General features: G+C 41.0%; 2 protein-coding genes across 12 annotated transcripts; one reads left to right on the top strand and one right to left on the bottom strand.

Annotated features, from left to right (window-relative positions):
* The first annotated feature begins 12252 nt into the window (after window positions 1-12252).
* MAST1 (microtubule associated serine/threonine kinase 1) lies at window positions 12253-96224 on the top strand. 5 transcript variants are annotated; one of them, XM_060683445.2, is made up of 27 exons: window positions 12253-12399; window positions 31734-31765; window positions 57157-57245; window positions 58347-58422; window positions 60789-60867; window positions 62136-62296; window positions 64433-64508; window positions 65078-65287; window positions 65576-65677; window positions 70684-70816; window positions 72783-72850; window positions 75851-75936; window positions 76980-77188; window positions 82033-82171; window positions 82308-82440; window positions 83964-84129; window positions 84569-84670; window positions 84954-85076; window positions 86249-86358; window positions 87955-88118; window positions 88876-89141; window positions 91346-91552; window positions 93228-93457; window positions 93624-93746; window positions 93847-93983; window positions 94125-94315; window positions 94985-96224. In XM_060683445.2, exons 1-27 carry the CDS (start codon window positions 12361-12363, stop codon window positions 96085-96087), a joined length of 4554 nt encoding a protein of 1517 aa, XP_060539428.1. In that variant the 5' UTR covers window positions 12253-12360; the 3' UTR covers window positions 96088-96224. The 5 variants fall into 5 exon arrangements, with proteins under 5 accessions (XP_060539428.1, XP_060539424.1, XP_060539425.1 ...); XM_060683441.2 differs by lacking the exons at window positions 12253-12399; window positions 31734-31765 and adding an exon at window positions 41370-41586; XM_060683442.2 differs by lacking the exons at window positions 12253-12399; window positions 31734-31765 and adding an exon at window positions 41419-41586 and having other exon boundaries at window positions 94128-94315.
* Window positions 96225-104940: 8716 nt separating this feature from the next.
* Window positions 104941-119458, bottom strand: LOC117675581 (nuclear factor interleukin-3-regulated protein-like). 7 transcript variants are annotated; one of them, XM_034434357.3, is made up of 4 exons: window positions 118393-118590; window positions 117820-117941; window positions 115004-115179; window positions 104941-107294 (listed from the first exon to the last, which is right to left on the bottom strand). In XM_034434357.3, the coding sequence occupies exon 4, from the start codon at window positions 106828-106830 to the stop codon at window positions 105496-105498; it is 1335 nt and encodes a 444-aa protein (XP_034290248.2). In that variant the 5' UTR covers window positions 106831-107294; window positions 115004-115179; window positions 117820-117941; window positions 118393-118590; the 3' UTR covers window positions 104941-105495. The 7 variants fall into 7 exon arrangements, with proteins under 7 accessions (XP_034290248.2, XP_034290253.2, XP_087742666.1 ...); XM_034434362.3 differs by lacking the exon at window positions 117820-117941 and having other exon boundaries at window positions 118393-119011; XM_087886540.1 differs by lacking the exon at window positions 117820-117941 and having other exon boundaries at window positions 114780-115179; window positions 118393-118993.
* Window positions 119459-123565: the final 4107 nt, after the last annotated feature.

Genomic DNA, 123565 nt, shown 5'->3' with positions numbered 1-123565 from the left:
CATAGGATGATTTTCTGATGGATTCTGATGGATTTGATGGATCAGCCTGGTGTCCGCAACGCAGAGGGGTGTTATTCTTTGAGCAACTGACCTAGCCACATTAAATACATATGTGTGTCACAAGAATTAAACGACATTCCATAATGAATGCTGGGACACAGCATTATAACATAAAAAGAATGCCTTGGAGTATGTGACAAGTTTATTTCATTTCGCCTAATCTTTCCCCTTGACAGACACATTTTAGATTAAGAATGTCTGAACCTTAACCACTGAAGTGGACCAAATATAATGGTGTGTTGTGTCAACTTTGCTAAAGAAGGTTGGGGTGAGGAAGTCAACAAACACTGTGAGAATGGACTTGGTATAGAAAATGAACAAGTGGTTTGTTTCGGAATTGCTTATCTGACTCCATAGCTTTGGAAATAGGGAGAAAACAGTGTTGGCTATATGCATTTGTTCCAATCAATTCTATATTCCTTTTCAGAATCAAATTTGTCAGTCGTCCATCAGCCTTATTCAAAACAAACAAGTGTAAAAACATAGCTTAAAGTAATGCACATTGCCTCCAAGGAGGTATGCTGTACTTCAGTGGCCGCCAAACTTTTGGGCACCAGGGACTGGTTCTGTGGAGAAAGAAATCAGGGGACGTGGTTTCGCACGCTGTCTGCATCCCACAGATGGGGCTTCGCTTGTTTTCATGGCTCGGTTTCTGGCATGCCGCGACCCAGTGCTGGGCCACAGACCGGGGATTGGGGACCCCTGCTGTACTTAATATCCTCTGAAACCTGGAAATCTTTGCTGTATAGGGTACATGAGTCCTAGGTTCTTCTTATCTACCCAGTCCAGCATGAAAACACAAACAGGTTATAAACATTTTATCCTTTCTTCTGAAAAATATCCTGTCTAGCCTTACAGAATTTACAGAGTGAGCTTGGAAGGTAAACAGCATCTGCAATTATTTTTGGGTTTCCAGCATTAGAGAACAAGCTGTAGCCGCCAGCAGGCTGGCCTAGCTACCTCTTTGTCTGATTTCTTTCTCGTTTCCTCTAATGGTGGGTCAGAGGCCAAATTCCCTCTCTTTCATTATGGAGCCTGCCTTGCCTGCACTTCTAACTTTAATAATAAATCACCTGCATGAATATTTTATCAAAGCTAATTTTTGAGGGTGGGCGGGAACCCAGGCCATCTCCATTTGCTTTCAGGCTTAATTTTTCTGGGCATAGAAAAATCATTGGGCACAGAAGAAACATTTCTGCCGCACCACTGCTCTACTCTCACTATAAGAAAATGGCATTATTTTGTCTGTTCATCTAATATACTGGGTTGGAGCAGTATAGTAGGCAAGAAATGTTACAGATTCAAATCTCTCCCCTAACTCACTTCTCAGACATAGAGAGTCAATTATGTTGTAGTTCTCCATTTCTCTGCAACATTGGATGTGTGTTGAGGTAATATTGATTGGCCTTGCAGAATTTTCTCTGAGAGGTAGCTTGAAGTGTTCTGATTATTTAAGATCTTTTGGATCTTAAATGTATAGCCTATGCAAAGGCCATTGTGGTTTTGTTTGTATGTAGGTTGTGCTTTTTGAACAGTATAGGATAAAACCATATTGCATTCTGTGGCAACCTGACAAGATGAGGGGAGAATTCCACCACTATCAATACCACTCTGATCTTACCAGGCTTTTTTAAAAAATCTAAGCAAACGGAAGAATGTGACAAAATAACTCTGTTTATAAATAGTCCTCACTTACCAGCCACAGTAGGGAACAGCAACTCCATTGCTAGGGGGAGCAGTTGTTAAGAATGATGTCACATAACCACACTGACTTGCAACATCAGTTTCAACTGCAGTTGTTAAGCGAATTACCACAGGTGGAGTAACATCATGTGACTGTGACTTGCAACTTCCTGCCAGCTTTCTCACTGACTTTGCTTGTCAGAAGCTGGCTGTGACTGTTTGTCTGTGGAGATTCTCAGTCATCCAGGTCATAGTTGTCTCAAAAGTGCTTTTTCTCTGGACTGTTTTTTTTCTTTGAGGAAGAAGAAAACATTTCACTTCTTATCAAAGAAATTTGATCAAGTGTGATGGTGGGCGATGGAAGGATAGGTACTGACAGTTGAGACTAGATGGTGGGGGTGGGGATGGAAGGATAGGTTCAGACAGGATGACAGGGGTGGATGGAAAGACTGCAAAGAAATACAATCCATGTCCTAGTTCCAGGATGGCGAACCTATGGCACATGTGCCCAAAGTGGCACGCGGAGCCATGTCACTTGGCATGTGCGGTGTCGCCCATTCCTCTTCCAGGTTTCTGGCGCGCATGTGCACGCGACAACCAGCTGGCCTTTGTGCATGCGGCAATGCTGGAAACCGGAAGAGCTGGTCTTCCGCTTTCCGGTGTGAGCATGCATGCCAGCCAGCTGATTGGTGTGTGTGCATGCGTGGCAGTAACCAGAAGACTTGCTGGAAACCGAAAGTACCTTATCCGGCACGCACATGCCCCCTGGGCATCTCCTCTTCCTGGTCGCAGCCCTGACGAGTGCATGAAGTACTCCTTTTTTGGCATTTTGGTGCCATCCACATTTAATTTAATTTATGCATGCACGCTCCCTTTTTGGCACTGAAAAGATTCGCCATCACTTTCCTAGTTTCACATGCCTACAGCTGTCATACCGGGGGGATCACTAGTTGGAAGCAAATAGTCCATGTTTTCTTTATCTTTGCTGCTACCTAGTAGTTGCTGGGATTTTTTTTACCTCAGGTATGGTATACATGGCCAATACTACTGCTCATTTTTGTTCTCTGTAAACGAACCCTGAAAAAGGACAACTGATCTGTCACAAAGCAGAAGATGATGTCCTATGCCCAAGCATACTTCACTGGTCTTTTCTCCCATTCATATTTTTATGATTTTAGGAAATCTTTTAATAATGCAAAGAAGGCTGAAACTTGGTATAAACAAATAAGGAGCATATGGAACCAGACTGCATTAACCTCCTCTCTGCAATGTGTAAACGTAGTTGAAAATCTCACCAAGTTCTGCTCAGGTTTTTTATTGATGCCCTTTAGATCAGGGGTTTCCAACCGTGGCAACTTTAAGACTTGTGGACTTTAACTCCCAGAATTCCTCAGCCAGCTGGCTGAGGAATTCTGCGAGTTGAAGTCCACAAGTCTTAAAGTTGCCATGGTTGGAGACCCCTGCTTTAGATGGTGGCCAACATCAGCAGCACAGCCATGCCTTTCTCCTCTTGGTTTCTCATCTGTAGCTTCTTCACCAATATTTTTTATCTTAATCTTTTGTAATTCTACCCTTTGCCAAATCAGGATGTACCTGGATTCATCTTGTACACACAAGGAACCCTGAGAGAATTTGGTAATGGGGAACGATGAAATAACCATCAGACTAATCCCAGGGTTCCCTAACATGGATAAGGAAGGCCAGCTTGCCATTCTGGAAGACTTTGTTCTCCTTCTCCATTTCCTATGGGGCAAGGGGTCAAAAAATGCTCAATAATGCAAGACAGCTCTGAACCTATATCAGGGTACTGTGGCAGGACTTCTGTCACTTCTTTAAGGACTTCTTTAAAATTTAACATTTTTATTACAGTTGCCTTGCTCTCTGAATTTTCATTAGCTACTTTTATTCCTCTTCCCTCTCTGACTTGTAACTGTGAGGATAACAGGTAGTGGGTGATCCAGAATGAGAAAAGCCAGAGAAACAGAATATCAATGGGAGACCTAACCAATGGTAAAAAGGCTAATGATTAATCCTAAACTGAGGCAATTACTGGCTTGATAGAAACTGTGCTTCATAAAGGCTTATTCTTGAGGGGTGGTAATTGGAGCTATCCCTCATCTGATTGCAGGGGGACCCTGCATAATTAATGGTTGCATGAATCCCCTCCAAAGAGAAAAGCAGAGGCTGCATTAGAACCCATTTTCTTGCTAGGCTACTTTTCTATATGAAGGGTTTCAAAATATTATATTCACAGGTAGTCCTCAATTTACAAACACAATTAGGACCACAATTTTCATTGCCAAGAAGTCAGTTGTTAAGTGAGTCATGCCCAATTTTATGACCTTTTTGGCCGCGGTTGTTAAGCAAACCACTTCAGTTAAGTGAATCATGCAGTCATTAAATGAATCCATTTTTCCCTATTGACTTTGTTTGCTTGTTTGTTGGAAGCTGGCTGGGAAGGTCTCAAATGGCAATCACATGACCCCATATCACTGCAATCATCATGAATACATGCTGGTTGCAAAGGACCCAAATTGAATGCTGCAACAGTTTGTAAGTGTGAGGTGTTGCACATTAGTTTTGTCCCATGTTCTTTGTCCCCCTTGTTCTCTCTTTTGGAGGATTTCATCAATTTCATTGTAGAATCATAAAATCATAGGACTGGAAGGCACCTTTTCTAGTCCAACCCTCTGCCCAAGGCAGGAGTCCTTATTCCATCCCAGACAAATGGCTGTCCAAACTTTTCTTGGAAGCCACCAACAATGGAGCACCCACAGCTCCAGAAGGATAGCTATTCCATTGGTTAATTGTTCTCACTTTCAGGAAATTTCTCCTTAGTTCAAGGTTGGCTCTCTCTTTGATGAGCTTTCACCCATTGCTTCTCCTCCTGCCCTCATGTGTTTTGGAGAATATGTTAACCTCCTCTGCTCTTTGACAGCCCCTTAAGTACTAGAAGACAGCTATCAAGTCACCCCTAATCTTTCTCTTTGTTAGGTTAAACACTCCTAATTCCCTTATCCCTTCATCATACAATTTACCTCCAGACCCTTTATCATCTTTGTTGCTCTACACCAGTGGTTCTCAACCTGTGGGTCGCGATCCCTTTGGAGGTCGAACGACCCCTTCACAGGGGTCGCCTAAGACCATCGGAAAACACATATTTTCGATGGTTTTAGGAATAATTTTATGGTTGGGGGTCACCACAACATGAGGAACTGTATTAAAGGGTCGTGGCATTAGGAAGGTTGAGAACCACTGCTCTACACTCTTTCTAGGGTCTCAGCATCTTTTTAGTATCATGGCAACCAGAACTGGGCACAGTATTTCAAGTGCAGCCTCACTAGTGCAGTATAGAGTAATACTATCACTTCTCATGATTTTGATGCCCTGTGTTGATACAGCCTAGGACTGTGTTGACTTTTTTGGCAGCTGTAGCATACTACTGGCTCATACTTAAGCGGTAGTCCACTAGGACACCTAGATCTGTCTCACAGTGTTGGCCAGTACCATCTGTTTTGTACCTGTGCATTTAGTTTTTTGTATCTAAGTGCAGGATCTTACTTTTTTCACCACTGAACTGCATTGCTGGATCAGGCCCAATGCTCAAATGTGTCAAGATTCTTCTGAACTTTGACTCTATTTTCCAATGTGTTGGCAATTCCTCCCTTCCTGTCATCTACTAATTTGATGAGTTCTCCTTTTATTCCCCTCATTAGAATCTAGATCTAGATCCTTTATGAAGATGTTGCAGAGTACTGGGCCTAAGACAAAACCTTGAGGTACCTCATTGCATGCTTGCCTCCACATAGATTGAGAACTACACGCTAGGTGTGGTTGGTTAGCTAACTGTGAATCCATCTGGTGATAGTACTGTCTATCCCACATTGCTGTATCAAAAGGTAGGCTGTGGTCTACTTTGTCAAATACCATACTAAAGTCTAAGTAAACTATATCCACAACATTTCCCTGATTCAATTATTTAGTCATTTTATCCAAGAAGGCAATAACGTTTGTCTGGCATAATCTGTTTTTATCAAACCCATGCTGGCTTTTTGTGATTGCCTTGTTCATTTCTAGGTGCTTGCAAATCAAATCCATCCATTCTTCCTCCTCACTTTGACCCATTATTTCCTCCTTCATATACTTGTTTTGTAGTTCTATCATCATTCATTCTCTCTATACGATCAAACCACCTCAATACATTTCTTTCATAGTTGTCACTCACTTTTATAGTCAATCCACTTATATTCAGTACCCATTCATTCTTGACCAGATTTTTCACAGTTCTTAAGTACTTCACTGAGGTACTTCAACTTGAACAAAGCATTCAGCTTTTAAATTTCCTCTGACAGACCCATATGCTATTAAGGTAGAATATTCTATTTGCATAGAAAGAAGAAATATCATATTCATCCATTTTTACTTTGTTCAATAAAAAAGCATTCCTTGCAACACATCCACAACTATCTGCTAGCTTTCTAACAGCATATGGACATCTAATTTCTCCACCCATTCTTCCAGGTTTAGTGAACATTCAACCAAAATTTTAAAAATCATCTACTTATTCTATTGTTTTTTTCCCATTTATGCATATCTTGCAACTGCTCGCTTTGTTTTTCCTGTCAAACACAACTACTTTGGTCTTAATATTTAGGTCCATAATTCTTACAGCAGCAGATAAACTATTTAAAGTTCACTGCAAATAATTCACATTTTCTGTCAACAACCTAACAATATGCGCATACATTTCCCCAATTTACCCGCCTCAAAAGTCCCTTATGCCTGTCTTCAGAAATACATTAAACAACCAAAGAGACACTGCCTAGCCATGTTTGATTCCTTGCTCAATATTGACTTTCCATTTATTCTTACACATGCTTCACTTCTATCATGCGCTACTCTTATTTTCTCTAAAACAATTAATATATAACAATCTTTCTTTCCCACATTAGTATCTTTCTCAATGATCTGCTGAAGAGCAAGAATGTGGTCTGCATGGCCCTGCTCAACTTATAGCTCATTGTATTGTTGTCCCTTTCAGTCAGGATTTTGCCAAACACCTTCCAAGTCATAGTTTTCAAACTAATCTCCCTATAGTTTTACACTATATACAGGGGGGAAATAATGGGATCTTCCAGACGTCAGGCACAGTTGTAGTCTTCACACACACACACACACACACACACACACACACACACACCCTGACCAGTGCACATCATTCCAATAATGCTACCTACACCTTCCCCTTTTTATCATTTTCATAGCATTTATTCCTTCTTTTTCATTCATTCCTTTGACATTAGCAGTTACAGTATTTGTTTCAATTCCATTCTTCAATATACCTCTAAAATTTCAATTCCAATCCCTAAAATATTCCTTCAGTTTCGCCCTAAGCAAATTCACTGGTTTTTTACTTTACCTGGATTCACTCTGCTGGCATTCCTTGTTTAGCCTTTTTCATCCACTTCAGAAACAATCCTGTATTTCCATCAAAATCATTCTACACTTTCTCTCCTAGCAATTCAGTGTAGATATTAAATACCATATCAGGGAGACAACTGGATTCCCCAGCACCTCCCAAGAGGATATCCATCTGTCCTTTCCCACTGCTGAATGGAACTCCCACATCCTGTACGTTTCCATCAACTCCATTTTATTTAGAACTATTGCAATTTTCCTGCTCTCTTAGTTGCACACACAAGAACTACATTTATTTTTCTTTCTTTGGTTTCATTTAATCGGTCATGTTCTTTAATTTACTTTCCTTATATTGCAAGTCATAATCCTCCATGTTCATCATCAGATAGTAATATAGATGTTGCCTTCTACAATCCATCTTGGCTTTGGTTAATCAAGGCCTTCACATCACTTTTTCAGCAAGTAAGAGAAAGTGTAGGATGGGTTATTAGCCTGAGTTATACCCATCCTGCATTAAGTAATAATTAATCATTTCAGACATATTTTGACTAATCTGCCATAACCACAACCAAAGCCCAACCACACCCGCACTATCCTGTGAAGAGACTAGAAATTCTTACGTAAAAGCCAATATGCTGTTGCCCATTTTCCAGCTGCTAGCAGATATATGTAATGTACTGACACATTCAGGATGTGTAAAACAAAATGAATAATTAAAACAGTAGGGGGTAGGGGAAAAACCCAAAACTATATAAACATTACTTACTCTTACAACCTGCTAGGAAAAAAACACAAATAAAATGTTTAAAATGCTTCTTTTTCTAATTCAGATTAAGGGTGAAAAGGAATACTTAACTTCTTGAAGACCTCCCAGTGTCATTACTACCTTGCACACCCACAAAGTGAGCCAAAATTAGCTATATGCCTTTTGATAATGTCACAAATTTACCTGAAGGCCTTTTGCACTTTTCCACATAAACAAAAACTGTGTTGCCAATCCTATCTCTCAAAGATTGCCCAATCCTTTTGTCAGGCCCAAACTCAAAGATTACACAGCAAAGTCCAAACGAGTCCTATTCTTTACTCACTTTCACCTAATGGACAGAATCTTGCCAAACTTAAGCTATAATCTTCTAACCTACTAGAAATTGTAGAGTATACTCTAGCTACCCTGAATGCTCAGGACCATTCAGTCTATTAATCCGGGACTCTCTCTGATGAGATTTACTGCCTCCTCCCTGGGAAAGCTGTGTGTTGCCACAACTTTGATCCACTGATCAAAGTGCACATTCCATCCCACTTATTTTATCTGAATGCTCTTTTTAAAAAACAAAACAAAATAATCTATTGTATTCATGGAGTTTAAGGAGGTAAATATATTTATTTAATTTATATGACAGCCCATCTCAAATCTATGACTTTGGGTAATTAACAATTTAAAACCCCATAAACAACACATAACAATAGAAATAATGCTTATATAATTGGTAGCCAATGTAACAACCAAAACCGACCAGGAACAGATCAACACAACCATTTCACAGGCTCTGGCACACATCCAGATCCCCAAGCTCAGTGACACAACTATGTTTTGAAGGCCTTATGGAAAGCCAGCTGAGTTGAGGCCAATGTAATCAGAGGGAACAATGATTTTGCAAATGTGGGTGTCAGAGCATCAAAGGCTCTTTTCCTGGGTCCCTCCCTGGACAGGACCCCCCAGGGCATGCCTTTCCTGGCAGACATGACGGAATGAGAAGGCCTAATTGGGGAGAGGAGGTCCCATAAATAAATCCCACATTTCCTTCAAGAGCTCAAAATAGAAGCCTACTATAAGAAAAATAACAGATAAACTGATAAATGGTTCATGGGAAGATCTTGTGCAGCTTTAAACTATTTAAAATCAAGGATAGTGTCAGGTTTCATAGCAAAGGACACTTGACTGGTATTGAAAAATGAAATCCAAGATCGAAAAGGAAGGTATTTTTAGTACCGGAAATATGAAAGTCATTAATTCAGAATTCAAAGTACAGTAATGGAATTTCTTACAACCAACTTTGAAAGAAATGAATTTTTAAAAAAGAGATATGGTTTTCCAGAGAAGTTTTTGATTTAATAGCAGACAGTAACATCAATTAAAAAATACAATACTCCTTTAAAAATATATTGGCAAGTCATGAATTCATTGATGTTTGGATCTTTTGTAGAGAGTCAATAGATACACAAATTGATTACACTTCTATTTTAACACAATGGCTATTTGCAACTCACCTGAGACTCTATGAAGGCACATACTAGTGAAATAAAATATAAACAATGAATAGAGCATTAAGATACAAACAACAGAACAAGAAATAATGGCACTAAAAGAGAGATACAAATGAACAGAAGCAAAGGAAATATGGGTAGAATTAAGGGGGGGAGATAAACAAAAATTGTTAAAAGGGGAAACAGATTCAAGTGAACACAGTATAATTTATTAGATGTATGTGTTACTTTAATTTGTTTAGATGTCAGAAAATTACTGATGCATCAAAATTTGTTAAAATATAGAGGTTGGGGACATTTAATAGCCATTCATACAATCATAACTGCCGGTATGCAAATAAAAATTAATGGTTGGAGTTTCAAATTTAAAATATGCAGAGGGATACTAACCATTAATACGCCCATCATTTTTGTTATTCCTCTGCCAGTCAAACCTCTATCAAATGCAATTAGGAAAAAAAAGATTAATTAAAAGCATAACAATAATATTCACTATAATAAAGATACATTCATATTATAAAACACCTTTTCAGTATATAACTGTTAAAAGTGTAGATACAACCGAAAATTACATTGTAGGCCCCCTCTATTCCCAATGGAAAACAATAACACCTACCTTAATATTCAGTGACCCAGATAAAAATTTCCTTATAAGAGAGGCAGGCAAATAATAATAATCTGAATGCCAATTGACTGAGAAGAATCATTTGAGGGCCATTTAACCAATTTTAAGGACTTGACATTCTTTTCTAAAGCACAAAGTGAATATGAATAAATACATGTAAATGATTAACCAGATACCTGGGGAGAAACTAGATGACCTTAGAAAAACTTGTATAAAAGAAGTAGCAGAAAATATAAATAATTATTAAACACAAAGAAAATATCTATTATCTATGTACTGATTGGGATACGTGTAAGAGAAAATTCCCTGAAAATTATTGAAGAATGGTTTCTTCAGTACTAATAAGCTGACATGGCATCAGCATACCAGTCCTCCGATTCCTGTCAAGGAAACTGATGGAATATAAAGTGCCAGCCCGAGCTTGTGTCACTTCTTCATGAGGACTTGTTGCATTCTTCTTCCTCCCAAAGCCCAGCTCAATATTCTTGATAGCAGTGGGGAGATCAGAGATATTGAGCAACAGCCCTGGGAGACGGCAGACTAGGCTGTCTTCCTGCTCCTTTCAACTGTCCTGCTCTGGGACATTGGAAGAACAGGTATGCCTGTGGAACAGACATATAGAGAGAAAGTGATGTGTGTGGGAGAAGCATTCACAAAAGAAAAGAATATTTTCATGTAATTGTGTGCTTTGTCCATCAAGGGTTGGGTATTAGGCAGGAACCACTCAGCTATTTGGGGTAGTTTTGTGGACAGGCTGTCCTTGGGAGAAATGGCCTAGCAATAAGAAAGTAACCTCACGATGAGTGCTTAGAGCAAGTCCACACATTCCTTAGTATTTCTTACTTTTTGACTCAAGTTTGACATTGCAACCTTACATATGAAATGCACTGTTTTTCCACGTTAGATGATTTTCTAAGCCATTTGCTTGACACCAGGATGTCTGCAGGCTGTAGTCAAAAAAGTCAAAATATCAGTCATTATGGTGCAATCTAAGAAGAGACCCTTTTCTGCTGTTTTGCCCACCCTCTGGAATATCATCCTCCTCCTGAGATTACACTTGCTCCAAATCTGCTAGCCTTTCGCAAAGCATTAAAAACCTGGCTTTGCCATTTTGCCTGGGGCTCTAGTAGCATGGTGAACCTGTTTCATGGCTGATCTTAATGTGAGTCGTTTTGAATGTTCTTGGCAACTATTTTATGTTATTGATTTTTTTATGGCTTCCTGTGGAGCGACCAAAGGGGTCTGAGATTCAATCCAAGGAAGCAGTTTTCCTGGCACATCGGCTGTTATAGCTGCTATTTTGTGGCAGAGATTTGCAGAATAACAAAACCAATCAGACCACTTCATTTCACCAGGAAAAAGGGTCTGCCCTTTGCCACATGAATACAACAGGGAGCCACAACTGAGGTTCTTCCCCCTGAATCAATGTCCCAAAAACATAACAGAATCCCACCGTTCCCAGAAATAGGGTCTGATTCAATTGGGTCTTGTGGATGTGATGGAGGCAGACTGCTGCTTACAAGCCTTTCTGCAGTAATCAGATTGTATCCAATTATTTCTATGGAAATAAAGTCCACACTGAATCAATGCCCTGTAACGTTAAGTACAGGCAAGGGTCGGTTCTAAGGTCTTCCCTCCTGTCCCAAAGGAAAGAAAGTTTCTGGTTCTCATCGAGGATCTTCATTTCAAATAATTGGGAAGTGGGTTCGCGCCGGATTCCATTCCAGAGCTGCCCTCCACGAAGACACAGTATATTGCGTCGAAAGGGCACCCGGAGCGGACCTTGAGCGGGGTAGGGGGCGCCGCATCTTTCGTCGCTTGCTTGGCCACCAAGGTCGGGTTGGCGGTAGCCGGCAAGTGCGCCAACCCCGCCCGCGGCGCAAAGAGCTGGGAGCCGAGGAGGGGCAAGGGCCGCCCTCTCCTCCCTTTCTCCACCTCCTCGTGGGCCGCTTTGCAGCTCCTGCAGCCTCCACGCCGCGCTCGTTGGCGGAGAGCCAGAGGGGCGCAGTGTGGCCCCAATTCGGGCCCCGGATCCGTTCGCAAAATCCGAGGAAGGCGAGCGTGCCTAAGACGAAACAGGCGACGTGTCCCGGAGGGCGGCCGGCGGCCGGTCGTTCCCGCGACCGCAGTTGGGAGGCAAGGCGACCGATCCGCGCAGCCCACCTGGGCAGCCCCGCCCTGCGCTCCAGCCTCTGCGGCCGGCCCACTCCTGCCGGGGCCTTGCAGAGTGCGGGCGGCGCGGGAGCTACACTTGGTCGCCGGAGGCGCGGCGAATCGATGGGGCGAACCCTTCGCGCCGCCGGGAAACGATGGACGATTCCGGGATCATTCGCCGGCGGAGGCTCCAGGTAAAGAGCGTTCGGCGGATCTGTCCCCCCCCACCCCCACCCCACGCTAGCCTGCCAGCTTTCCCGCTATCAGAGCCCCCACCCCAAGACATCATCGCCCCACTGGCCGAGATCGAATTAATGCTGGCGCTGCCAATGAGACTTGGCCAGAGAGGATTAGAGAGGGCAGAGCGGCGGCGACATCTCTCCTTCGCCTCAGCCTTCCTCCGCCATCCCTGAGGGAACCTCCGGGCAGGGAGGCGATCATGACTTCATCTTTCTGCAGGGCACAGGTGTGTGCGGGGCCAACCGGTCGGCAATCGGCTTTCCTGCCGGGACGGGAAGGCTGGAGCCGAGGGGGTCGCCTGCTGCGCGCCAGACCCAAACAAACGAAATCTTGTGCTGATGCAGCGAGGGAGAGAAAATCGGGGGTAGAAGGCGGGGGGCTACCTGCAGCAGTGGCGGTATGAAAGCCAAGTAAGAACAGCCAAATTGGGGTGTGGGGGAGAGAGAGAATCAGGTCAGCTTCTGCCAGTCTTAAGTGCCGCCAAATAAATCAAGCTGTGACGCCCTAGGCTAGGGCTACCGTTCCGAGGATGATGGGAATTGTGGTTCGGGTCTTCCGAAGAGCCCAAGTTCTCCTGGGGATTTGAGATGGTGGCTCCCCATTTTGCAAAAGGTTGCTGAGATGGTTGCCTGGAAAGAGGTTAATTCTGCCTTTCTTCTCCATCCCATCTGCTGGGGCAGAAGTGAAAGGTTGAACCCCGAATCTTCCACCTGGCTTCCTGCAAGGGTTCAGGCAAGCAGGAGAATAAGAGACCCTCCCGATTAGGATGCCAGACAAATGAGGGACAGTCGTTCCCTAAGTACAGAGAATGTTTTATAGCATTAAAATGGCAGGTCCCTGCCCCAAGGAACTTAATGTTCTAAGTACAGTGTGGTCGGAATGGTTGTGGGAAAGGAAGAATGGGAGAAGTTGTGTAATGAAGGATTATTTAATTATATGTAATTTATATTTTATTTGGATGCACTGTCCTTGCAATGCATTTAAATGTAAGATACAATAAAATATTTAAAGCATTAGAAAATAATATTTCCAATTAACTTTTTTAAAAAGCAATTTGATAAAAGCAGATTAACACACACAAAAAAAATCAAATGACCCCAAGAAACTAAAGGGATTGGTGGCTGATGCCAAAGGATGCCTTTGGTGTAGATGGTTTCAAAGCCAAGATGTCACCACCAAAAAGGCCTTCTCTCAAGTAGCCACCATTACACTATGGATGGGAAGGGTCTTTGATGAGGATCTCATACCATGGGCAGCCAATATGGTGATGGATGAGATAGATTTGGCTAAGAGAGAGTAACTCTGAGCCAAAGACACCAAGTCAACCAAAAACATCCATGGCTGAGGAGGGAGTTTGGTCTTCCCATTTCTTGTCCAATACCTTAACCCACTATTTCTGCCCCTCTGAGATTTCCCATACTGAGATTCACATCATCATCACATCATCATCGTATTTTAGGCTTCTTGTTGGACACTTCCCAGTGTTTGGTAGCGTGTTCTTGTTTCTCTCTCTTAATTTTAAAATACTTTCCCTGCTTTTTCCTTCTCCTGCTATTTCTGTCCTATTGCTTTTCTGAGCTGCAAAATGTGTCTTTCTTCTCAGTGTCCACTGGTGAGATATAATATTATTGAATCGGGAGCTTTTTAGAAAAGGATTATGAGATCTTTCTCCCCTACACATCCTTCTGGTTTCTTGCCTTGCTTCGGAAAGCAGCCTTTCCTAAATAGGTACTTTCCAGATGTGGGGGAATTAAATTGGTAGATCAATACAGATGGGTTGCCGTATCAGGGAAGGCTGATTCCTAATGTTGCATGATACCCCCCTCCCTGCTTCATTGTTAGGAAATGTAGAGCAGCAAAAAGCTGCAATGGAAACCTCCTGTGCCAAAGCTCTTAGAAGAAGCCCTTGGAGGCCAATCTGACAACATTGTAAACATGTTTTCTTTCTTTCTTCCTCTCTTTCTTTCCTTGCTTCCTTAGGTTGGTTTAGATATTAGCTTGAAAAATTCATAATACAACTAAAATGTACTTGCCTGTAGATTCTTGCTGTTTAGATTTTGCAAAACCAGAAATATAAATTCTTTCACTTGGATTCAGGATTTCTCTTACTGCTTGTCCTATACTCATTATGCAATACTTACATCTCTCAAGTGAAAAATATAGATATTTACCATTTATGTATTTCTTGCTTTTCTTCCAATGCTTATTTCAGAGGTTGGCTTTTTTTTGGTGGGGAGTTGCTTTTTTTTTTTTTAACCCCTTTTTTTTATTAATTTCACAGAATTGTTGAGAGAAGGAGGGCTGCCTCAAATGTATTTAATGCTGGTGATTTGAACCCTCCCTCCCCGCCTGCCATCTCATTAGCTGCCTCCTTTCATTCAGTGCTTTGAAAAGAGCTATTTTTGAAGGGAAAACAAAAAATGATTTCACTCATTATTATATGATATTCAATTATGCAAATAGCAGTATGTTGAAATTTAAGGGCAGCAATGAAATCATGGGCAGTTTGACCATTATGTGCCACAGTGAAGTAGAATTGCTCCAGGAAGAAGAACTACAAAAAGTATTAGAAGACCAATTAATTTCCCATCCAAAAGAATGGGAAATAGCCCTTAAAGAAAATTTAAAAATCACTTCCAATATTTTATTGGGATGTAACCCTGGAATTTTTCTTTCAGTGTACAGGTACACTGAACCAACCAACCAACTTACAACCATTTGTTTAATGACTGTTAGAAGTTACAACAGCACTAAAAAAAATGATTGATGACCATTTTCACACCTACAACCATTGCAGCATCCCATAATCACAGGATCAAAATTCAGATGCTTGGCAAGTGGCTCATATTTATGATGGTTGCAGTGCCCTGAGGTCATGTGATCACGTTTTGCAATCTTCTGACAAACAACTTAATAATTGTGGCAAGAAAGATCATAAAATGGGACAAAACTCACTTAACAACTGTCTCGCTTGTTGGGCTCAATTGTGGTTGTAAGTCAAAAACTACCTGTCGTCCAGTAAAATGCAAGACAAGTGTCCCATCCTTTCCTGGAAGGCTGGATTAGGTAGAAAAAATACGCGTGTACATTTTATCCTCGCAGGAGCCTCGCATGCTGCTCATACTGTCTAGATGAGGTTTGTTTGGGGAGAAGGCTACCTGAAGCCTTGAACTAGGGCTGCCAAGGAATCAATCTGGAGCTCCCTTATGGAACTGCAATCTCCACTTCTATTGTTTATGGCAGGCTAGACTGAGCAGTAGTTTAGTGTCTGCTCCAAAATGTCACAGTAAACTTTCAAAACGGCTTGGAAATTTGAACCCAGGACTTTCACTTAAAGCCCACGTTCTTATTCACTAGAGGAAGTCCTTGTTTAGCAACTGCCATTGGGAAGGGTATCTTTGGTTAAGAGGAGCAGTCGCTAAGTACAAATCACATGGCCGTGGCTGTGTTTACAATTTTGCTTCATGCTTTCCTTCAGTGTTATTTCTCTTTCTCTTTGAGGACATCTTGGGATGCTATAAATCAGTGAGTGAAAATAAAAGTAAAGAGGTGTTGCGAAGGTTGTAAATGTGAGGACTGTTTGCTAAGTTGTTTTAGCACTATTGAACAGTTACTAAATGAGGCAGTTGCTAAGCGAGGACTACCTGCATAGCACATTGTTCTTTCCAGTCTTTCTAACTATCAAACTGCAGACCCCTTGGTTGCAATAAGGACCAGCTGACCACTGAGATGGATCTCTCTCAGTTCAGTGTGTTGAGCTGCTGAATCTGCATACTGAGATGCTCCACGGATTTCTTAAAAAGCACTTTATGATGTCAACTGATACCCAGAATATTGCAGCTAAAATGAGTTTTGAGAAGGCAGGCAGCCTTTATAATGGGTTTCTTCTTCCATTGTTCACCCCTGAGCTTTTCGTATGTCCTGTACTGTAACATTTTAAATTAATGAGTTGGAAGAGGCAGGGTGGGAGCAGTGCTTATCTAATCTGCAGAAAGCACAAAGGTGAGTGGAATACTTAGTACCTTAAACTATGGCAGAAAAATTCTGAATGATCTTGATAGGTTAGAAAAATAGAGGAGAAAACAACTGCATTAATAGAAGCATTGCAGTTTTTCCCCATAGGAAAAAGAAATCATTAAGAAATATATTTTCAAGTTGGCCTCAATACATATATGATGATTATGTGAGCATGTCCATGCAGCTTTGATGTTCATGCAGCTAATGGCTACAATATGGAAGTGGTTTGCCATTGCCCTTTCCAGAATGTTTTTTCAACTTTCAAGTTGAGCCTATAGTCCAGTAGTGGGTTCCACTTACCTTCGCTACCAGTTCGGAACTGTGAGTGTGCGCAGAACCTTCTGCACATGTGCAGAGCGTCCGTGATGACGTCCAGGCAGGTGGGCGGAGCCTCCCGTTGCCATCACTACCATTTCGCCCAAACCGGGGCAAACCAGTAGAAACCCACCACTGCTATAATCCTTGAATTCCTACGGTTTGGGGTGTGGGTCTTCTATCCAAACACCTGTTTAGTATCCAAACTCAGCTAAGATCAGCTAGGTGTAATCACTTACTAAAAGCAGGCATAGCTTCTAAATCTGTTATTCGACTTATTATAATCTCCTAGTCTTCCGTACTATTCTTTGCATTAAGATTTGCTATAGGAGAAAGACCGTAATGGCAAGCAAGTGTATTAGAATGATATCCTATCATGTAGCTTTCTTGCCCTATCAGGGTCTAAAGGTTTATTTCTTTTTGTGAATACCTAAATTGCTTCTGTAAAGCAGGGTTATCACTGCATCCAATACTGAAAATTTCAGCTCCTTGCAGGATATATGAGTTGACAACCTGCTGGGAATTCTGGTACTTTTACTCCCAATCCACCTGGAAGGCACCAAGTTCAGAATGTGCCAAGGAGCAAATCATTGAGCGTCAATGATGCTTTTCATGCTTGCTCTAATTTTTTTTTTCATTTCTATGCAGTTTCAGTCTGAAAAATATATGTGGGGGACTGCAGAGTAGATAGTCCTTGACTTATGACCACAAATGAGCCCAAAATTTCTATTGCTAAGTGAGACAGTTAAGTGAGTTTTGCCCTATTCTATCACCTTTCTTGCCACAGTTGTTAAGTGAATCACTGCAGTTGTTGAATTAGTAACTATAGTTGTTAAGTAAATCTGGCTTCCCCATTGACTTTGTGAGAAAGTCACAAAAAGGGATCACATGATCCCAGGACACTGCAACCGCCTTAAATATGAGCTAGTTGCCAAGCATCTGAGTTTTGATCATGTGACCATGGGGATCCTGCAATGTTCGTAAGTGTGAAAAATGGTCATAAGTCACTTTCTTCAATGCTGTTATAACTTTGAATGGTCACTGAATGAATGTTTAATTGAGGCCTGCCTTTACAGGCCCAAGCTTATTTCAATACTAGGGTTCATTGTGATTTCTCAATGTTGCCTTCATCTAGCTCAGAGATTGTCATGTAGAAAGTCCATAGCAATTATGAAAAGTATTTACGAATATTATGAATAAATAAGCACACCAACCTTAAGTCTCAAGATGGCGTTGGCTCCAGCCAACTGTTGGGACAACTTGAGGTGTCTTTTTGGTAGTAAAAAGTACCCTAGAAATTTTGTTGCCACCAGATACTGTGTATTTTATATGTGTATATGTGTATCTAGGGCAAACTTTGGTGTCATCCCTAGGCTAAATCCATTTTTCTTCCCTATTTCTTGAATATGTTTTAACACCAAATGAGCGGTGTCAATATATGCAAGAATGAACTTTCTCTATAGTCATCCTCCTCTGCCTCCTGACAAAAATAAACACATTTCCAGTAGATAGAAGGTTCATTTACAATGCACAGATAGCAAGTTTCAAGGTTTTCTTTCCCATATTCAGCACAAGTCATATCACTGCATATTTTTGAATTAAAAAAAAGGGGGGGGGAGAATAGAATTATTCATGGATATGAAAAGGTAAAGAAAGAAAATGATTTTGCCAGTTCAGCAAAATGTTTAGAAAAGGCATTTTAAGTGGATCTAAAAACATTATTGAATGTTGATAACCAAGCACTCCTTTTAATCAAACCATACATTAAAAGCCAGATTTACTATTTCTAGCTTTCAGGGAATCTTTGGGAGATGTTGAAATGCTTTGAATGTCGGATGAGGGAAACCAAGATCAAAGTGTTTGCTTAATGGGTGACTGCAGTAAATCCTGTTGCTGCTTAATCTAATTTTCAGGATAGCTTTGAGGATAAAATGGCAGAAACTTGTATACCTCCTGAGTTCCTGAAAGAAATGCTGAGGTAAAGTTCTGCTATAAAGTCTAAGCCAAGGAAAGCATCCGTTTAATAAAATCCATACCTATCACAAATTCATTAGAAATAATAATTTTAGTTAGTTTCTTCCCAGTTCTAATATTATACCAAACTAGAGTTGGCAAAGGAACTATTGTTTAAAGGTTGCAATCAACTTGTTTGATTCTTGTTTTTGACCAACTATAAACCATATTTTGGCCCCTTAGTTTAGCTAGATGGCTGAGCTGAGACTTTGTTTGATGACAAAAATAATAGTCTGGGCTGGGCTGGTTACATTTTATTAAAAAATAGTTTAGGGTTTTTCTTTTCTTGAAAAGCAAGACGAATTATTCACATGATACTGATATGTAATGCATTCATGTCTTAAAAGGTGCAGGTATGCAGTGCTGATATTGACACCAAATTAATATGCAGGAAAGGAAACTCCTGGATGCAAGCAGCTTCCCAATTGCCTATTTAGATACTATGTTCAATGCTCACAATTGGGGATCGGTCTGCATCGGGCATGGGAGTGGGGGCACTGTAGTGCATATTTGTGTTTCTTACATTAAGCTGTTCAGGACAGAACGCATCATTTCAAGAAGTCTTTTTCCAACTTAAGGAAGAGTCTTGCTTGCTGTCTGTTTGATAATTTGCTTTGATTTCAACAAAATTATTATTATCCTTTATTATTATTGTTGTCTTTTTACTCACCGACTCTGTCTGGTTCCAACAGCCAAGAAAGACATGTTGTGATTCTTCTAAGCAGATTTTCTTTTATTGTTCCTCACTTACAGACAGAATCTTGCCAAACTAAAGCAGGCTACTAGCCTCTTAAAATCTATAGCCTGGGAACTATTAAGGAGGAGCAATCTTCACCTTTTTTTTTCATACAAACTATCTAAACTGCAGGAGCCTTGGTGGTGCAGCAGACTAAACTGCTGTTATAGTAGCACTTAGTTGCCGGCTGCCTGCAATTACTGGGAGTTCAATTCTCACCAGGCTCAAGATTGACTCAGCCTTCCATCCTTCCGAGGTAGGTAAAATGAGGACCTGGTTTGTGAGGGCAATAAGCTGACTTTGTATAAAATAGAACACCGCTTAGGGGCCCCCCAAAAAACCCTACTAAGCAGGTATATACAAAAGTATGAAGGCTATTGCTTAATGCATTGTAAGCCGCCCTGAGTCTCCGGAGAAGGGCGGCATATAAATCGAACAAATAAACAAACAAACAAACAAACAAACAAACAAACAAATAAATAAATGTCTCTTGTTCCTCTGGAATGCACCCCCTCCCTCCTGAGAATTCAGACTACATTCTGTCACACCTTCTTTCTCCTGGAAGCAGCATCTGTAGTGGGGATGTCAAAATTAGCAAAATGGCAGGTGGAGTACCTTGATGCAAGTCTCTTGATTTATGTGTGACTCTCACAGAAAAGCACCCTTGTTTCCATTGTGACATTCTGCACACTGTCCTGCCAATTATAATCCCCCCTGTTGTGAAGAACCACAGAGCTGACCTTGGAGAAGGAATGCAAAGGCTGTTAGCAAAACATGGGTTAAACTGTGAAAAGAAGAAAAAGGCATTTAAAGCTGCCCCTTAAAGTTGGGAAAATGCTGTCAGGCTTTCTGTTACTAGCGCCTTATACCAAGAAAATAAAGTCCAGTATTTCTTATGGAGTCCTGGCCTGTTTCAAAGGGCTGATATCAGTCTTGAAATTTTGTATGCATATACTTTCCCAATTCTGGAAGAGGAACTGATTCAGCAATTTACTTTTCAGAATGTTACTGTCAAGCTTCGATGCTTCGACAGTTACTTATTGTGCTCAAATATTGGTTCTGTTCCATTTTATTTATTAAGTAATGAATGTACTTGAAACTAAGAAGCAGGGGAAATGAGGCTGAATATGTAGGAGTAGGTCCTTAAATAAACACTGGTAGAATTGTGTGTTAACTTGTTGAAAAGCTCCTTATGCTGGTTTTTCCCCCTCTGTTCTTGTGATTTCATGTCTTTATGGTAGTGTATTGTGATCATTTTAAAAATGTTTAAATTGGCCAAGGAAAGGTCTAATCTCTCATTAGAATTTCTATTTATGATCATTAAAAAGGGCCATCGTTCCCAAGATAAAACACGTTTAATGGTACATGGGCATATTTTTAATCTGGATCTTCAAATTGCAACTGAGGAAGTTCTGATAATCAATGACTGATTTGAATGTGTTTGAAGACTGAAGGAAATTGGCACACAATATGGCTGCATTGTTACATTATCTATCTGTTGATACTGGAGTTTTCAGTATATCAGAAGATCAATCATCTTCTGATATACTGAAAACTCCAGTAGATCGTTATATAATGATAGACAAAATGAAAAGCCTCTGCAAATCTAATTCAGACATCCTACCAGTTTAACAGATACCTATCACATATTAAACACTGGAGTAGCTATCCAGCAAATTGTGTTTGTACATAGTAGATATCTGTCTGTCTGTCTGTCTGTCTGTCTGTCTGTCTGTCTGTCTATCTATCTATCTCCATCCGTCCGCCCATCCATCCATCCATCCATCTATATATCTATCCATCCTTGCCTGTCTGTCTGTCTATCTATCTATCTATCTATCTATCTATCTATCTATCTATCAAATTCTGGCTTAGTAAAACACTTCAGGTATATTCCTTTATAAACCTCTTGCTGTAAGACTTCTACTAAGACATCTATTCTTGAAATCTGCTTGCTAGATCATTTTACAATATTTCTCTAAGGAAAACATTTATTTGGCTTGACTCACACTACAGAAAGCCTAACGTGTCAATGAATGAGAAATAACATGTGACCCAATACATTAATGGCCTCATAACACAGTCTGATTTGTGAATATCAACTAATAATGAACAATGACTTTAAAAAACTTCCCTCTCCTTTTCCATTTGTCTTGGAATTTCCCAGCTTCATTGTATAGAATTCAGCTTTGCCTGTTTTGCCGATAATGTATTTTTTCCAATCTATATTCTGTTAGATTGATCATAATATGAGTTAGCAATGTTTAATGACAAACATAGTCATGATAGTCAAGTTGTATTATTATTCATAATATTATGTCCACTTATCAAGTCCTTCCCAAGGACATGGGATAGGCAAATATGGAAGTGTGATGATGTTACATGTATCATCGCAGGATGTAAGCTGTTCCAAGTAAAGCTGCCTTTTGCAATTGACTGATGGTGATTTTATCAATGCCAGTGATATTCAAGCAGTGCTCCAATTGTTTTGGAGTTGCACACAAGGTGTCTATTACTATTGGTACTACCTTTGCTGTTTTTTGCCATAGTCGTTCTATTTCTATTTGCAGGTCTTTGTATTTTGTTATCTTCTTCAATTCTTTCTCTTTTATTCTGCTGTCTCCAGGTACTGCCACATCCATTATACAGACTTTTTAAAATCTTTCTTACCAACAATTATTAAGTTTGGGGTTTTATGGGGCAGGTATCTGTCTGTTTGAATTCTAAAGTCCCAGACAGTGGTGAAATCCTCTGCAGATTGCCACCAGTTTGCTGCCTGCGCGTGCACGGTGTGTGGCAAATGCACGCTGCGTGGCAAATGTGTGCTGTGCATGCACAGTACATGCTAAAAGCACACTGCACACACATGCACAGTGTGCGCCAAAAGCACACACATGCGCAGTCTGTGCCAAACGTGTGCTGCATGCGAATAAAGGAGGCTTGGGAACAGGTAAGTAGAACAGCAGGGGGGGGGAACAGCTGTGCTGCGCAATTCAGCTTCTCTAGAAAGCAGGATTTCATGCTTTCTAGCAAATATAAACTGCGCAGCACAGCTGATCCTCGGAAATACCAGTTCGCCCAAACTGGTAGTTTTTATCACTTCACCCAAACTGGTGCAAATCGGTAGCATTTCACCCCTGGTCCCAGAGTACTTTAGCTTCTTCATTTTCTGTTATTTTCATCACAACCACCACCTTCTGAGGTAGGTTGGGCTGAGAGAAAGTAACTGGCCCAAAGCCCCCCAGCTGATTTTCATGTCTTAGGCAGCACTAAGACTCACAGTCTCCTAGTGTCTAGATCAGTGTCTTAACTATCACACCAAACTGATCTATACTGTAATGAACCCATTCTGACTGAATGAGGAAGCCAGCCTTGACCACATGCCTGCATGGTGCTACAGTCTTATAGTCTCCTGGGTATAAATCATGTTAAGCTTAGTGAGATATGTTTTCAAATAGATAGTCATACAATGGACAGATGTAATGCATTGAGATCTTCACCGTTACAAGGATTTTTAAAAAACATATCCTCATTAAATAGATTTAAACTTTACTTCTAAATATTTAAAGCTCTGTAAAGGAGAAAAAATAATTTCCAGTCTGATACCACTGTGAATGTGTTCTGCAAAAACCTTTAATGACTAATTGTAAATCTACTTCCTTTATTTTTTTTCTACCTGTATCAGGATCTATTTGCCACAACTGACCAGTATAACATTAGCCTATTTAAAGCATCACACTTACTTATTATCTAGCCTCAGAATGGTGTTTTAGAAAGAGGCTTTGGGTGTGATTTATCTTTCCATTTCTTAATGTAGCTTTCTGCATGTACATGTTCTACATATGTACTCTAGTTGACTGTTTAGGAAACATAGAAGGATTAGGAAAGGAAAGTTACTTGAGAAATGCAAAATTAGCTGGTTCTACCATTTTCAAAAGGACAGCTGCTGTGAAAATATAATGTGGGTTGCTTATTTTGGCTTAGAGGGATTAGTGAAGAAAACATGGTTTGTTTAAAATAGTATATCACCATTTCAAAGCTTGACTTATTGTTAACCTACTGGTTGATCGTTTATTTATTTTTATCTCACCTTTATTACTTCATAGGTAACTCTAGGCAGTGAGTGCTTAATACTGTTTCCTCGTAAATTTTCCCCATAACAATAACCCTATGAGGTGGATTGAGAAAGAGTGACTGATCTGAGTGTCAACCAGCTGGTATTCATGCCTAAAGTGGGACCTTCTGGCTTCTAGACTGGTGCCTTAATCACTAGACCTAAATATTTAAGCATTCTGTGATAATGGACAAGTGGTTATATGTGCTGTATACACTATATCCTATATTTTACTGTTCTGAAAATAATCCCAAAACTGGATTGCAACTGCAGTCTAGCATGATGTCTAGATAGTAATTGTTTGTGGCTTAGTCCTGATTTGCTATTGTGCCATGCCCAAGTAACAGTAAAATAAGTCACCACAAACAGATCTCTGTGTGCCACTGGTCGACATCTGTGCATGGTCCAGATAATTAAAATTTGGCAAGCACAGAGGCCACTGCTCAGAAGACTGCTGTGAGAACTGAACTACATTTGTCTGAGATTATGTGTTGATAGTCTGGCTCTTCAATGTGACATGGTGGTCAATATCATCCTGAGGATAGTGGCAGATCTCTGCATTGCCGTAATTTTGGGACATGGAAAGAGCCTCAAATTGATGGTTTTGAATTATCTACTTTGAAACTTCTTTTTGTGTTGATAAATATATTATAATTATCTTGAATTATAAGGCAAGAGAATCACATTGGGACATGCAGAAGATCGGGTTGTTACCCAATACGATGATGGAAATTAATAATCCTGATGAAACCCACAATTATTATTATATGGAATACAATTATAATGTCACTCGGGTGGTTGTTTTTACTTTTATATATATAAGAAGATGTTTACTACTGATGGGGGCAGATATGATTGGAGATCTTGAATAAACTGTTGCATCCGCAAGCTATGTCACCCTATTATGGATGTTGGTTTTAACAATCCAGTGGAAAGACTTCAAGAAGATATTATATGGACTATAAATTTAAAGTTATTGTCTTTTCTTTTTTTATTTAGATATAATGGAATATATATATATATATATTTTTAAGTAGTGTGGGCAGTGAATTAAAGATATCAAGAATTGTTGTGTATGGTAAATTTGTAAGACAGTGGGTGAATAAGCTAGCTACAGACTGATTAGTTTAAGAAAAGGGATTTTTAAGTGATACATTTAGGGGAGTGGAGGAAATGGATAGAGTGGAATAAATGTTAAATTAGATTTTATGGGGAGCCCGCTTTGAAATGTTATTAAAGTAGGACTTATTGTATAGTTTTAAAGTGGAAGGTGGTTTTGAATTGTTGCAATAATGCACAGATATAAAACACTATTATGCTAAATTAGAGTTATTTTATAATAGTTATAGTATAATGTGTTTGTTTTTTTTTGTTTTTTTTTTTCTCTTCTTCTTTTCTGAAATGTATGGATAAAGGGGGATTTATAATACTTTTAGTAAGTAAAGGTCAGTATTTTGAGGAGGGAGTAAGTAATCTGTTATGAATTAGGGTTTTTTTTTGTTACGAAGAAGTCACAGGGGGGGAAGGGTGGGGAGGGGGGGTTAGGGAGAGGGGGGAGGGGGGGAAAAAGGGGGAAAAATTTGTATTTGAAAACCTTTTCAATAAAAAAAAAAAATGTGACATGGATATGAGTCTCTTTAATGTAATTGGAAGGAAACACTATCAATGCAGGATTATGAGAAACTTCGGTTTTTCTGCGCAAGAGTAATGCAGAAAAACCCAGCAGAGTCCATTTAATTCACAGATGATGTTCTACCAGTTTTGCATAGATCTTTGACAATTTCAAATCAAAGAAAGGCTTTAAAAACTTGCTGAAAAATCAGTTTTACAAAGAGAGATGCTTTCTTACATGAGGTGTCAAAAAGTGCTGTGATAATCCTCCCCCTCATAGCAAGTTGTCAGTGTTGATCATCTTGCCATACAGTTTCTAGTTCCAACTCTGCTGGATTTACAAGAAGTAATGATATTTATCCTATGAAATGAGTAGTCATCAAGCTATTTCTCTAGAGAGACTGTGGCATATATTAAGTAGAATTGGATGCTGGAACAGGGAGACAAATTCAGGTCACCAACTCAATTAACAGTCATAGTGGTTAGATTCACACGTTCATTACTTCATAATATGATTTGTTTTTGCTGTATCACACTTACAAACACATTTGTATAGCTTAGAATTATGTGCAATCCAGATCATTATAACTTGTTCAATAGATCATGGTTTTAAAATCTTGTCTTAGCGTTATGTGCTTATCTCTTAACTAATTCATTGTTCCCTTACTTTACATAAGATAATTTTCAAACAAAAAGCTGTCAAAATCCAAGTGCAAGGATTATAAGAAAGATGCAAGGAAAGTCTTTGGCATTGCATACTAACAAAGAACAATTGGGCAATAAGCTAACAAAGATAAAAATTGTCAACATTTGGCATGGTAAGATTCATTGTAATTGTATGTGACCTATATCATAATTGCAATTTTATTTAATTGCATTTCTTCCTTCCATGCCCTTATTTCCAAGTGTAGTTACTTCAATATTTTTCAGATATTCTGTAAATATTTTTAAATAGAAATAAACATCTATAGGCAGACCAGCTAAATAATTAATCTTGTTATTTGGATAATTATTTATCTTTCATTGACATTTGTATGAAACCTACTCAAGGAACTCTAGGCATTGGTATTTTTGGGGTGCCTGTGAAATATCCAGTGCAAAAAGCATCTCCTGTAAATGCCACTACAGGACATGTTGGGACGTGATGGTCAAATAACCTTTGTGTATCTCAACATCATCTACATTACCAATCCTTGAGAGTTGGACCTTGCAACTCACTGGGTTTTTTTCCCTCAGTTTACTGTATGTAATAATGGTAAGAAGACTGAACTAAGGCTTTGTCACTGAAATAAAGCAGAATTGGCAGGCTTTCATCAAAAGGAGCAGCCTTTGCTGCGTATTTATCTCATGTTTCTAATCCATGAAAATGAGATAAACAGGAAAAAAGGAGGACCATCATATCGGGGCTGCAAAGTTCCCAATGTCCATTAGGTGGCAATATATACCACCCATAAATACAGTAGAAGGAGTCTACTCCTTAATACAGTAGAAGGAGTCTGGGGAAGTCTTAGCTTGCTTGACAAAAATAGATGCCTAAAATAAGTTTTATGATTTTTGTACTCTCTGAATGCTTGGGATTACAACTCCCATCTCTCCAAGCAACAGAGGGCATTATTAGAGTTGTAGTCCAATAGATCTGGAGGACAATAGGTTGGGGAAGAAATAAAAAGTTCCTACTCTCATTTGAAAATGAAATGATAACTGTGTGATGTGTCTGCATTCAAGAAGGTGGAGCCGGAGGCTTCTACATGCAGCTAAATACTGAATGTGGGCTGGAAAGAAGAACCCAGAAATTCATATCACTTTGTTTCCTAAAGAGTCCTAAAGATACCTGAGCAAGATAGTCCATTAGCCACTCCTTTAAACTTCAAAACACCCTGGCAGAATGACGACATGATAATTTGCAGAGAACAGAGAGGCATTTTTTTCTAAATGACCTTTTTACTGAGGATTTTAATTACAATAATAAAAGCAAATACAAACTAAACTCAGAGAGAGAAGGAGAAATAGAAAATATAAAATGCAAAGGAAAAAGGAAAAAAAAGAAGTAAATTTTTAAAGAGAAATAAATAAGTGACCTACAATCTTCCATCTCAGAAAGTATAAACAAACATAATTCTTCCTCCTCTATAATGTTACCAATATTTGTTCTTCCCACAACACATTCCTTATCTATATGCAAATTCATAAATCATCAGCCCTAACCCTTTTCAGTCCTAGTGTCAGCAAAAAAACTGTAAAGCATTAACAGAGTTTTATAGAAACGTCTTACTTTATCTTTGGTCAATTATATATTTTTTCCTTTTATTTCTGACAATCTTAATGTTTAATTTAGTCAGATATTGTTGTAGGATTTTATCTTGGTTCAGTTTTTCTTTTTCCCATTGCAAAGGTTTCTTCAATGCTTTAGCAAACCTCTTTTGTAAAGGCAGTCAAAAGTCATTGTCTAGGCCATTGTCTAGATTTGTCATTTGTCTTTTCCACTTTGATTTTCAAAGCTTTTGAAGAAGAACCAACTTTTTTGTATATCCAGTGGAAAGTCTTTACCCAGGTCATGCTTTTCATTTCTCATTTGTGTTTCAACTTCAGATGCCTTCTCTGTCATATAATTCACACTTTTGTTATTACCCAGTATTTCTGGTTCTAATACGTTTGCTTCAGGAAAAATTGTTTCATATCTGTCATTCCTTCATTAGCGTCCTTTGGAAATAATCTCTCCATAGAAATAGACATCATCATTGATATTGTAGCTACTGGTATTTCAAATATTATTGTTTATTATTTATCGCTTTTAAAATAGTAACTGTAACAGTATAGGAATTAAAGATTAACATTCTCAAGAAAAGAAACCCACACAAAAAGTGCTTTTGAAAAAAGTTTTTAAAAATACAACAGAAAAATGAAAAATGAATACTTGTATATTGTTATAACTATAGCTATTGTTAGTAGTTACAATTCTGTATATACAGTACTTACCTAATATAAATATTATTGAACTGCATATATATATATATATATATATATATATATATATATATATGACACTTATATAACTATAATTTTTAATTTACTGTATTTTTTATGAGTTCCATATTTCATTATGCTTGTCCATATAAAGTCTACATCTGGAGGCAAAGTCTACATCTGTAATAGGTGGCAAGTGTAACCAAGTCTCCAGGCCATTGAGTGAATAGATTAGGCCATTAATTTACTTTTTAGTATCTGCATATCAAGTGGTTTTGACAACAAATATCTACAAAAACTCATACTATAGTAGTTTTTTTTAAAAAAAATTAAAGGATTTAACAAGTTGTTTTAGTATCTCAGATGTCTCAGAAGCTGAAAATCCTGCTGGTCCAAAGAAACTTGCTAATAAATATTATCATTGGGTTACATCTAGAAAATGAAATTTATCTCTTCATATATGTTAAAAATCACCTCTATTGTTTCTCATTTGCTCTAAAGTTTGATGTAGTGGTTAAGGTACCAAGCTAGAAATCAGGAAATTCTGAATGTTAGTTCTGCCTTAGGCATGAAAGCCATCTGAGTGATTTTGGGTCACTCAGGCCAACCCACTTCACAGGGTTATTATTGTACAGAAAATAGGAGGAGGAAGATATGTTGGATATGTTCACTGCTTGAGTTATTTATAAAAGTAATAAAGGCAGGATTTAAACAATCCAAATAAGTAAGTAGAATAAAATAATTTTCTGACATTGTTTCCAGAGGTACTAGAGTTCTAGTGCATTTTGATTCTAATACTGTCCATATAACCAAAGGTACTATATATTCCAAAGTTTCCCAAATCAGAAAATTAACACTAATTGTTGGCTCCCAATATTTAATATTTGATGACAGGTAAGCATGGCATATTCGGTAGTTTCTGATTCGGAAAATAGATTTCTCCGTCATTAACTGTAGTTGCATTTTCAATAAAGTATTGTCAGAATCAAAGAACCCCATAGTAAATTTCTAAACAAAGAATGTATTTTTTGAAAATATTTTCCATATACATGAACTAAGATTCCTGTCAGTATACTGTACATATAAATCTGAGAATAATATTCATTTTGAGAATTTTCCCTTTTTCCCAAAGGATGAGATTTAATGACTCTCATTATCAATATCTAAACCAATATCTTTCTATATTTTATTTATGTTACATGTTTATTTATTTATTTATTAAATTTCTATACTGCCCTTCTCATCTAAGTGTCTCTGGGGAGTTTACAGTAACATAATAAAATAATAAACACTTAACTAAAAGCACAGTGAAAGAGACATATTACTAAATATTACTAACCGTTACTAACTATTGTAAGAGCTGTGCTGGCGCAGTGGTTAGAATGCAGCATTGCAGGCTAATTTAACAGCTCACTCACTAGAGTGATTCTGAGCAGCTCACTCAGCCTTCCATCCTTCAATGGTTGGTAAAATGAGAACCCAGATTGTTGGGGGCAATATACTAACTCTGTAAACCACTTAGAGAGGGCTGTAAAGCACTGTGAAGCAGTATATAAGTTTATGGCTAACCAAAGTATATCTTTTGGAATGCACATAGAAATTTAATTAATCATATTTCTATGCCGCCCAACTCCCAAGGTTCAATGCATATCAATGCAGCATTGATATTCTTTAAATGAAATTTCACTTATTGGCATCGATTTTAATTTGGACCAGTTAATATAGCATCCTGCTATTTTACTAAAAAACAGTGTTATATTAACACTGGAATAATAGTATTAGGATTACAAATAAACAAAATAACATCATCCACAAATAAAACCAATTTGTATTCAACTGAGTGCACAGACTCTGCCTCAGACCTGTCTTGGCTGTAATAAATTCTGATTCCTGAAAATTGCTTATATAGGGCAGAGCTACACAATATTTTCTGGGATGGAAATCTTTAGAAAGTTGAGGTGGGGGGATCGGATCCAGACAAACATTAACTTTGATTTCATTTCATTTGGAGTTCAGCTGAATTAAAATGATAGTTAATAGGATTGCATTCACACCATGTATTTATGGTTTTTCTTTGCAATCTTATGAAAAATAAAATCACATTATAATGCTTTTGACAGTTTTCATCTGGGGCCGTATGAAACTTAGAGACATTGGATAACATGCAGAAGCCATTCTCTCTCTCCCCCACTCCCCTCTCCTTCCTGTGCTTACAAATTTGTGTTTACAAAAATCTACTTTTGAATCCTGCTGTCCTTGTAATCCTTGATATCACATTTTTTTCATCCTGTTAGAAAAGAGGGAGATTTCAGTCCAAAATGAGTGACTGCCATTGGAATCCAAGCTTTTAAACAGTAAAATTAAATAAGGTTTTGGCAATTGCATTGCATTTTATAAGTATATGTTCTGGCATGTGATCAATATGGAAAATCCAATATCTCTGTCAAAATAAATTTGTGTATGTGTCCCAATCTCTCCCCCCCTCCCTCTCACACACACACCTAGTCTATGGAAACCTGCAGACTGTTCCTTTTTCATTTTTATTTATGACACTGCCTCAGAAGCATTTTCTCTACTGTCCATCATCCTATAAACAGAATTTTTTTATTCTATAATATTTTAATTCAAATCCTGCCCACCCCCCATGAAACACCCAAGGAAAAAAGGTTTTCAATGTGTTGACACAGCATAAAGTCAATTAATTTGCTTAATTTCTATTGTTTGTGTAATTTACTCTGCCTTTTTATTTGTATTATATTACATCATTTATTCAAGGCAAGGAGGTAAATGTATGGAGGATTTGAATGCCTCACCCTTGGAGCGCAGGAACTGTATTTAGTCACTGCATGTCTGCTGAAATCTCAGAAGCTAAAGTAATTGCTAATAATCACTTCAGTTTCTGAGATTTCAGCAGACTTGCTGTGACTAAATACTTACGACTTCCCAACCATGAGAGGTAGAATTGTGTCTACTCCATAAGGGTCATAATTGAGGAAGCTGAATTATGTGCAAATCATCATCATTGTCTTTTCCTTTTGTTTTCCTCTGCTCTCCTGCAATCATAACAAATATGTATCCTTGTCTCAACCTCCTGAAAACCGTTCTTGCATCATCACAGATTCAGTTGCTCTGTGTTAGCTGCTGCTCTAACTCCAGTGGATTTCCTCATCCTCCTTTTGTCTAGTGGAATGTAGTCTGTCTCAGTATTTCTGACTGGGTTTTATTGGCATAACTTTCTCAATTGAAGCTGTTGAAGAAAATAATTGTTGACTAGCTGTGGTGACCTTCTGCCTGTAGAACAGCTGGTTTCCATATCTTTATCTTACCTTGGTATGAATCAGAATACTCTCTTGATGACAAGGCTATTCAAGAAATGGGAAAGATAGTCAAGACTGAGGTTGTTTACTGTTTATTTCCCACAAAGAATAGGATGTGAAAATGAGCAGTCAGTTTTCCTTTCTCCTGGCTCTCAGTTTGGAGCTGTAACTAATGGGAAGTGTTTTTTTTTTCCTTTCCAGAAGGACCTCCCTTTGCCCAGAAAAAGCAGCAGGTAAGTAAAATATTTTTCACTGATAAGAACATTCAGAGGGGGAATGATTGTAGCCTTGTTGTTTCTCCTATCCTGGTAGTGATCCATGCTGTCTCCCTAGCTGAAGAATTTATATAAATGAATGAAACCTGTGGTGACCAAACCTTCCCATAATAATGTTTTATGTGCACACAGTGTTTAAATTGCCTTGCTGTGTGCAGGATCACATCCTCTTTTCAGGCTTCACATCCTCAACAGAAACTGTACCTCAGCTTTTCCTAATCTGATATCCTCTTGCCTGAGGATTGTGAGAGTGGCAGTCCCAATATATCTGGAAAGCATAAGTTGAGCACAATTGTCTACGGTTGGCTTGATAAAGAATACAATGTGGAACTTTTAAGCACTGAGAATAACTAAAGGAGGAGAATTTTAACAGATGCAACAGAGGAGCCATTCTAATGTTATCCTTAAATGCCCCTACAACCAACATTCAGTATTTTTGCTGTTATTATTGGTTATTCTTTTAATTTTCCTTCCAGCCTGCCTCTGTCCTACTTTTATTAAACTTAGGTTGAATAGTTACTCCACATTGGGGACAAGGGGTCTTATCTCTTTACTGAATTATTCATCTACTTTTGAAGGTACAGAGCAGTACATTGAAATGCTACCCTGCCTCTTTGGTACCTCTTGTGAGTCATTGCTGAATGATGCTATTCCATGGATGTATGTGCAGCATATGATAGCCAAAGACATTGGTTGAGTCTTCTGGCTTTGCTGCTCATTCTTTTCAAGCTATTACTTGCTGGCAGGAACAGCACCCACCAGTAAGGACACTATGGCAGGAAGGGGTAAGTCTGAAAGCAGAATTCTGTCTGCCATTGCTCTTAAGGTTGATTGGCACAGCCAGGTATGGCCACTAATTGCTTCTTGGGAGCAGGAAGGCATGATGTTGCCCTCTGTGTGTCCTTAAGCTAATGGGAGGACCACCTCCATCTGTCTTTTCCTTCTGTGCAATAAAAATAATGTTTTACGATTTGTGCCAGTATAAGTAGTGCTGAGCGGTTTTCCTCCTGTGCTTTAAGAAAATCTCGTGTGTGAGATGGGGAGCTGTACACATCCAATAAATAAATAAATAGGCTGAGTGCATTGTGGCAGGAATGCTTCTGCCTCTCTGGTTACCCGTCACAGTAATTTTGTCCTAGGTTGCTGGGCTGCCTGCCCACTTCTGAAGGGATCGCGACTGATGAATCTCTGGTTTGGCTTTGTTTTATTGATATCACCTGTGGATTAGTGAAACACTTACAAGTTTATTGGAAGGCTCGTACAAAAAGTCTGGAAAAGAATAATGTTTAGATTAGATTAGATTAACAGAGTTGGAAGGAACCTTATAGGTCCTCTAATCCAACTCCCCGCCCAAGCAGGAGACCCTACACCACTTCCAACAAATGGCAGTCCAATCTCCTCCTGAAAGCCTCCAGTGATGAAGCTCCCACAACTTCTGAAGGCAACTTCTGTTCCATTGGTTGATTGCTCTCACTGTCAGAAAATTTATCCTTATTTCTAGGTTGAATTTCTCCTTAGTCAGTTTCCATCCATTATTCCTTGTCTGGCCTTCAGGTGCCTTGGAAAATAACTTGACCCCTTACTCTCTGTGGCAGCCCCTGGTCCTTCTCTTCATTAGACTAGCCATGCTCAGTTCCTGTAATCGTTCTTCATATGTTTTAGTCTCCAGTCCCCTAATCATCCTGGTTGCTCTTTTCTGAACTTTTTCTAGAGTCTCAACATCTTTTTTATAGTGTGGTGACCAAAACTGGATGCAGTACTCTAGGTGTGGTCTTACTAAGGCTTTATAGAGTGGTATTAGTACCTCACTTGATCTTGATTGTATCCTTCTGTTAATGCAGTTTAGGATTGCACTGACTTTTTTGGCTGCCGCTGCACACTGCTGGCTCATATTTAGCTGGTTGTCCACTAAGACTCCAATAACCTTCTCAGTCTAACAGTGGAGACCACGTATCCATAAAGACCCACTCACAGAAAGGAAAGCAGCACCCGTGGGAGGATAAAGAATTCTCCAACCAGAGGCCATGGTGAGCACATCTGCTGTGGCCAAAGTTGAGAAAGTCTGGAAAGAAATGTTTTAAGCCAGCTTTCTTTCCATCCACCTGTGCATGGAAGTCAAGCAACTTAAGGCTGCAGTGCAGAAGAGCCTAAGACTAGCTAGCACTGACTATGTTATCTAGTTGAGTAGTGAAACATCTGCAAAACCCCTCACAAAGCTCAGAGAGCACCAAGGACCCCACAGTTCAACCCTAATTTACACATATTCTGTTCTATTGGAGCCTTAGACTCCATGCTGGCACACACAAGCATCATGAACATAATAATGGGAAGACAGTACTTTTATTTATGAGCTGCAGTGGCGCAGTGGTTAGAGTGCAGTACTAATAGACTAATTCTGCTGACTGTTGGCTGACTGCAATTTGGCCGTTCAAATCTCACCAGGCTCAAGGTTGACTCAGCCTTCCATCCTTCCGAGGTCAGTAAAATGAGGACCCAGATTGTTGGGGGCAATATACTGACTCTGTAAACTGCTTAGAGAGGGCTGTAAAGCACTGTGAAGCGGTATATAAGTGCTATTGCTATTTAGGATTCCTCCCTTTTTTTTTGTAGTCACCAATTGTTGACATGCAGACTTCTAAATGTTCTATTGTAGAGACAAAAAGGAGTGTGTATTGGTCCTGACATTTCACTATTACACTTTTTCACACTGTTACACTATTTTCCTATTAGGCTAGTTCAGGCTCTACAACTTTACAGACCAACTAACATTACTAAAGGTTCGCATTATAGACCAAATAACGTTCTTAAAATTTTACATCTTGCTAAATCCAGCTCTTTAGGAAGCAAATAGCAAAACAGCAGCAGAAGCGTCTAGCACTGGTAGGAAACACACACGTCCAAAAGAAAGGCTATTTTAACCCCAGTTGAGTTAAATCTGCGTCACTCATGGACTGGAATGAGGCAACATAGTGGAAACATTTGTAATTGTCGAGAAATGATAGTACCTTGGTTAATTGCAACTTAGGACATATCCAGAATCTATTTAGTATATTTTTTCCTGCATAGCAGTTAAGTTTCTTGGAAATCCACCCATGGAATAATATTGTGTCTAAGGCTAAGACATTTGTCTTCACTCTTCAAAGTAGCCTGTGTAGGCAATAATAAAAAATAATAATAAAAATACAGGTATTTTTTTACCATTTTATCAGCAACTGTGTTTGTATTCGTTAAGAACAAAGTTTTCTCAGCAGTTGCTAAATCTGTGCTTAAATGGTAAGCAGTATGCAGCAATTTCTGAAGGAATAATCTAATGGCTGATGATTATACCACTGTTAAAAAATTCTGTCTGTTTCACTTCTTTACTGAATATTGTAGTTTGGGAATTGTGGAATATATATCCTTTTTACTTCTGTGGTCAAATATTCTGAAGTACACTTATCTTCCTGAATAAACTGTTTCAATTAAAACTAATATGTTGTATCTAATGTTGGAATTAATGTGTAATAAACTTTCAAAAGAATTTGTATGATCCCTTAATATTGTTTACACTTTCGTTTTTAGATTATTACTGTTGCATTTCCTCCATGTGTGGAGAAATAAATAGAGATGCATATATAAAATGAAGCTACTCTGAAATTCCTGGTCCATATCGATTATTTAGCAAAGATTCATCAGAACCTGGAAGCTCACAGGTGTGTTTGAACTGTAGCTTTCAAAACTGAAGAAAGCCATGCTAGCTGGGAATTCTGGAGGTAATAATTATATATATGTGTGTGTGTGTGTGTGTGTGTGTGTGTGTGTGTGTGTGTGTATGTGTATTATGCAAGTCTTGGCGTATTCGGGTCTTTTCCTGTGTAAGATTGAGAGTATCTTGGCGATGTTTCGAGGAGGTCCCACTCGTCAACTTCAGGCTGGTACTTTCAGCTTCGTGCCTGTGCAAGCAAAGCGTGATCGGAGCTGCCGTCTCTCTATAAATACTGGTGGGGAGGTGTGGGGTGCTGGCTTTGTTGCTGTGAGTGGGTTGGTTGTCTGTGTTCTTACATCTTGATTAGTTGATGGAATTGATGTTTGCAGATTAGTCGGCTGTTCCGTAACATCCTGTGTGGGTGAGGTCCTTGATGTGTGCCCATTAGTCTTTTGTGTTTTAACGACCTGGGTAATGGGCTGGGTAGTTGATGTAATGTCCCGAGCAGATGGCTGTGATGCCACATCCCGGGCTTTGGTTTGGCTCCGCATTTGAGGTCTTGCCATGTGTTCATGGCGTGTGTCAGTTTGCTTTGTGTGGGGATCCGGGGGGGGGGTGGTGCAGCAGCTGGTGATGCCGCCATGGTTTGGCTTCTGGATGGTGGTTGTATTTCGTCTATGGGATGGGTTTGGGTTTGAATCTGGTGAGGATGATTGGTGGTGGTGTCATGTATTATCTTGGGTCCGGTGTTAATCTTCATGGCTGAGACTCGTCTGTTGACTAGGGCTAGTTTCCAGATGTCCGATCCAGAGGTATCGTTGCATTTATTCATGTTGTGGGGGTGTTTCTCTATTTCGATGGCTTCCATGATTATTCTCTTGTTGAAGTGTTCAGTTTTGGAGATTAATTTGGTTCCTTCAATTTCATGTCCTGTTGTTTTAAGGTGCTGGAAAAGGGAGGAAGTTTTTTCTTCTTTTCTGATTGCGTTCTTGTGTTCTGCAATGCGTGCATTTATTCTCCTATTAGTTTGTCCAATGTATGTGGCTGGGCAGATTTTGCATGGTATTTCATAGACTCCTTGGTTTTCTAGCTGGATCTTGTCTTTGGGGTTTCTTAAGATGTTGGCTATTTTTTGGTCAGTGCAGAAGGCTATCTTGATATTGTGTTTGCGGAGAATTTTGCTGATTTTATCTGTGGTGGCTTTGATGTAAGGGAGGAGGGCAATGCCGTTGTCCTGTTCTGTGTCTTGGTTCTTGGGGGATGTCTCCCTTTGGATTAAGTTGGTAATTGTGTTTCTTTGGAATCCGTTAGAGATTAATACGTTTGTGAGAGTGTGTAATTCAGTTTTCAGGTGGTCTTTGTCAGCTAGGCATTTGGTTCTGGAGATGAGAGTCTTGGCTACGGAGTTGATCTGTGCAGGGTGGTGATATGATTGTGCGTTTAAGTAGCGATTGGTGTGTGTTTTCTTCCGGTAGATGGTGTGTCCTAGGGAGCCGTTGGGGTTTTTGTAGATTAGGACGTCCAGAAAGGGGAGTTGGTTATTAGCTTCTATTTCTATAGTAAATTGTATTTTGAGGTGTAGGCTGTTGAGATGTGTGAGGAAGTTGTCCAGTTTTTCCTTTCCATGTGGCCAAATTATGAAAGTGTCATCTACATATCTAAGCCAGAGTTTGGGTTTGTATTCAGATTTTTCTAAAGCATTGGTTTCAAAGTGTTCCATGTATAGGTTTGCAATGACGGGTGAGAGGGGTGATCCCATAGGTGCTCCTTCTATCTGTTTATACCTTTGTCCATTGTGGATGAAGTATGCGTTGGTTAGGCAGTGGTTGGTCAGATCTAGGATGTGCTTAGTGGGGTTGTATTTGTTTTGGATATCAAAAAACTCAGGATATCACAATACTAGAACTCAGGATGTTAACACACAGCCCATTACCCAGGTCGTTAAAACACAAAAGGCTAATGGACACACATCAAGGACCTCACCCACACAGGATGTTACAAAACAGCTGACTAATCTGCAAACATCAACTCATCAAGATGTAACAACACAGGCAACCAACCCGCTCACAGCAACAAAGCCAGCACCCCACACCTCCCCACAAGTATTTATAGAGAGACGGCAGCTCCGATCACGCTTTCCTCACACAAGCACGAAGCCGAAGACACCAGCCTGAAGATGACGAGTGGAATCTCGTCGAAACGTCGCCAAGATACTCTCAATCTTACACGGGAAAAGACCCGAATACACCAAAACTTGTGCACACACAATACACACACACACACACACACACGTATGTGTATGTACATATATATTTGTGTGTGTATATATATACACACACACACACATATATATATACACATATGTTTGTGTGTGTGTATGTATATATATATATATATATATATATATATACACACACACACACACACACATATACACACACACACATATATATGTACACACACAGACATGTATATGATATTAAATGAGAAAAGTCTTCACAAGAGGGAAACTTAATTATGTGAAATTAGAAGTTATTTGTTAGTTTTTTCATGTTTCTAGACAGATGTGTTTGAAATACACTCCCTCAAAGTGTACTTACTAATAATCAACTTATAAAATGGAGAAAACAAGAAATGTGTATTTAAGATTCTTGCTTATTTTTGCATGCTCTCATCTATTCTTTACCTGATGCTTCCATATCTGTTAAGGACGGATTTTTTTGCATTGTATAAGTTGCTATGTATCCAAGTAAATCTGAAATGATTTATACTGATTATACATTGATTGTACAATTGATAGGAATTGGCTATTGATATCACAAGGACATTTATGGTTTCCCCAAAAGGTGAGGGACTATACTTCTTAATTCATTTCTGGAGGATTTTGAGTAGCTGCCTCATAAAATGAAAGCCTAGCTTCATATTGATCTATCACCATTTTCTCTGCTCCAGCTTTTTGTAGCATCGTTTTTTACACAGAATGGTAAAACAGTTCAAGAGAAAGTGGGCAGACCAACTGATTTTATATATAGGGGATTATTGTATAGAATTCCAAAGTATAGCTTTTCACTTTCAATCATACACATATATGGAAACACCAACTTGTCAGTAGAGACAAAACATTCAGATGGAGCCACATCTTTTAACAATATATTCTAGTATTGTCCTTGGACTTATTCAGGTAAAGACACCATGCATCACGCTAAAGCTACTCATCGTGGCTGATTATTATTAGCCAGTACTTTTATTGTGCTGAGCAATTTGCTCTTATTAGACACAAAACTGTTCTCCAACTTTTGATTGCAATCCTTTGCAGATCCAGAACTGAGCTAACAAAAGTTAGAAATGAGTTACCTCCCCTTCCAACTCCCAAACACTGTTTGCATTTCACTTGCATTATAATGTCAACATGCCGTTTGCACAAAATGAATACCATTGCTGTGTTTAATGCAAGTTTTTGCTGCATTTCCCAGCACTGTTCTGGTTTAAAATGAAGTGAAGTCAAAGACGTTGAATAGAGTAGAGAGGAAGAACAGAAATATTAGGGACAAATGACCAATGATAGGCAGGAGAAGTCAAGAGCAAGGTTTTAATGTTTCTGAGATTTTGATTCAAGCTTTCAACTTCTTTACAAGTACTTCTAACTTTTAGGGCAAGACAGCACCTTTTCAAAAATGGAAAAATTTCTCCAACAAGCTTAGGATGCAATGGCATTAGGCAGTCCATATATTTGAAAAGGCAAAATAGACTAAGCCAACCTTAAAAGTCATCATACCTTTAAGAAAGCCTTTTTCATTCATGCAGAAATAATGTGTTAAAGTAGAATGTTTAGCTGGACACGTATACTTAATAGCGGACACCTGTTTTTTAATAATGTAGTACATCAGTGGTGGGTTTCTCCCGGTTCCGTCTGGTTCGGCCGAGCCGGTAGCGGTGACGATATGACATCACCGAACCGGTTCTCCCCCCCCTCCCCCCCACCCCCCACGTTATTCTTACCTTTTATTTGGTCCCACCCCCAATCTATTGCTGCCTCCTGAGTCCCAGCTGATGACTAGAGGTAAAAAAACTGTTTAAACTGTTGCCGCGGGGCTTCAAAGGACCGTCCTACAGCTGATCAGTGTTAAAAGCAAACAAATGAGTCGGGTCGTAAGTGCGAGGACTGGTCATAAGTGCGAGGACTTTCCAGAAATGACTCTGACCAGCTAGCCACGCCAACCTAGTCACATGACCTCCAAGCCACACCCACAAAATAAGCCACACCCACAGAACCGGTAGTAAAAAAATTTAGAACCCTCCTCTGTAGTACATAGCAATATTTCTTTGGTAAATATTCTAGCATTTATTACATTCAGGTATATTTCTACATATATCTCTTAAGAAGATTTTCTGTAGATTTATCTATGTTTCACTTTCTGTCAACTACAGAAAATGATAAGAGAATGTTATTGGAGCCTGGTATACAGTATACCACTGTGTATGGATTTTATTCATTGCCTTCTTGAGTAATACAAAGATGAATGGTTCACAGATAGTTTACAGATTTTGTTTTTAGATTTGAAGATTTCATACATCAAAATCAAAATGTTATGGTAGTGCTTATAGTTATGGGAATGGACCAGCAGGAATTATTGATTTAATGCACTCTGTTCCCCAACCTCACTATGATGAGGAAGTACAAAACAGAAGGTGTTTATTCTAGTTGTTTTCATTACATGTAAACTTTCCATCTATGTGGAAATTTTGTTTAGGGCTCCTTCAGGCAAGTCCCTCTAGGTGTTATCGAAGAGCCCTGTTGTTGTTTGGAGGATTATGCCCAAGTTCCCAGCCCACCTGAATATCTAAATCATATGGTTTATTTATTATTGGAGTTATTGTTAGATAAATTTCCATCTTTTCCCCAAGTGCTCAAGGTGACATCCATCACATCCTATAACATGACCTTTATAAAGTAGGTTGGAATGTGGGACAGTGATATTACCCCAAGGAATCCAGCGAACTTGCAGGAATGAGATGAAACTGACCCCCAAATCTTCCTAATCCTAATTCAACATTTTAACCATTAGATTACATTCTACTACTCTCTTAGATAAAAGAAAACATTTGAGTCAGGAAGCATATAGTTTTTTAATAAATTATTATTGTTGTTGTTGTTATTGACTTAATCGCAAGCATCAGATTAATATCCATCTCTAAATGATTTTATTGAGTCCCACTGACTCAACAAATAATGGAACCTTGTTGGAAATACTGTAAGCATCTTAAATTGACCCAAAGAATCCCCATCTAGTGACACGTGTCCCATTTCCCAGATTTAGCATTAAATTGCAGATCAGCTGCTGTTGGTTGGATGAATCAGCTTCAACCCAGATTGAGCAGTTTAAAATTAAATAGGCAATTGTGTTCCAATTTTGGTAGAGTTCCTTGCTTTATTTTGTTTTTTGGCGACAACACCTACAGCATCACATATAGTCAGGCATCTTGTGCATGTTTAGGGATGCCCATAAGCAATCTATGGATTTTTTTTAGCTCCGGACTACTTTGCATTCCAGGTAGTGATATATACAGATATAGCTAAGAAGTAGTGTATTATTTGTAGAAAAATATCAGGTTATTTCCGTGCAGTGGGTCCTTATTTGGTTCCAGTCTTTGACTGGAAGGAATACTGCATGAACCAAACCTTTGTCTTTGTACCGAACAAACGTGTGTGTACACAATCCACACCCATTTGCAGAGCACAGGCACTTTCAGTGTGTGTTCTAGCACACATTACCACTCATACAGCACCGCCCCCTCACGCCTCCCCCTCCTCGCCCTCTCTCTGTGCCCCTCCCTTCACTCCCTCTATTTCTCTGCTGCTCTCTTCCCCCCTCCATTGCAGATCTCCTTTCTTCTTCCAAAGGAAAGGTTTTCCCCCCCCACCCCTCCTCTCCTGCTCCAGTGGGGCTGAGAAGTAGCTTCTGCAGTAGGCAGCCCTCCCAGACTCACCACTATGGCCCCCCTGGGGGATGATGTCTGAGTCCTTGTGGACAGCGCTCTCCAATTTCTCTATGCCCGATTTCCTTGACAGCAACATGTTTCGCCGCACGAAAAGGTAAAAACAGTACCAAGGGGGAAAAGGAGTGTTGGCCTCCATCCCTCTTCTTCTCCATCTATTGCTAGTCCCTCCCCATTCTCCCCTCTGTTTCTGTTCCTCCATCCTTGCTGCTCCTGTCGCTTTCTTCCCCACCCCTTCTCCTGCTCTCTATCTCTTTTTCATTATTTTCCTCTCCTTACTCTTGCGGCATCCTCCTTGATTTTCTGTCCTGAAACTCACAGACTCTAAAGCTATTTGTATCTGTGAGGGTGGTGGGGTGTGATTTCCCCCTCCCTGCAAATCCTGGCCAGGCAGCTCAGGATCCCTGGGGAGGCGGCTCGGGGGTGGGGGGGCTGCAGTGGCTGGTGGGGATGTGGCGCAGTTCATGGAGTAGGGTTGGGGGAAGGGCTTGTGAAGAATAGGATGCCATGGCAACAGCCAGGCAATGTATATGAATGGCTACCCAGCCTATGGAGAAGTGGCATGGTCTTCCTCCTGGTCTGTCCTTCTCTGCACCTTTCTCTCAGATTCCAGCCCAGGAGTGCCCCATCATCTGAATCCTTTGCTCTCTGACCTGCGTAGGGGTGCTGAACAACTAGAGGAGGACCTGAGGATGGTGGGGAGACTAGCGAAGGGACTGGAGGAAGATTGAGAGTACCTGGGATATTACAAGGTGAGGGAGGGGCTGAATTGATGGAGAGATGCAGAGCCAAAGGCATTTTACCGTTGATTTAGAAAGATGGGTGCCTAGAGACTGAAAGGAAGGGAGTCAGGTGGGGCAGAGATTTGGGCTTCTGCTCTTCATCATGTTCATGATACCACAGCTGGCACTTAAGAATCTGATATAGGTTCTGTAGCATTTGGAGATGATTGTATGGAAAACAATTTAAACCAACACAGACTCTTCCATCTCCTATTCACCACAACAACTGATAACTGCTGTACAGCAATAATGCGGTTCCTATTGGGATAGGAGGGCAGTGGTGGGTAAAGCCTGGGAATAGATGCAGATCCCATGCTTCTAATATGCACTATGCACCTAATGCAACACAACTGCAGGATGGCTAGGCTGCAGAACTGCATTCTTATCTCTGCAGGTCTCTAAGGATTATGTTTGCATTTCGGTCTCCCTGCTGTGCTAACATACTAGAAATTTACATATTTCCACTAGAGAGATTCAGCTAACAGTGCCTCATCTATCTCTCTGTAGAGAGAATAGGCCCTTTGTTTAAACATTGATAATTAGAACGATGGATTTTGGCTTAATAACTCAATAAAAAGATAAGATGAGAAAGTGGACATATGCAGGAGATACACATGTCCTGGGGAATGCAAGGGTATAATCGACATATATATATATATGGTATAGCTCACCTAGTGTCCAGGTGGTTTACCGTAACTCTTTGCATGGAACTATAATAGTAAAAGACACTTAACAAAGTAAATTTAGGCTCTTTTTAAGCACATAATTTCTGGGAGACTTAAACAGCACAATATTTGTATCAAAAGAAGGGAGCTGAACCGGAGAAGAGACAGAACTATCTTCTGCCCCTTTGCTCCATCTATAGGAAAGTTACGTTCTAAGTTATTGAAGAATTACTGTATTTGAAGAGTATTCCTAATTTGTTAATAGGCTGAATGGGTTATTTTTTTCCTGTCACATTTTTATCCCTTTGAGAAATTCTGAGCAGTGTTTGTAAGGATTACTTCTCAATAAGTTGACCAAGTAAGATAGGCTGAGAACTGAAAGGCTTAATAATTTAGCAGGAATCCAACTGTAGTTTGGGCACTGGAGTTGGAAAAATGATTTCAGAAAACAGTTCCTGTTACTTTCTAAAACTTGGCTATAATTTCTTTATGTATTTGGAGAAATAGCTGCAAATTAAAAGCTAGCCCAAATTTAATCATCGCAATCACATCCCTTGTTCATTTTTCTAGTCTTCTTTAACTTGGTGTCCAGATATATTGAATGTAGTGGGATACATCCAGAACAAACACTTTCCGCCTTGTACAACAACAGCATCTCTATGGTATTCTCTAAGGTAGCCTGATTTTTACAGCTTTCCATGCAAGCCTGAAAAGAAAAGCAGCTCCCTTAATAACCATCATTATCATGTCTTTTTTTCCCCAAAAAATAATTGTGCTTGTTCTTGCGAGAATCTGATCTACTTCTTCCTAGTCATTTTCAAAATTGTCACAGTCCTGGTTGGATCACCCCCTAGCCAAAATCTCCATTGGGCACCAGGATAGAAAAATTGAAGATAAAATAGCTTGTATTCAATCGGGTTTGCTCCCATATGAAAGGGTTGGCATACCATAATTAGGCTGCAAAGGTCCAAAGTATAGATGGAAGCAGACAGGCAGACAGACGTAGAAATCCACCTCCACCCCTAAAGGTCATCTGGAATTTTGCAATCCAGATTGGGAATGGATTGAGAATGCCTATAAAGTATTTCCCAGTACTTCATTATCTATGTATTACTGTTGTGTCTTCGAGGCTACTGCATCGAATATGGAGCGTGCCGACATAGAGGCGTGTTTTAATTGGTTATACTGTGACTGTGTCAAGGCGGGAGAACGCAGCCTCACCATTGGCTAGCCGTCTGACAGCGAAGTATATAAAGAGCTGTCAGACAGTAAAGTGCGGGGTCTTTCTGGAGTTGCCTCGTTCTACTTGTTAGCTTGTTAGCTCATTCAATAAAGGGTTGTCTTATTTAAACAACCGTCTTGCCTCAGTCAATTGCCAACCCACGCTTAGTATGTAATACTGGCAACGAGGATGGGATGTTCTGAGGCGAATGACAGGCTGAGTCATGGAGCTGAGCAAAGACATGTTGAGCTGAACGCTGCCTAGTCACTGAGGCAATCTCCGCAGCGGCTTGTCCTTTTCAGGATGGCTACACTGACCCCATTTGTGGCTTTTAGCCCAGCCACCGAGACCTGGAATGTGTATTTGGAAAGATTTGAGTGTTTCCTGCAGGCAAACAATCTCACAGAACTGTCAAGTGGCTGGAAGAGAGCTCACTTTTAAAACTTATATGGTCCCAAAATGTTTGGAACAACCAGGACTTTGGTCGCCCCTCAAGCCATCCATACCATGCCTTGGGAAGTTCTGCTCGAGAAACTGAGGAACCATTACGCCCAAGTTCCATCACGAATATCCTGATGGTTCGCGTTCCGTCAAAGGACACAGAAGGAGGGAGAGCCCATTAATCAGTATATGGCCTCCCTACAGACAGCCGCCCTAGACTGTGATTTTCATGACCCGGATGACTCCCTTCTAGAACAGCTAGTATGTGGTGTGAAAGACCTGCAGTTGCAATGCTGCCTGTTAGCACGGACCGAGCTCAATCTCCAGACTGCACTTGATGAAGCCCGTGCCTCTGAGATGTCTAATAAATCAACAGCTGAAATACTGAAGTCCCATTTTGGTGCTGTTCCTGCCAGCCAAACCGCAGCGGTTCATCATGAAGATAACAGCGACCTGGATGAGACATCTGATGATGATGGTGATTTTAGCTGCCTCAGGACATTAACCGGGAAAAATGGACACCAAAAAAAATTCCCTCAGACTCCATGCAGTGGTTGTGGTGGGAACCACCCCAGGGCAACCTGCAAGTTCAAAACTACCATCTGTCATCAGTGTGGCAAGAAAGGTCACTTGGCCAAGGTCTGCCATACCCCTCTGCCTGTTACTGACCAGCCAAACCATTGGGATAAGCCACTTGAGCATTTCTACACCAGATGGCCGCACAACAGATCACAAATATCAAGGCAAGAGCAAGACTGTTTCACAATCTCCAATGACCTTTGCCACTCTGAAGAAGCTTGTAGCCATGCCACTACTGGGTGCAACAACAACAAGCTTTACCTCATCGTCAAAATAGAGGGTGTGCCGTGCAGGATGGATGTAGACACTGGCTCTTCGAAATCCATCATTTCCTGGTGCACTTTCAAAAGGTGGTGCCCAACATCTCTAAAAAATGCTTACATCAATGCAACATCAGGCTTCAGGACTATCAAGGAAACTATCCCAGTTTTGGGAAGGGGCTCCTTTCAAGTTGAAAGCTCCAACTTCACCAGCACACTGCAGCTTGTCATCATGGAGGACGCCATTCCTAGCCTATTAGGGTTAGATTGGTTCCATGCTTTGGGACTCAGCGTATCTGGCATCCATTCAACCTCTTCAGATGACTTCGCAGAGTTAACCAAGGAATTCACAGATGTTTTTGATGGCGCCTTGGGTAAATATAAGGTCCCATTTCTTTCAGTTTAGACCCATGGGTTGCCCCTGTTTGCCTAAAACCTAGAAGGGTGCCCTTCACGCTCCATCCAAAAGTGGACGAGGAGCTCGATAAATTAATAGCCCAAGGCATCCTAGAACCAGTTGATCATTCAAATTGGGAAACCCTTATTGTCATTCCCATTAAGCCTGATGACACAATTAGAATATGTGCAGACTACAAATGTTCCCCCAATAGGGCATTACAAGCCCACACCTATCCTGTTCCAGTAGTCCAGCACCTTTTTCATTCTTTGGGCCAAGGTAGCATTTCGTAAAGCTTGATCTGGTGAAAGCTTACCAGCAGCTCACTGTAGATGATGCCACTGCAATGGCTCAGACCATTGTCATGCATTGGGGAGCTTTTAAATGTCACCGCCTCCAATTTGGCCCCTGGCATATTTCAGAGCCTAATGGAGCGGCTGCTTCAGGGCATTCTGGGAATCATGCCCTATTTCGACGACATCCTGATCTCCTCTAGGAACCAGACACATATCATCAGCAAACTGCGTGCTGTTTTGGCCCATTTTCAGCAGGCTGGTCTCAAGCTTATCCATGGAAAATTCAGACTGGGGATGAATAAGATAGAATTCCTGGGGTTTCTCATAGACTCCAAAGGAATACACCCTACTCCTTCCAAGGTGGACGCAATAAAAAATGTCCCAACCCCTAGGAATAAGGCAGAACTGCAAGCATTCTTGGGGCTCCTTAATTTTTATGCTGTTTTCCTGCTGCACAAAGCCTCAGTAGCAGAATCACTCCACAGACTCTTAGACAATAAATCCCCTTGGATGTGGGGTCTGTCAGAGGCTTGTGCTCTCACTGCAGTCAATGACCTGCTCATGTCAAATGCAGTGTTGGTCCAATACACTGACAGTCTGCCACTATTGTTAGCATGTGATGCATCACCTTATGGGGTTGGGGCTGTCCTCAGTCATAAGCTTCCCAATGGGACAGAGGCCCCTATTGCTTATTTTTCAAGCCCTTATCTTCCACTGAACAGAACTACAGCCAGATAAATAAGGAAGCCCTAGCAACTGTGGCAGGAGTCAAGCAATTCCACGACTACATCTACGGCCGTTTTTTCAAACTGATTACAGATCACAAGTCTCTCTTGGGTCTGTTGGCAGGTGACTGTCAAACCCCTCAAATCCTGTCCCCTCGCATGATGCGGTGGACAGTGTTTCTGGCATCATATAACTACCGTTTGACCCATTGGCCAGGAAAAACCTTAGGCCATGCCAATGCCCTAAACTGCTGCCCTCTCCCAGCACCCGTCATTGACCCTGCCCCTGTTTCCTCGGTCCTGTTAGTCGAGGACATGCAGGTTCCCTTGACTGCAGCCAACCTCACCAAATTCATAGCAAAAGATAGAATACAGACACAGGTTTTGGACTGGGTATGCAGGGGGTGGCCACAGGGCATGGTGCCCGCTGAATTCCAGCCTTACCGGAATAGACAGCATGAGCTATCTGTGCAAAAGAGCTGTCTTTTGTGGGGAAGCAGGGTGTTAGTCCCGACTGAGTTGCGAGCACCAATTTTGAAATGCCTACATGACGCGCATCCAGGCATAGTGAGGATGAAGGCACTTGGATGCAGTTATGTTTGGTGGCCAGGGTAAGACCAGGAGATCACTGAATGGGTAGCTAGGTGCCAGGAATTCCAACAGTCCCGGCCAGCACCACCAGCAGCCCCAGTTAGGGAATGGGAGAATCCTAGATTACCATGGTTATGAATCCATGTGGATTTCACTGGACCATTCCTGGGGCGCACATTTATGGTCGTGGTGGATGCCTATTCCAAGTGGGTAAAATTGACTATTATGGCATCCACCACTTCTGAGGAGTAATTAGGGTATTGAGAGGGCTGTTTGCCACCCACGGGTTGCCTGACACCTTGGTTTCAGACAATGGCCCGCAGTTTACCTCAGCCTCCTTTCAGATGTTCCTCACCGGGCACGGAATTCGCCATGCTGGGACAGCCCCTTTCCATCTGGCTTGTAACGGGTTGGTTGAACGGATGGTCCGTTCAGCCAAAGATGTCTTAAGTAAGTTAGGCCCTGGGGATTGGCAGGAGAAGGTATTCAAATACCTCCTGGTGCAACATGTAACTCTGTGTCCAGTCACCAACCGAAGCCCAGTGGAGTTGCTGATGGGTCGACGGCTCCGGATTAACCTGGACCGACTCCACCCCAGCTATACAGCCAAACAAACACCAGCTACTGCCAACCACGCTCAAACTTTTGCCATTGGAGACACGGTTTATGCTATGAATTATGGGGGCGAACCTAGGTGGATGCCTGGGCACATAATGGGAATAACCAGACCCTACTCTTATAGGGTTGAACTTAATGACAGCCGGACCTGGTGGCGACACATCAACCAGTTAAGAGGGCGTGCACTTGGTGTCTCCAGACAGCCTCCAGCATGAGCCCCTTCTGGCCAGACAGCCGGAATGGCAGGCACCAACCTCCACAACCAACTTGACTCCGATAACACACCAACAACCTTTGGAAACAGGCCTACCCTCGAGAGAGAAGCCTCCAAGCGAATCCATTGCGCAGTCGCCGGGGCTTCTGGAGATTCAACGGCCACCACCTTCTCCTGTGGCAGCCGCCCCTGCATTAAGGAGATCTGGGTGGAGCTGTCGGCCTCCAGCATACTTGTCAGATTATGCATGGTCCATCCTGGAGGGAAGGGGTGTTGTGTCTTCGAGGCTACCGCATCGAATGTGGAGCGTGCCAATGTAGAGGCACATTTCAATTGGCTGTTCTGTGACTGTGTCAAGGCGGGAGAACGCAGCCTCGCTATTGGCTAGCCGTCTGACAGCAAAGTATATAAAGAGCTGTCAGACAGTAAAGTGCGGGATCTTTCTGGAGTTGCCTCGTTCTACTTGTTAGCTTGTTAGCTCGTTCAATAAAGGGTTGTCTTATTTAAACAACCGTCTTGCCTAGTCAATTGCCAACCCGCGCTTAGTATGTAATAATTATAGTTCTATAAGTGAGCATGAAACATAAATTGGGAATTAAAATAAATTTTGGAATAAAAATTCTGGAAGCAGCAGTATGAAGAAAGAGAAGGGACCTCCAATTCACATGTCCTGTTTGTTAATAAAAAACCAGTCCCACTGCTCTTTTGCATATGCATGGCCTGACACCAGAACAAGCCAGCTGCACCCTTTTTAAAGCACTATGGAAATGCTGAATATGAATTGTAAATATGTAATCATATTTACTTCCAGATATGCAAACAAAAGAGTCCTCTCTTCAAAGAAGGGTTCACTGTTCTGTCTCAAGTGCTCACTTTAATCTTTTATACATAAATATGCCACATTTTAACGATAATTTCTTTCAGGGCCCCTTAGAAAGTTCAACAAAAATAAAATAAATAAAAACCAACAATTATGTTGGTATGTAATCAGTAAAAGTAATTTATAACATTTTCTTGCAGTAAAGTTATAGCATGGGATTTCTGGGACCAAGACTTTTTCCCTTCCATTGCCCTGAAGATGAACTTTCAAAATTATTCCAAACTGTAATTCATCTTTCTCAGTGGAGACAGCTATGAATCATGGAGTGATGTGAAATCACATAATGATTCATTATATGGTATGTAAGTAACATCTTAAGAAATTATGTAAGGAACCAGTTTAGTTCACCCAGCCTGACTAATGATTCTTCTATGAAGTGTCCAGTAGCTTCTTTTCAGACTAAGAAATTTTTTAAAAATGCATACACTCACTTCATAAGATGTGTGCCTTGGCTCCTCCTCCTCCATTGTCTTTTATGAAGCATGCAAATTTGTACAGCAGTTTCTATAAGTTGGATATCTTTGATAATCAAAGGTTACATACCTGTGAATCTCCTGTATTTGAAAGCTCAACTGAAATTTGAGGGACTGCCTCTCCCCAGTTACATCTGCTCTTCCCATCAGATAGGGCAAGAGAGGTACTCTTCAGGCCCTGTCTTTCAGGGAATCACACTTGGTAGGCCTGAGGAGGCGAGCCTTCTGCTGTTGCATTCACCTTATGGAACATTAAACCCCCCCGCCCCCCAGAAATGAGGCCAGCTCCATCCATCCTTAGTTTCCTGAAGTCCCTGAAGACCTGGCTTTTTCATCAGTCCTGTGGGTCTCAGCAGGCAGTGAGATCTTGAGGTTGTTCTATTGATGATCAAATCTCTTGTTTGCTTTTTTATTAAAAATGACTATGCTTGACATGTTTATTGTTTTTAATCATTTTCTCTTTTTCTGCTGTAGTTTAGTTTAGTTTAGTTCAGTTTATTTGATTTGTATACCGCCCTACTCCCGAAGGACTCAGGGCAGTGAACAGCCAAACAATAAAATACATAAATACAAAAATTTTTAAAAACAGATAAAATCAAATTAAATCATTTTGGCCCGGACAGATTAAAACACCCCAATAATTTAAAAACAGATTAAAATTTACATATTAAAAGAGGGAGGAGATTAAGCCAAGCCCGCTTGATGGAATAAAAAGGTCTTCACAGCACGGCGGAAGGTGCGCAGATCCGGGATCCTCCGTATCTCTGGGGGGAGCTCATTCCAGACGGTAGGTGCCCCCACAGAGAAGGCTCTCCCCCTAGGGGCCGCCAGCCGACACTGTTTGGCTGACGGCACCCGGAGGAGTCCCTCTCTATGAGAGCGTACTAGCCGGTGGGAGGCTATTGGTGGTAGTAGGTGGCCCCGTAGATAACCAGGTCCTAAGCCATGGAGCGCTTTAAAGGTGGTAACCAAAACCTTGAAGTGCACCCGGAAGACCACCGGGAGCCAGTGCAGCTTGCGCAGGAGAGGTGTCACATGCAAGCGCCATGACGCTCCCATTACCACCCGCGCGGCCGCACTCTGCGCCAGCTGGAGCCTCCGGGTGCTCCTCAAGGGGAGCCCCATGTAGAGAGCATTACAGTAGTCCAGGCGGGAGGTGACGAGGGCATGAGTGACCGTGCGTAACGAGTCCCGATCCAGAAAGGGACGCAACTGGCTGCTCAGAGTCCCTTCTTATGAGATGGGCAGTCTTATAAATTTGATATATATATATATATATATATATATATATATAGAGAGAGAGAGAGAGAGAGAGAGAGAGAGAGAGAGAGAGAGACAGAGACAGAGAGAGACAGAGACAGAGACAGAGACAGAGACAGAGACAGACTGACTCCCAAGAGTTATTATGGAAATGGATTTCTTTCACTTTCTTCCAAATGCCATTTTTTAAAACTTCCCAATCCAGCCCAAGTCCTGGGATATCTTGACCAAGCTACAGAGTATAATATCAACCTTTGAACTAGGCCCGCAAAGATACATAATTCAAAATATTATAAATGATTAGTAGTAACAAGGTTTGACTATCAAGACTTTGCTCTTCTAAAAAAAAAAAAAAAAAACCACTCCTGCAAGCTTAAAATTGTACCAGATCTAGTTCTCTTTCTGAAAGGATGGATCCATAATGCCAACCCTTTCAACAACTAGAATGGGGCATAGTTCAAGCATATTTGATAATTATTAAGCTTTGGGATAGATTGCCTGTAACCTCAGGTTGCAGAAGATGAAACAGAGTAAGAGTGTCCAAGCTGCATTTCACAAGGTATCTACAGTATATCAATAAGCAGTTTTGTCTATAGATATGGAATTTTTAACTTTAGGTATGGAATTAAAAAGATTATCTAAAAAAAACGAATATGTGGGTTTCTTGGTGCTCTCTGAGCTCAGAGAACACCAAGGACTTGACAGTTCAACCCCAAGCTACAAATATTTTCTTCTATTGAAACAAATAGGTAGTTTGGGTTTATTTGTGAATTCAGAATGTCGGCAGAGGTCTAGCAGCTCTTTCCTCAATTAGATTAGCATACTTACCAGTACTAGTACCTTAATAATTTCAGATAGATACCAGCTAAATGCATGCTAGCCTTGTATGAACCCAGTCATGCTGTGGTGTTAATTGTTGCCTTATCACTAACACTGAGGATGGCTATGCACAAACCTGGGTTAAAAAGTGATTGGCTAGTTTATGGCTCACTCAGTGTGGTGGATTGAATGGATTAAACCAATATGACCTTCCCTTGAAGGTGGTCCAAAAGCTTAACTGGTACAGAATGCAACTCTCAGATTGTTAAAGGGGCAGCCACATGGGATTCTATAAGACAAGTCCTCAAGGCAGGGATTCTTAACCTTTTTGTACCATAGTCCTATTTGAGAAGTTGATAAGTGTATAGCTCTCTTTTGAGAAAAATATATTTAAATGCATAAATATATTTAAATGCATAAAATAAAACAACAATAAATTTATATTTTCCCCATCCAAGTTCATAACCCCAGTGAAAGTGCAGAGAAGAGCAACCAAGATGATTAGGGGACTGGAGGCTAAAACATACAATGAATGGTTTCAAATACTCGGCATGGCACCCAAAGCACCCAAAGGCCAGACAAGGAATAATGGATGGAAACTGAACAAGGAGAGATTCAACCTGGAAACAAGAAGAAATTTTCTGACAGTGAGAACAATCAACCAATAGAAAAGAAGTTGCCTTCAGAAGTTGTGGGAGCTTCATCACTGGAAGCTTTCAAGAAGAGACTGGACTGCCATTTGTCAGAAGTGGTGTAGGGTCTCCTGCTTGGGTGGAGGGTTGGAGTAGAAGACCTACAACTCTGTTAAATTTATCCATGCACCCTCAGAGGATCTGTAGATCCCAGACTTGCACTGGCTGTCAGTAAGCAACTAAGTCAAATTTATGTTGTTGACATTACCGTATAAATTCCTGAAGAATTTGACCCCAATTAGTATCAAAGGGTCTGTGTATTGATACTTACCAAGGATCCCCTGGTTTCAGTTCTACCTGTTGGAATAGCCACAGTATGGTTGTGCAGAATAGGGCCTTTTCTCTGGTCATGTCTTATTTATGGTTGTAGAATCCCCCCATCCCCCAGGAGAAGTCTCTCTGTCTCACCATATTATCAAGTTTTAGATACCCATTCACCAGGGTAATTTTACCAAAAACCAAATTCTTTTTGAATTGGCATCCAATTGCTTTACAGCTGATGCATGACAGGGCCAGCATAACATCTCTATTATCCCCAAACATTTTGTCTAACCTGAAGGCAAAAGCACCTTGAGAAACCTGAAAGAAAAGGGGGAAAATCTATAGATAGTTTTAGATAAATAACAGTGATAAATGATATTTAGATAAATAGATCGGTGGGCATGAAGGTCTTTACAGACAGACAAAAAAAAAACCCTTCAACTGATCTATAGATACAAATATATGTCATCAAATTGAAGAGAAATTTTCAGATGTAGAGATGCATAATCATGGATGATCTAGGCTAGGGTGTTTTGTTCCTTGTGATGGAATGAAGTTCAATCCACAGGAAAAATCTCCTACTGTACCTTGCCTGAGATGAATATCTCAATCAAAAAGCAAGAGCAGTCCTGGGTGTTTGCTCTGGCACCAAGCATGTTTGTTCCTTCAAGGATTGTTCAAGGGACCTTTCTATCGTTTTCTCTCCACTACTTCTGATGGTTGGGGACATTCAGCATAAGACAAAAATCTATGAAAAATGGTGTGTGTGTACACATAATTTATCTGTTCCTTAACAATTTTCCTTGTTTTTTTCTCCATCCTTCTGCTCTGCAGATGTTTGATTAATCAGAATAATCAGAATCAAGTGTACTATTTGGAAATCATAAGGATTGACTTCTAATACCATTAAGTAATTTAGAATGAAATATTTGTATAGATCAGACACACATCAGGATTTTTACAGCTTCCAGTAATAGTAATTGCTGTTGAATAGGATTCCATAACTCTCTCCTTGATCATAACTATTCTTATAGATATTCATAATCTTCATTTTATCATCGCAGAAAAGTCCTTCCTTCCCTCTTCCCTCTTCCCTCTTCCCTCTTAATTAATGGAAAAGGATGAAAGGATGGTTGAGTGTTTTCTCATTTACAGCAAAGTTTGGAGAAATTGGGGGGGGGGGTGTAGAGGAAGACTTGTCTTTTTCTCCTATCTCAGTGCAAATAAAATATTTGCCCCCTCCCAAATATTTCATGCTTGTCCAAGGCTTCAAAAAAGGAAAAGGAAGTTGCTGGAAATTATGTCTGGCTAACAAGTGGTGACTTGACTTTTAGTGGTATCATTTGATATAAAGCAACAATTTGAATGCTCATTGGTTCTTCTTTTCAGAGTCCATTCCTCTATTTGAAACTTGGCTCAAGCCAAGTTTGACTTAAGAGAGAAAGAGGTTCATTACTGAGAGTTTTTCTTATGCATATTGTTGTGTTTCTTTTAATATTAGCTATGCTATAAATTCTTTTTATGTATAATACAGGTAGTTCTTGACTTACAACCATTTGTTTAGTGACCACTTGAAGTTCCAGAAACACTGAAAAAGATGACAGTTTTTCACACTTACGACCATTGCAGCATCCTCCTGGTCATGTGATCAAAACTCATATGCTTAGCAACTGGCATGTATTTATTACGGTTGCAGTATTCCAGTGTTATGCGATCACCTTTTGCAACCTTCTGACAAGGAAAGTCAGTGAGGAAGCCAGATTCACTTAGCAGCTGTGTTACTAACTTAACCAATGTAGTGATTCATTGTACAACTTAACCAATGTAGTGATTCATTATACAACTGTACAAGAAAGATCATAAAATGGGACAAAAAGTCAACAACTGTCTTGCTTAGCAATGGAAATTTTGGCCTCAATTGTGGTCGTAAGTCTAGGACTACCTGTATCAGTGGTGGGTTTCAACCGGTATAACAACCAGTTTGCTTCGCACACGCGCTTTGCGCAAACTGGGGCGAACTGGTAGAAACCCATCACTGACCTGTATACAATGAAAAATATTTTTAAGAAAGCTGTAGCCAATAATTCAATAGGAGAGTTTATTTTTGCAAAGGATTCTAGGTTTATTTACAAAGATTAATAGGTCTCAGGCAAAACAAATAGCAATAGCACTTAGACTTATATACAGTGCTTTACAGCCCTCTCTAAGTGGTTTACCGAGTCAGCATATTGCCCCCAACAATCTGTGTCCTCATTTTACCCACCTCAGAAGGATGGAAGGCTGAGTCAACCTTGGGCCTGGTGAGATTTGAACTACCAAATTGCAGGCAGCTGGCAGTCAGCAGAAGTAGCCAGCCTGCAGTACTGCACTCTAACCACTGTGCCACCAAGGCTCATCATCATGTTTGAAGCCTTGTTGTGCCAGTTAAATTTTGAGAGGACTTTAAATGTAAGGTGCTAAATGATTCTTCTTAATGCTTTAGGATAGTGGTCCCCAACCTTTTCAACTCTGTGGACCAGCAGTGGTGGGGGGTGGGGGTGGGAAGCAGATGGATTGGTGTATGTGCCCGCTGCTTGCACTAGTAGAGCTTCACGCTTTCGCCCACCACTGCACGGGGTTGGGGACCCATGCTTTAGGATGTATTGAAGCAACTATCATGATCCCACCTATGCTTGCTGAGAAGCCATGGGTATTGGTCCAACATATCTCAAGGGCATCAAGTTGGGAAATTGTGGTACACCCATCTGGAAAATATTTCTTAGAGGCCTCTCATGATTAGTCACTATGATATCCAAAAACAGAAGTATTGCAAATCATTCAACATTACCATGTTTGTGATACCACAAGTTTTCTTCGACCAGTGGCATGTAAGACATGTAGGCTAACAGATATGATACATCTTAAATGTATGGAAAATATATTTAAATTACAGTCCTTCAGAAAGCATTATTGCCCGGAATTTCACATTCTGATATTGTTTAAGGAAGAAGCGTGCATAGAAGACAGATGGAGAGAACATGAACAATTAAATGTGTTCATTTTTATTTTCTTGTGGCTGATCAGAATATAGTTTTACAAAGTGTACCTCCCCTCCCCTCGCAGGACTGTTTTTCAGTAAAGTAGTATAGAAGAACAAACTGCATTGACATTTTTTTTTATCACACATACTTACCTGCCCTTTTCCCATTCAGGTTGTTCATATTTTGTCAGCTTGGAATTGCAACACGTAGTAGATATCAGGACTGCTATACATCAGCAAATAATAGCCCACAATAAATGACCAGACAATCTCTGAGCTGCCATGCAAACCTGAGGATCTGACAGCAGCAGGCTTGGGCAGACATCCAGCTTTGTCTACAGCTAGTAACCTACACCGTAGTGCTTTTGCAATACTGAACAAGAGCTGGCAGAATAATGCCAAAATCCAACCACTTGCACCTGAGGAACTGCAAGGAAATCCAAGCTGGTCCTTGTCAAGGTGCACATCTAAATAGTTCCAGCCCAAATTACATACTGTATATATTCTGGCAGACGGTCTTTGTTTTGAGTGCTTTGCTTATTGTATATTTTGCATTATATAATATGACAATTACTTCATCATGGCAAGGTGTGACAAGTGTGGAATTGAGTCTTCTAGCCCATGGGTGGAAGGTACTGTTAAGTCACTTTAGAGAGAGAAAGTAAGACTGCTAATCATGCCTACAAATGTTATTTATTGATTATTTAAAAATTTTGTTCTGCCTTGCTCTGCTACTGTGAATGGAGCTTCTTAAACAGCCAATGCTCTCCTGTTTGTCTTTCAGGGGAGAAAAAAAGCTGAAAATCTGGTGGTTCTAGTTGTCAGGAATGGATCCTAAATTTATAAATTTAAAAAAATATGTGTGAGATAGTGCAAGAAAGAGAGAGTCTAGTGTTAGAGCTCCAGTTGGAAGTCAGGTTGAAGGAATGAGGGAACTTGGTAAATCCTTCCACTTTTGCAACATTTGTTGATAAGTCTTTCCGATTTGTAATGGCCTCCCATTGCTGTAGGTTTGCATCATACATCATGTTGGATCCATGACAGTAACCTTTTTCCTGTAGCTCCTCTTGACAAATAAAACTTCCAGATCCCAGAAGGAAGTCATACTTCACTTAGAGGTCTCTGCTTCAATCCTCAGCTTCTACAGTTAACAGAGTTCAAGCGGCAGGGCTGGGAAAATTGTCAGCTTGAGACCTAGTAATCAAAACAAGCAACATTGTGTAAGGCAGATCAATGGTCTGACTCAGTGGAACAATCCAACTTCATATTTCATTGCTGAGCTAATAATCAAGTGGGAGATTGCAAAAGGTAACCATCTGCTACAGTTTGGAATAGTCCGTCAAATTGAGCTGGAGATAATGAATTGGCCAAGTTTTCCATCTGTGGTCTTCTAAGGAGCCTGCTTCCTGGTTGGCATTCTTTATCCATGCACACCCTGATTTAGGCCTTTCTTCTTTCCTGCTCTTTGTACAGCTGCCGAACCAGTAACAGAAAAAGCCTGATCCTGACAAGTACATCACCAACACTGCCACGACCTCACTCTCCACTCCCAGGTCATATTGGTGAGTTAGGCCCTTGGCCCTCCTTCTTCCAAGAATTCCAGCCTTGAAGTGCCTCTTGCAAAATTGTGTATGAGTCACAAGAAAATTCCAGGCATTTTAAGTCCTGCTTTTCTGTTCCTGCCTAGACAAGAACAAGAAGCCGTTCTTTAAATAAGCTGCCTGTTTAGACTGAATAAGTTACTGAGAAATAACACACTGTATCCCAATTGTTATTGTCCCTATCTCCAGGAATCATTCAATGTCCTTTTTTTTAAAAAAAAAATCAAGGGCATATATCTTTGTCTTTTAATCTTTGCTCTGTCCCTCATTTTTAAAGTGTGGGATTCCTTCTCATTGTCAGAACTGACCAAAATGTGATATGTGTGTGTGTTGTGGTGGGGTGGGGTGGAGTGGAGTGGAGTGTTCCATAATTTTATGTTGTACCTATTTGCCATAGTGAGGCAAAATGTCCACAGAAATCTGAATTTATGCTCACTCACGTCTTATTCATCCTTATGAGTTTATCTGTATGTTTACAGTAAGCATGACATTGACTCCAAAGTAGTCCTATGAAAATTATTCATAAGCAGTTTTGGTCTTAAGTGGTGCATCCATCTTTCTGTAATTCTCTACACCCTATTCCTCCTTTGTTTTTTCATTATTTTATGTATCCAGGGCATCTGCCTTTTTATTCCACATATATATTTACATAAAGAGTATATTGTACAACCATCTTATCCATCCTTCTAACTCTCTGAAGTTGTCTGTCCACTGGCCTGATTTTCCATCTTTCCTCTAATTAGTTTCTGATTCAAGACTCAATCAACAATCCATTGCTGTGTTTGGTCCATCCATCCATCCATCCACCCATCCATCCATCCATCCATCCATCCGGTGTTCTGTTTCTTGGCTTCCTTCTGTCTGTTTTCATATTTAACAAGCATCTCTATGCCCTTTCCAATCTTGCTAGCTAATGGTTGTTGTACCATCTTGACTGATTTTTCAAACTTTAGAATTTGCTGGCTACTGGAAATAGATTTGATTTGGTCATAGTTCAATAGCAGCCTCATACAGTAACATGTTAATTTTATTTTGTATGTTCCTATCCTGTCCTGTCTGCAGGTAGCAGTCCCCTTGACAGTCCTCGGAATTTCTCCCCCAACACACCAGCCCACTTTTCCTTTGCTTCTTCCCGCAGGTAAGAGGAGCCCTCCATCTCTGGGACTCAAGAGAAACATAAATTGCGTAGAAGATTCACTGGTCATCCATCCTTTATAGTCCTTTACCTATCAGCTGTTAGCATTCCATAAGAACTGACTGTAACTGTAATATTTCCTCTATAGGAAAGTGACATGCCAGAATTAGAGTGAGAAAGTTGCTGGTCTACTTCTGGAAAACAACAAAAAAGATAATCTTTTTATATATAAAAAAAGACCAAACTCCTATGCTCTTTGTATTTGCAGTCTTGGGTATTTGCCTCTTTTCTTCTAATGTTTACCACTTCCTTTGGTGATGCCTGGTCTTTATGAATTCAAGCCTGCCATTATAATACAGGAATTAGACCATTCTCAGCCACAAACTTTCCATATTTGGTTGTCATGTTATTGGTTCACTTAGCTTCCTGGCTCTTGTAAGCTTTGAAGGAGAATGCAGGATTTTGGCTATTGTTCTAATATTTGATCTATTAAGCCATCCCATCAGGGACATTTGAGGTTATGGAAGAACTTCCCATCTGCTCCCTACTTCCCATCTGCTCTCTGCTCTTTTTATAGACAGGCACATACAACTTCTCCTGCCCACCTCCACCCACAAAACCAAAGGAACAGACTGTGAGGTTCCATCAGGCCCTTAGCAAAATATTGAGTAAATCCATTCTGGGTTGTTTACATATTTTTGTTCTGCAATTTTTTGCATTGCACCTAAAGGCATGAGTGCTTTTATAACTTAAATTGCTTTTTATTTGTAAAGCCTATGCTTGATAAAGTTTATGTAATTAAATTAGATGGAAGAGATTGGAATTATATAATTGCAATCTGGTACATTGTGAATTATTGATATGGTTAATTGATAGTAAAAAGGGGAAGTATAACCCAAATTACAGTCATTATTATATCACAAAGATTATTTTTTTTTTGACAGAATGTTCTACATTTCTGGGTGCTTGCCTAAAAATACTTGCGCCACATGAATGTCTTACAGCAGGAAAGAACACATTGTATGTGCTTCTTACCACACATACCTTTTCCTGGATAGATTGATTTTTACAGATATTATCTTAAATGGCATTTTTTGGAAGTCATGCGGATTCATACTGGACAACAGGTAGCCAAAGGTGTTTGATATATAGGACCTATAGGACTGGAAATCAACTTTGCAAGCAAATTCATGAACCTTTGGGTCAAAAGTTTCAGTTATTGCACAGAAATGTTGTCCACACAGATCCATTCAGTACTAAAATAGTTTTACCAACATACGGATATATTGCTGAAGAATCAGTTACAGATTTGGGCTGGTGACACAGTATAACCCTGGTGGGTCAGGATGAACAAATGTGCCTGGGGAGAGAAGTATAAATCCATGCTGGAATATAACAATATTGACCCTTTGGTTTAATATTTCAAATCTAGTGCTTTCCATTTGGGTGGGATTGCTATCCCATTCGATCAATATGAGCAATGACAACTCATCTGGAAGCATCAGTTCAGGGAAGGCTGCTTTAAGCACCACTCTGCAATCTTAGAGATATATAAGCAGATTTACATTTATTTGGTGAGGGTTTATTACAGATTGGGGCTCATTCATCATATTTTATGGTTAAAATATGAGTGAGATATGATATTGTCATCCATTCATAACTATCTTATAACTTCCCTGTGCTCCATTTGTCTTATTTCTTGCTGCATAAAATCCTTTTTTCAACAGAATAAAAGTATGACCCTCCACAGCTGTTGATGGCCTTAGCATTAATCTTATACATTTTACATCAGCTCCTAGGTTTTGATATGACCAAGATTTAGAGGGCAAGTAAACTTTTATCACAGCTCAGCATTTACTCAGTTTAACATCTTGTGATGGGTGCTGTTTCTAACTGACTTTTTAGAATCTTAGATTTCCTAGATTAAAAGGATTTTGGATTAAACTAGTTTTTGTAACATAACTTAAATGGCCCAGAATCTTCCAAGAAGCTAAATTTGACTCCTCTTGTCGATATTACCAGTAGTTATTTACAGTAAATGACATTTCAGCAAATGAGACACAATTGACTGAACTTGTATTTATGACAAAATTGCTTTTTCTAATCAGGATTAATTCTGCCTTTCATTCTTAAGTATTAGAGTCACTTAAAGTTTAATGACATGTGGAGCATTACAGTGATATTAAGATAATGATACATGTGATGATGGAATCTGTGTGAAAAGCAGCAGTTATATACTTATATCCCAGTGATAGTAGTACATATATCACAGCATCTGTCCAGTGATGTTGTCACACAGATTATGTATTTGCCCCAACCTCATCCCATCTTGAGTATTCTCATTTTTATATTCACCTTGTTACTTTCAGGGCAGATGGCCGGCGTTGGTCTTTGGCTTCCCTACCATCATCTGGATATGGAACCAACACTCCAAGTTCTACAGTATCAGTAAGATAAACAAAAACTGACTAGATAAAAGAGCTCTTTTATAGACCAGTGTTGCTTATGAAACACTATACCCAGAGAACTAGAAATAATGTATGTGTTCAGAAGAAATTGTTAAAACCAGCTCACTCATCACCAGAGGACAACAGCTCACACAAACAACACCATCAAGAAAATTTTATATGCAGTATACTCTGCATAATGCAGAGTCATCCAACGGGCCAGGGAAAGAGAAAGAGAAAGATGATTCAGTCTCTGCTGTTAAGGAACATTAGTGCACTTCTAGGGAAAATGTTTACATAATGTTAAGCTCTCTGATTTGATAGGTGAGATAATGGAACATAGGGAACAGATTGGATCTGCCTGTTCTCTCTAATTCCACAGAGTTGGCTGCAGTCACATGTATACTCTACAATGCTGTTTGTGCATGGTTCACTGTTTGTAATGCCATGCGAGCTTCTTGGTTACAGATGAACATGCATTTAATTCTCATGTGGCAGATCATGTGGGTAGCATGCCAGTGGCCCTAGTTCAATCTCTTTTCACTGCTAAGGAGAAGTAGCCTTACTACCAAAAATACGAAGAGTCCTGTTGGTTAGTATTGACAGAACTGAACTGCATAAGCCAGTGATCTGACTTGATGTAAAGAGCTCTAGATTGATTTCAATATATGTACAGGTAGTTCTCGACTTATGACCACAATTGACGCCAAAATTTCTGTTGCTAAGAGAAATATTTTTTAACTGTATTTTGTCCTATTTTACGACTTTTTTTGCCACAGTTGTTAAGTGAATCACAGCAGTTGTCAAGTTAGTAACATGGTTGTTAAGTGAATCTGGTTTCTCCATTGACTTTGTTTGTCAGAAGGTCTCAAAGGGTGATCACGTGGCCCTGGGACACTGCAACGGTCATAAGTATGAGTCAGTTGCCAAGCATCCGAATTTTGATCACGTGACCAAGGGGATGCTGCAAGGATCATATGTGTGAAAAATGGTCATAAATCACTTTTCAGTGTACGGTCACTAAATGAACTATTGTAAGTCAAGGATACCTGTAATTAGCAGTTGGATTATATTTTGCTTTTTGCCAAGTATTGTGGCATTTATTGGAAAGCCATATAGAGGAACTGGAGATATCTCTCTCTCTCTCTCTCTCTCTCTCTCACACACACACACACACACACACACACACACACACACACGATAGAACTGCTGCATCTCAGCATTGGTGAATGGTCACATGGCCAACTCTGTCCCTTCTGTTCCTCACAGTCATCCTGCTCCTCCCAAGAGCGCCTTCACCAGCTGCCTTATCAGCCAACTGTGGATGAGCTGCACTTCCTGTCCAAGCATTTTGGCAGCACTGAGAGTATAACCGATGATGACGGGGGGCGGCGGTCTCCTGCAGTGCGGCCCCGGTCCCGGAGCCTCAGGTAAGGATGAGCAGCCAAGACAAGCCTAAACAGCAATACTTTTTATATTATGACATACAAAGAAAATCTGCTTTCTAATTTTTTTCTCTCTGCATGACCAATTCTGTATGATGTGCTTTCTTTTTTTCTGTCCCTTATCAACCTTGAAGGGACACTTTATGCCGAAGAGTTTAAAACAACCCCCTTCTGGCATCGTACAACAGCTATATATTTAAGCAAGTTACATATGTCTACCCCAATTTTACCAATATAAACAATTAGAGATGCTTCTTTGCTACCAGACCTAAAGTCCTATGGGTATATATCTCTTAAGTAATCTAAGATACTCCTCATCCCTAAAATAGCATCATCCATGATCTACTTTTAAAAGGGCAATATGATAGTTTTAAGGAATGGACTCAGTTTTCTAAAAGAGAAAATGGAATGGAATAGAACTGTGATGGCGAACCTATGCCCTCTCTGCGGGCACGTGAGCCGTTGCCTCAGCTCAATTCTGCTGTGCATGCACATGCACCTCCCACCGGCCAGCTGGTTTTTGGGTCTCTGCTGCACATGTGGGAGACGCTTGTGCATGCATGGGGTGCACACGTAGGGGTGGGGTGCACATACAGGAGTCACCCACACATGTGCAGGGGGCACACACGGGCGCACATGCATGTGCGGGGGCAGGGCACACGTGTGTGTGCATGCATTGCATTATGGGTGTGCACACGTGCATGCTTTGGGCACTCGGTGCTGAAAAGTTTAGCCATCACTGGAATAGAACGTGCCATATCATTTATCACAAAATAATACAACATATCACTTATACCAGTAAATATGAAATATATTGCAGTTCACATTTTCAAAGAGACAGCCTTATGTACACTTATCAAAGTCCCATTAGCTCTTACTCCTAAGAAGATCAGTTTGCTATTCTGATATGAGCCAAAACGGAAGCGTGAAAGAAAAGTTAAACTAACTGTATTGAAAGGTTCTTGTAGTACAATTAGTGAAATACATCTATAATCAAAGGGCTCTGTTGCAATTCCATTCTACCAGCCTTCCCAATTTACTCTCTTCCAGGTATGTGGTAGTACAGTTTCCAGAATTCCATGCTGGCTGAAAATGCTGGGAGTTGTAGTCTCATACATCTGAGGAACAATAGGTTGGGGAAGGACGCCATACTGTTTCCAAAGTGGTGGCAATATTTTTTACAATACTTCCTATATTATTATGCACAATCTTAATCAAAGGTTAAACTTTCAGAACAGAAGAGGAATCTCATTTTTGTAGGTTTCATCTTTTATTGCAGTCATGCCGGCTGTAAATGGTAACCTGGACATAAGATGGGGGTTATCATTGCATGCTTTACCATCCCAGCTGACATTCCCTTATCCCAGCTTGTTACCTATTGTTAACCGTTGGTTTTGTGCCCTCTTTTGCTGGTGTGTAATGATTACTGATTGTGGAAGTGAATGCACTAAGAGTAGGGTTATTTGATGTTGTGGGATCTACTTTTTTTTTTTTTTTTGGTAGACTGAGATGTAGATCGTGCCCTTTCCCGAACCTTGGCCCCGGACGGTGGAGTGCGCGTCGGTGTGGGCTGCAAGGGTGGTATGGGACACTCGGCAGCACGGTGTCCTAGCTGGTTACACCGGAAGCACCGGAACACCCCGCGCCCTCCACCTGCTGCCGGTCTACCAGGTGCAGGACTTACTCCATACTCCTTTGGGACTCCAGATGCAAAATACTGGCTCATTAGGGTGGATGTGCACTTAGGATAAGCACACACTTAACCAGAAAATTGTTTTCAGTACTCACAACAATGTTGCACAAATAGTTTTCCTTAGATCATCCATCCTTCCCATGCAGTTTCTTTTTTTCCAATCATCTAATGTCAGAAGGCAGGGTTTTCTTCTAGTACTGCTATTATTAAATAGTTTAGAGTGAGAAACCTGTGGAAATTTATATAGATATCTTTTAGTACATATCTAGTTGCTGTCTGCCAACCTCTGCAATACAGTATATACCGCCTCATTGAATAAAGTAAAATAAACATGGTATGAGATTTTCAAATAAAATTGAGGGAAATAGAAAGTGTAAAGAAATGACTATCACCAACAACTGATTTGTGGTTTATTTATTTTTTTGCAGTCCGGGCCGGTCTCCATCCTCCTATGACAATGAGATAGTAATGATGAATCATGTTTATAAGGAGCGATTTCCCAAGGTAAGGGTTGAATAGGAAAGAGAGCCTAATCATTGAAGCTCAAACTGTTTTACACAGGAAAAAAAAGCAGCGGCCAAGCTGGAGGCAGAAAGATTGGGTCCATCCCACCTTCTTATTTTTGACATTTAAATGAATTTGAGAATTAACAGAATCACTTTAGATTGTCTCTGTTTTAATATTCCAAGAAAAAAATTGAGAAAAGAAACCAAGTCAGAGGACAACAGGTTTATTGATACTAGATAGAGCAGACACTTTTTAAAGAAAACAGCTCTAATATCCTGATTAATTCCCTTTAAAAAGACAGTAGTAAAGGAATGGCTTTATGATCCAGATCTATCTCTCTATCTCTCTGTCTCTATATCTCTCTCTATCTCTCTCTATCTCTCTTTATCTCTCTTTCTCTCTCTCTTTCTCTCTTTGATAATCTGGACAGTGTGGTTAATGCAGTGTAAAGTTTGAGGGTAAAGATTCTCAGATTCTTTTCTGGGCTTAAAAAAAATGGGGCTTAGTCTGAGTTATTGGGAGTGTCCTTTTTTACTTTATGCAAGAATTGTTTCTTACCCTAATAGGCCACAGCGCAGATGGAAGAGAAGCTACAAGATTTCATTAAATCTTATGAGCCAGACAGTGTTTTGCCTTTGGCTGATGGGGCGCTCAGTTTCATCCACCACCAAGTAATTGAACTGGCACGAGATTGTTTGGCCAAGTCCCAGGAGGGTCTCATCACTACTGTCTATTTCTATGAGTTGCAAGAGAACATGGAGAAGCTGTGGAAAGATGTGAGTGTCAGCAGCCCGGGAAATAAAATATCAGAAATATGAATAAAACTTATAGACAGCTTAGTTCAAAAGGGGTCTGAAAAAGCAAGCTGGCTTGGAGTAGCCTTTACGAGGAAAAAATAGATTTTAGTGATGGAAGTTGGAAAGGCTGTGATGTGCCTAGTCAGCTGGTGGAATTAGAGGCTCCAATAAGGAGGTCATGGCAAGATAGCTTTGGTAAGTGCTGTGGTCTTACATAATGGCAGGCTAATTCCTCCACTAATGAGCCATCTCTTTTGTTGCTTGTAGGCTTATGAACGCTCTGAGAGTGAAGAGGTGACCTTTGTCACTCAACTGGTGAAGAAGCTACTCATTATCATCTCCCGTCCAGCTCGCCTACTAGAATGCCTGGTGAGGCATAGAAGGGTGGAGTGCATGCATATGTGTTGGTATGCTTTGAATTGGCAGAAGGACCCAAAGTGTGTGTCCCTGTTGTCGATAGATTTTTATATACATACATAGCATAAGCCTATCTTAGTGACTATATAAACATTCCACACAGGGAACATCACATAATTAACAGGTATGGAAATGGCAGTATTGGAATTAGGAAGAAGATTGTTATGATTTTGGTCTTCCTTTCCTCTTGTTTATATTTATTTCATTGGGCCTTAAAATTCGCTTGTGATATTGTAGAGTCACTGTGGGCTGCACAGTGACTCCACACACCCCATTCTTAAACACGCAGACACAAAGATAGATAGATAGATAGACACATGACACAAAACCTCTACCTTCCTTCAGCTATCTTTGCTGCACTGAATTCAGAAGAAAGTGGTGAGTGAAGAGTTCCCCTTGTCCTAGCAACTGAGATGGTAAGACAGGATAAGATACTGTAGCTCACCTGGTTCAGCTGTCTTCCATTCCATTCATGCATGCATATGAATTGTCATGGTCTTTATTTGGAGCAGATACAGATCAAAACAATGGTTCTGGGCAGAAGTGGCTTGTGGGAGATAAGAGCAAGAAAAAGCCAAGGTCTCGGCCCCAGCATGTATCCACATCAGCAGCAGCATTAGCAGCTCAGGGAAAGAACAGGCAGAAGGGGAAAGAAAACACTAGAATCACTGCGTGAGGCCAGTGAGCTATGACATTTAGGAAGTCTTTACTACTGAGAACATTACCATGAAGAAGAGGTACACCAGCTACTACTTCAGCACCAGCTGAGGGGGAAATAAGAGGAAAAGATGTGAGGAAGATGACAAAGTAGGTAGGCTGGCAAGCAGGCCATGAGGAAAAGGAGGAAATGGGCAACATCATTAGCTAATAATGTCATTGAATCCAAAAAATAACACGCTTTCAAACATTTGAGAACATATCTGAAAAATAAAACAAAAAACTGGGCTCATGCAAAACTGAGCACATTTTTGAATACTTTCTTATGGATGTTGTTGTCAGACAACAACTTATTATTAAACTTCTTATTAAAACAACTTATTAAAAAGAAGAAAATGAAACGTGCAGTAAAGGATTTAAAATACAAGAACCAAATAACCAGGCAGGATGAACGTAATTTTGGTGATAGACAAGCTTTTTCGTTAAGAGTCATTTTTCATTCCAATAAATCTGAGGACATGCTATTCCTTTTCGCTTCTAGTGTGTACAGACATGACCCATGCTGGTAGAACTTAAAGACTAGCAAATTAGAAGCAGGGAAAAGCTGCTTTCAGAAATTATTTATGCAATAGAAAATGGAAGAGAAATGGAAGAGACGCCATTAAGAAGGATAAAGTATTTAAATCAATCAAAGGATTTGGAAATAATTCAGAGTGATAAGTGGAAGGACACATATCTGGTCTTTATCACACTTACATTGCAGCAGCCTGTTTTCAGTACTTTTGAAGAGCAGGTCTGGTGATTTCATTATGTGAGAGCTAGGTTTCTAACCAGTAAATGATTGTTTAACTATATTACTCCAAAGTTAAAAGATACTGATTATTTTCCAACACTTAAAGCTTTGAACAAGTTATGGACTACAGGTAGTCCTCAACTTATGAATGGTTGTTTAGCGACCATTTGAAGTTATGATAGATACCTCCCCCCCCCCACAAATACAATCTGATTTTGAAGTTAAGGTAGCCATAATCCCGAAAATGGCCAGAAAAAGGCCAGAAAAAGGATAGAAGAAAGGCCCAAAAAATGAGCAGAAAACAGCCTCAAAAATGCCCCAAAACAGCCTGAAAATGCCCCAAAACGGCCCAAAAAACCAAGCTGAAAACAGCCCCAAAATTGGCCCAAAAACGGCCCAAAAACAAGCTAAAAATGGCCCAGAAAATGGGCCATGGAGGGTAAAAACAAGGTGCAGGAGGGCCCCTGTGTCCTGTTTTGGCTAGCAGAGTTCTGCAGGAGGCATCTGTCCCACCCACCGCCCCGCCCCGCCAGCCCACGGAGGAGAACTACAATGCTGTTCCGGCCCTTGAAGAAATCCAGTTTGACACCCCTGTCCTAGAGGCTCATTTATCTGGACTGCATGAAAGGTTTCTTCCTATCTCCAAATGTGGAATTGTTTTCTTTAGAAATTAGATCAGTCTCTACTTTCTTGGTTTATTAAAGACATATTTTTATCCGGTCTTTGAAATTACTAACAGCTGGTTTAATATGGAGATTGGGAGATTGGAGTTAATATTCGGAAGATTGTTTTAAACTTTCAAGATATTCATATTTATAAAAAGTGATTCTCAATAGCGTTGGTGACAGTTGTTGAAAGACAGTATTGCCCTCAATAAAAAGACTGATGAAAAAACAGCTTATTTTAAAGAAGTGGTTTTGCTGTTTGCCTAAATGGGATTTTCAGCAGAGCTCTATGTGGATAGTACACCATGCTATTCAATGATGGGTCTTTGGGATTTAATTTTTGTTGACGCTTTGGATTTTTGCCTAAGCACCAAAACTATGATCACAAGCCCTCCAGGAGGAAGTGAGATCTTCTTTCAGCTGGAATTAAGCTTCTTCTAGTTCAATTCCCAAGCAGAGCACCATGTTTATTTTATTTTATTTTATTTTATTAATCAAATTTCTATACCGCCCTACTCCCGAAGGACTCAGGGCGGTGAACAGCCAAGATAAAATACGGATAATACAAATATTAAAAAAAATCCCTTAAAATTATTAAATATTTCGGCCGAAACACAGATTAAAACACCCAATTTATAAAATGTTGTTGCTTTACATACACCTTTAAGTCTGGTATTGAAAACCAGTTCTGAGCTGAGCATGAGCAAGCTTCCACCTGGCTCAAGAATTCCTTCTATCTCCCCATCTGGGCTCTACCCTTTATCATTGGAGGGCTCAGATCATCAACCCAGCTTGTATCTGCTTAGACTACTTTTGAAGGTTCCTGTGCGTTACCTTGACAACACAGCAGCCAATCACAGAACACTTTTTCTCAACCAGCCAGTTGCTGCACTGCATTGGCTAGGCTGACGCTGTCTTTGTTGTCCTGCTCAGAAACATGGGAGCATCAGAAGGAGGAGGATGGCGGACAGGGGCTCCTGTTTATGCCTCCCTTTTCTCCAACCTGGAATTGAGACAAACAAAGCTTTTGTTTCAAACATAGGTTTCAGAAGGGTTTTCTTTTAAACAAAATTAAAATGCTTAGCTGTGTTTATTTAGCTTCTCTGCTTTTTTCCCCCTTTTCATCTAGGTCAGATTATAAACGGAGCTGTAAAAAGGTTTCTTAATTCCTCATAGCAATCTTCCCCAATGTAATCCCTACTAGACCCATCAGTTAAAAATCCAGTCAGATACAGCATGATGGCAGGATATGATGGGAGTTGTAGTTCAGTTCAACTCCCAAGGCCAGGCTAAGCAAGACTAATATAAAGTGCCACATGATAGGATAGATCATTTTAACCATATATTCAGTGTTAGGGATTAACTATCATCTGATTAGGGAAGGGAGTCAGTATCTTGTATCCATCAACGCAAATGTTTCTGGAAATCCAACAGGCAAGGCCTTCTCCCACTGTTTCTTTTCAGCAGCCAGCATTTTGAGAAATATTCCCTCAAAAAATGGAGACTCCATTTAGCAACTTTGCAGTCTTTCTCCACTTCTGCGAATTCGAGGTCACAGTCTTGCTACAAATCCTTGTAATTTATCTACTGTGATTCAGCTCTACAGATGTTTCAGTGGTTGAAATCAAATTCTCAATAACAGCAACTTTTTATTAACATTAAATTTCACTGATGGCTGTTAACATAAACAGTTCCTAATGATCAACAGTGGTTGATCATTATGCCATACACTGGCATCTCAGCTGGGATACTCTTGGTGTAAAAGAATAGAGTCAGGGGGTCCTTTAGCATTCAGCTGTCATGTTCACCATACATTATCTACAATATTGAAGGCAGTAACCAGTCTCTTGGTTGTGTGGTGTCTGATTGTTTGGATTCTATACAAATGTAGTTTTTTCTCAAAATGCATATCACAGATTAGCCAATTTCTGTGGCCTGCAAAGCCCCATGTTTTCCTAGACTTCCGTTCCCAAACAAGTATACTGCCAATTCCCTTGCTTCATATAGATAATATGAGATTGAGAGGTAGGACAATAGGAAATGCAGTGCATGGAAACAGACAAGATATTTATGAAAATGCAGTGCCACTGTCATCAACAGCCAAATGGACTATAAGTAACCTGATAAATAAAAAAGCAGGAAAAAAACCTTAAGTTTTAAACTCATGCATATGTAAACACACATACACAGACAGACAGAACTGTATACTCTATTGATGCTGTTCTTTATCATAATTAGGGTTGCTTAATATTTGAATGAAGTTACTTAGCTATCCAAAACTACTCCTTGATTTGTCTGTTAAGTATGTTGGTGTGCATTTGCATTCCTGGAGTTGTATTTATAGTCAGATTTAAGGAATAGCCACGAGAAATGTTGTCATATTTGTCTACTAAGGATTTCAGGACATAGCAACTCTAGCAACTATTCCTCTTGATTCTCACTATTTTTCTTCCCTATAAAGGCTTCTGTTTAGATTTTACTATGAAATTTCCCAACCTAATTCACAGAATTTCATAAGCACTTCAGATAACCACCTCCATAAATAATTATCAATGTTTTCACATTCCTATTTTCATCTTGTTTTCTTTCCAGAAAAAAAATCCTTAAGGGGGAAAAAAACTAGCTGCAAGGTACTTTCTTGTCTGATAAAACACTGAGGGTAATGTTAGCCTGAGGAACAGCAGCTGTTTCAATTTACGGATCCTGTGAGTCCTGTTACTCAGGTCCACATCCATTGTTTTTAGCATTACACCTCCTTAGCTATCTCTTTTCTGGTTCCTGAAATCAGTTCTTCTTTGCTAATCTCAATCCTAATTCTGGCCTGCTCTGTGTTTTATCTCTAGGAGTTTAATCCTGAAGAGTTTTACCACTTGCTGGAAGCAGCCGAGGACCATGCCAAAGAGGGACATCTGGTGAAGACAGATATTCCTCGTTACATCATAAGTCAGTTGGGACTGACTCGAGACCCATTTCCAGGTAATACCACGAAAATTATCTGCTATCCAAGTGGCCTTGTCTCTGTATATGTATCCAAGTCACAATATTTGTTATATGTCAAGTGACCATACTTGTGTGTCATTTCTTGCATGTATTAGCATGATCATTTCATAACTCCTTTGGATATGTGGCAATTTGTCATGCTGACTATTCAATTCAATATTACATGGATTCCACACAGCACAAATTTGTTCATTTTCTTCAATATGATTCTTTATTCTTGGGCCATTTTTGTTCCTTGTGCATCTTTGAGGGAAATCTGACTACCTATTCTATATAGGGGGTAAGATATAAATAAATCGACACAGAATTTAGTTCCACAGAGTTGGAAAAAGAAGTTAGCCAGGATAACCTATAGGCATATTTCTAAATTCTTAACAAAGAAGTTAAATTTATTAAGGAGCTATTAAGAATTTGTTAACAAACTGTCCAGTAGAAAGGAAAAGAAGATAAATTGTCATCTACTAGTAAATTTCTGGATTACCATCTTGTATTTGATGATTTCTGGGATTCTTTTCAAGAGTGCTGGAGTACATAGGCACTTTTTGGAGATTAACAAGAGAAAAGCTGATAATGAAGCCTTAATTATTAAGAAATCCCAAGCGTGCACACTTTTTTAAAAATTTAAAATTCATATGGAATAGTGTAAAAGGGAAATCAGTCTAATTGTAGAAGAAGTCCGGTTATGATAAGGGATCGGAATCTTTCACATGGCAAAAAAATGCTGGATGAACAGCAAGTCTTTTCTCATCGTGACTTCAAACCTCAGTTTTCAATGTTATGGTAAACCTTATCTTACAGCATCAACTATTTCTCCAGTGCTTCTACATACACAGGGTGACTTAATGAAATTCAGAACCCCATTGTCTTTTTTTCAATTGTAGCTAAATATATACAATATAGCCATTAAAAAATTGTATGGAAAGACACTAACATAAAAATTTCTCAATTTCCCTCCTTTCAGACTTTTACCAAGCTGAATAACTTTGTATTTCTTGTGTGTTGAGTTGGGCTGAATTATCTAAATGTTGATACTCCAATCCATGACATCCAGGGTTGTGAAATTACTACAGGTGGCAGATTCCAAAGGCTGGATTATGCTGCTTGCTTCATCTGAGTAAAACTAAGAACAAACAGCGCATCATGTGAAGAATTTTTGGAATGGCTTCTGTTTTTATTTTTAGGACCTTTGCTGTAGGCATCTGGGCTCTGGATTTTATCAGACTGATGTGCAAAAGAGGGGTGTTAACTCCTTTCCATCAACTTGGCTTCCCATTCAAAACTGACCCTCCATTTCACTTTTTCCTCTCCACGGTGGAAGCATTGTATGGATTCATCATGTGTGGTTGATCCTATTCAAAGTTGTCTAACTAGGAATCATGATCTGGATTTCCAGAGAAGTAGTAATGGAATTTGTATACAAATTCTGGAAAGTGGTAGATCAAAGGCCCCAGGTGCTAGAAGGTCTGTTGTGTGTTTCTTTATTAGGACAATTTATTTTTTAATGCTTCAGCTTGTCAATGCACGTTTTCACACTGGCAAGGTAGCATATGCTCATCTGCATCCAGTGTTAAATATGTGCATATACACGTATATATTTCTCTAAGATGGATTTCATGAGTGCATCTATATTGCATTGTGAGTGTGAGTAAAATTGCCAATATGTGCACATCAGCATAACGAGGCTTTTGCATATCTGCTGTGTGTTGAGCTGCATGCAGATGTGCTTGCAAGTGCATGGTCGAATCTTCTGATTTGCCATTAGAACACATGGAGCTTTCATATATACCCATTTATACCACATGCATGTGCCTTTGTGTATATGCATGGCTCTGTGTGTGTCTAGATTTCACCCTTTCTGTGCTTTCATAAATGACAATGGGGTTGCTAAAGCCTTGTTCCCTTGGCTCTCCCTTTGGCTCTTCCCAAACCTTGTTGTCGTCAGATGTGCTGTATGTGGAGGAGCACGATAGTGGAGGATCCAACACACCTGAGACAGAGGAGTTCACCGAGGTCAGTATACAGGTCAGCTTGGCCAACCCCATCCTAGCCAGTTTTTTTTTCCACACAGGGATTCCCACAGACTCACCTTTATTGTGATTTGTTCACTATGCTGTGCAAATGCCTCACTTGCATTCTGTCATTACTACTAAGCCTCAGAGGAACATCCCATTTGTGTAAGAAGAAAGAAATTTTCATAACAAGCTGAAATTGAGTAAAAATGTGCAATGATATAATACCCAAAAACTGTATCGATGCAAAAACATAAATTATGGCATTTACCAGGGACATATCATTTGCCTTTCCTTCTTCCCCACAGATGCCCATGTTTAGAAGTCCTAATCTTTGAAATTCAGGATTATATCTAAAATTCTATACTATACTGGCAGCAACTGGAAATAAATTAGACATCAATAATATGGATACTTTAGGAAGAGGGGTACTACTTAAATAGCAGTACAACTTTTGTGATCTCCAGAGTACAGTGTTGCTTTGGGTAGTGGAAGTGGTGTTGTTCAATCACTATGTACTATATTGTATTTTTCATGTGTTCATTTTATACTGTATTTAGCTTTCCAAGATAATTTCCCCCAATATACTTACATCTGTCTTTTGTAAGTTAATATGTATTCATGTGAGAGAATCAACATAGATTGCATTTCTTTGCAGAAGTAAATCCTAGGTTTCATGCACACAGTGCTCTAGAAAGGTTAATTAAGATACAATACATATTGTTTCTAAAACAGAAGCCTAATTTCAAAGAGCTGCCCAAGCTGGGTTTTGCTTGTGGAAGAGATTTGCGCTAACCCATTACCTTTTCCCTACTTTTTCCCCTTGGGCAACTAATAATGCTGTCTATCCAGTAAATTACAATATTGCAAGCCTCCCTCAGTTTCAACAATTATTTTTAAATTGGTCGTTTGGAATGGGGGGCACGTGTTAACTAAAATACATGCATCCAAACCTCTCATGGACTTGTTTAATTATATTTCAACCTCTCTCGGTGTATGTGGTTTTGAACTGTTGAAGAATGTTTGAAATTATGTACAATGTAGTAAACAAATGCCAGCTTTGCTTGTTACAAGGAAAGACTATCTTTAATATTTTGATCAATAAAAAGTGAAATAAATGTGCCCTTAATTTGGAATTAGTTAATCAACTACGAATTTTGATTGATCTACTGACTAAATATAGTAAAACCTGTAGGCTGATTTAGGATTTTCACATCTCACATTTTAAAGTTTAAGGCAGTTAAAGTTTTGGAGAAAGTGCTGAAATTTAATCACCTTTGTTCAGTCATGATGAAAGCAGATCCTGGGATGGCAACTCAATTAGCCATTTAAGATGGCTACAATTTAAAAGAGAGGTGGGCTTCCTGTGTGCAGTTGTCTAGCCCCATTTTTGTGACCTCTCCCCTAGATTGTATTTATGCAATTTTATGGCTAATTCCTATCTAAAGTATATATCCCCTCTGGAGGTATTACTATATCTATCTTTTATTTTAATGAAAATCTGAACCCTATGTCTCAGTTATGTTCCCTACAATATTTTGGGGAGAATGACTAAGCAATAAATAATCTAAAATAATGACCCTCTCCCTGAAGAAAATTGCCCATTTCTGCTTTGAAGGATGTCAGTGAGGCTATATGCTATTGGCAAAATGTACTTTTTGATTTTTATAGTGCAGCTGAAGATGTTGGAAAGTTACTATTGCTCCTTACGACAAACTGATTCTAAATTGCTCTGCCCAGTGGTGGCGGCAGCAACAATTGTTGTTAGAAATGGGTGAGAAAAAGGTGGGAAGAAAAATCCACTTATGGAAGAGAGGAGCGCTATGAAAGAGGCACGAGATGGGTAAGGGACAAGAGGAAGAAGCCTGGGCAAGAATGATGGCTTATGAATGTGACTGATGGAAGAGAGGAGAAGGTAAGAAGGAGAAGTGATCATAAGAGATTGGACAAGAAACAAAACAGACAGATAGAGGATAGATGGATTATACATGGGACCTGCATGTGTGAGAGAAAAGGAATAGGCTGAAAGTAGAAGAAAGTGGTGGAAGGTCCAGGATGTTAACCTTAGTTATTAATTAGAGGGTGCATTGTTCCTGAATCTTACTATTTCCCTGGCTGGAACTGCTTCCCTTGCTCAATCTCTCCCTTACAACTATCTGTTAATAATTCAGGGATGGCATATTTGTTTTGGGCAGAAAAGGCTGAATAGAGAGACACTAAGGGAACCTCTTCCACCTCCTCTTCGCCCCTTGGAAGATCATCAAATGCATGATTGTTTCAGAGGCACTAGAAAGCTAACCAGCTGCTCTTTGGAAATGGAGTTAAATTGGCAGATGGCATGATGTTTTCAGTGTCATTTTCAGTTTATTAAATATGAATGGTGAATTTACTTTTGATTTTTAAATCACAGTGAATCAATTAAGTCCTTAATATGCAAACATATTATAATGTAAATAAATGGTAGAAGAATCCTTAGAGCTTCATAATTTTTTCTGAAGACTTACAAAGATTAACTCTCAATAGAAGATTAAAAGTTTACATAGAATCAGTCATAATTTTGGTCTTTCTCCTTCATACTTTGTCTTAGCCCTACTTTTGTGGAATGAGGTGGCCATTGCAAGATCTATTGTGGTTTGCAACTTAGAAAAGGTTTTGCAGCTTTGTTCTAAGTTCTTGTTCTTTATTGGTGAGAATGTGATGAACATATATATGATAGTAGCTCTTTCCTGAAGAACAGATATATATATATATATTGTGTTATTAGGACTTAAATGCTGTTACTTAACTATGTATTTCATTGTGCACTTGGCTCTTCTTAAATTTGGATATATCTGCATTTATAAATGAAATGACTACTGTTTCTGAATGACGGAATTCAGATTCAAATGTTGTGTTAACTTGCATCTAAAAAGCATCCTATAAGGTAAATTCTGTTAGAACTAAATTCTTGTCTCCTTATGGACCATTTGTGGCCTCACACTCAGAATGCTTAATATTGCAGAGTCGTGGGACCACTCCAAAGCCAAAGAAGCCACCAGGAGAAGGAGACTTTGAAACTATTAAACTTATAAGCAATGGGGCCTATGGGTGAGTGCACTATTAGCATCAGGCTCCTTGGATCCACCGGCTGCAGGAAAGGATCTTCGCTTCTGGGTCAACATTGCAGCTCCAAATCGCGTGCGCTTCAAATATTTATTTGAGCCAATCATTCTGTTTCTATAATGATAATGTAGCTCAGGGAGCTCCTCTCCACAGTTATAGCAAATCAAGGTATAAATTAGGACAATGGTTCAAAGAGGCCAGAAATATAGGTTATGATTTTGAGAACAAGTTCAATGTTTCGATTAGTTGATTATTGAATAAATAAAATAAAATTGAACCTGATATTGAAAAGTAATATACTGTAGATTCCAAACAAGCCTGTCTGATGAAGACATTCCTCAAGAAGACACTGCCATCTCTAGGGCTATATAGACAATTGGAGGAGAACCTCTGAAGACAATGTCAGTGAATAGGTGGGAGGAGATATTCTTTCCAAGACCAAGATGTCAAATCCAGGATAATTCTGGATTCTGACTTCCCACTGAGTAGTAGCCCAAAATGATTTTTCTATCTTAAAATGTGCTGTAGCAAACTACATCTAATAATTACATTTTTATAACGTTCCTGCCGGACCAGCCGGACCTCTTGGCAGGAGAACAAAGGAGACTTGAAGTAGGGGAAAAAAATGTGTGAGAAGGAATGTGGGTGGAGGACATGCGCAGTTTAGCTTACTGATAAGAATTCTTGGCAAGCTACGGAAAGTCTGATAGTCCAGAAATGAGAGCTCAGCTGGTAAATAAAAAACGCAGTGACATACTAGACAGGCGTATGACCATGTTTAATTTTCTCCTGTACAAAGCATTCTGTAAATGTTAGTTTTTTTTTAGTCAACCAGAAAAAGGAGGTGAACTCTAATAAATATGAAGGCCCCAGCAATCTTTCTTTAAAGAATATGAAAATAAAGGTAGTTTACGGAAGGATTGTGATACATTGACTCCAATTTCCTTTTTGTGGCAGGCAAATATAGACTTTTGGGGCAGAACCTAAAAATGCCTCTTGCTGACCTCTGCTTTCTTCTTCTCTCTCAGAGCTGTATATTTGGTGCGACATAAAGAGACCCGCCAGCGCTTTGCCATGAAGAAGATTAATAAGCAGAACCTCATCCTGCGCAATCAGATCCAACAAGCCTTTGTGGAGCGTGACATTCTGACTTTTGCAGAGAACCCCTTTGTGGTCAGCATGTTCTGCTCTTTTGAAACTAAGCGGTACCTCTGCATGGTCATGGAGTATGTTGAAGGTACGCAGTCTCAGAATTTGTAAGGGTTGGTACCTGTGAGATGCAAGATCTTTATAGCAATCTCCATCCAATATCATGCAAGAGTTATGTCATGTTAGCAGCAATCCATGGGAATTGGTTAGATTGATATGTCCTAAATTACAGGTCATTTACAGCTTTATCCAAACTGGATTCCAAATATATTAGACTTCAACTTCTGTAATCTGATTTGGACATAGGCAATACTGATTGCAGCATTATAGGGTGAAGTTAGTCTATTTGGAAGCAGCTGATTTGAAAAGACTGCCTTAGGATGCTGAATTTTATAAAGAAAACACTAAGTTTAACAGCACATTATTTGAAAGAATATAACAAATACCATATCTTACTAAATATAATAATGAATGTGTCAGTAAATAGATTACCTACAAGAATGATAGTTAGGAAGTGGCCGTAATTTAGTACTTAAGCACATGTCTTATATAAAGAAGAATTTATGTTCATTCCCTGAAATGCTCAGGTAAGGTGAGGGAAGATTCTGCTTGCAATTCTGAAAATCAGCTGTTCCATCCGGGTAGACATTCTTGAACTAGCTTACTTAAGGTGTTGACTTAATACAACTTTCCAGATTGGAAATTATGGCCATTGAAGTTGTCCACATCCTAGTTATAGTCTAATATCCTGTTGAAACTCTTTGATGATGTGATACAACCTCTCGAAGAAGTTGAAAATACTCAGTTCTGACTTTGCAGGGTCATACCAGAGAATTTTATTTTATTTATTTATTTATTTATTTATTAAATTTGTATATCGCCCTTCTCCTTTCGGACTCAGGGCGGTGAACAGCCAAAATAAAAACATTTGTACACAAAAGTTAAAATAATTATTAAAACTAATTAAATGAAATTTGGCCCATAATTTAAAACATATCAATTAAAATCAATATCAAACGTTAAAACCAACATGGAATCAGGCCAGCCCGGCTAGCTGAAAAAAGTAGGTTTTTAGGGCCCGACGAAAAGTCTGGAGATCTGAGATCACTCGGTCTCAGAATACTTGAAGACCTGTAAGAGCTGAGATGAAAAAATATGAAGAAAAGAGGATTAGTATCCAATAAATTCCTATCATCTCCAATAAGCTTGGGACATTGACAAATTCATTTTCTTCCAACTTGCCTTTTTGGTTGGACTTGAAAATCAATTGACATGTATGCAGACACCACACTACAAAAATCTTTGAGAACTTGGTATGGGTTTTCCATACCTGACTGAATTGGGCAACTTCAGCCAGGAAGACAAGACTGATTCTGTACTGCAGTCAGCCCCATTAGCCTGTCTTTCTAAGACATTACAGATTTCCTCATTCTCAAGTGATCCATGTTCTGACTTGGTCTATTTGCATCTCTTTTAACCCACTGCATGCCTGGAAAGCATCTGAAAACTCATATTAATCTTAATCCACCAAAAGTTATATAATGGCAATAAATTTGGCATTGCCTTATAACTAATACATTTAAGGCAATGAAATGGATTACAAGAATATACAACTTCTACAAACAAAAATGTGTGCCAGGCTAGCTTTAGTCAACCATTTTCATTGACTCATCCCCTGACCTTAAAAAAATTGCAAAAATAGTGTCATACTAGACAGGCTTTGAAGATTACAAAAGGGCTGCTGTTGTGACCATTGGACTGCATTTTTTGGCATACTGATTTATTCATTTTAATACAGTCAGAATTATTTTTAATTTTAAGAAATCACAGCACATTATCCACCAATTAGTTTTCCTATTAATAAAACCAGTCCATTCCACTAGGCAGGAAAAGAGTTTTTAAATCAAGAGGATTGATATAAATAGGCCAAGTATGAAAAAAACAGAATTTTTCCTCTCTTTAGTGAATGGAGGGGTGAGGGGAAGCAGTTTTTCCTCCCTATGAAAGGAGAAACACCTAAACAGAAATTCAAGCAGAGTAAATGGTACATCTAATTTGCTCTTTATTCACAAAAAATATTCTTTTCTTGAGGAGTTAGCATGATAGCAGATTCATTCTATAGCATCACAGATTCACACCAATCACTTTAAATTCCATATTAAAATTTACATATGTGATTTTTGCAGAAACACTCTACCAAGAATAATTATTAGCAAATAATATTAAATATAAAATACATGTATCCTTCATTAAACAAATAAACGTAGGTCAAACTTTGAGAAGAGTTTTCCAAGAGTTGCAGTTAATCCTGTTGGTATCACTTTCTAAGGATGGTGCTTCAGTTTCTTATTCAAGAAAAAAATCTTCTGAGGATTCTTTTTTGTATACAATTGCTAGTCCAATTTTAATTTAAGATAAGTTGTAGAAGACATTATGATTGTGAATTTCAGAAGACATTTCAGCATCCTGTATTCTTTTTGAAATGAAGAAATTAAGGTTTGAAATCATGTAGGCCATTAATACAGTCCATAAATCATTATCTTACAAATTATGTGTAAATAAGATAATAAAAGAGGCCAGGGGACAAAATGAACAGATAATGAGAGTTACATCTAAAACAGAAAAAACTAACTGGGCTATTACATCACAAAGGAAGAAAAGAAATATAGAAGGAAGATAAGGACTGCAGAGAACTGAATGAATTATTTCCATCTGTTTTCCCTCTAGAAGCTATAGGGCAGAAAACTACCTGAACTGATACTTTCAGAAAGTAAGTCTGAGGCATGGACCTAAATAGGGTAGACAAAATAGGAAGCTCTTTATTTAAATCTCAAAAAACTCAAATGTGCAATTGATGATCTTGTGGCGAAAAATATATAGTTAATAACATCTTACAGGCTTTCCTAGGAGAGGGCTGAAAAATAGCCAGAGGAAAAAAATCTGGATAAATAAGATTCTCGGGAATTTCAAGCCAGTTAGGTTAATGCAAATCACAGATAAATTGCTGGAAAACATGGTTACCGACTGAATTGTCAAATATATAGAATAGGTTTTCCTGAAGAAGAATGAACATGGCTGGAGAATATTAGCAAACATGTTATAGAAGTTATCAAATAGATACCACTTACTTGGACTTTCGGATAACTTTTGACAAAGATTCCTGAGCAAATTGAACAATTATGGGGTAAAAGGTGCATCCACTTAAGGCTTAGTAACTGGCTCAAAGAACAAAACATACAGTGTGTGTAGCCGGTGCATCTGTATTTGGGATTGGTGCTTTTAACTTGTTCATAAATTAGCTGATGAAAACAAAGTGGCAAGTTTGCTAATAATGTTGGATTATTTAGGAAAAGGAACAATGAAAAACGCAGAATATAAGCAAATATAAAATGATGCCTATTGGTTGTAAAAACTCCCATTTCAATAATGGGGACTGAGTTTGAGTGTGGTTTGTCTACGATTGGGTTTGCATAACCTATAGGTAGTAGCCAATAATACAGATCTCCACATAGGTTGTTGTTAAATTACGAGTTTTGCTCTACAAAGTAAAGCTATGGATGTTAACACTGATAACTTAAAACACCTATTCAGGTGTGCAAGGTCTTATGTGGCATAGACCTGGAGTTTTAAGTTACCTGGAAGCCACCTATTCCCATGCAATTGGTCCTATGTTTTCAGTGGGACATTTTTTTTAGTCTTACCTTCAAAATGTTCACAACTGATAACCAAGGCCGCTTTTTCTATGGCAAGGCAATTGTAGTTGAGGTTGTTCATTAAATTACATTTTAATAAGGTTCACAACTTCTATTTTCAGTTTTGATGTTCTTGACGGTGGAATTTTTGCTACCCAGAAACATACAGGAATGGATAACACATACATTTGTAAAATGTTACCAAAAAAAAGAAGGAAGGTAAACTTGTTACTAGGTTGTAACTGGACAAATTCATGGAGAATAATAATAATAATAATAATAATAATAATAATAATAATAATAATAACAATAATAACAATAATAACAATAATAATAATAATAATAATAATAATAATAATAATAATAATAATAATAATAATAATTTTATTTCTATACCGCCCTTCTCCCGAAGGACTCAGGGCGGTGTACAGCCTGTTTAAAAACACAAACAAAACAACAATATAAAATTTAAAATAATTAAATAAAGTGGCTCAGATTTAAAACCCCAATAAATTTAAATATCCCAATTTAAAACCTATTGTGTTGTTAGTCCGGCCTGGCGGAATAATAGGGTCTTCAGTGCGCAGCGAAACGCCTGGAGGTCGGAGATCTTACGAATTTCCTGGGGCAGTTCGTTCCACAGGGATGGGGCTCCCACAGAGAAGGCCCTCCCCCTGGGCGCCGCCAGTCGACATAACTTGGTTGACGGCACCCTGAGGAGACCCTCCCTGTGGGAACGGACTGGTCGGTGAGAGGCTATTGGTGGCAGAAGACGGTCTCGGAGGTACCCGGGTCCTATGCCATGGAGTGCTTTAAAGGTGGTAACTAACACCTATGTTAGAATAAGGCTATCAGCATCTACTTACCATATCAATATGAGCCCTAGAATTTTGGCTTAGCATAATAATAAAAAACCACAATAAATTGGTATGCACCAATAATTGAGAATCCCCCAAACTTCTGGCTTAGCATGCCTTCTGACCGAGACTGTTATCTCCCATTTTTAGATAATGTCTGATTACAATATGTTTGAATATCAGGTGCAGATAAAGATACTTGAAGAAGCTTTTATATACTCATTTTGTTTGTGAGTTTCCTATAAGGCATCTGATAAAGAAGGCTAAACAACAGCCTCCAGAATCACACTTCTTATATTCTTGAGACTGCAAGTTTCAGTCAAAATAGGCTAAATAGAATGACATCCTAGCCATCTTCCTAACCATTTCACCTTCCTTTGCAGGTGGGGATTGTGCAACATTGTTGAAGAACATTGGGGCTCTGCCTGTAGAAATGGCCCGCATGTACTTTGCTGAGACTGTCTTGGCCCTGGAGTACCTGCATAACTATGGCATCGTCCATCGTGACCTCAAGCCTGACAAGTATGAAGTTAAAAGACCAGGCCTGTCTTTAGCTGTATTTAGGAAGTGGCTATGATTGGTTCTCTCTAACTGATGTTAGGAAGTGGCTATGATTGGTTCTCTCTGACTGATGTTTATTCCTCTGCTTTCTCCACAGCCTACTTATCACTTCCATGGGACATATCAAATTGACGGACTTTGGTCTTTCCAAGATGGGGCTGATGAGCCTTACCACAAACCTGTATGAAGGTCATATTGAGAAGGATGCCAGGGAGTTTCTAGACAAACAGGTGGAACCCTGTTTAAGTCTGTTTGTAATGTCGTGCTGTGCATATACTAAATGTGAAAGAAGTCAGATATTCAAAAAGCTAAAGCTGTCAGAAAATTCCATGAAAGCAGTGATGCAGATATTTTATTATTGATGTATTTATTAGATTTTTATCCCATTTTTATTACTTTATTAGTAGCAATAGCAACAGTACTTAGACCTATATACCACTTCCCAGTGCTTTACAGCCCACTCTAAGCAGTTTATAGAGTCAGCATATTGTCCCCAACAATCTGGGTCCCCATTTTACCAACCTCGGAAAGATGGAAGGCTGAGTCAACCTTGAGTCAGTGAGACTTGAACTGCCAAAGTGCTGGCAGCCAGCAATTAGCAGAAGCAGCCTGCAGTACTGCATTCTAACCACTGCGCCTCTTAATTCAAGGTGGCAAATATGCCTAATATTTCTTCCTCCTATTTTCTCCACAACAATCCTGCAAGTTGGGTTGGTCTGAGAGAGAATGACTGGCCCAAAGTCACCCAGGTGGCTTTGATACCTAATATGGGGCTAGAACTCACAGTCTTCTGGTTTCTAGGCCATGCTGAATCTATAAATATAACTATAAATCTAGTAGATTTTCCATTCTGATTTCTTTTATTCCGGCTCTGAGGTTATGTATTTTCATTTGAAATACAGTAATAGAGAAAAGTTATAAAGTATTGCACAGTCCTTATGCCACTTGAAAGAGGACTAGGGAGACAAAATACACGATAATACAAAATACAAGATGATACAAGATGGTTTAGGACCTGGTTACCTACAGGACCGCCTCCAATAGCCTCCCACCGGCCGGTACGCTCTCATAGAGAGGGGTTCCTCCCGGTGCCATCGGCCGAACAATGTCAACTGGCGGGCCCCAGGGGGAGAGCCTTCTCTGTGAGGGCACCTACTATCTGGAATGAGCTCCCCCCAGAGATACGGAGGATCCCGGATCTGCGCACCTTCCTCTGCGCTCTTAAGAGCTTTTTATTCCATCAGGTTGGCCTGGCCATCTTTTCCCTTTTTCCCTTTTTAAAATGTAAATTTTAATCTGTTTTAAATTATTGGGGTTTTAAATCCGTCTTGCGCCAAATTGTTTAATTTGGTTTTACTTTGCTTTTAAATTTTGTATTTATGTGTTTTATCTGTGGCTGTTCACCGCCCTGAGTCCTTCGGGAGTAGGGCGGTATATAAATCAAATAAAAAAAAATTGCAACTGACAGCAATCTTTTTCATTTTTTAATATCTGTTGTGGACTTTAACTATTTGGCACACTGACTTTTTAATGATCAAAGAAAAGCTTTGTTTACTGCTTTATGTTAACAGATCTGTACCTCTATACTTAGAAAAAAACACAATGTCAAATTGTGTTATATGTAAGAGAGAAAATTATAGTGTTCCCATATTTAATTTGACCCAATTAATACCATGCACTGCAAGTTTTGAGATACCTGACACTCAGTGGATCAGCATTTTTGACAGCTGAATAAAGACAAGTATCTTAACAGGTGTGTGGGACCCCCGAATACATTGCACCTGAGGTGATCCTTCGCCAAGGTTATGGGAAGCCAGTGGACTGGTGGGCCATGGGCATCATCCTCTATGAATTCCTGGTGGGCTGTGTACCATTCTTTGGAGACACTCCTGAAGAGCTGTTTGGCCAGGTCATCACTGGTACGTAGAGCAAATGTTGCTCCTCTTAGGGGATCATTGGTTACTTACTTTAGAATTTGTTCCAAGTTTGTAGGTGGATTTTAGACTAAACTGACCCCACCCCAAAAAAGGCAGAGGAAATACAAATTACTATATTTTTGCAAAGAAGACCACATGGGCATTTCCATGAAGTCACAGGTGGCTTTTCTTCTGGATAAAGAAATAAAATGGAGGAAGTAAAGAGCAACATGAAATTGTGAGGGAAGCATTGTGTAGAACCAATGTTTTGAGATACAGCTCCTGCTACCCTGTATTCTTAAATTACATCATTTAAGTTGCAGCCTCAGTAGGAAGAGCTATTTTTATAACCCCTCCTCTTTTGGAGCCTCTTCCACCTGATCTGCTTTCCCAAGTGCCATTATCCGATTGCAACAGCCTGTCTTTATTTCCTTGCTTTCAGATGACATTTTGTGGCCAGAAGGAGAGGAGGCGCTCCCCTCAGATGCTCAGCATCTGATCTCTTGCCTCCTGCAAACCAATCCTCTTCTCCGCCTGGGAGCAGGTAAGGTCAGACAAGAGAGGGAAGGAGCTATGGGTACAGCATTCCAGCTCATAAGGAAAGAGGTTTTTCTTTCCTCTTAGGCTTCAAAGAGTTGACCAACTGTGGCCATAGCAAGCATCCCCAGTTCCCCATCCTTTCTCTCTATAAAGTATCTCTGGCAACAGGATCCAAATTTCTTAGCTAAGCACTACGGTGGCTCCTTGGCTCATTCTTTTTTCTTAGGGTGAGTTTTGATCTTGTCCAGTAGAGGACAGCAAAACCTTGTTTTCCTTCATTTACACAGGTGGCGCCTATGAAGTGAAACAGCATGCATTTTTCAAAGAACTAGATTGGAATGGGCTTCTGAGGCAGAAAGCGGAGTTCATCCCTCATCTGGAATCTGAGGAAGACACCAGCTATTTTGACAGCAAGTGTTAACTTTTCTTTCTCTCCCTGCCTCAACCTGAATATTTTAGTTAATAGTTTGAACTCTGCTGAAGACAGTTACCTAGTTGTCCCTGACCATACACCTTTAAATCAGCATCACTCGACTGGCTTTTATAGAAAGATCCCAAGTATTCTTGTGATTTTCTTTCCTCTCTTGATAAAATAGCAGGTATGAGTGAGCAATATTCATAAGGACCACAACAAGGGGGAGGGGGGTGGAAGGCTATGTAGCTTTAATGGAAGCATTCTTGTTTGCCAAGCAGAATAGCTGCCTAATATTTCCAGGAAAGGCAGGAAAACATCCTAGAACAGTGTTTCTCCATCTTGGCATCATTAAGATGTCTAGACTTCAACTCTCAGAATCTTCAGCCAGTAGTCTCACAACCACAGTTGAATCCAGAATTTTACTCATCAGTCATTGCAATCATGTGAATCACTATGTGACTGGACTCCATTTTATGACCATTCTTACAATGATCATTAAATGAATCATGTGGTCACAAAGCCAAATTGGCTTATCCAATAGGTCGTTTTTGTCAGAAAACAGCAAAATAATAATAATAATCCCAAAACATGATCATATGACTGGTCGTAAGTGTGAGCCAGTTGCCAAGTGCCTGAAATGTGATCACATGACCATTGGGGATTGTGCGGCAGTTGCAACCTTTTTTGAGTCTGTTGTAACTTTGAACAGTTGTTAAGCTACTGGTTGTAAGTCAAGGACTACCTGTAAAAGTTGTTAATTTTGAAAAATGCTTTCCTAGACAGCAATTGGCAGCCATTGACACCGGTGCTGAACTAAGAGCCAATGTTCTGGCACCACGAAAAGACACTGCCTCTATTCCTGGAAAAGTTTTAAAGCATATCTATCAACTTCTCTGATATTTGATGCTGACTGTCTTGTGAAAACAAGATCTGCGAGATTCTGACAGGAGAAATGTTACTTTTATTGTTCTTGTAGTCCAGTCAGTTATGAGACATTAAAAGAGAACTCTTTCAAGGCACATGGGAAAGAGCACCCTGTACTGAGATTTTGTTTACCTAAGGCCACTTAAGTAGTGGGCACAGGGAAGCAAAATCATTGGGCTAAGTCCCAGAAGTTATACCATCTGGATTTCTGTGAGCCTCATGAGCTCTTCTTTCTCATTTTAGCCCGCTCTGATCGTTACCACCACATTAATTCCTATGATGATGAAGATACGACTGAAGATGAACCAGTGGAGATACGCCAGTTTTCATCTTGTTCTCCCAGATTCAGCAAGGTAAAGCCCTTATTTACTGCAATTCTTTCTGAGGGCCACTTTGGTGTGAAAGAAGGAGAATAAAGGATTAGGACGAAATTCCAGGAGACCCTGAGTCCTGGTCTTCCCTTAGGCATGAAAACTGGCTGGGTGAATTTTGTGCCAGTCGGTCCCCCTCCTCCAACCAGAGGTGACTATTGGGGAGAAAATAAGAGGAGGGAGCACTATGTATGCCCCTTGTAGTTGTACAAAATAAAAACGGGCTTAAAATCTAATAATTGATTTGTAACACCTTTGCACGGATGCTGTGGAGTACATATAAAGAGCAGGAATGGGCATTCTGTCACCCATCCAGTTGTTTATAGCACAACTTGGAGAGTGCCAGATTCATATTCATCACTGAAATAGGAAAAGTGTTAGGGCAACCAAAGTTTGCTATTTGCTTTGTAAGAACCATGGGATGTGTGAGCAGGTTACAAATAGTTCCCAGTAAATACAAACCAGAAACTACATTTACTGGCTTCCATTAAAACCAAAATAGGGAAGCCAACTTTGAGCCACAATACCTTAGATTCATATCCTGGTTTATTCACCTGCATTTTAAGTTTGTTTGTTTGTTTGTTTGTTTATTATATCATATCTGCATAGCCACCCATCTCACAAGACAATCTTTTCTGTTTTTAAAGTGCATATTTAAATCTTTTTTAAGTTAACAAATAATGCCTCAAACTCTGTAGTCAAGATTGAAGATAAAATGTGCAGACACTTGAATAATTCTGTGAAATGGTTGATGCTTCTGCTGCTTTTATTATTAGCCTGCCCTGTCCAAAAGATTATACAAGGTTGAAATGAAAACAGATTATGTCTGAAATTTACATCATGGATATGCAGATATTTTAGGTTGCAATGTTACAAAGAAGCATAAGGAAGCATGGATTGGGGATAGTTGTCCCACAATCCTATGAAATACTTTTTTACTCACATATAAGTTGCTGTGTGTTTTCCTACCTCCATGTTTGCTGAGATAATCTGTGTCTAAGGGGAGTCCAGTTTTAGGAGATGATTGACAGGGGAGGGGAGTTTAGTTTCTCTGGCCCTGGCCAATTCTCTATGTCAGGGCTCCCCAACCCCTGGTCTGCAGACCCTACTGGTCTGCAGCCTGTGGGGAACTGGGCCACCCAAGTGCTGGGTGAACGCGCAAAGCTTCATTTGCACATGCGCAGGATCTAGGTTACACACGCGAAACCATTCCCCCACCCCCACTGCTGCTGTCACTGCCTCCATAACCACTGCCAGTCCACTGAGCCAGAAAGGTTGGGGGGCACTTCTCTACATGACCTCTTACTGAGATTTTCCTTCCTCCTTGATAGGTGGAAAAAGTGATCTGGGATAGACTGGAAAGTGGGAGAATTGACCAACAGGAGGGTGTGAAGGCCCATCATGAATTCTTGTGTTGGGGAGAGGATTTTTATTCCTATCTTGGGAATGGAGGTGAATTTGTGGCTTGTGGCTAGGATTGTGACTGGATTGTGTCATATACTGTATCTTCCATTAATATTTCTCATTAAACTGGTACAGCCCATCTCTTTCCTCTTCTTCTTTGCCCTTTTATTCCAGGTGTACAGCAGTATGGAGCACCTATCCCAGCATGAGCAAAAGACTTCAGGTGTCACCAAGCGGGATCAGAGCAACAAACACAAAGACGACAGGCTTAGCAAACGGGAAAGCCTCGGCAGCTTCACGCTTCGGGACAAGAGCTGGCGCACCAGCTCTCCAGAAATGTGAGTCTCACCTGGGCTGCTCTGCAGTGACTGTCCCTTTCCCAGGGCAGGAGGGTTATATCTAGGGTGGCTAGGGAAAGAGAAGGTCAGTGTGGATCTGGTGAGCTGGCTGTTGCTACGCGGCAACAAGGGATGGGAGGTCTCTTTCTGAACATTCAAATCCTTGGTGATGTGGCAGTGGAAACTAACACTTTTGGCATTGAGAAAATGGATCATATATCTAGCATAATCAGCAGCAGCTCAGTTTGTGTGTGTGAGGGAGGGAGAGGGGGAGAAACGTGAGAGGTGTGAAAAGTGCTGCCTTTCATTTGTACATGTTTTCTTATTTCAAAAAAATTGATTGAAAAGGAAAAAGAACTCAGTCAAAATGTCTATACAAGTAGAAATAGAAACTATCTGTCCCAATGAAACCTAGATGGCTTTTCAAGGAAAAAAAAAACCTAATGATAAAGTGTAATAAATACATTTATTAAGAGGGAAGGTCATATTTTAAAAGGTCTTGTTTATTCACACGGTATTAACTCTAAAGATGCAAAGCAACCAAAAGGAGGAGGAGGAGGAGGAGAGTTCATGGGCTCAGTTTCAGCCTCACTGATTACAATTTGTTATCACTGACCAAGGCAGAACCAAACTGAGATTCAGTGAACCAGTCCTGGTGAAACTTGTGGACTTCAGTTAACCCTGGCAGAATTTTTCATAACAACCTTTGGTCCAAACATATCGAGGCTAAGTCAGTTTGCTGGCTTCTGTCCTACAGGAAGCAACTCTCGGCCTCGGAGTCATCATACACCGAGAGTGATTCGAGTCCCCCACTGGGAGCCCGACGGCGTTTCTCAGCCCTGATGGATACCAGCCGTTTTGCTGTGCCATTGGAAAGTGACAACGAGATTCCTGGCAAGGGACCATTGAAGGCTCCTGCAGAAAATGGGCCTGTAGGAGCCACCCCTCAGTCTGAAGGCAAGGAGAGCAAGGAGGGAGCAGGAGATGTTGCACAGGGTCCTGCTCCTGTGGAGACTGAGGCAGGTGAGTACAAACTATGGCAAGGTAGGTAGCCATTTGCAAAAAAAAAAGAAAATAAAAAAGAAAATCCTGTGGCTTTGATGGGCTAAGAAAATAAACCAGAGTCAAAGGTTTCCTACATTTGTTGCAGGATGTCTCCACTATGGCTTAAACCAGTTTTTGGTCCATCATCATTCTTTTCACCTCTTTTCTAGGCCACAAATCCCTCTCCCTTCCATTCTCTAGGGAGGAGTAGCATTCTTGGTCAAAGTGATCTCATTTCACTGGATAGCACAGCACCTGGATAGTGTAGGTTGAGTCACCTTTGACTGCTTCCAAGCCTCCGGGCTTCATTTCAGTATTTACCTGAAATGTCTATTCAGAGTCTGGTTGTCTTTCCAGTAGATACTACAACCTGGATGCCCAGATCCCAGCAAGTGTGGGGATTCAACGATTTGTTCCCCAGCGTAGGCATCTGTTTGGAGGAAATAGTAAATTTCCAGAATGCCTGCCGCAGGGTTTGGCTTGAGAAAATGCATATTTTTGCTCTGGCTCCCACTCCCCTGGTAGCACAGCCGTTGCAAGAAGTGCATGTTCAAGCAACGTATCAGAATAGTGGCAATGAATATTAAATTTGGCCTTTTACTGTGATGCCTAAGGCAGGAATTGTGCTCACACGCACACATTACATCCAGAGATGGAAGTTTTTGAATGCTCTTAAGACCATTGCTTCTTGTCCTTTTGAGAGGGATGGCTTCAAACGTTAGTGGCATTGAGTGACGCAACAGTTCCTTTTACAACTGTGTGCATATGTATGTATGTATAAAAGCTTTCATGCTGCCTTACTTCTGCAGAAGTAAGAAAGTGCTCTCTTCATATTAGCAGCCCTAAAAAGACAGTGTCCTTTCAACCCATTTTATTTTATTTTTATCTCAGTCATGCTTATTTCCCTTTAGCAGATATTGTGTTTGTGATTTAGTTTTAGGGCCTTGTACCTTTCCAAAGCCATTTTATTTACAATATGATGGTGTTTATTTTGCATAGTTTATATCATAGTTGAGTTTTATATCAAAAGATTGGACCTACATGTTGTCATCATGTTGCTGTTAAGAAAGGTACCGTATGTCTTAATGTGGGAAAAGAGAACCAGGAGACATGCTTAATAAGAAACTCTGCACAGTACAAGCTTTGCCTCTTGTCTGAACAGGAAGTCTGCTCTCCATTGTGCTTGGCTTTTGATTCCTCACCTGGTTACTCTACGGCAATAGACTGCTGTAAGTGTTTGGTGCTTCCAAACGTAATGTGATTTTTGGAAGCTGCCATCACTTACCGTTCTGAATTTGGAGTCCCCTGAAGGGTAGGTTGCAAGCTGGGATTTCCCAACCATTAAACTCCAGCTCTGCTTTACAAATGTCCTGAGAATTGGCGTAGAGATGGTCTGCTCCTTTGTGGAACAGAGACAGTTGTGAGGCACAAACCACTTAACAACATCCTTGGTGATGAGTCCCAAGGGGGATAAACAGGACCCATTCCATCCCTTTACATGCTCTCTAAGAGGTCAGAAAAAAAAGAAAAGAAAAGACAAGGTTTCTAAGAGTTTAGCAGCCCAAGAATCTTAATTGCACAGCTTTGACTCTCTGGCAACTTAGTTTGTGCAACAGCACCTTCTTTCAGACCACGAGACTGTTTAGCAATAGCAATACCAAGGCAAGCACATTTCAACATTTAAAGGGTCAGCCATCATTTGTCATTCCTTTTCATAACACTCCTTTTAGAATGTGGACCAGAAACCTAAGCTTAAGCCTTTCATGTTACGTGATGATGCAGATAAAGCCTCGGTGTACATGCACGCAAACAGGCACATGCATACTCATATCACCATCTCCACTTTCTCTTGAATCCTGCTACCTGCTGCATTATATTTCCCAGAATGCTTTGATGATGCTGGCTGGAAATTCTGAAGCAACACACGGACAGCATCAGATTGATGAAGACTGTTGTTGTGGGAAGGGTTTTAGGAGCAGCATTATGGTTTATTTGCCAGCGGTCCTTCAAAGAACAGGGGTTGATCTGTAATCCTCACAATGCCCTCTGTGGGGTGGAGGGGGTGATGGTGGGCAGTTCATGTGGTGGTGCCCTGTGGCTCTTGTTTGGAGGTGGGGTTCCCTGAGTGTGGTCCTGTGATCTAGGGCTTGAGTCATCATCCCTCTCTCTCCCCTCCCCAATAGGCGATAAATCAAAAGCGGGTGAGCTACAGCCCCCCAAAGAGCTGGACCCATCTGCCCCCAGAGCTACCAATGACTTGGTGCTGCGTCGGGCCCGGCACCAACAGCTCTCAGGGGACACCGCCACGGCTGAGAAGCGCAGCTCCCGCACAGGGGGCAAGGTCATCAAATCTGCCTCAGCTACTGCATTGTCGGTCATAATCCCCACAGGTACGCCCCCTCCTCCTCCTCTTCATCCCTCCCCCCACACACACTCCCCAGACCCCTAGAAATGGCATCCTCCTTTGAGCCTGACCCGCCCACGCTCACTGAGCACCCTCCAGTCACCTTCTGTCTTTGCCCCACCAGGCTGTTCACCACACAGACCACTGGCCTAAGACACCCACCCACCCCGCCCTCTCTTGCACTGTGTCCTTCATGTTCCCTTCACCCTCCTGAGCACTGAGCTCCTCTAGAGTCCCCCATTTCCTTGGTACAGGGATTCTCTCTCCCCACTCTAATAGGAATCAGTACCAAACTTGTGTTCAGTAGAGTCCCCATAATGGTTGTCTTGTGGCTTTGCATGATCTCTTCCACCCACCCACCCTGCCCTTTGGTTCTTCTAGTGTAGTTGCTGGGCTGTATGTATTCTGCAAAAAGCCTGTCACAACAGAAGTGGGATGCTGCAACTCTTTGTAGGGTTTATGCAAATGAAGCAGATTTGCTTGATAGAATGTTCTTTGCATGGCTGATCTTTTCTGTTCAAATCCTCTGCTTCTGTTCCTTATGAGAAGAGGTAAATAAGCTAGGGGGAGGCACCCAAAACTACCTCACCTGACCAGTAGCAAGAGTCTGATTCAGTCATACCCACTGAGGTCTCGCTTGGCACACATTCGGTTGTATCTCTCTAGTCATCGACACCTAGAAACTGGAAGGCTGAATTTTGTGCCAGGGTAGCCTATGTGCAGCTTGAAAATGCACCATGCCCTCAGCCCTTGTAATTGCCTGTATGTGTCAGTGGTTGGTACTATGTACTTAAGAGTCACCCGAAATATCCCAATGATACATTACCTGGGGAAACATTTCCAGCTAGAAAAACACATACAAGTAGTCCTCGACTTATGACTGGCCGCTTAACGACAATTCAGAGTTACAACAGATTCCTCCCCCCCAAAGATGCTTATATGACCTGGTTTCAAAGTTACTGCTGCTGCAAATGCCCTCACCATTGCTTATCCTTACCATCGACCACAGGGATGCTCCACCTATCACCCTCACCCATCCCACTGGGTCCCTGCAAGGCTCGGCCTGCTCCCAAGCCGGCCACTCAGCCACACAAGGGAGCCTAAAGCCAGTTAGCAGAAATGACCAGCACACAGCCCAGCCGATGTGATGCAAAGTGAAGCTCAGCATTCTCATGCTATTCTGCAAGCAAGTAGTACCTTCTCACAAGATTGTAAGGGGTCTGGTTTTTTTAAGGAGGCTCCAGAAACTACACAAGCAAATAGAACCTTGTTGCAGCCCATCGCAACATGCAACCATAATGGGCAGGTTCCATCATGGTCATAAGTCGAGGACTATCTGTATTGGATATTTTTTAACCTCTGGAGCCTGCAAAAACACTTATTATTCCTCATTAAAAAACCTCTACTGACCAGTTTTTAATGTTACCTGTCCTCCAGTAGTTCCCCAGTGTTCTAAATTCTGTACCACTCCCTTGCCAAAATGTCCTGGGAGCTGGCAGAAAATAATAAAAGGGTAAAGCTAGGCTGGTGCCAATGCCCCCAAGAAACTGGTCTCCAGTTACTACAGCAGGGAAGCAAAGAGCCTTGTGGTGCGCTTGTCCTCTATGTCCATGGAAAGCATCTTGCTTACCCCTTAATTTTCTTTTGCTCTCTCCTTTCAGTGGAGCAGCACAGCAGCTCACCACTGGCCAGCCCAATGTCTCCCCGATCACTCTCCTCTAATCCTTCATCCCGAGATTCCTCCCCATCCCGAGACTACTCTCCTGCGGTCACCAGCTTGCGCTCACCAATCACTATCCAGCGGTCAGGCAAGAAGTATGGCTTCACACTGCGTGCCATCCGTGTGTATCTGGGAGACAGCGATGTGTATAGCGTGGATCACATTGTCTGGGTAAGAAGACATTCTGGATAAGAAAATGATCAAGAAAGAGCCTTGTAGCTAATGAGATAGAAATTAGCTGCAAGGACTCTCCTGTCACAACGATGAACCTATTGTCCTATGAATAAATGAGAGGCAGCAGTCTTGAGAGACATTCTCTTGGCTTTTTTCTTGACAGCATGTGGAGGAAGGGGGTCCAGCCCATGAGGCAGGTCTGTGTGCAGGGGATCTCATTACTCATGTCAATGGAGAGCCAGTACATGGTCTGGTGCACACTGAGGTGGTGGAACTCATCCTAAAGGTAAGCAGAAGTATGCAAGAAATGTGGAGAGTCTCTGATGGAGCTGAGACCCTGTGTTTTTGTTACTTTCCTACAGCCAGCTTACCTTTCTTTCCCCTAGAGTGGAAATAAGGTGATGGTGACTACTACGCCCTTTGAGAACACCTCCATCCGGATTGGACCAGCCCGCAAGAGCAGCTACAAGTCCAAAATGGCTAGAAGAAACAAGAGGAGCACCAGCAAAGAAGGGCAGGAGAGGTGAGCTGCATAGAGAGAATGGGAGGGGAACTAAAGGAACAAGTAAGGTGTATCAAGGATAGCTTGATCCCCTCTATGTTCATTGGGGTTTGGGAGTTCATTTAGTGTAATGCCCTGCTCAATGTGATTTCTTCATTCTAGCAGCAAGAAGCGCAGTTCCTTGTTCCGCAAGATCACCAAACAGTCAAATTTGCTGCACACCAGCCGTAGCTTATCATCCTTGAATCGCTCCTTATCCTCCAGTGATAGCTTGCCTGGCTCACCCACCCATGGTTTGAGTGCCCGTTCACCCACCCAGAGCCTGAGGTCCACTCCTGACTCTGCATACCTAGGTAAGAGGTTGGGACAGCTATGGTTGCTAATGGTGGGGTTGGATGGGAAGGGAGGATAATGAGAACTGTTTATGACAGACTTATATGCTAGGAATATTTTTCTTGGCCTTTGAAGAAGACTGAAGACATAGCTGGGGCACCTGGCTTCTTTTTTTCATCAAGCTTTCTTTTCATAAAAAAAGGTGATATTCTTTAGTTCAGATGGGAAACCAGTAATCCAAAGATTGCTGAACCATAATTTCTAGGATTATCCAATGGTTATATTAGCTAGCATTTCCAATCAGCGTTATCTAAAGAGCCAAAGATTCTCCACTTCCCATCCCCAAAGGCCTGATTTCTGTAAAATGCTCAAATAATGAAATATAGCAGTGGCAGTTCCTAAACTGGATCCTCAACTCACAAATGAGCAATTACAAATTGCTCCAATACCCCAAAGATAAAGCCATAATACTCCCAGTTTAAGAACGACTGATCTAGATCAGTGTAAAAATGTAAGTGTGAATAATTGCATGAGGAAAATGCCCTGGTCAGTCTTCAGGTGGATCTGTAAGATGGAAGCCCTATGCCATTTCCTTGCAGGGGAACTCACAGCACCTCTTCTGATTCTCTAAAAGCGTGAGAGAATGCTCCATGGTACATCTCATCTTTCCTCTCTTTACCTCTTTGTAGGTGCCTCTTCTCAGAGCAGTTCCCCAGCCTCCAGTACACCCAATTCACCCGCCACCACGTCCCACCACATGCGGCCCAGCACTCTGCATGGCCTATCTCCCAAACTGCATCGCCAGTACCGTTCGGCCCGTTGCAAGTCAGCTGGAAACATTCCCCTCTCACCACTGGCACATACGCCCTCACCTACACAATCCTCACCACCGCCACTTCCCGGCCATACCGTGGGCAGCTCCAACACCACCCAGAGCTTTCCTGCAAAGCTTCATTCTTCACCACCAGTGGTACGGCCACGCCCCAAGAGCGCAGAGCCCCCTCGTTCACCACTTTTGAAGCGGGTGCAATCAGCGGAAAAACTGGGCTCTCTCTTAAGCGCGGAGAAGAAGGTGGTAGTGAGAAAACATAGCCTGGAGGTGGTGCACTCTGAATACCGCAAAGACTTCTATGGGGAGCCTGGCCTTCACAGCCTAGCTGAGTCAGATGGGGAAAGTCCCAGTGAATCTGGCACTCCAAAGCCCTTGGCCACCCGGCGCCTGGGCCGGCAGGAATCCCCCCTTAGTTTTGGGGTCGGAGATGGAGAAGCAGCTTCGGAGACCAATGCCAAAGCAAGGGGGCCAGATGCTGTTCCTGGGGATTGCAGGAGGAGCCAAGCTGTGCAGACCGAGGAGGCTTTTGCAGCAGCAAACCGAGCCCTGACTAAAGCCCTGAGCCCTGTTCAAGAGCACGAGCAAGGCAGAAAAGGCAGCCTAGAGGCAGATGTGATTCCCCGGGGCCCTGTCCCCATTGTGTTGGAACCGAAAGAGAGCCAAGATCCTGGCCCTCCAGGAAAGACCACTGTGCAGCCTGTCCAAGACAAGATTGGCTCGCCCAAGGAGAAGTGGATCTTGGAGGTCGTGGAAGAGCACACCACGTTGGGAACCTGTGTAAAAACCCCCAGTTGCCTCTGCCCAGAGGAAACCAAGAATGGACTGAAGCGAAGCTCAGCTGAAGCCAAGGGAAAACGAGGGAAAGAAGAGCTATCTGTCTTGGCATCAGGGAGCAAGTGTGCAGGAGACACGCCCCGACCCCCAGCTCCTACCCTGGAGAAGAAAGGGGCTGCTCACTGAACCAGAGGAGAGTTGATTTTCTCACCCTCCTGGCCCCCCAGGACCATACTAGTAGAACCAATGTCGTATTTGCCTTCCAGCCTTCATGGTATGGCAGCAGTAAGGTAGCAAAGCTCTATTCCCAACAGAGCTGGAAGGGGGCGCTCCTTAAGCTCTCTGTGAATACGAAGGGCAGAGGCAACAGTGCCTCCGCCTCAGCCATCCCTTTGTGAATGGCATGTCTACTCCTAAGCCTTGTAAAGTACCTATACATATCTCTTGCTATATATATATTATATTATAATATTTATATAAATATAAATACAAATATATATATAAATATATATATATATATATACACAAGTAAAACTATACATGAAATGGTTAATACTGTGATCACTCCCTTCCCCAACCTCACACCCATTGTACTGTGCTTCAGGCTATTTCTTGAAATCTGTATAATAAAAAATAATAAGAATTGATGTTTAGGGAAACAATTAGAATTGGAATGCAAAACACCAGGCAATGTTTGAATGCAGCAAGTTTTCATCCTTCACAAAGTTCAAAAAGTCCAGTGAAAATTCTTGTGGCATCTGAATCTCTGCAGGCAAGGTTGTATGCAAAGAGGAAGGTCCAATGTCATGCACATGTCACAGAATGATTAGCACTGGGGCATGGGAGTTGAGGGAGTGGACAGGAGAGCTCTTGGGATATTGTCAAAGTAGCATCAAAGGAACTGCAAGTAAGCAGCTCCAATATTCACGTCCCCAGTTCACCCACCTGCATAACAAGTCACCTTTCTGTCTGCTTCAGGTGAGGCTGGTTCTTTCTATTTTGCTTTCCTAATTTCAACGATAAATTATTGGAGTTATATATGTTCTTCACATGTGAGCAATTTGAATAACAAATGAGTTATCAGGTGAAATAAGTGGGTCAGCCTTTAGTTGTGGGGTTGTAAATCTGTTCCATCCCGAAGAGGAGCTAATATTTTTATTTATTTATAGCTGAATGGGACAAAAAGCTTGCATATCATGAAGTCATGGTAAATTAGTCTCCTGAAGCAGTGGATTTGTAGAATCAAAAATATTGATGGAGAATACTTCTGATCTAAGGGCATGATGTTTGGGAAGTTTTACTATGCAAGTTCAATGGAAATAGGATTTGCTCTGGATAATTCTTCACCATTGGGACATTTTTGTATCAGGCACCCAAAGTATCTTTGATGTCTTTTTGCAGTGTAATGGATGAAACCTCAATCTGCCCCTAGTGTTTTTTGGAAGATAAATTTTCATATTAATATCCTTGCCACTGATGGCAGGCACAACATCCCAAGCCACTAATTCATTGTGGACAGGCTTTGCTCTTTTCTCCCTTAATAACGTCCCTTAATGAGCTCACTTAGTTTTGCTCTCAGCCTGATAGTCCTATTATGCAAGTGGATTCTCTGACTGTGATTTTGGGGTTCTGACAAAAGCCTTAACAGACAATGACTGAGGAGAATGCTGCAATCTAAACTGGTAAATCTGGAAGTGCATATGAAGCTCAGTTCAAAGAAGTGCAGTAACAGGTCTCAAAGTCCTGTTTCAACTTCCCTCTCCCTATTCTTTTGAAATGGCTGACACTGGAAACCTGGTTGGTTTCCTAGGACTATCAGGAATAGGAGGAAAATAGGCAGAGCCTATGAATTGGCATATAGGACAGATAAGGCTCTTTGTGTGTCCCTTTAGGATATGGAACTACTGTGGAACTCCTAAAGAGACAGGAGCAAGTACTAGGAGTTTCATGTAAACTGCTAAGTTGCAATAAAGGGGTCATGTAAAATTAAGGTGGCTGCTTGACCACATTGGTCAAAATGCATGACGTTGCCATCCTGCCCACTCATGAATTTATGTCATTGCTATTTGGGCAAAGATGTCATCATGCATGATGGTGCTGTAAATTAGCAATGTCATGTTTAAGTGTACAGCTGTGATTTCAAACCAGGTTGCACTTAATAGATTGTTTATCCAGAAGCATTTTGCAGATACCAGTTCTGATGCAATGGAGTCCAGTGAATGAGAAAAAGAGCCTGCTCCTCTTGGCTTCTCTCTGTTCATCCTGAGACTTGGTTGCTTTGCCTTGAAAAAGAAGTTCAGTTCTCAAATTTAGCAACCCAGATTTGGCACCATATCATTAGGAGTGTATCAAAGTTGTCTTAATGGTAATAACACTGCTGCTACTGCCTGGTGTAGCTGCTGGTCTCCCCTCTCCCCCCCCCCAATGCTTTCCCTCTCCACCTGGAAGGAAAGGTATTCTCTATGCAAGTACCAGCTAAATGGTATAAGTCTGTTTTTCTCTCTTCTTTTGATTCTCAATTCCAATCCTATTAGCCAGCATCACCACCTTTCCATTCACGCTCCTCCATTTACCCCGATAGCACAATCCTATGAGTCCCCAAGAGCCCTTTGCAACCTCCATGCTCCTCTTCAGTCACTTCACTAAGCCAAATGCAGCCCCACGGAGCTGCCTTGCCTGCCCGGAGCTACACAGCATGGCACACTCGGCAAGGTTCATGGCAGATTTTATTTGGCCCTAAATATCACACTTAGTCCATAAAACTCTCCCAGATGCATGAGAGCTGGCCCAGTACTTAGGCATCAGGTTTGCTCCAAGCAAGTCTGCAATGTAGTGTACTGTGTAGATGTTGAAAAGAAGTGGTGCAGAACTCCTAAATTTTGGAGAAGGGAATCGGGAGGCAAATATGTGGGTGGGGAAAGCATTTTATTTGCAAAGTTCATTTTCCTTCCAAATCCAGAGCTAAGGAGCTCTTCCTTATAAGGGAGCAAAGCAATTAGAAAGACAGGAGGAAACCTCCAGGGTTGGAGCTCCTACCTTGCAGGGAAGGTACTGTGTATGTGTATGAATGTTCTCCCTCTCTGATGTAATGCATGAGTGCTCGATGAAAGACTCTGGCTGTACTGTCTGTACTGTGAATAAAGGCATATACCCTATCTTCCATCCCAAGGAGCTAGGAAGCTGACTGCCACGTAATCTGCCTGCGAAGTATTTCTCTTGGACCATCAAAATTGTCTCTTGGCTTACGCAGGCAGAAGCATTGTCATGTTAATAAACCAATCTGTACAGCGTGTTTGGCTTTTACCTTCTCTGATCACTGATTATTTGGGTTTGGAAGGGGAACGTCTGATGGAAAAGCAGATGGTTCATCTCAAGACTGCCTGTCCCATCCCTTATTTCCTAGAATCCAGGGACTGGGCAAACGTTTTTAGGGTGAGAAACCAGGGTGTGGAAGGAATTGGGCTTGAAGGTAGAGTTGCCCCAGCTAGTCTTAACCAAAGGGATATTCGCCCTTTCATGTGCTGCCTGAGTCACATGGCTCCTCGGAATCATTTCCCCATTCCACTCTTGGGCTTCCTCCCTCCAGCAGCCTGAGCTGGGTGTTACATAAGAACAAAGGCATTGTGCCAGAAGGTTACTGTTACAAACGGCTTCTGTTGTGCACGTGAGGCTCCTCTCACACGGCATTGTGTGCCAAGACAAGGAAACTAGACAGAGTCAATCCATCCTACTAGGCTATTCTGTCACTGGGTCTGAGTGACCGATTGAGCTGCTCTTTCAGTATTCAGCCAACAGACTTACTAAACAGTAAAGCAATTCTTGGCTGATCTGATAGGGTTATCTCTGGTCCAGTAGAATGGTTTCATTGGTCAAATTTGTGACTCTAGACCTGGTTGATTGATAAGGTCTTATTATCCTAAATTTTTGATTTAATTAGAATGAATATTCAAATACTTGCCAGCCTGAACCATGTCATCAAATGCCGTGGCTTCTAAATGACCATGTCTTCTCTCTCTTAAGCCTGCCTCATCTGAAGCTCTCCCCTTTGTATCTTGGGATTGAGCACTGGAATAAGGGAAGTTATTAAGACCTATTCCCCAAATTACAAAACACCTTGGAAATTAAAAAAAAACAATAAGAGAGAACTGGCCTGTTCACATACACATCTCTTAATAAACCCAAACACCCTTCCAAGGAATGATGAATGCAGGCTACTGTTCAGAAGGTTATTGAGACATGATACAGAAAGAATTTAATTGGTATAAGCCTTGATTAAAATGCATGGGAGTTGTGCAAAAGAAGGAAGTGACAGAATGGCTTGTGCAGAACTTCCCAGTAGATAATCCGTATCAGCGAATGAGTAGCTGAAGATCAGTCTGAAATGCTAACAAGTATGCTTTTTGAGGGAAGTGACAAAACTATTGCTGGAAGTGGTGGTACACCTAGTACATTCCAACAAGATAGATGTAGACTATCAGGGCATAATTTTATATTTATAGTATTAAAGTACAGTATTATATTTATAATATCAAATTTGAGCTTGATCTACCAAGATGTCACAAACACATCAGAAAATTTTGGAGAGTATATGACATCCCAAAGTTGAGTAGAGCAAAATAATAAAAAAAAGATCAGCTTTTTTTCTCTCCCATGTTATTTGCCCTGCATTGTCTCTCCCCACCCCACCCCCACCCTGTCCTCACATAACAAGGGCCATCACTTTTGCTAGAAATCTGAATTCACTACAAAGGCATTTTGATATTAGGAAGAGGGACAGCTCTGACCCCCTGGGCTTCCACCAACTCTTAAGCAGCAGCATTCACTCTCTTACAGAGCATGAATGCCTATGTAGAATGAGGTAACGCCTAATAACAATTTCCACAGAGGTGCTGGTTAAGCCCAAATTCATCAGTGGTGGTGAGGTGCAGCTGCCTTTCTTGAGACACCAGTTTACAAGCCTGTGGAGATTGTCCTGTCACTACTCACTTGACTTTATAGTGACTCAGCAATGTCTGGAAGGCCATGGCTTTGAAGGAGAAAAGGTGACCAACTGGTCACCTGATCTCAAACGTCAGTGATGATGATCTCATCTAGTTACTGGGTTCCTTGTTTTCTCTTGATTGAGGGAGATTCTGGCAGCTAACGCCTCCTGGCCCAATTTACCAACATGCTTATCCCAAGGGCAAAGAGCCACTGGAACAATTAAAACTATCCCAGGAATCACAAAGCCTTTACCTTAACACAGCACATCTCCCTGAAATGGTAGAACTGTTTTGTCTCCACCCTCCTGAGTTTCCCGAGTTTCAGGACTTACAGAGCTGCAGGTCCTTTCCTGTTTCATCTTCAAGGCAAATACTGCCATTGAGATGAAGCAATAATTTATCACATATTCATTTTTTTCCTGACCCACAATCAGCTCATGGGCCTGTTCACACTGCTAGATTGCCACTGCAAGAAAATGGATCACATGCAATTGAGGTTGAGTGGAACTTGCATATATTTTCTTGACTGGGGTGCATGATGCCAAACTCTTCCTGCATTATAACAAGCTCCAATGATATGCCACAAGCGCTAACAGAATGGACCACCCTCATTCAATTTAGCATTTCTGTTTGCCCTTTGGGCAACAGCTCTACGCCACTCACAGCTGATATTAATAGGCAGTTATTAAGAGTTACCACTAGTCCATGTATGATATACCATACACTAAATAAATAAAAAGAGCTACCACTATATAGATAAATTATTCCAACTAGAGTTAGGAGCGTCTGATGCATCTACATATACTGAACTATCTAAAGGTAATCTTCAATGCCATCTAAGACAATGGTCATCAAGAAAAATTTGGGAACTATCTCTGAACTGAGGTGTGTGTTGTTACAAGTTGAACTGCAGGCTACCTTTAGAACTAGACCAGCATCATAATTTTTAATGAACGTATTAGAGAAGACCAAGATGGATCTGTCCATCAAGCCAATGAAAAAGGACAAAAAGGATACCATCCTAGTACTGTAACTGAAAGAGGTGATATGATCATAATCATGTTAAGTGGAAATCTAAGAGAATAATGCTTGATATATTTATTTAATCGAGAAAAGGAATCTTAAGTAGCTTCTAAGTTTAAACTGGTAGAACTACTAGGGAAGTTGTCTTACTTCAGGTCTGATTACAGTATCTATCCTTCCAGCTTGTATTGTTTGTTGAGATTAGTTTGTTAGACTGTTCTGTGACATTCATAACTTTTATATGGCATTATTTTATTTTATTGCAGTCATTGGCAACCTAAACCAGCCTTACCCATCCTGTCTAGGAATTACAGAAGTTGAAAAGGGCATCTTGTTGGAGAAGGCTGTTTTAGGGCAATTCATTTCTATTTGGCTGTATGTTTGAATATGGTTATTAAATCACTTTAATGCTTCCAAGATGGATGAAGGTTACTGCCAATGCTACAGCTAAAAATGGGTGTGTTCTATAAACTGCCACTGTTAATAAATTCAGGATTTCAGCTACAAAAGGTTGAGGAGGTTACATTTTTAAAAATCATATTAAACCCAACCTCTAAATTTATGCCCCATTTGTTGAAGGGTTGTCTGAATGTTTATTTGTTTTCTGCATTTCATTCCACTCTTAAACATTTTATAGCTTTACAAATTGAGATTATTTTTTAAAAATTTAAAAGATGTATATGATCTCAAGAAACACAACTCTAGGCAGCTCACAACAATAAATACGATAAAACCACAAAAATAAAACCTGGTGCCTCAGCCATTGCTCTTCAATGCATCTAGCAACCATTTCCAGGTTCCAATCTTATTCTGTCCCAGTGCTGGGGGAAAGAGCCAAAATAAAAGGATGGGGCCTGCCAAATGCAGGGAATGGGTGCTCCATGGAGCTGGGACTGCTATAAAAAAGGCAGGAGGGGTCTGGAGGGTGACCACCTAATGCAAATAGCCTGGCTTTGTGCATGTAGGGCTTCAAGGTGATAACCAGCACCTCAAAATGCAACTAGAAAGAAATGGGAGCCAGTATAACTCGCACTGTCATAACATGATATGGGCAAATCAAGGGACATCCAACATTGCATGTACCACAGACTCGGGAGCAGTGTAACTTTTGTGTGGTCTTCAAGAGCAGCTTCATGTATAGCGCACTGCTACAGTCCAGCCATGAGTGGCTCTACTCTTTCATCCTCGCAAGAGGATCATAGCCATCTGCCAAAGGTCTGTGTAATAGGCTGGTAATAATAATAAAAAAACAAGTTGGCGCCTCTGCTTGACTTCCATTACATCCTCCTCTTTTGAGGAAGATGTAATTCCTGCAGCGCCCTTGGATACGGCCAAAGCAGCAGGTTCCCTTCATAGTCGGCAGAGCCATATAAAAAAAAAATCTCGGGCTGGCCACACTCCCTCTTGGTTCACCCATTCTCTGCTCCCTTTTCAGCTGCTACTGTTACTATGGCAACACAGGCTAGGCTTTGTGGAGGGGCTGGCTTCCTGATACAACACTGGCTCTCAGCCAGCCTCGAGCTGCATGCTTGTGTGCGTGCGCAGGGGGGGGGGGCTAGTGACCTACTTTTCATGACACAGTTTTTCTCCCCGCCCCCCCGGGTAATCGTGGATAATCCTACCCTCACCCACAGATTCAACCAAATGAGAAAGTCCAGCTTTGGAAAAGAGGCTAATAGCTTTGTCAGTGATGCAGAAAACCAGGTGATGGGCAAGGATTTAAAATAGAGAATAGCATCACTCCCATCTCTCGCTCAAGCCTGCCTTGTCCAAAGCAACCAACAGTAGATATGATGAAAAAATCAAAATTTTAGTTCAGGAATAGTCTTTGTCCTGACTCATTAGAATAGAATTAATACAAAAATGGCTGGTTTCCCAGAGCTAAATCACAATGCCTCAGACTCTTCATCTCTTGCAAATAATCACCACCACCACCATCTAATAAATCCTTAGCAAAATTAAAGGGTGTCTGTTAAATAAATGCATCAGGCATTTTTTTTAAAAAAACTTTTAAATAAGTAATAGGCTTTTTGGAACCCACAAACACACTTGCACATGTGAAAGTCTCCTTTACTGACAACAATAATACCCATTTTGTGGCCAAATGTCATTTGCCAAAAACAGACCTCATCAGTATTTTAGGGCATAGCTCAGTGCCTGGATCCAGCAGATTTTGCCAATTAAGTCCAACAGGCACTAAGCAAAGGTCCATTAAATCAAGGGTTTACTGTACTAAATAGCAATCACACTTTCTAGTGCTCTTTTACAAGAATCCTTTTTTCTAAAATTAAGACATTTCCTCTAAGAAAATAAAATTCACATTATGAACATCAAAAATTGAAGCACAGCTCTACCCTTAATCTAACCCTTCATCAACCTCTCAAATATCCATTGCTTGTAGACTTAAATATTTCACATCCACATGGGGAGAAAGATGATTTCCCCCAATGGTAAGAAAATGATTAAAACTATAAGTCAACTGTGCTTACAACTAGAAGGCAGGCTTGGAACTCAAATAAACAAATGTTATTTCTATTTACTGGCACAAAATGCAAGAAACACATTACGGTGGTGTTGAATGAATTACATTAGCTATTTATTGGTTACTAAAGCTTGACCTTTTTAACTCTACATAACCTGAGAGGGTAACTTCCTTGCACCCTAACCTCTTCAGCTGCCACTTTCTAGTTGAGGTGAAACCAAATTTTTCCAGAAGTTCAGTGAAAACAGCACATTGCTAGATCCTTCTTTGCTTGTTTCAAACCCAAGTTAAGATTGTCATTCATTTATGAAGAACAATTTGTGGTCTGATCCTGATTTTACATGTAACTTCTAGGAACACCATTCCAAATAACTGTTATTTTATTAATTCATTAGCTATTTTTAGTATACGTTTTATTTCTCTTTGTGAAGCTCTTGGATGGAAAGGCATAATGCAGAAGTACATTGTTTGCCCTTAAAAGACTTAGGTACCCACCTGTGTGTTCCGTGTCAATCTTCCTCTGCTCCCAAGTCAGTCAACAACTCTTAAGCATTTCTTAACATTTTTCTGTAGGTTTATTTTAGTAATTAAAAACACACAATGCTTGGTTTGGCCAAGCAATTTCTGACAGAGAAAATACAGTCACTGACAATCCATTTAGGCATCCTTATTGTGGGTGTCCAAGAACCTTAACATCAGTGCAGAATGGATTAGACGCCAACTTTTGGGTACTCTCCTATCGATCACAATGCCAGAATTGTTATCAAGTTAGAATACCATTAGGCATTCACCCATCAAAACACATCTCATCTACACCCTGAATTCTGGAGCCTTAGAAAACAGGAGTCCCATCACCCACTATACCTTAGTAATTCCAAAGTCTTTTTCTGAGGCAGCCCCACCCTATCCCCCACGTTCAACCTACGTATCCTCTTTTGCCATCTCATGGTCCCTATTCCCCCGAGATTCTGAAGTCAGCAGGTGCAGGTCAGCCATGGCCCTCTTCTCCAATGCTCGTTTGGCCATGTAAAATCCCTGTCTTGTACCAACACCCAGTTCAATTTCTTCTTCTTACTTTCCAAATCTTTATCCAGACCTAGGTCTTCTTCAAGTTGGTCTGGGGCCATCATCATGACAAGCATCCTCCCACCTGCTGACATGGTCCTTTGGGACTGAGTGATCTGGAGGCAGCCCTGAGCCATGACACAAAAGTCTTTCCAAGTTGCCACTGGAGGCGGGGGGCTCGTTCAGAAACAAGGCTTGCCGCACCAGGGCTGACATCTCCTCATGTCGGTCGCTGTCCCAATCTGAGGCTGTCGAGACTCCCTGGCAGCAGCCAGCAGGAGCAGTGCTAGATCCGGGGAACGGTTCATGAATCCCACTGCTGTGCGCTCTGCACTTGAGTCGAAGCTTGTGTGGGAGAGCTGCGGTCTTCACGTCAGGGTGGGTGTCCAACGGCACAGGGAAGGGAGCAGAGGAACATCCCCAGGAGGGTTCTTCACTTTCCTCACTGGTGTAACCCTCAAAGGGGGATCTAGGCTCTTCAACTTTCTTTATGTGCTCCCCCTCCAAATAACCGTCAGAAGCATTACAGTTCTGGGACTTTGAGCAATACCCTGAGTGCGTCTGGAGCTCCCCCTGTGAGCAGTGAGGATCACGCCCCCTGCAGTGGCTTTTGGGACTCTGGTTCCCACAGCCTTCTGCCTGCCCCACTTCTTCAGGAAGCAAGGGTTGCGGAGGGGCCACTGCAGTGAAGCCATTGGCACTGAAGAGGATCACACTGCGGGGAACTGAGCCCTTAGGCTCTGAGTAAGGCTGCAAGGGGGCATCCCCGTAGACACGATGGATGGCCTGGGCTTCCTCAAGCGTCTGGGGGAGAGGGCTGTCCCGAGATGAGCCATCAGACAGGTCAGAGAGAGAGTCCCGGGGAGAATACTTGGCTACTGATACACTTACACTGTCCCGGCTTGACTGCTCAGTTTCAGACGAATCCTCTGAGTGGGAGGCTCGGGACAGGGAACTGGGATACAAACTGCTGTTGCCGACACCATATAAGTGTGCTGGGTTGTTGGCACTGGCAGTGCTCAGCTGCTGGCTCTTTTCCATGAAGGCTGTTGTGCTGATGAGGCCAAAACGCAGCTTCAGCTGCAGTAGCTCTGTTTTCAGCCGCACATTCTCCTCGTTGAGTGCCAGCACCTTATTCTCCAGAACCAGGTCATTGAAGCGCCGTTTCTCCCGGGAACGCTTAGCAGCCTCGTTGTTCTTCCGACGCTTCTCCCAGTAGCTGGCATCTTTCTTCTCATCGGAGATGAACTCTCGCTTTCGCCTACAGTTGGCATTCGGCTTGCTCTTCAGGGTTCGGGCTCGCTGAATAATGCCGTTGGGATGGAACTCGGGAAAGTTCCCAGCCACACATAATGTGGGGGAGTTGAGACTCTCCATCACAGGGGTGGGGGAAGGGAGGGAAGTGGAGGGGCAAAATGTCCAGATGCACTTTGTCTGTCGCTGGAGTATTTCCCTTCCTCAGAACTGTGGCGGTGGCTGCTCCTGTTGTTCCACAGGATACTTCTTCCCAGCTGTGCACTCCAAACTGTTACCAAGCTGTATTGCCTGGGAAGCTGTATCCAATATGGCCTTGAGCTGTCCTCCAGTTGCTACAGTCAGATGGGATCTGGGCTCCCATCAATGGAAAATGAATTGTCCGATACAAGGAGACCATCTTCCAAATCACCGCCGAAAAGGGACTGTCTCCAGATTCCTTGGGAGGGTTTTATTGTCCTCAGTCTTCAGCTCAGTAACACTCCAGACAACAGGAGTCGGGATGTGGCTGGACAACAGAGGCACAGTGGGAAGAGTAGAGAATCAACATCAACTGCTGGGTCAGGCCCAGAAGGCAGCAGAAACGCCTAGGGAGGAAGGATACAAAAAGAGGGTGTTACATTTCTGCCTAGTGCTGTCACACACCTCAGGCTCTGTTTACATAATCCAGCAGGTTCAGGCAGCATCACCATGGCCCTTGGTTTACATGGGCCACACCCCACATTCCAGCTCCCCTCAGAAATAAATGTGAAGTTGGCTCTACGGGGGTAGGGGGGGACCCTGCTCCACAAAGCAGAACTACATTCAGCTGTAATTTCTGCTTGGCAATCAAAATATATGCCCCACCTTGTCCCCGCCCCAAACCCAAAGCATGCCACACCCCAGAGATGCTGCACCCACATTGAGATCTCTGCCAAACATACAAGGGAAAAACGACTTTTCTTACTGGCATACCCCCAAGAAAGACAAAGGAGTCACATCTGACCTTTTCCAGATACAGTGATGCATTCATTAGGTTAAGACTTTCCTCTTTTAAGCCCCTCTTTCCCTCTGAGATGTCTGCATACAGACATGCCTGTAGGGACAATGCCACTCTGATACACTCCAAATGTGCCACTTACTTCCATTTCATTCACAAAAGTACTCTCCCCATCTCTCTCACACACATAGATGCATACATACAGACAACCCCCCCCCCAAATTTCTCCTAACATGGGGAGGAAGGGAGGGAGGGAGAGTAAAGGAGATTACAAGAAGTGAATCCGGACGGGGATTTTTAACCTTGAAGCGGAGAGATCCAAGGCAGGGAATCTTCCAGCCCCCTTTTGACTGCTGAGGGATAGGCCAGCGAGCCAGACAGGTTGCATAAAGAATGCCACCCCAACCTTCCTTCCACATCCACCATGACACATAGATAGGAATGCTGAAGCTCTCCTTCCCAAGAAGGCAAGGCCATGTGTACCAAGTGGCACGCACGCTCCCCCACGATGATGGCAAACCCCCCTCCTTTCTTTTCCTTGCATGTGATCTACGCGCACCAGGCACAGGCAGCAGGAATATAGGTCAGTAAACACTGAATATTTATCAAGCTAGGCAGTCAAAACAGGTCTGATGATTATGGATTGCACAACAGTTACAGAAAAGAGAGAGCGGCACAGCGCCAACAACCTACTGGCCTACAAACTGTTTCTTCACAAAGAAATAATAGCAGCAGGAGGCAGAGAAGGCAATATTGGGGACCGATAGGAGAAAATACTGCTAACAATTGGCCACAGAATCATCTTGATAACTAGTCAGTTCCCCGATCCCTTGCTCCAATTTCCAACCAGATTCAGCAGTCTCAGTATCTTGGATGGTGCCAGGGTTTCTACAGAGAAAGCCATAAACACCCATTAGCTTCCATTTTGATATTCATGTTTCATTCAAGTGTCTTCATAGACCACACATTTCTTTTTTCAAACCTGGACATTTCTTTTATAAGATATTTCCTCTCTCCTTGCTCCCCTGCCCTACAAAACTTCTTCCATGAACAAAAGAATGCATCACAAAGCCACAATGCTCACTGTATGTATTCCAAACAGAAATCTTACATTTATGCAGCAGGTCCTATTAGTGCCATATTAAACAAAGTAGTACGTTTAAAAATACTAAAGTAGACTAGCCTCCAATTAGAGGAAATTTCAGTCTTTAGAAAATGACCTTTAGAGAGCAAAGACCCAAGGGGAGGATAGACTGACAGAAACCCTCACTAAAAGACAGCAAATCTAACAGTCTTTTGCAGTGAGTAGCTGTAACAATTTTAATTCATAATAATAGTAACTGCTACATCAGTAGTACAAATAAAAACAAGATTTCTAAGCATTATTCATAGAAATTCATAGACCTCAGTGTCAGGGTTCCAAGTAACACCCCTAATTAAAGAAGACTCCGAGGCTAGCAATTCCTCAAGGATCCATTTTATTAGAGATGTTTATTAGAAAATGTTTGTTAACCCTCCCAATGATTTCTCCCCAAAGTGGGAGTTAACAATTGATCAGCATGAGCAGTCTGCATTTCCAGGCCTTTTTTTTTTTTAACTTTACCTTTTATTTGGTCTCTCCTCCCAAATCCATCACCTGGTGCTGAATCGAAAGGGTGCGACTGCTATCAATTTGTGCTGGGGTGCACCAGATTCCCAGCCTTCCTGGGCTCTTGATGTCAAAAAGGTAACATCCTCCCTCTAGGTTCACATATTATTTTCTTGCCTTGACCCAGAATGAGAAAGAGTTTTCCAGCTAAGCCCAAATCCCACACCCTGATCTGCCTACAGGGCCTGGCCTCGTGTCTTAGAGGGCACATGGAACTACTACTAAGCTGGATTGGGTGTATACAACCAGGATCCTGCAAGCTCAGGCATGAAGAGGAAGCTGACCTACTTCTCAGTCTGCGTCACCCCCTTGGGGCAGTAGGTCTGATAGGATTCAAAAGAGGTCAGAAGAGAGAAGGACTGCTGCTCACTTTGAGCTCTCGGCATAGGAGGAGCTGGATCTTACCAATTCGATGTAGCATCAGAATGAAAATACAGTTGTACAGTTACATAAGAGCAGTAATCAAAAGCAAAGCAAAAGATAAGAGTGCATCTGAACTGATGCCAAGTGCTTTGCATTCACAAAAGTGTCACAGACAGGCTTTCAAATTAAAGAGAACAACATAACTTTTGAGCATTTTCACTTTGAAAATCAAGTTCTGTTTGGGGCTTTCCTGTAATAAAAGCTGAATGGCTGGAAATTGTTCAGCACGAAGGAAAATGATACGAGTGTGCAGTAAAATTAAGAGTGCAATTAGGTTCTGAAAATCAAATCTGACTGTAAGCAGAAAAGCACATGGAACAGAAGACTGATTATGAAAGTAACAAGGGCATACATCCAAAATGACATGCATGTTAGGTTTATACAATATATTAGACCAGTTAATATAGGATAAGGCTGTTTGTGATTCAGTTTGCTGAAGGAATCCAATGTTTATTACCGACTCAGGCTGTCATGGTAAACTATAACATGATTTATTTGTCTAGGCACAGCAGGATATGTGAACACAGCAATGAACAGATTTAGTTGAGTGTGTTATGAGAACACAGCCATAATGGAACAGGTTTACATTCCTCTTGGAATGAGTTCCTTGAATTCTGAATTACAAGATCCAATAATCCTGGACAACATCTTAAAGGAAAAATGAGGTCATGTCAGCAAATTTATAGCAAGGCTATTAAAGCTTCTGGGATTAATAAGTGCCGGATTATAGAGGAAGCCTCTGGACATGTTTCTTGAACAGAGCCTGAGACTATCACAGAGCTGAACTTTTAAACTTGCCCCCATAATGCTATTTCTTTGGCAAACAATAATAGCTAAGGTTATGCTGGGAAGATCTTCTGTTCAATTTCTGCCCATGAACTCTCTTTTCAAAGCCCTGAAGCCAGGCAAACCAGAGGGCATTTTCTTTCCTGAACAACTAGTATAATGCTAATCAGTGCTTTGGATAATGGGCTACCCACACAGAGAACGGAGGATCTAACTTGGTCAAGTGATGCCATTCTCATTATGACAGGTAACTTCCAGAAGGAAGCTCTGCTTGCCTGCTGCAGGAAAAAAATGCCTTTGGTGTTTCAGAAACAAACAGATTTATTATGACACAATCCAAATTCCATGTTATTAGCTTCCTGATGTCTTATCTGCGGATGGTGTGCACATACCACCACACCCGCCTAAGATTCTTCAAATCCATTGAAAGAAACGGCCCAGATACCCACAGTCAACTTGACTGTCTTTTTATTGTCCCACTTCCCAGCAACAACAGGCTATCCAGAACCAATTTTATGGCCAGTTTCTCTGCAAAATTCTAGGATGGCAGGACTAATATTCCTATTTGTTTATTTGGAATGGATTTCAGTGTATTTAGTTAATCCAAAATTCCCTGCAGAAAGCAAGCCAACACTTCCTCCTGGAGGGTTGCTTTGCTCTGCAGATTCCTTCCCTTGACTTGCACCTTCCAAAATATCACTCCCTCCTCTAGGTTCCCTCCCTGTAGGGCTTCCCACACAACTGCTTCATGATGTAATAACTGTTGCAGATCGTGTCTCCACTTTCCAAGCAAGAATGTTCTGTTCCTGTCAGGTCTGGAACTGAGCCACCATCCTTCAGCTGCCTCCCCCCCTTTGCTTTCCACATCTACTCTACTTCTGCATAATCAGTTCATCATAATCCATATTGCCATTCTTCAGGGGGAGGGGGAAGAGGAACCTTCTGACTAGCAACTCAACAAGTAAATGCAGATTATAATGCTGTGACGAGAGGATGGCCCAGTTAGAATAATCTGTCCCAAATCTCAATCAAGAAAAGAAGCAGAAACCTTCTGAGGAGCCATAGGGGAATCTGTGTTGAGCAAAGGGTTTCCAATAGTCCTATGGGCAGTGGGAAAAAGCCACAGGTTGTTTCAGGACTAACCAAGATAAAATTAAGCAGAACTATCAAGATGTCAACTAGAAAGGAACCAGCCAATCCGGCATGCGGAAGTAAAGCAAGTGTAATAACTTGCTGGTAAAGGTTAAGTTACTCAAATGATAGCAAATCTAGGCAAAGACTGAATATGATTGATCTAAAGAGTTTGGATGTCAACTAGATCACGGGTCACCAACCTTTCGGACCTCAGGTACCACTAAATTCATAATTTTAAATCCCACGGACCACTAATATGATCTGCCTAATGATCAGCTGGGTGGGTGTGGCAAGGTGGTCATGTGACTGGGTGGGCGTGGCCAACTAGATGTCATTCACGGCGAGGGGCACCTTGCCAGTCTCTACTCGCTACTCCTCGCCCGGGCTCCTTAGGTTCAGGCAAGGAGTAGGAGGAGTTAGAATCCTGTTGGGGTCCTAACAGGAAGCAGTTGCTGGAGCTAAGCAGCCACCATGAGAAAGTGTTGGCAAAACAGCTGGCTCAGTTCAAATTGGATCTGACCAAGAAGGAGGCTCAGCAGAAGCACCTCACTGAGGTCTAGGAGCATAGGCTTTCCAAGCAGAGGGAAGACCTGCGGGAGTGCAAGGCCAGGTACTGGCACCTGGAGGCTCAGTGGCTGAGATGGTCAGCCAGTTCCAGGCCTTGAGGCAATCCCACTGGAACAAGGCCCTCCAACTCTTCGCCACCAGCGGCACTTCCCTCCAGCCTTCGCCCAAAGCCCTGTACCAGGAGGCCGAAGCAGACCCCAAGTCAGAATTTCTGCCCCCCTCTGACCCACACAAGAAGACCCTGAAGGGGGAGACTCTCTGCAGCAACACAAACATTCATTGCACGTATCCTGTCCAGGGGCCGTAGTTTCAGGACCCCTGATTTAGTGCAATATAAAAAATGCAAATAATTTTCCTGAGGACCACCAAAATTTTCTCGTGGACCTCCAGTGGTTCACGGACTACCAGTTGGTGACCGCTGAACTACATAGCAGCAAGAATTGAAGTTTTATCTATTTCATTTCTGCCACCTAACCATTGTCTAGATGTTTGCAACCCAGATCTAATAGCCCCAAAGAAGTTGTTGTTGCAACTTGGGCCTCTGTGTTTCAATTGACCACCATCAATCATCATCGCTAGGTCATCTTGTTCTGACCTAAAGTTGTATTTTTCCCTTACATTTAGCGACTGGGAATCATAACTATAATGCACTGGAGTCAAACCAATGGGTGAGTGTTCATTTATCTTTTTTAAATGGAAAGGATCTCTGAAGGGGTTATACTCAAGCTTAATGCATCTCATCTGGAAGTTGAGTCATGGCAACTGAACTTCTTTTCTTTTTTGGTTTGAAACGTTTCGCTGCTTAGTGCAACCCAGGGAAACTTGGTCAGCATGGCAGAGCTTTGCGTGCAACAGGCACGAAATCTCTTCCTCTCTCCCTCCCCTCCTGCCTGCAATACTCATGAAACACGTTTCACATCCCAGTGTCAAATTCCATCATTCTCTTTTTGGCCTGCCAGACTTTCCAGAAAAGCCTGAGCACATGAAGTATGATGACAAATGACCCAGAGTTAGGCGTTTCAAAACCTTTTTCATTCTGCATACAATAGAAAGTAACCACTCCCATTATGATTGTGACATTTTTTTCCTTCCCCATTTAAGTACACCTTAGAGGTAGTACTCCTAAGACCAGGCTCTACATAGCTTTGATAATGCTGATAACGCCCAAGTGAACTGAGCTGCAATGTTTTTTAGACTTCAGTTTATGAGTAGTCCTCAACTTATAACCATTTGTTCAGCACCTGTTCAAAGTTATGACAGTGCAGAAAAAAGTGCCTTATGATTGGCTCTCTCGTACTTACGACCATTGCAGTGTCCCTGCTGTCATGTGATTACAATTTGGACACTGGGCAACCAATATGTATTTACAACAACTGCAGCAGCCCAGGATCATTTAATCACCATTTGCAGCCTTCCAGTTGGCTTCTGACAAACAAAGTCAATGGGAGAAGCTGGATTCGCTTAACCACCACAGTAAAAAAATCATAAGATCAGGTGAAATCATACGATGTCTCACTTAAGGACTGCACTGCTTAGTAATGGAAGTTCTAGTCCCAATTATGGTTGTAAGTTGAGGACTACCTGTACACATTTCCAACAGCATCTGGATATACAGTCATGAACAGGGAAACCTTTCTGAAATGGAGACGAACCACTGCAGAAAACTTTCCTTGCTTATTTTCTACACATTCAGCTGTTGTTTAAAAATAAAAGAGTAGACAAGCTTGCCAACTAATCAAGAGGAAAAATAGTTTGGCTCATTCTTTTGCCTTTTAAAAACAGTTTGCTCGGCACAAAATCATCAGGCAGAGTTTTGCATACATGAAGTGAATCGTCGTTGCTTGCTGCGGCTGGAACTCAAGCTGCTGTTAAAAACACATATAAGTAGAAGACTGAATTTTTAAAAAAGAAAATGTATCATGCATATGAATAACCCATTGCTATCTAATGCCAACCAAGCTTCTAGAATTCAGATTTCACAACTGTCTTTGCAGCTACCACCTTCTACTGCATGTCTACAACTCAGACCCTTGTTTTTCTGTTTGCAAAAATGTGGCCAGCTGACTGAGTGTCTCAGAGCAGGCAGAGAGCTTCTAAAGCAAAAAATTGCTCAATCACTCTGTACTAAGCATTAGTATGTAGCCTCACCCTTACACAGACCATGTTGAAATATGCACCAGGCAGTGGGGTGTAGTGGTGAAGGTACTGGTTTAGAAGCAAGGAGACCCAAGCCCATCCTCAACCTTGGAATCTCACTTAGTGATCTGGGTTAGGATCACTCTCTCTCAGCCCTGCCTCGGATGTTTGTAAAATAAAATTAGGGAACTCTGTAAGATTATCTTGTATTCTGAATAAAATGAGGAATAGAGCAAATACAAATGTTCCCCTAGGTTCGTTTACAGATTTCTCTAAGGACTTTTATGGGATCTCTTGAAAACAGAAGTTTTGCACAGCCTTGAAATGGCATTTGCTTGGCTCTATGGAACAACTGATGCATCAGTGCTTAGTGCATGGGGTGGGGTAAGGAACACCTACCCAAGGAACAAAGAGGAGGGGCCAAAGTCTTTTTTCTCCTGATTTTCATTTTGGAAGTCAGCCAATGAAAGAGAATGGAGGCTAAAGGTGGGCAGAAGAAGAATGTTTCATCCAGAGGTTTGATAGCCAAACTTTTGTCCGATTTTTGTGTCTGCATGGAAAGCAGGTGAACAAAACAGGTATTCCCAATTAAATACAGAATCACAGCCTCTTCTGCTCCTTACTTAGTCTTCAACAGCAGCATCACAGGTTCCATTCGGCAACATGGATGCTTCTTAACAGCTCCACCTCTTCAGCAAAGCCTTCCATTCCACTTCACCAAGGAACTATGATCAAGAGACATGATTTGCTGACTAGCTGTTGGAATAGGCTGGGACATCCTGGGTTCAAAATCCTGATCCTACATAAAGCATACAACATAAAGTCAGACCCTCCAAAACTATATTCCTGGACTCTTGCAAAGATAAAATTGGTAGTGGGATGGAGGAGGTACTGTAAAAATTGCCCTAAGAAGCTTGGCGGGGAAAAAGATAATGCATATAAGCCTGCAGATAGCAGTGCTCACAGCAGATGGTGATGACACCCAAATGAGAATAGACGTGTGATGATGTTATAATGCAAAGGCTTTTACTGATTTGCTTCCCTAGCCTAAAGTGGCTATGTCAGTGCAGCATCCTCCCAGACATGCCATCATCTAAACTCACAACACACTGGGCACTACCCTACCACTACCCTACACTACCACTAAAAGACATTTAATTAATTTGTTACTCATTGGATTACATGAATCCAGAACATTGGTTAGTTAAGCCTTGTTCCAAGCCCAGCCATTGTGATTAAATTTGTAGGAGGGAGGGAAGATTCTTCATTTGATTTGCTTAGTGATTCTATTCATCCAAAATCAGTTAGTTGTGTACCACTATACATATCAGACCTATCAGTGTTTCAAATATTGAATACTGTAATACATTATGTTTCTTCAGACTGCATGGTAAAGATATGTTTTAAAAGGGCATTTTAAGTTTAGAAACATGAAGTGTTATACAAAATATAAAACTACATGGAAATATTCTTGTGTCCCTTTACAAAGGAAGAAATGTGTCACATTAGTAGTATTCTTTAACTCTACTACTAATTACCGTAAGTAGAGAAACAATATTATTTTTCTATATTTAAAACCACTCCATCAGAGAAGTCCGAGAAGTCTGTACCCTATAAGGAAAATATTTATAAAATGTTCTACAGGTGGCACCTCCCCCCCCCGCACGCTTGGCAAAGATGTTCCCCAACATCTCACAAGATTGTTGGAAATGCAGATCACAAAAAGGGACATACTATCATATGTGGTGGTCATGCCAAAAAGCAAAAAAAAATTGGAAAATGATCCAAAAACAATTAGAAGAAATTACTACCCAGAGTTCCATTGAAACCTGAAACATACCTATTAGGAATATTAATAAATCATTATGAAAAAGAAATACAATATTTGATAACTCATATCCTGACAGCAGCAAGAATCACATTCGCACAAACTTGGAAATTAGAAGACATGCCATCGGAGGATAAAATAATACTAAAAGTAATGGAATGCGCAGAGATGGACAGGCTTACCAAAGAAATACAAGAAAAAGAAGATACGAAATACTACCTGGTTTGGCAACGATGGTATGACTGGTTGGAGAAAAGGAAAACGGAATAAAAAATAGGAACATACAAAAAAAAAAGAAAGAAAAGAAGAGACAAATTAGTAGGACAAAAAGGGAATACCAACTAAGGAAATAATAAATTAAGAAACAAATTTAAAATATTGTTATATAATGAAAGATGTAGAAATATATATAAAGAAATATAGAATACCGATGTAACTTTCTTTTTCTATTTAGACTCAAGTTGTAAGACTTGATTTAAATGTATATTTTGTCTATGTTGTGTACTGTTATAACTGTATTTGTTTGTCTTTTTCTTTTTGTTAGTTTGTTTTTAATCAAATAAAACTTTAAAAAAATATAAAAAATAAAAAATAAAACCACTCCAGTATGGCACCCTATTTCCAATTGTATTAGACTACAACTCTCAAATCTCCTGCCTGCAGATTAACTGAAAACAGGACAGCAGGAGACATAGTGGGTGGCTAAAGTGTTGGACTAGAACCAGGCCATGGAAGTCCACTGAGTGTCTTTGGGCTAATCACGGATTCTTAGCTGAACCTACCAGGGTTGTTGTTGAAGGAATAAAAATGGAGGAAAGAGGGAGCATAAATTTAATTAAACCGGTGGCGTTGCAGTAGCATATTTGAAAAAGATCAGGATGAATAAAAGTGGTTTAAAGTGAAATACCAAATGTACTTTTTCTGCATTGATGGATTTTGGTTTTTTAAAAAAGAACATTAGAAAAATATAAATAATGTACCCTGAGTGGGATAGTTGATAGTCCTTCATTTTACTTGCTTTCATTTTTATCATCTGAAAAGCAGAATCAGGATTTCCTAACCACTCAAATAATAAGCAAGCTAATATTAAGCAATCCTCCTCACTGTACATTTTAAAATCATAACAAATTCCACTTACTTCACTTATCTGCAAGAGTCCTCCTAATCAGAAAGTGGCCAGTTGCTTACAGAGAGGCCACTGGACCTCCTCTCCCTTGCCCAGCCCTGCAGGGGCTAAAAGGTTTTGTTTACTTGCACAGCTACAAGCATTATGGAATGAGGGATGAAACCTTCCTGGGCCAACAAGTCACTGGATTACAAACTTCCTGTTCCTTATTTACTTTCCTGTGGTCAGGAGGATAATTTCATTTAGAGAAGAAAGGGAAGAACCCTTTCTGGCCCTCTTTCTGTATCTCCTAGTTGCATCTCTTGCTAAGCTAAATACGTGTAATAATTGGGTAGAGGAGAGGATCTCTGTACCTCCTCAGAGACAATCTGGCATGCCGAGGCTGCAAATCCCAAGGCCAACAGCAGATTTAAGGGTCTCTGTCATTAAGACCCTGAGCCTCAGGGTACTCGGATCGCTCTCCCAAGGCAAGGCAAGCCACTTACACGTCACTGTTACCATTCGCTCTTCTCAGCAAGTCAAGAGCTGCGCCTAGAAGCCTCCCGAGTTCCTGAACCTCCACAGCTCGGCTGCCTCGCACACTACTACCACGCACACTCGCCCCATCCTAAAAAAATGTAGGTCAGTCAGGAAAGGAGGGAAAGAGCCGGAGTGTTTATGTTGTTCTGTGCAACAAGAGACGAGGTCGGCACCACTCATCCACCCAGATACGCCTAAACGCGGCCCCTCCGCCGCGCAGCACCGCCGTCCTTTGCCAAGCGCGGATTTACTGCGCAGAACTTCCCCGACTCGGCCGAGCGCAGTCAAAGAGCCTGCCTGAACGGGGCTAAAGGGAGGCACCAGGAGCCCAGCGGAGCAAGAGTGCCACATGCCCGCTGCCCGCCATGTACCTTGTCCGCAAACAAAGCACACCCGCGGCCGCCGACGACTCCTGCGCGCGAGAACACGAGCCGGCCTCTCCCGGGAGAAACCCCCCCCTCCAGGCCGGGGGGCTGCAGGTGGGGGAAGGGCGGGTGGGGGGCGGGAGGAGCCGCCGCAAGGCGTTCGCGTGAAATCACCTCTTCCAGGCGCCCCTCGGCCACCGCTCCAGCGGCGGGAAGGAGTCGCCGCGCGTCTTTCGCGAGCTTTGCTGCCGCCGCCGCCGCCGCCGCCGCCGCCCTACTTCTTTCCCCAGGCGAATGTGTGTTAGTAGGTCAGCCGGTTGCATAAGCGCTTCTAAGCGCCTCCGTCACGCTCCCGAAGTCGCCGCACAAAACAAATCGAGGGGAGGAGCGGGGAGAGGCGAGGCGGACGAGCGGGCGAACGAGAGGGGCTGGGCCGAAGCCAGAGGAGCGAGCGAAGAGCCACGCGGGAGGCGCTGTCGCGGCTGCTGCTGCTGGGGAAGAGACAGAGCCAGCCAGCCGCTCCCTCTTTTCCTCGCCCGCTCGCGTTCAACACTGGAAGCGGCTGAGGGTCGCTTTGCTCCAAAGCCGCGAGGAAAAGAAGCGCGTCCGCGCCGAGGCGAGCCACCGCTGCGCCGTTCGCAGGGTTCCTGCTCCAAGGAGTTTCCGAGTTACCCGTCTGGCTTCTGACCCGATCTGCTGATGTGTAGCGAGAGAGCTGGCTTGTTTGTAGGAAAAGACTCCCTGCCCGGCCGGGGGCTCCGTGGTGCCAAGGCTCTCCAGAGCAGCAGCGTGTGCCGAAGCTGAAGGCCGGACGCGTCACTTGCGCCAGAACAATAGCTTAACGCGAGGTCCCCTGTCCAAAGCAAGGCGATGTTTCCTACCAGTTATAGTGAAGAAGAAAAGGAGCGAAGGGCAGGCAGGGAGAGCGCTGAGCTGAACCTGAACCCCAATACCCCAATGGCTGGGAAGACAAACATACCCCGGGCTCCCTCTTCTACTTCTTCATAGCTTTCAGGGTTTAGTCCTAATGTTGAAAAACAGAAGCTGAAGCATTGCGTCTATTCTCACCTTTTTTGGGAAAAAGCTGCGATGGCCAAGGCAAAGGGATCCAAATTATTTTGTAAGAACTTTTGGGAAGGGAAGAGAGACATTGCATTAATGCACTGCATTAAATAAGTCAAGAAAAGCATTTAACTTGAGCACTTTCTCTCTTCCCTGTTTTAAACTCAGGAAAAACGTCTCAGAATTTCCATGACCTTTGACCCTACTCAAAATGGGCACAACACTGTACACATGTGTCACGTACAATTAGCCTCCTCCTGGTAACAGGAAAAATAGAATAGAGCAGTGTTTTTCAAACTTGATAGCTGGTAGATGTGTGGACTTCAACTTCCAGAATCCTCTAGCTAGCCATGCTGGCTGAGGAATTCTGGGAATTGAAGTTCACACTCCTTCAAGCGGCCAAAGTTTAGAAACTCTGGAATAGAGTACTGGGGGCTTTGTTGGAGAGCTAGTGAAGCTAGAGGCAAAGGAGGTGATGTGACAAAAACACTCATATGTTCTCTTCCTTCATCTGCAGCTTTGGGGAGTTACATCGTGAGTTTTAATCTTAGCTGGTGGGTGGAAAATGCTCCTAAGTCTGTCTGCTACAGAAGCCATATGCTTCCTCTAGGCGCCGTGCACAATTTCAGAACCTCTGTTCCCTCTATCCTGAAAAATAAACATTGAGTTAGACTTGCAGGCATGCCCAAACATGAAGAGACTGTGATTAGTTGTGTGCTGGCAAAGGTACATTTAATTATAGATGCAGACATGCACAGATATAAACAGGCTATGAAAATTGTGGTGTGCCTACAATTTGATGTTACAAGGTATATACACTATGTAACAATAGAAAAATCATCCTCCTTCATGTGTCTGCCTGTCTTCCTCCCTCCCTCCCTCCCTCTCCCTCTCTGTGTGTGTGTGTGTGTGTGTGTGTGTGTGTGTGTGTGTGTGTGTAAATCATGCAAAATCCCATACAGGGAACATTAACTTAATATCTCTCTCTGTTCTAAGAGCTTAAGGGAAGGTGGGCTCTATCTACCATTCTGATACAGTTTAATGGAAACTGAGATTGCTCATTAATGGGAATTCTAGAAATTATTTTAACTGAGCAGAGTTTGTAGTTCATAGGACATAGTACTTAGCCATATCTGATTGACTTAATAGAACATATTAAGAACATTTGTTGTTCTTATAAAGCTCTATATTTGTAGGTCTAGTGGTTAAGATACCAGTCTAGAAATCAGGAGATTGTGAATTCTAGTGCAAACTGGCTGGGTGACTTTAGGACAGTCACTATCTCTAAATTCAGATCATCTCACAGGGTTGTTGTTGTGCAAAAAGTAGATGGAAGAAAGAGTAATATGTATGTTTGGCACCTTGGGTTATTTATAAAAATAATAAAGGTAGGATTTTTAAAAATCTAAATAAATAAAACCTATCTTGTCTGATATTTTTAAAAATTACATTTCGATATAAATAATCCTTCCAAAACTACTTAATTTATGTGAAGCTGTAAAATAACCTAAGAACAAACAGAATTATTAGTACTGTATTAAAAATTAAAACAGGACACAGATCAATATTATAACTTGTAAGCTGCCCAGGGACACCTTATAGGTGAGATGGGCAGCATAAAAATTTAATTAATAAATAAATAAATATACCAGACAAGTCAATTAGCAAAACTTTGTGGTCAGTAAAAACCTACTACTCATCCAAACCCAACTTAGGAACCTTTAAAGTGGTCATGAAGGAGGAGGAACAAAGGTTTCCCTTGACAACAAAGTTGTGGCTTCAGTGGATTGGCAGCTTCCTCTCTCCTGCCCCTGAAACTTCCTGTTTGTTAAGGGCATTATTTTACTCATGCTTTCCAGGTATGTAATTGGGGAGATGGTAGAGCTGATGACCCTCATGGGAGAAAAGTAAAAAATGGCAATTAGGAGCAATCCTGTGAGTGGGTCAACTTCTCTCCCAGGGTTGTGAGTGAGCAGTAATATATTTCTGAGCTCCAGAAGTCCTGTTTTGCAGGAGAGGATTGGAGAACATTTTCTGTGCTGCTTTGGGCTGAATACTGAGCCATGCAAGGAAGGAGAAGAGACTAAAGTCAGGCACGGCTCTGCTCACAAGCCAGGGCATCTCTACAATATGGTAGACAACATGAAAGCAAGAACTTGGTCCGCTTCATCTGCCTTAAATAAGCACCAAGAAATAAGCTCAGGCCACATGGTCACTCTTTAAAAATTGAGGTGTAAATGAATACATTCTCACTCAGGTCATTTAACACTTTATAAATTAGTGACTTGGCATTGGTATATCCTTATAATTTAATATGATCTCAAATGGGGGGGGGGCAATTACTGTCCCATTTTCTGCCACCATCTCCTGGCCCAACACTTCCCACAATTGTTACTCATTTATTGTAGGAACCCCAAGACTTTCAGACAAGCACATCAGTGCTCCAAATCTTACTATGTTCTGACTTCTCCGCATTCTCACCAGGATTCCAGTTTCAACATAGTATTTGTACCATGGTAACTAGGGGTCAGATAGTGAGGTCACCGCTGTGTGGAATATGTTCTGTGCACATAATGGTCACATTTTTCATAATGTGTGTGTTGCATCATGTACGTTTCATCTGCAGTGGTTGGAATTCAGTTTTTGACAGTCATGCTATTTAGAGGTGGGATAACATGTGTTTATCAATGTGTACAGATAGTCCTTAACTTACAGCCATTCATTTAGTGACTGTTCAAAATTACAGTGGCATTGAAAAAGTGACTTATGACAGGTTTTCACTCGTACGAGTGAACTATTGCAGCCTCATGGTTATATGTGATGAACGTTTGGGTACTTGGCAACTGGCATGTATTTATGACAGTTGCAATATCACAAGGTCCTGTAATCCCCATTTATAAACTTTCCAGCTGGCTTACAACAAGCAAAGTCAATGGGGGAAGCCAGATCCGTTTAAGAACTGTATGAGTCATTTACAGTAACAACTGTAGTAATGCGCTTAATAACTGTAGCAAAAAAAGGTTGTAAAATGGGGCACAACTATTAGTTATTCTAAATAAAAGTATTTAGAAATGTTAACAATGCAGAACTGCATTTCCAAAAGTTTTTGTGAGTTGAAAACAAAAAATAAAAATTTCATTTTCAAGGCACCTCATGAGTCCTTTGCAGAAATGTTCTGGGCTACAGGCAAAGATCATAATGTGGAACAGGGTAAATTAACAACAAAATCCTAAATAGCAAAATCCTGTGCAATTTATTCTCAGATATTTGGGTCATGGTTGTCCCAAAGATTCTTTTTCCAAAACGCAACTGGACTTTCTTGAGTTTTTTTTTCCTTTGAAAACATTTTGCTTCTCATCCAACAAATTTTTTTTAGTTCTAACTGACTGATGATGAAATCCCACTCCTATAGTGAATGGCATTTGAGTGAATGGAACTCACTGCATATATAGAGACTCTTACATATATGATTTCCGTTACCATGCATATGACTAAGACAGTGGTTCTCAACCTGTGGGCCGCAACCCCTTTGGGGGTCGAACGACCCTTTCACAGGGGTCGCCTAAGACCATTGGAAAACACATATTTTCAATGGTTTTAGGAATAATTTTATGGTTGGGGGTCACCACAACATGAGGAACTGTATTAAAGGGTCACGGCATTAGGAAGGTTGAGAACCACTGGACTAAGAGAATGCCTTTTGTGTATTAGGTTTATCAATATACAAATCATTTTAAGAAAAGACTCCTGAAATTGTTGTTGGGCTAGACAAATACATCAAAATGCACCCCAGGCCAGTGTGTCCACAAACTTGTCATCTGTCAAGAAATCTTTAATCCGCCATCCAAGGAAAAATATTGGATTCTGCAGAACAAAATGGTTGCTAAAATGGAGCATACCTTGGTGTTGGGGTTCAGAATATCCAACAAATGTCCCCCACAGTAGTAAAATAGCATAATGGAAACAATTCACCTTTTATCATCTTTAGAATCTGTTATTTCAGTCCAACTAACCATGGAGTTCAGGCCATGGAAGAAACTGAGGCAAAGCTTGCCATGCTGGTGAATCATGGTAATCATTGGGTGGAAGAGCAAAAACAGCCGCCAACATTGTGCTTACTAACCACTTGGGTAAAATTATTTCTGCAAGATACTTATTCCATTTTCCCATGGATTTTTACAAGGGCGAATTGCTATTTTCTATCCAAATGGGCTCCATCCTTCCACGCAAAGAAATTAGATTAAATAAATACCAGGTATGTGGAAGATTTGCTTTGGAAAAACAC

The sequence above is a fragment of the Pantherophis guttatus genome, chromosome 2 (assembly GCF_059756535.1).
Source record: "Pantherophis guttatus breed Tessera chromosome 2, ASM5975653v1, whole genome shotgun sequence".
Lineage (NCBI taxonomy): Eukaryota > Metazoa > Chordata > Lepidosauria > Squamata > Colubridae > Pantherophis > Pantherophis guttatus.
The sequence above is the reverse complement of the archived record's forward strand: the minus strand, read 5'-3'. Positions and strand labels throughout refer to the sequence as shown.

What these genes read in the sequence shown, in the direction of transcription:
- MAST1 (XM_060683441.2), top strand. Translation starts at nt 41,501, where the DNA reads ATGATGTCTGAGTCCTTGTGGACAGCGCTCTCCAATTTCTCTATGCCC. An exon ending in ATAAGGAGCGATTTCCCAAG is followed by an intron (nt 64,509 to 65,077) that starts GTAAGGGTTGAA and finishes TTACCCTAATAG; the next exon opens with GCCACAGCGCAGATGGAAGA. An exon ending in TCCTGTGGAGACTGAGGCAG is followed by an intron (nt 89,142 to 91,345) that starts GTGAGTACAAAC and finishes CCTCCCCAATAG; the next exon opens with GCGATAAATCAAAAGCGGGT.
- LOC117675581 (XM_034434364.3), bottom strand. Translation starts at nt 106,830, where the DNA reads ATGGAGAGTCTCAACTCCCCCACATTATGTGTGGCTGGGAACTTTCCC.